The following is a 140,689-nucleotide window of genomic DNA, read 5'->3' on the forward strand; positions in this document are numbered from 1 at the left end:
TAAACTGACATCAAAAACTGATATTGCTACACTATATAGTGTTTCCCATAGAACATTTTTATTTGTGGGTGGTAGTGCAGACTGGGGGTAGTGGTTTTCCAGGAAATGTTCTCTGTGCAGTATGCGAGTAGTCTTGTCTTTTTCAGCTGAGACACTGACTGTAAGCTTAGGGTTGTAACTAGGTAGCTGTTTCGTAGGTGACTTAGTTAATGCACCTGTCTTAACTACTGCTTGTATTTTTCCATAGACTGCGTTGTTGCTGTTCTCGTTTGTGTTAGTGTTAATCAGTTTAACCTTCAGGGTCCAAGTTGAACTATGCGGTTGTTCCCTGCACTTGGACCGGTACTTCTCTCTAGGGTTTGTCATACTTGTTCCTGGTTATGGTTATACACTTTGTTGTACGTCGCTCTGGATAAGAGCGTCTGCCAAATGCCTGTAATGTAATGTAATGTAATTAAGCGATGCTGCAAAGAATACATGCTGTTCTGTAGGCAAATGAGGGTCCTACCCAGTACTAGATAGAAAAAAAGCTAAAAGCTGTTTGCAATTACAACACAAATGAATCACTGAGGTTCCAATCTGTAATTAGAGACTATGAGGACTCCTTGTTGCTTGGTTTCTTTGCCTAGTACTGGTAGGATGATGATGGCCAATCTGATGGCTGAACACCAAAAGAAAACCAGTGGATGCGGATGTGAACACACAACACAGTAGCTTGTTGTAGCCCAGTCACTTGTCTCATATTTAATATTTATTTTTGTTCTTTTGTTATGACTTAGTTAGCTTTAAAAACATACTATGCCGGATTTTCACCATAAAACCAGGCTCATTATGTTATTGCTATGATCCACATTATTACGCAACTAAATTCAGTTATGTTTGCCAAGGTTAGCTGTCTGGCCATCAAGCTACGAGGTGGGAGAGACACATGACTTTGCCGCAAAAGATACAGAAATCTAGACTATGTAAATATGCAAAAATAATTTAATAAAAATAAATGCGACAATTAATTGATGTGTTTGTAAATATGCACGCTTATGTTACAGAATTTCCCCATGATTCCAGGCAAGCTACTGCAGACTGAAACCTACTGCTGCTGCACTAGCAGCAGCTAGCGTCAAACTGTTCCATCACCACTAAGCTAAAGCTAGCTACCCCATAACTTTGCTGCAAATTACAGCGAAGTTGGAGTTTCTGCTATTGGATATGTCAATCGAGCATTTTGGAATACTTGTGAGTGCCTGACTAGTATGGATGCAGCTATTGCTCTGTTTTTGAAATAGACTTAATTACAACTGTCTTCAATATGATATTATAAAGCTACTGACATAGCTAGCTTGTGTACAATATCTACAGTAATTGTTTTGTTGGTGCATTAGCTTTGTTATCTTGGGGCTATAGGCGAGTTTGAGAATGGAGGTGGAGACATTTTTGATTGTGAACAGAGGAGCAAAGCAAGGACAGAAATCCTGCATCATATGCCTCTAATGAATTGCAAAGTTAGCAGAGCAACCATGGGTTTTTGCTGAATTATTGTTAGTAAAGCAGTCATTGTTCTTGCATTTGGAGAATATGCAAACAATGTGGAAAGGCTTGATTGCTCATTGACAGTTGGTGATTGACAGTATATGGTAACTTCACCCACTGGAAGGGTCACTGAAGTCTGACTTTATCACTGCTTTATGAGTGCAATTAACATGGGAACTTGTGTCTGGTCAACAGGACTACAGGCACATTCATACAACACTAAGATATGGGTGTAACACTGTGCTGAAAAATATGACAACAGCCCCAAACTCACGTGAGGGTAAAAATTAACTACAAGATAAGGGACACACTTGGTATTCATTCTCATACACTGCATCATTTTTGATACAGATGTATCAGATGTGACATTTATTGCAATGAATAGTCTGCATTCACACATATTATATGGATTTATATTTTACATGCTGCAGTATTCATTACGTGGATTCTAATTTCAAATTGGCATTAACATTCAAATGATTATCAAATTGAATTGTACAGAAAAGGATGTGCCATATCAATTATCCACCGTAGCACAAACACATGTATTGATACACAGTACATTTTTTAAATTAGCCAGCAGATGGTCCATTCTTAAATTGGATCACAATGACAGTCCTTGAGCTCTTTGATTTTTGAAAATTAAATAATTTGTTCTAGAAGGAAGAGATGTATACTGTACAAAAACCATTAAAAAAAAATAAAAAAACTAGTGCCAGATTTGGATGTCTTCTCTCTCCCCATAAAGAGTAAAGTGTTAAAAGACGAAATGCTAAGTATGAGAGTGTAAGATGATAACAACATTTTATTGTGCTATTTAGCTTTCTTTTGAATCCTTACTGAAGCAAACTGTGGCAGCAGCTGTGGCTTCACATAGACACTGCTCACATGTTATTATTGAAAATACTTTATCACTTTAAATAATGCTGAAACATCACCTTTTGCACTGCTGTGAATAAACATTTTCACTGTTTATTGAATATTCTAACTTTTGCTCTTACCCCACACATGCTGGTACATTGTGACAAAACATATGGCTGCCATAGAACTGACATTATTTCTGCTTTCATGTCTGTACCCTTTGTCTTGTTAATCAGCTCATCTGCAGCTTACACACACATACAGAATGCATAATTAAACTTCAGGTATATATAATCGTACTCCAGAAAGCAATTGGCTTCAATAAGGTAAATTAATTGCTCGCTGCTATGAAATACCATTTAAAATGAAGCAGTTATGAGCTCTGGAACTTGCAACCGAGTTATAGTTTCCCCTGTGTCTACATTCACTGTGCATATTATGCAAAACAGCCATACACTTTCAATATCAATTTGACCACAGAAAAATCATGCCCTGTAATGGGCTGGCACATACTATAGCATGTCCACTATGAAGGAATTTACTGATGCTGTAATATAGCAATAATGCTTTTCAGAATGTGGACACATGCATAACTAATATACATGAATGTGGAGACATTTTTGATTGTGAACACAGGAACGAAGCAAGGATTTTTTTTTTTTTTTTTTTTTCCTCATAGATTGCGTTGTTGCCGTTCTCGTTGTGTTAGTGTTAATCAGTTTAACCTTCAGGGTCCAAGTTGAACTATGCGGTTGTTCCCTGCACTTGGACCGGTACTTCTCTCTAGGGGTTTCGTCATACTTGTTCCTGGTTATGGTTATACACTTTGTTGTACGTTGCTCTGGATAAGAGCGTCTGCCAAATGCCTGTAATGTAATGTAATAATAATTATAACAATGTGCTAAATATAATACTAGGACTCTCCAGGAGATAGTCTTTAAAATGGTTCTTACAGATAGGAATTATTGTAGCAAATTTTAAGAAGTATTACTTTACTACATTGCATGTGCAATTGCACATTCAATTAACATGAAAGGTCCATGCACCTAGAAAATCTTTCCAGTGTTTATATTACATGTCTGTATAGTAACGAAGGGCTGTTTCACAAGGTGCTCAGTCTTGTTCCTGCTTGTGGCAATTGGTTATATCCCAACTGAAGCATAATGTGCAGAATGCCCATAGCTGAACTTTCAGTGCAATGCTCATTACTTGGGTACAGCTACAATGTAATGCATAATTACAGTCACAAGCCTGAGAGAAACCTGATCTGTCAACACCTGTATATCCTACAGCACTGTTGGACAGCATCTATGGAAATTGCAATGATAGAATGTAGTCTGTGCTTTGTTCCTCAGCTTTGTTTTAATGCATGTAGATGGCCACTATAGTGTAATGAAACCCAATAGCGTTTTAATCACTGAGTCTGGGGAAGTGCAACTATTTCTACTTAACGTTAATGGAGCAAACCACCATTTGCTGAACCAGTTCAATAAATTAATAAACTTCAATTTATGACAAGCGCATGCAATTTGCATTGAGACATTAGGCAGGGAGGAAGCCAAGGATCATTTCTTTCAAGAATGACCTTCATCCAGCGCATGGCCATGAGACTTATCTCCTCGAGAGCCACTCAACTGTTTCCTTATTTTCAATATGGCCTTGATGAGGATAAGCATGTGTTTGGTGACCCACTTACATTCAGGACCTTGATGGGGGATTTTGAAATGGAAAAACGTTTGCGTGGTGGCACAAACAAGCACCCATTAAGCTTTCATTGTGTATTTGAAATCTGAAAGATGACGCATGTCCACCTCAATTGATTTAACCATTGAGAAGGCTCTTTATGGCAATCCTGAGTAGTTTGTAATGGTTATGTCCCTGATGTTACAGTTTCCGTTTATGTGTAAGGGAAAGACTGGGGATAAAGTGTTACATAGTCATACTTTACTTGAATGCACCACACATATGTACCTAGCACAAATGAATGAATGAATGTCAAGGTGTCAATAGCAGAAGATTACTTGTAGATAAAAGCACCAGGATAAGAGAATGCAATTTGTATTCTTCAGCAGGTTAAAAAAGGAGGGTAGACTTGAAAATACACTTTTTAACCATACAACCAATCTACCAAAGGAAGTCTTAACATATGACACTATAAAGCACTTTTTAAAATATTAGTCTTGCAGAAGGAATAGAAAATCCTTTTAAACCTCATTGACATTCTAGTGGCGTATACAAATAAAATCAATGGTGAAGGTTGCTGTGTCCTGTTACTGTCAATTTCACAGAGCAAAGCATTTCATATCTCAAAAGAAACGGATAAAGTCTTTGAGAATAATTATATGAATAGCCTACAATGCTCGTGTAGTTCATGAATCATGCATACCTGGAAATATACAAAATGTGTTCCTAAAAAGTTGTTAAAGTGTGGTGCTTCTCAGTACAGTACATACCTAATTTTTAAACCTCTGGCTGTAAGCTCATAAATGCAATACATCTCATTTACATTCCTGTTCCCCTTGCAGAAATCCTGAATGAACCTGACAGATTGTTGTCATATTCAACATGGATCTTAAACATGATTACAGGACTTAATTTACTCAGCGTGTCTCATTAACTCCCACAGGATCTGGATGATGGTAGACTATAGGGGTGGAGGGAGATGCAACTAGGTGCATTTGTATCTGTATTTTTTCAACAAATCAAATTATGTGTATTTGCATTTGTGTAAAAACCATAAGTGGGTGGAGTTTAACACAGACACTGTACTGAGGTTTCTCATCTTCATTATGAACTAATGTATGCCATGAACTTCTAATGAAATAATAAAAAAAAACTACAGAATGTAAGGCAAACAGGTTTTGTTGTTTGTTAATACTTTCTCTCTGTGCTGCCGAATATGGTATTTGTATTCAGCAACGTCCCTAATAGGCTAATTCAAACCTTTTCCTGCTGTTTTAACCTGGACCCTCTTGTATGAACACAAAATGTGAACCAAACATTTGTGGGTGTAGAACACCAGATATTATGATGAGGGAGAGCCAACTGAAAGCAAATTGTGTGACCAGTCCTCATCGTGTTGGGAAAAATATGCATCTAAACAATCCAGTCTGTTTACTCATGTTAGAAGCTTGGGTGCACCTGTTGCACCTGATAGTGCTTAAACTGAATAACTTGAGGGGCAGTTCAGCTGTAGAACAGAGTGACGTAAACATGTTATTCTATGAAACTCATTCAACAGGGAGTAATCAAAGTAAAATACCCTTTAAAAGCATTTTGTATAAAATGCATAAATCCAAGTAGCGGTCCAGGGAAAGATTTGGCAGGCAGGTTTGGTACGCTGGTGGCACTTTTACCTTCAATTTTCTGTCATATTTTATGGACACTGGTGAATTTCTTTCAGATATTTGTACCTGAAACATGTTTTAATCAACCTGACCAGCCCTTGGGTAGCAAGCATTGCAGGCTTCAATAACAAAATTCTGCTTGCTAGACTTGCTTGTGCCAAGAAAAGCCTGAAGATCAAAGCCAAATGTAATTTTCATGCCAAGCACTGAATTATACTACTATGACTGTTGTTATCGGGATATATACATAATTGTCCTGGGGCTTTGCCACTTTTGTGCACCGGGGAGGCTATGGATAATGTGAGTATGGGCACAGCATCCAAACAAGAATGTAACTGGAAGAGAAAAACCAACTTGTAGCTATATATGCAATGTGGGGAAAATACTTGTTGCTCAAACATCGATACCAATGTCCCTGCCTGCTTATGTTGTTGGAGATCCATTATCTTCAATGGAGGTACAAATGGAGAAAAAGATAAGAGTCGGACACAGTAGACTCACCAGGATGCACAGTGGCGGATGGTAAGGAGGAGAGAGGGTGCTGGAGAATAAGACTTGCTGTGTTCCAATATGAAGTCAGCTACCTTAGAAGTCATTTGAAGGCAGCATTTTCACTTATTTTTCACACTCTCCCTTCGTAGGCATGTCCAAAACTGAAGTCATCAAAAAAAGGTGCCTTGTTTTGGTTATCCTTCCATTCAGCTGCAAGGATATCCCATAATTCTTTCCAATTTCTTCAGACTTTTCACTTCCATTAAATTAATGGTGGCTCAAACCAGCGAAACAGTGGAAATATGCATATACCATGAACATCTGTTGTTCTAAAAATACATTTAAATTATTTAATACACAAATATATTTTGGTCAGTTTTCCCTGAAATAGCCAGCTAACTTGCTAATAGCCTAATAAGATTACTTTCCAACAGAAGAACGTAGCTAGCATTAATTTGGATTACATACAGCAAACATAGAAATCATGATAATCTGGTTAAAACTAAAGAAAACAGCTGAACTGGTGGCTAGTTATGTAGTAAGCTGAATGTAAAAATGATTTTGCTTCCCCTTAAATAGAAAATCAGGACAATTGCGGCCACAACGACAGAATCCATATTGATGTGTGTTGGTTCTGTAAGTTGGAAAGTTAATGCTGTCAGCTGTAACAGTAAATATTGATTTTGTGTGAGTAAGTGAACTCTCTGTGACATCATTCTGCCTTCAAAGTGCATCCCAAATTTGTTTCCTTTTGAAGTTTCTTTACCGTTAGGATTATGCCTTCAGAGGGACCTAACTTCTAAGGATGCAGGCAGCGAGGCAGCTGCCCTTGTATTGGGACACAGCCTGTATCTGAGGATCACCTGGAATACCTGAGTGTTGACTCCGTTGGGCCTACACATTTTACATCTAAATATTCGTAGTCATCTTCCAAAGATGACAGATGACTGACTCCTTTGTAATGTGGGATTTATTTATTTATTTTTTTGCTTTACTTAGACTTGGCTGGATAGTTCAATTAAAGGTGCTGATAAATATAGAATTCTGTCATACTGATGAGAAACAGAATCCCTAAAGGCGGAGGGGTCTGTGTTTATGTTTGTTCTGATATCGGAGATAACCAATGCAAGCTGGGGCAGTTTGGGTTAGATATTAGTTATTAGTTAAATTATTTTACCAAACCATTTTACTTAGAGTTTGTTACAGACCTCCCAATCAAAAAGATTCTTGTAAGTTTCTGGAAAACATTTGCTGAAATTGTCTAGATTTTGTTAAATATGAAAAAAAGATTATTACAGGAGACTCTAATATCAGACCCAACGCACATGTTTTAATCCAGCAAACTGTCATTTATTTGTTGTTAGTGTCTGACTTGCCAAAGATATGCCTGCAGTTCATGGTATAATAGCCTGACAAACAACTTTAACACCAGAAAGGCCAAAGCCAATGCCATCGGGCGTTTTGACTTTAGAATGCAAATTACTCCAACACCACAAGTGCAAAACCTTCCTCCTTCCACGACTTTTCCCAAATAGCTGGGCTTAAATTATCTGCGTTGGTAAACTTTGGTAAAAAGTTGGTAAAAATCGACTCATTAAAGAAATACAGGCATATTGAGCCATTTTCTTCATAAACCCCCTGCCAGACAATAGGTAACAGGTGCTGATGCCCAGGTGTAAATGAGTTGCTCTCTCCTCTGGCACACTATTCAGCAACTGAATGACCAATGCTTTGATACAAATTACTGTGAATTAAATGAATTCACTGCAATCGTTTTCTGAAGAAGATTTAATTTGATTATTCAAATGTACTTAATTGTGGGGATCAATAATTGTGAGCATTTTAGTCATAGAAATGATAGGTTTATAACGGAGTGAAAATAACACCTACTTTTAGTTTTCCACTGAAACGGTGACTTTGGATAATCTCTGACTACACTGCAGGGTGGCAAAATCACACAATGGGACCGAAGGAAGCACTGGAATTACTGATGAATGACTTTATCATGGACCTGGCATGAGAGCTGTAGTCATGACTACGAAGACAGAAGCAGCTGCTGCCAAAGACAGAAGCAGCAGCCACCAAAGCAGCCATGGTCGCAGCATCGTTTTGCACACCCATCACTCCTGGGAAGAAAATGCAGTGCCAGGTTGGCAAATGTAGTTGGAATACGGCTAAAGACAACTGTGTGAAATGCAATCGATTTGTGTGCGGCCTCCAGTTCTTTGGATGTTCTTCTGGGATCTTTTGACTCCCTGGATGAGTTTATTCAGCACCATTCAGTGTGACAAATGTTATGCAATAATAGATGAATCATGAAGGGGCCAAATACATTTTCATGGCACTGTAGCTGATAAATAATGAAAGTGCTGCATTTGTATTTCCAAACCAATACCACCTAAATTGGTGATGTTTGGACTCACGCACCTTTGCCTTAAACCCATAGTGGCGTTTTGCAGTTTGTGCTTGATTACATTTCTGTAGCATTCTTAAAAAAAAAAAAAAATCTAAACACTATATTTTTCAAAAGTGAAAAAAGGATATTATACATTATGCATTATAAAACCAAAAACCTGTTGCCAAGAGCAAAGGTACACTCTGCAGATGGCACTGGTGTTGCTTGATAATTTGATTTTACAACATTACACCTGCAATCCAAACAATTAGGCCTTTTAACAGGACAAGTACATATCACCAAGGCATTCTTTATCTTTTATTTTATTACCCCCCCACCAACAATACTATATTCATGATGTACATATGGTGTAAATGTAACATCTTTCGGTCGCTCCTTCCTGTTATTTTGCTATATTTAAACAGAGCAGTCCTCTTTTGGAATCTGACATACTGTTTTAGCCTGACATCACAGAACACAGCACAGAAATTCAGAAATGTATTAATTCTACTAGTTCTTTTTAAACTTATTTGCAATCTAGAGGTATTATACACTGTTTCTTTATGACAGAAATATAGCAGCCCATTCCCATTGTAATACTGTAACACTCAAGAATTAATAATAATAATTTTCTCCTCTATTGATTGCATATCGATGTATCATTGCCATTTCTTTCACCTTCCATCCATCCAACCACGCGACCATCTATCATTTAGTCTGTTCTTTGCAGAAACCACACACTCAGTGACTTTGCACATTTGTGAAGGCCGTACATGGCCTGGTGAAGTACACGTGGCCTGAGCTAGCAAGAAGACCATCGTATTATTCATGATCACTCTGCGGTCAACAGGGGTCACTGAGCCTGAGTAGGTGGCAGGAAGAGGACTGCTGTTCCTGCACAGTGACATGTTGCATCGCAGCTTGTTTGTTCATCTCTACCCCTTCCCTTCATTCGTTATGAGGGGAACATTGCTCACACATTAACATGGTTCAATGCGGTTTGCAATCGGTATTAAGTAGTTTGCTATCTGAAAACTATTTTACACTGTTAACTTTGTCTTTAGTGTTTGCTCACAATAAAATTATTTTTGTTCTGGAAAACTCTGCAATGCATTCTCCAAAATGAAATAAAAATTTCAATGTTAAATGTGGTTTGTCCAAAAAATGTATTTAATAATTTTTTTTGCCCAGGAAATGACAGGTCTCTGCAGAACCGTTTTTAGAAGATTTGATTAGTCCATCAAAAAACCTCCACAAAGCCTAATTTCAAAATTAATTAGTCTATGGATGAAGAAGTTACAGGTAATGCTCTACTTTTTTATGCCAAAATAATAAAAATGAGCATCATAGTTTGCAATGAGTCATTGTATGTGCAGTTGCAAACAGCCATAGCAACAATAGCAATATCCATTAACTTCTTAAATATCTTTCACCAAGGAAACTTGCTAACAAGCTAAAATGGCTAAGGATTCACACACATAGTGTGAACGATCACCATCATGTATACAATTACAAGAATAATGTATGTGTATACAGTATGTGAAAAATTCCCCTGAGATTTGAACTTGTACCAATGTAACAAATACAAAAACAGACTACAATAGAATATGAACGTGTTAAAGAGATGTCATCTTCTACCACTTGTCATATCCTGAGCCATGAGCATCAACAGTAATCAGCACTGCACACCACTTGACCAGAGAGAAAAATGTGAGCATCCAAGCAAAGCAACCAACTGGGCCAATTACAGCTGAATGTACTTACATCACCCTGCTCATTTGTCACCAGCCTAATGTACTGTATAGAGATCAGTGTAGTACTCCGGTAAATGGCCTTCCATTCAGAACAAACTTTAGCACAGAAATAGCTTTTCAGCTGTGGAGGACCGCCTTTTACTGGGACATGACTGGCATGAGAGCAATCTGGTTGATTTTCCTCTGGGGGAAAAAGCCCAGTAAAGGACATTCACAAGAGCAAAGGCCAAGGGACTCTAGACAATTAACCTCCCATCACACCACCAGCTACTCAGACCTCCACATCCGAACCCATGGCCCAGGAAGCACTGCTATACCTGGGATTATTTTGCTTTCACAGTGACTGCCTGTCCCCCTGAGATTGTCTGCACAGACAGTGGAACAGGCTCCTCTAGCTGGGTAATTACACTGCCCAAGTGCCCAGTGCTGATTTTGTCCAGACACCAGCAGGGAAAAGGGGGTTTCCATCACTTCGTCCTACTCTCAGGTACATTGCACTTGTGTGATTATATTTCTGTTTTTATATTATATTGTTATTATATTGTATTATAGTGCTGTTTTAGTGTTACATTCATTTTTTACCAAAAGAAGCATGTGGCCTGTTGCCACGTGTTGCCATTTTGTGAAGTCTTATCCTTTCATCAAACATGCATGTTTTTCAAGCACCTTGAAGGAATAGTCTTCTTGCCAGGGCCTACTGCTATTTCACTGCTATCAGGCATTTTCATCACCAGCAGTAGTTTCTGATTTATACAGGGAGACTCTATATGGCTGGTTGCATTGAGGTGTTTATAGGTCAAAGATAATAAAAACACTGACCTTGGATTTTGTAAAAAGATTACAGGTTACATGAATTAACATGTCATTTGCTATTTATAAAACATTTTACAGTTATCAGAACCACTGTGTGAACTACATTGTGTATAACAAAGGATTGAATGGAAGATGTAGGATATTTTTGAATGAGGGCTGGTCTGTGCTTTAAGTGGCCTTGTGATCACTAGGGGGCATCATTGAGGCCTGATTGCCAATCCAAAACTGTATGTTCCAATATTGGGGTTTCCACTGGTCATCTGGGCCTCTTTTCTTTTAAAGTAAAAAAATAAATAAAAATAAAAACATCCCATGCCAAAATTAAGTTTCACTTTCTAACTTTTAATTTGATGTTAAGCTGACAGTAAATTGCTATGGCACAGGGTTTCTTGGGGTTATATATTCCTGCCACATTTTTGTGGGGCTCATTACACACTGTATATGATGAAAATTAAAATGTGTAAAATATATTCCTTTACAATTTTATTCCATATTGAAACAAAACAACCTTTAGTGTATGGATTCAAATTAAATTTGAATATGCCTGACTGGCTATTATTGGGGCTTATTTGCCTAAAGCCAGTCCACTAAAAGACTTGGGAACTCTGAGTCTGGATCCATGGCACTGTTCTCACATGAATGGTCTGGCAGCTCAGCATAATGTACTATTTATCACACACTATTCACTGAGGATTTTGCATACTTATTATAACAGGGATGTAGACCTGGTCATCTAATAAACACTAAATATGGCAGCAATCAATTATTTAGAAACACGTAGTAAATAATGAATCCCTCTGCCCAACAGGTCGATAAAGTCATCAAGATATTATATCAACATGGACAGTTTGCAGATTGTTTTTTAAAGTCTGGGACAATCGTTTAGTAAAAGTTATGTTATAAATATAGTTTGTGTGCAGTTGACAGAAACCAGTCAGATGCCACATGCAGCTGTTGCTTGTTTTTGGCCAACATCAATGGGAAATTAGTTTGGAGGATTTGTAATAACACTACAATTATTTTACAGTTTTCGAAACAAAACCAAATTGTTTAACGTGACTGTTCAAGCTTTTCCCTAATTGTAGATAGCTAGAATAAGTAGCACACTCCTACAAATTGATCTCATGCTGATTCAGAAAGTAAATTATGTAGCTAGCTATATATAGTAAAACAGTCCTTGTCACAATACAGGTTAGAATCCACCTTCCATGCATATATATATATATATACGCATACATATTTTTTTAAAACATATAGCACTTTAGAACATCTAACAACAGATGTTCATCCAAAGTGGCTCCCTCCTGCTCTGCTGTCATCAAAACCTCAGTAACTGTACGGAAGGTGAACAATGTGAGCAATAATTTCAGATGAAACGCTAATTTATTATACAAATTAACTCTAAGGAGCATGGCTTCAAATCTTGCAAAGAGCTAGAGAGAATGTGAATTATGAACACTTAAAATATTTTTGTTCTGTACACACTGCCTCTGTTCTGTGGCAGAAATGAGTCACACTGGGGAGGGGAGGGGGGTGCTTCGTTTCACAATAAACTTACTCAGATGTACAACTGCAGATGTACTTTGATGGGTGAAACTAGTTTATTATTATGTTAGTGGATAAAATAAAGAAGATCAATAAAAAAAAATTAAAATGCTGACATTGAGCGAACTACCAAGACTAGCAATTTGGTGAATGAGAAAGCAGAAATAATGTTAAAATAAGGTCTCTAAAATATATAACTAATTTTAAATACTTCACGTCTTGTGAATGTTTATCACTCTTGAAAGTGCAGCGCTGTCATGCCCGATCCAATCTGACCTCATCCAGTGGAAAGAGAGAAAAAAGTATCTTAAACAGCAAAGCAGACTGGACCTTGAGTTGATTATCAGTCAGTCTCATATGTGCTTGTCTGATGGTGACACTGCTGCTCTTTAAGCTCTTCTAGGGTTTTGAAGAAGGAAGAGTAAGTGACAGCACAGCAGCCAGAGAAGAGAAGCAGCTCTGATCTGCTCTCCTCCACATCTCCAGGGCAATGGGATATTTTAGTCTAATTAAAATAAATAAGTATTTCTTCTGCCAACAGGTACCCCATACCCAAATGTATCTACCAAGCAAACATACATACCAATGTATGTACTGTGTAACATTTTTACCAAATGATATTTTGATTATTTTCCAAGCAAGGCTTGGAGAACAGTTATGAGTGGTTCACCTATTTCAGCCACAGTTTTTGTTGTCTTAAGCATTTTCTTTACCGTTTTTCAGGCTTAATTTATTCAGCTGGGGCTTAAAAAAACAATTTTGTATAAATGCAAAGTGTTTTTCATGCAAAGTGCACAGATGCAATTCAAATGCAACATTATTGTTAAAGAAAGTATGAAATGTGTTACGGCTCGCTGCCTGAAGATACTCAATAAGTGCTTGCATTCAGTAAGTGCTTGTTTTCTGCCCCATTTGTCATCATTATATTTGGCAACTAATTACATAAGTCATTCAGAACACACACACGCGCGCGCGCACACACACAGTGATCACCATAATATTTGGGACAATGACATTTTTTATTGATTTGGCTCAGTACTCCACAATTTTACATTTGCCAATAATAGACTCTGGCACTTTTTATAAATAGACATCCCATTTCAGAGCATCATACTATTTGGGACAGATGGCATCACAGGTGTTTCTGATTAGTCAGGTGTGTTCATTTGTTTCCTTAGTACAGGTAAAAGAGAGTTCAGTATCTAGTTTTGATTGCCTTGGTGTACCAGCTGTGGAAACAATGACAGCAGTTACAGTTTACCTTTAGAGTTTCACTTGTGCTTTTCTGCTAGTGTGCAATGCATATTTCTCTTTGAAAGCTAGTTGGTACTTTTACCACCATAGAAAGATTTTTTAGGTGTTAATAAACAGTCCTTTCACAAGTTGGAAAGCTACCTTGCTTTTCCATCTTGCTAAAAAATTATTGTTGTGCTCTGTTTCATATTAGAAACAGCAATTTTTCATGGATGGGAATCAGGGCTTTCATGAACAGTTGTTATTTACTGTAATAAATTCATAAACTGTACACTTATTTTAGGCTTGTCTAATTGGAGTACAGTGCAAGCATGGATCCTGTAATGCAAGACTTAGACATGGCCTTATCATACAATAATGACGATAAGGTCACGTACATGTATAGTTCCTTTCACAGTCACTTTTCTTGCTGCATTTCTGTGAACCCCATCCATTGTCTGTAGAGCATGAAGCTGAAGTTCAACTTTGAACGACAGTTCCTGCCTTGGTTTGTGAACACCAGAGTGGTTTTTACTAACTCCCCTGGTGTTATTTTATTGCAATACATTTCAAAATATCTTCTACATGTCTTCTGTCCTCAGAGGATTTCAGTTGTATGGATGCCTGCATATTGTTTGTGGATCAGCTAAAACAGCTATTCAGTCAGTGAATTAGTATTTAATATTGATTGTTAAATTAATAAAAAGGATCTGATGTAATCTGAATTTTATAATTTTGTGCACTTTATTGTTTACCACCAAATTCAGTTGCTGTTGTGAATGAAAGCATCTCTATTCTCCATTGCTTTAGAGAGCTTTGTGACATTTAAATAATGTCATTCATTAAATCTACTAAAAGTAGACAGAAGAGCAAATGTGCCATCCCATTTAAAGCTATTTGATGTAAAAGGTTCATGCAAAAGCTGCCCTCAAATAGAGTTTTAAAATTCAGTGACAGTGGTAAACTTAAGGAGAGACTAGGAAAAAGTCAAATCTTTCTGAGAACATCTAGAAACTGGAGATTTTTTCATTGCTGGTGACATTTCAAAAGCTAGCCTTCTGAAATACCTAAGTTCAGCCATCAAGCAAGGCACATATTGTAGATATTGGGTGTAAACTAGTTGAAAATGTCACCTGGATTTTTGAAAACAGGTGTTCACCACTATGTTGAAACACTTGTTAAGAGCAATCTGACCAACTCAACCAAAAAAGGGTCAAACAAATGTTTTTAAAAATTCTGCATTCGAATCACAAAAACTGTCTGTCACACGTTGTGACTACCCTGATAGGGACAGAAGAGCTGGACACAGGGAGATGCGGAAATTCTGGATATCTCCGGCATTTTATTGGGAGTAGCGAGAGAGAGAGAGAGAGAGAGAGAGAGAGAGAGAGCGTAATCACAAACACAAACAAAAAAATGTGTTTGTCACCCTCACGGGATCTGGGCAAAAACAATAAACTAAAATAAAAAAGACAAAATAAATGAAATCATACGAGTATTTTTCAGCCTTTTCTCTGGTCTGTAAGAGCTCTCTCTCCCCCCATTGTGGGGGATCCTGTTCTCAGGCGCCTACTGTGGAAAGAAGCACACTTTCAAATCCTGGACTGATTCGTAACATCATCCAGGTGCGTGCCTACTTAACCAGTAGGCATGGTCCTCTAATTGCCCTGAATTCCTTCTGCAAACAGAGCCCTGCCACACTGTCAATCTCAAAACTTTTTCAAATTATATACATGACTAATCTTAATGGCTATAAATCATTAAGGTTCTCAATAATTATTGCATGTTTGAGGCTGGGAATAGCCCAGTTTCAAATTTTAGTTTTTAGTCATTTAAAATTTTGATTTTAAATTAGACACACATACACACACTGGTTCATTGATACAGTTTAATTTATTTTCTGGTTACATTCAAAAAAAAAAAAAAAAAAAAAAAAAAAAAGAAAGAGGCATGCCTTGAATCCAAAAAAGGGTGCCATGGAACTATGGGTTCTTGTGCAACAGAATAAATGGATACATTTTGCTTGATTGTGTGGCCTGAGCTAATGTCAGTGAATAATGGAAAGACTACAGAATGGTGATACCCCAGCTGCATTTGAATTAGCAGTCTGGCACAAGCTCTCCCAGAAGGTTATAAACGAGGGTCTTCCCTTCTTCCCTTCTTCAGGGAAAAACTTAGAAAAGGTGACTGTCACACTACCTGTCAAGGATGGATATGCGCCCAGTATTAGATAATGTGTAGTTATGAAAGGACTTGCATGGATGTTAACAAAGAATTTCACCTCGTTTTTTCATAGACATTCAGAAATTGCATAATGTGAATGGGTATATGTACAGTACCTACCGGCTATGTCACACCACATACTACACTTCCACACAGTCTCAAACTTGCTATATGTAATATAGAAAATGTAACACTGAAAATAAGGATTTTGCTTAAATAAGATTAAATATACTAAATATATTTAGCGGACAAGCACCAAAGGTAAATGTGCCAATTTGTTATTTTTATTTTCTCCGTTTTTGGTAAAATTACCATACAACCAATATGGCTGATCATTTCAGCTGTGACTTTAATCAGACAAGTGATTGTGGTGGTGTTAAAAAGGCCATTAGTGCGAGTATAGAGAACATTTTCAATGGAGCCGTGGTCTTCCAAGAAGCAGGCATGTCCTGAATACCTGAAACTGCTCTCTGCAGTGTTCATTTCTAATTGAAAACTGATTGAATTTTGGACCCTGACATACCTGAGTTATGAAGGTTGAGATGTACTAAGAATATTAGCATGACTTTTAGGATTGTTGTTACCATGCTACCATCATAATTGTTTTTGCTGGAATTCTATCTTTCTTTCTTTTCCTAATAAAATAAAGTATCTTTAGCTAGAAAAGTCCTAGAGTAGTCATGTTCGGCAGATAGGCTGCATTGGCTCCCCACTACTCAAAGAAGAGATCATACATGTATTGGCCATATGATGGCACTATAACACATATTTACATTTTGGTCCACAACTTTAATAGCGCCTGTAAAATTTGATGTCAACTCATGCACACATTTGGGCATTCCAGATCTACAACTTCGCAATTGAGACTACCCATGTCCACCATCTTGATTTACTGCTTGATTTGTTTTATATGAAACCAGTTTTTTTGTTTTGTTTTGTTCAAATGATCCTAAAAATTATATAACTGAAGGAAGAATCTGTTTTTCAATGAATCACTTTTTTTCCCCAGTGTGTCCAGTCCTCACAAAACCTTTGCTTATTTGTGAGTCTACCTATCTTGTCTGTGTTCCAAAATGTCTTCTCAGTCTATTTTTGTGATGTGTGCTTGGAACCCTATAATTGCTCATTGCCAAATTAAGATGATTGTTTTCCCTATGATCAAATGTTAGATCGATAAATACATGCAGTTTTGATTTAACACCCATACTCCTATTTCTTACTTTTTTCTTGTGCATCTAGGGGAAATAATGAGGTCAATTACTGCCCATTAAGTGCTTGACAACCATAATTGCCTCTTGGAGTTATTGGGCACTATAATTGCTACTTTATTAAATTAATCTGTATGCATCATGTACTTTAGAATGGAATACAATTTTTATTGCGTAATATTTCCTGCAGTAACTGCAAAGCATGGTATATTCAGATGCAAGTATTAACATTCATAATCAGGAAATTCAAATAAGCATCTAATTCCTGAATATTTTTTATTGTATACATTCAATGATACATTTCTTATCAATTGACAGGGACAGTTATGGACAGTTTTCTTTTAAATAGGTCTCTACTATCAATTTATTCTAAATAATCGTATCTGTTCTATGGCAGGTTAAGGGTTTTGAGAGTGGTTAAGTGTCAATGGTCAATTTTCTCAAGCATTCTATTTATAAAACTGAATAAAACAGTATGTATAATTATCAGTTTGACTAAATAATGTTCTAATCACACAAATGTGTGGAAATAAAGGAGCCACTGAATTATATATAAAAGACCCAAATACATAATCATGTAATGTAGTGTAATGTAATAATCAGAGTGATATGGTTAAATGTTCTTGCACAGCGTACCCCATAATTTCATTAAAACTGTCTACATCACACTATAGGTCATTGTTGATGCTATGGCCCTACATTATTTCAAATAGAAGTCCTCCACATGTACATACGGCTCCTTGCTGATCAGGTTTTACACTCAAGGGCATTGAACCTAATGCTTATTTGCAGTCAAATCCACCAAGAGCAAAAAAAAAAAAAAAAACTCTGTTTTGTTGCTTCGTGAGAGAAAATCTAGGTCAATGTGTCTCCCCAAACAGTATTTGTAGTTTCATGCTCACTGGCCTTTTTACATTCTAAACTTAGGTGTATTTTTACAATATAGCTAAACTGTTATTGTATTTTCATTCTGCTGTCAATCAACAAAAGATCTACTTATCCATTTGCGCCAAAGTGAGCGGGTTAATTGCATTCAAACTCTAAGGTGGGAACCAAATATTGAACATACAAGGCAAGGGAGTGCAGTCAGTCCTTTAAATGCAGTAACAATCAATACAGAATAACCAGGGGATTTCTGTCAAAATACAGCAAATGGATAGAAGTGAGCCTGCCTCAGGATTAAATAACCATTTTCGGGTAAATTTTAGATTTGTTCTGATATTGGTGAAGAGGTAGGGATGGAGCAGGGACTTGGGAAGGAATGCCTGACTTGCAAGACTTGGAAGTGTGTAAAGAATATTTTGTTAAAACAGTGGTCTACAGACGCGTTCCCAATGATATTTTGAGGTCACACAAAACCAAACTGAAATAGCAAAAGCATACCATGTGAGTTTGCAGTATATCTTCCAGTGGTATGTGGAAGACGTAATTTAGTTCATCGGCATTGGTAACGTAGCCTCACCCATCATATTTTTGCCCCTGGTCACTGTGATGGCAGTCTGAGACTGCAGATATTTTTGTTTGCTTGCGCTGAGCCTCGTGCATTCCAGCATTCCTCTTCATCACTACCTAGTGCAGGAAAGACATTAGTATAACATTAGGCTTACTGGTCACAAATTCCATGGCTGTATCAAAGAACAGTAGCAAATCCCTAATAATTATAACCCTTCTAGCCTGGAACTAACTGAACAATTTTGAATGCAAAAAATAACCCGATGTGCATATTTAAATCCTGGGCAGTTAAAAGGGAATTGATATGGACACCGGTAGACAAGTGACATTTGCATTGAGCATGGTTAGGCAGCTATTTATATTTGTGCTACCAAAACCCATTCTGGTATACGTATTCTGGTAAAGAAATGAAAAATGCAAAACCAAGACAGACAGACAATTTAAACAGCCAGGGTCAGAACATGGGCTGGTAGGTGTCACTTACACAAATCTAAACCCTGTGACACAACTGATGTTTATGATGTGCAAACCTGCTGCTGACATGCACTTTCCCTCTAGAATGAATTATCAGTATGCCACATGCCTGTCACTGCACTGAAGGGGTGAGTTTACAGTGGAGCCCCTCCCTGTCTGTTTTGCTGTTCTTCACAGCTTGTCATTACATTTAACATTGGGGGACATTTTGCAATGCTTCACTGATAAATAAATACCAATAAGTATTTATTTATTATTATTTAGACTTCTTTAAAGAGGATTTTGAGAATGAGAATAGAGTGGAACTTTCCAGAGGGAGGTCAATACATAAGAATGGAGGACATGCAGCTGAGGGAATAAAGCTGCTATCCATGTGGCAGATGAGAAACAATTGACTTATGACTATCACTTTCACATAACATATGTACAATAATGCAGATTTAGCATTTTTTCTTCTTCTGAATCACCAATTATCCAGCACTTTTTTTGAATATTGGGCCAATTACAATTAACCTTTCTTGAGGTCATACATCTCCTCATTCCCTTCCATCTGAAAGTGCTAAAATTCCACTACCTTTTCTCTTCTATTGCATATGGGTGATTCATGAATATGCCTCTCTCTGCTCCTTTGACACATAGCCTATTAACACAAAATATGTGGTAGTAAAGATCTTATTTATTATGCTATGTTGTCAAGTTTATACTGAAAAACAAACTAAGGTGAGAGTGAAATATCCATGGGATTCATCACCGGTATCTCTTCATGTAGCACAAATTCAGACAGAATCAATATGTATTGTATTTTCTATCTTAAAGAATCTTGAGCATTGTCTCTGTGCTCTCACACCATCCTGCCCTTTGAATACATTCAGCCTGACCTGTATGTTGAAATACATACAGTACTGTTGAAGATAACAATATCTTGTGAGACAATGACAAGGCTGGCAATCCTAGTGGGAATGTTTGGAAAAGAAAATAAAAAAAATGCTGCTCAGGGCTGACCAATGCAGGTCAGGGCAGCTATTCTGGGGCGAGAGAATAATTTGTACAACAGAACACGGGGAGAGAGGAGGTTAGCTCTTTAGCACATGCAGACACTCCATCTGTTTTTAATGAGAGGAGGCCGGTGACATCTCTGTAAAACCCTCAGAATGCACTTGTGCTGGATGAGACCACTTCTGGTCACAGACACTAATTAGCTTGCTAATCAGGGCCAGGTTCATGAACCATACAACACTGGCAACCCCACCAGGAGAGAGATGTGTCTACACCATCAGCATGTGTATAACACTTCCATCTTTCATTTCTACTGAAGATAACACTGAACTGTTGGGGAAAAAAAAAATATATATATATATATATATATATATATATAAATGTATATATATATATATGATTCACATCATTATCTTACTCATCAAGCCATTCCATGACCCCTCGTGCTCTGTGGATGAGGGCATTGTCATTCTGGAAGAGACCACTCCCATCAGGATCGAAATGTTTCATCATAGGATAAAGGTGATCACTCAGAATAAATTTGTATTGATTTGCAGTGACCCTTCCGTCTTAGGGGACAAGTGGACCCAAACCATACCAGGAGAAGGCCCCCCACAGCATAACAGCCACCAGACCCCCTCACTGTAGGGGTCAAGCATTCAGGTTTTTATCATTCGAAAATATGGTTAAGGATGACTCACTTGACCACATCTCTGTAGACCAGTACCTATAATTTTTGCACCACTGAACTCTCAAATGTGCATTTTTTGTACTTTGTAATGAGGGGTTTATCCACTGCAACTCTATAATATCCCTCTCTGTCTACAAAGTCTGATCACATTCTGCATTGACATTCTCAGTCACCTGAGGAAGAGTCACTCTTCTGTTTTTCCTTATACCCTTATACTAATGTATGAGCGTCACGGTCATTGAATGTGCACTTTTGACCACAATATATGACCCTATTTACTGATGTCTTCCCCATAGATCTAAATGCAGATGTCACTTTAGTCACTGTTCTTACTGAAACAGTCTATGTGACTGAAGCTCCAGCCGTCCGTGCCCCAATAATGAACTCCTTCAAAGTCACTTAGATCTTTTCCTCTTTCCACCTTTATCCAAAATCGAGGTGATCTGGGAGTGCTCAGTATTTTTCTACATGCCACAGAGCATGATAGGATGTCAATTGCTTAATTTTATCATGCAGTACACATATATGGAAGCATCTGCATGGTTCTCCACTCATTTATTCAAGTTTTTCCTTTGTCACCCACATGTATGTGTGTATATATATATATATATACACACACACACACACACACACATACATACAATATTAAATAAATAACCAGTATTTTTATTGAGAAATGAGAATATTCTTTTCTTTTTTTGATTTTTCACCTACTGAATGAAAATCTTAATCACCTTGGTAACACTGGTTGCAATTCACTACTGCTGTCAGCACACAGTGGGAGTTATACCTCTCCCCTCACAATCACAACAGGGATTATTCAACTCCCGCTGTTCCTTCCTGTTTTCTTCAGAAGTTCCACATACAATAACCCTTCAGATTCAGCTATGTCTTCATTACCGAACATTCAATTGAACAATGGCAGAGATAAAATGATAATTGATACAGTATAGCCTAAAAAATGTCTTTGGAATTAAACCTTGTATAAATGGAACATCAATTATTCAATTAATGTATAAAACCTTTAATTGCTCTCTAAACCATGTGTAATGCAACATGGTACAATATAAATTGATGGTGTCGTGCATTCTTCTGGATCAGTACACAGAACTGGCATTCCAGATGACCGATCAGCTGGTGAAATCTCACCTTCCACCTGCATTGTGCAGGTCTTGACAAAGCAGAAGTTTGAACTTTGTGACATTTTGGGAAACAAAAAACATTTCTGTCCTTGTTCAGCTGACAATTACTAATTGTAAGTGGTTTTACAGTAGCTTTGTGGATCGTGGTTCTCTCCACAATCACAGTAGATTTACATTAAGGTACCTTCTGACATCCAAGGTGATATAACCTCAATCAGAACTCTGGACAAAGAAGATTACTGTTAGATGATATTTTCGTTGTGTGCTTTGTTCTCAAGGAATTCACAGAATGAATGATTCCTTTGACCCCTGATGTATGCATGTACCAGAAGAACACCATTTTAAAAAACAACAACATATGATTCACAAAAAACCCACAGTGGGTGGACAGTACACACAACTGCACTACCAGGGAAACAATCTGCTGTCTGAGTCATGCATATTTCAACTGTTATCAACATAAATTTCAGTGTAAAAATGATTCATTTCTATACCAATGGGTCTCAATATAGGGCATGTATGATTCACAAAGAATGAGAATTATCTCACAATATACAAGGATTTTATAAGAAATCTGTCAAAAATGCAACAGTTTAATAGGCAATGGGCTCCCCAATGACCATGGCAACTGTCAGAGTTGCAAAAGGAAGACAATGCTATGAGGTACAGTATACAGGACTTCAGTACCAGAGTTTTCCTTCTTTGTATTAATAGATATAGATGTTTTGTCGTTACAGGCATATTGCATGATGACAAAGATTACATGAAACTTGTCCCCTGTAATTTGTTTTCTGCAGTAATTTAAATTGCCGATTTCATTGTACTGTGACATATTTAGGCAACTAATAACCATGTAACTTTAATAAAAATCTTTCATATGAAATGGTCCAATTCTATGAATTGAGAGATTTTCCAAGAAATTAATGAGGCCAATTTGCAGATTATTCAACCAATGTGGTTCAATGGTTTATTTTTTTGTTTAACTCATAATTATTCATGCATCATTACTTGTATGTTAAATTAAAATGAATCTATTGTCATATGACAGGCACTTTGCAATTAATGTTCATGAATCAGCACTTGCTAAACTTCAAAAATAGGTTTGAGCAAAACCAGACTTTTCTAAATTTCAAAAATAACAGTGCTCATGCAACTGAGACAAGGCACAGCCTCATGTATAAATTAATGCAACAGAGAAGGTGAAACTTGGCATGACCCTCGCTCAAAAGAACTTTTGAAGTCTGATCTGATGGCCAAAGCATGTTTTTCAAATAAAACTCATGACCTGTGCTTCATAACCATTGGGGCATGGCTGGGTGGTGACAGCCTTTGCATTAGTGAATCGGTTTTATTCATATGGCGTGGATAGCCTTCACAGCTGTTGTGGAATAAGAAGCACAAACTGAGCTTGATATATATATATATTATTGTACATCTACCCCAGAGTGCTTATCCACATGAAATCAATCTCTCGACCACATCCTGTGAATTTTTGGATTATATAAGGGGAAAAATATGATTGTAACCGCTGGATTACATTCATATCAAGAGAGACAAATAAATTCCTCTTAAAAATAAAAGTAACTGGTAAAAAAAAACACCCACTGGTGTTTGGTAATGAGGAAGAGGAACTTCATTCCTTAAGGTAAAGATAAGGTTTTAAACTGCTCGTCAGGGTAGCAGCAGATGAATCATATTCGTCTCTAAGGGATCTCTTGGCAGTAATCCTTCATGCCTTTACTCTGCAGATTGTGCAATACAAGACCTCTTCAGCTGAACAACACCCAGAGCCCCCTGGATATACAGTGTATGTCCAAAAACATGTGGGGGCTTCAGCTCTCTTGAATCACTGTAAACATTTACTTTAGAATTAGTTTGTTAGTATTCAAACCATTTGCAATTGTCCTATGGAGACAAAAGCAACAGAAGGCTGTTATCTTTGCCATCACAAGATTTGTGTCAAAGGCAGAGAAACAGCCAATATCTGCATTGGTTGGTACTCCCTACAGCTGAGTGGCGGAGCTGTCTACATAGCTGATCAGGACAACACCAGCCTGTTCCTCAAGCCTTACTGACTGCACAGGTCGACCCCAAGGACAGTCAGAGTGCATCTGTTCCACTGTGCGCAAGGGTGCTAAGAACATTTGGCAACATTAAGCAGATGGTTCCCCCTAGTGGCTACAGTTGTTCATAGCACAATGAAGCACTGAATGTGTTTGCAATGCCAAGGACAAACAATTGAATAACGGTACACTGAACAAGAATTTGATATAGATTAAAAATATACATGAATTATAATGTAATCCGGTTCACGGAAGTGTGCCCCTTATAAGACCCCCAAAGGAAAGCAGACTGTATTTACAGCGCTGACAGGGAGTCAGCAGGTTTTGATAAAGAGACCGTTGCAAAACATCCTACTTGATCAGCATTATGCAAACTTTAGGTTCTCCATAATACAATGCAATCAAGTTTGGTATTGTTGGAAAGCCGATGTCATGGGGAACAAGTTGGTGTGGTATAGTGAGATCTGACTAAAGATACCTATGGGTCAGCACCCAGCCAGCTACAAAGGTCAATCCCGGTGTGATAGACTTAGAGATAGATAGCACAAGCAGATTCATTGATGTACTGTTTTTATGATTGCATCTTTATTTGAAGACCTGAAGTTCTCTTTTGACCCTTGGGTATGTAAGGTGAAAAGTGGAATTGTTCAAGGAGAATTGTCTATACGACCTCCTGCACACCATTTGCATAAAACCATTCCACTACACACATTTTGTGCCATTGTATATTGACATCATTGAGCAATGAAATTCCCCAGTGCTATTTTTAGCTCTTCAATTCATATTTACCCTTTGGAATTTATACCACAGATTACGTCAATTTTTAAAAAGTTTCAAAACTGTATTGACCTTCAATTCAGTCGAAATTCCAATTTAATAAGATTTTAATCTATGGAATGACATTAGCAAAATCCACAAAAAAAGCTTTTTTCAATTTAGTGCACTGTATGGCTCATAGGAGACAATAAACCAGATCCTGTTAGATAATACTAACAGGATAATGTGCCATGTCACAAAGCAATCACCATCTCCAAGCTGGTTCCACAAACATGACAGCGATTTCAGTTTATTCCAATGACCTGCAATGTCCCCAGATCTCCATCCAATAGAGTACCTTTGGGATAAGGTGGAACCGAAGGCTTGCAGCATGAATGTGTGGCAGAAAAATCCCAAATCCATAAGGAATGGAAAGTAGGGATGCATGATACATGGGTAAGTATATTTATATTTATTTTTTAGCTTCAAACAGACACGTGAGGAAGCAGTGTCAGTTACAGCCCACAAACGTCACTGTCTAATGTATCTGGCCAGTCCATTTGGGTACATAAAACCAGTGTAAAAACCCCATTAATTCATCCATCACCACGGTGTCAACTTCCCCGCAGTCAACATTCCTACTTCCACGTTGTAAAATTACTCCTTTGTGTTGTTTGGTTTAGCCTACGGATGGCCTGAATACAGCATCTTATGCAAAGCTATAGTTTTCATTTCGGCCTGGTCCAAATTTTGAGAAATAAATATGTTTTTCCCCTTATGATGTGGTGATGTCTTATTTTAAATGTCAAGCTCTGGATTATGATATGAACATTTCCTATATAGACCAAATTAATTTCAATTATTATTATCAATAATTGTCAATTATGACAGGGAAATAATTATTAGGTGACAGTATCAGCTAAAATTCTTTAGATTTTGGTACACAAAGTGGCCACTGAGTGTGTTTTGTAACTGAATAGCTCTGAATAGATCGGTTAAATGTTAAATAGGTTAAATGTTCATCCTATCAACGTTCTCTCAACATGTTCCTTAATGCATAATGCTTCTTAGCACATGCATTTTCCTGCAAACAGTACATATTCAGAAAATTTCCTGTTTGGAATAGTAGAGTAGGGAATTGCCCATAATAGAGACTGCTGTTTTTCGGCCACAAAGGGCAGAAGTTGTATTCCCCCTTTTTTGCCTCTATTCTGTATTCAAGCTGTTGAGATTGGCTAAATTTAACATAAGCTGGATGGCTCAACCTGTTCACACAGGACAAAAGAATCACACATACAAATATTTGAATCTGCACATGAACATGCGTAATAAACTGTCAGTAAACACACCATGCATAATAGACTGCCAGTAAATGAGACAGGGGTGTATGATAAAACTAAGTTGGTTTGCAAGAATATCATTTTTACTTTATCCCATACTTGTCAAGACACAGGATTTGGAGAGCACAGGTGCAGTATCTTCTGAATTCCTCCAATATCGACAAAAAGGGACAGAAGGAAGAGATTAGATTGGTGGAATTATGATATGTGGAACAAAGCCAACACATTGGTTTATTTTCTTTTTTTATTTGCATATATACTTTATATGTATATGTAATAGGCCGATTGGAGACACTAAATTGCCCATAGGTATGAGTGTGTGAGCGATTGGTGTGTGTGCCCTGCGATAGATTGGCGGCCTGTCCAGGGTGTATTCCTGCCTCTCGCCCAATGCACGCTGCTCATCAACATCCAAAAATGTTCCATTTAATATGTAACACTTCACACACAAAACATTGTGAGCTAGCTTTGTGGTTGCTAGGATACTGAAATCAGTGGTTGTTGAAAGTAATTTGTTGTTGGGATGAAAACATCAAACATACTCTTACATTCTCTGAGCGCTGGCTGCATTCTCCCATGAGTGAATTAATGCTGTTGGAGATGTGACCAAATGGTCTTAAATCAGAAACCAAGATTCTGAAGATTCTTTTTGAAATTCAGAAAAGATTCTGAACTGTGTATAAAAATACATGCGTACAGTTGTATTTCCAGGCAATCTACAGCTTATATTAAATGGTTTCGAAACATAACTTATGGGGAAAAAAAGAAAACTGACACTTCCACTCCAGTAAGGGTCTTTGGAAATTCAGGCTCTCTCCTAACAAACCCAATACATGTATCCATTTGACTGCAGTATTCTCTTGGCACAGTCTCAAAATGTGCACTTTGACCACACCTTTCAGGATCTGCTCTATATCGAGCACACATTCACCGCGCCACTCTGGCTGTGTGTTACATTTAAGCGACAGATTAAATTTCCATCTTTACAAAGCCTCTCTGTTCCACCCACACTCTCGTTCGTTGCAGTTTCTAAGCTTTGTTGGATGATATTTTTTTCACGTTGAACACATTACATTTACTGTGGGGTTTATGTCTGATAAATTATTCTGCCAGTGTGTATGATTAGTGTCTTTGTGAATGCAAGGGAAAGTGATGCCAGCTTCGGGACGTCCCTTTGAGGTCAGGTAAACCTACAGTTCAATCCACAAAAGCAGCAATGTGTTTTGTTATCAGCAGCAATGAATTTGTCTGACGAAGTATAGATTTTTTACTGCCTTATGCAACACTGGGTTTTGGTGTCACTAAAAGTAAAGTCAAAAGTCAAAAGCTTAAGCTGAGTTTCAATCCAAAACAAAATATCCCTGTATGCAACATGCACTAAATAGCTTTGAAGAGTTGCTATTCTGGTTGAGAGTTGTTTTTCCAATTGATGCATTGCTACATTGCCAGAATGACCCCCGGACACCATCCTCTTAACCTTTCTAAAAGTGGGTTAGTATTTCATGTTAAATATTTAACCTTTTACTTTCAGCATTCTGAAAATTCCATAAGCCTCGTGTTAGAGTTTTATGAGCAGATACAGAGATTGTGCAAAATGCCTACACTTTTCATGTATGCCTTGCAAGATCATTTCATTCGTGAGATCTTGACAAATGTGGTACAACCTGCCTATGATCATATCAGATGTAGGAATAACTCGTTGCAAGATCAGTAGGATGCAGTTGTTTGTATTTAAATGCTGTTTAAAAACTTGGCATGTAATAATATAACAATCTGTTCCTAAGTATGATTTTTGGGTCAGTTTGCATAACATATTCATATAATTCACAATCTATTAATGGCATGTAATTACTTTCCTTTTGATTTTATTTTCTGAAAAAATAAACAATTTTTCTGAACCTTGTTTAAAATGCAATTTATTTCTCCAACTGTCATTTGTCATTTAAAGTATACCAAAGTAGGTTCTGAACATCCACCAGCCCCAAAACCATCAAACACAGGGATAGAAATCTTGCAAAGTGGATAAAGAAAACAAATGTCATCTGTCAAAGCTGTCCTATGTTTATCAAACCGTAGTGGCAACGATGCAGTGTGATTCTTTGAGTGAAACGGTTAATTTACATTTCAAAGGTTATGATTTGGCAGCAGTGGCATTTTTGGCCATACATTGAGTAAATTGACAATCCGGTAGCATAACTTTTACTCTTGAACAATTGAATTTCAGTACATAACTATACTATGCAGGCAACACACCAGCCTAAACTGAGATTTTGCAACAGATAGTGGTTTGTGCAGGAGAAATTCTCAATCCTTAAACATTAACATAAAACACTCTAGGAGTATAGTGCCATAAAACAGTATTTGCCCCCTTCCTATTTGCTCAATTATTGCATATTTGTCACACTGAATTGTTTCAGATCTTTATACAAAAGTAATGTAAACAATTATCATTTCATTTATTTAATGAAGTTCAGACACCCATTATCACCCATGTGAAAGTAATTTACCCATAATCACTGGCAGCACCACCTTTAGGATAAAAACTAATTCAATGGTTTCTGAGCATGTACTGCTTGTTTCTGGTCCTGCCACAGCATCTCTATTGGGTTCAAGCCAGGACTTTGACTAGGCCACTCCAAAACCTTACTTTTGTTGCTTTTCAGCCATTCAGATGTGGACTTGCATTTATATTTTGGTTCATTGCTTTGCTGCATAATCCAAATATGCATCAGCTTCAGCTAACGGACAGATGACCAGGCATTCTCCTTAGGAATATTCTGGTACGGAGCAGAATTCATGGTTTCTTCAATAATGGCAAACATTGTCGTGATCGTCCAGGTCCCGAGGCAGCAAAACATTCCCACACCATCACAGTATCATCAAGTTTGACTGTTGGTATAATGTTCTTACTATGAAATGCTGTCTCTGCTTTATGCCAGACATAATGAGACCTGTGTTGTCCAAAAAGTTCCACTTTTGACTCATCTGTCCATATCACATTTTTCCAAAAGGCTCAGGGGTCATCCAGGTGCTGGATGCTAATGTGAGATGAGCACTGAGGTTTATCTTGGTTAGCAGTGACTTCTGACTTGCTGAACATTATTCCATACAAACCTGCAGTTAAATACAAAACAATTAAGAGGTTTTTAAGGCTAAATTAAAGATCCTTCAACATTTGTTTTAGTGTTAATTAATTAAAATTGTTGCCAGTAGTCCAATAATAAAAGCAGTAATTCAAACCAACAGATGAGGAACTAGTTAAAACAAAAACTCAAACCTAATTGATAATGGATGATATGGCCACAATGCACGATTTATGGGAGCCATTAAACAGTAATATTTCTGTCCTCTGTTATTTCCATGATGATACACGCACCCTTGTTGTGTTTGGCTTGTCTTTTCAGGCAACTATTTCTGTAGCTGACAGAATTTTGAGCCAATGTACATTTTTGTGGCTTTACATGGCAAGGAATATAGGTAGCGTGAAAGCAATGCTCAACTGAGAATACACATGCTCTTTATACACTACTCAGTCTGTAATCAGGAATCAGGAAAACCACCAAAACTCAAACAATCATCTGTGACTTTGCTTTCTCAGCCTTCCTTGGGCTGAGAAATGATAACTACTGAGGCTGAAATATGTAAATATGCAACACATCAGTTCCTATTCCATCTTTCAGATTGACCACTGCTATCTGATGAACTTGACTTTTGACACAGATAACTGGCCTCTGCTAGGCTTCTAGAGATGGCTTATTATAGGGCTGTGGTGTTGTAAAAGCAGACCATGTGTTTAACAAGTATTGCACTGCTTTTTACAGTATGATAGCCTAAGGCATGCTGTGTCAAATTCCCAGGGGGCCACAGTGTCTGCAGATGTTTGTGGTTTTCTTTCAGTCAGCTGTCAATTAAGGACTTCGGGGGGGGGGAGAAAGTGTGTGGATTCTTTAGCCAATCAAAGACTTAAATTAATCGCTGGTGCTTGTGGCCTAAGGTATAGTATTGCATTAGAATCCTTTCAGATCCATGAATAAAAGGTTACTCCTGTCCATCCCTTGCAGAAATTGCGTATATGTAAATATATTGGGAAAATATTAACACGCTTTACTTTCTACGGCACAGAATTGCATTCAAAGAATTATGTTATAACAATCCCTGCTCAAAAGCGTATAGGCTACCTACTGGGTAGTTTACAGTAATGTTCCCTGCGTGTTTTGTGGCTTCCATGCTTTTAATGACTCCATCTTTTGTGACGGTCAGGTACTCGTGCCAAACCTTTAACTCAGTTGTACCTGCAATGGTCCACCAATCAAAGGAAGAGACCATTTGGTTATTTAAAGGCATACTATTCAGGATTTTTAACTTGAAAATAGTATAAAATAGCCATACTAAGTCATTGCTATGACGCACTGGGAATCTCTTTTGGGCAATGCACTTTCGCCAAATTTGTGCAACTTTCTGTATTTGCTGTTCTAAAATGTGTGGCACTGTTTCCTGTGTGGGAATGGGTGACTGTGGCAACAGAGCCTATGGTTTAGGATCAGATTTCAAATGAGTGTTTGTTGTTATAGCTACAGATGGGTGACAAATTGAGGAAAAACCTGAATAAATGAGTGGAGAAACATGACGAATGCAGATGCTTCCAGACTGGTGTACTGCATGATACAGTTAACCAATTAACATCCTGTCATGCTCTGTGACATGTATAAAAATACTGAGCAGGCCCAGTTGACCTCAATTTTGGATCAAGATGGCAAGAGAAAAAGATTTAAGTGACTTTGAAAGAGGGTTCATTATTGGGGCACAGATGGCTTCTGCTTCAGTCACAGACTGTTCAAACGGCTAGCAACAGTGACTAAAGTGACATCTGCATTTAGACCTAGGCGAAAGACATCAGTAAATAGTTGCTAGCATTTTTAGCACTGAATGACTACATTTTGTTTTGTCAGACTCCTATCAATGTTGCTAACCCCCAGGGAAGAGCAGGGCAAAAAGGGGTAAAATGTAACAGACTTTTTAGGTCAATGCATTGAGCTTGAACAACATAGTTCAGGTTAAACATGCAGAATTACCATCTCTTTGTCTCCAATGAATGGCGAGGAGTTCAAAAGATCCTGCTGCTTTATTAATCTTGTTTGTTGCCGCAGGGGACCAAAAACAGAGCAGTCATCTAAGTGTGTAAACATACATACCAAAGCAGTATTACCTGCCTAGCTAAATATGTTGTACTTTTGTGCATATTTTTCCCATTTTGCTAAAGTTCTTTATATTTGCATATCACTATTACTAGCCTATAATTCATAATGTGTATTACTTGTGCTAGCAAGGCACCGTGAGGGATTTTGCTCAATGCCTAAGAAAAAAAACATTATGTTGCATCTGCTTGAAGCTTTAGTATTGGTGGAAGACTTTTGGGCCTGCTCCCTCCCTTGGAGTTCCTGGGTATTATGTTAAATGGTAATTTCATGCAAGCTTCCCTGCCCAGAGAGGAACTCTTTTAGGTGTCCTCTTGACACGTGTCCTTTTACATCGGGTCTGCTGTTTGGGGGTTTCTGGTATTCCTCCTGTGTAGTAGGGGAGCTGTATCATGCTCCTAGTTAAATATGGTAGTGCACACACAAGCGTGCAATGTAGTGCCTGAAGCAGATCTATTCAGCACTGAACCAAAAATGTACATACATATTCAATAAAATATTTAATAGTGAATGGCCCTGACTGAAATTCCTTTTTTGTCATGTGATCCATAGACTATAATCTGTGGCATCACACCCCATACAAAATGTGTTGTGTACTTTAAGTCTTTACAAAACAGCGTGCTGAGTTCCAGTACTACAGTCCGAATTTTGGTGCAGTACTACCATGTTTTTCAATTTTGAGTCTCATGGTATTTCATGCTTTTTGAACTTGTGAACATAATCAATCAGGATTTATTTTGGAAGAGGGACTTCAGTCCTTACATTATGGCTGGAGGTATGTTAAGTATCTGAGCACTCAGGGGAAGTACAAAGTACTATTGCCTCAAGCTGCCCAGTGCTCTGCAGATTCCCGTAGATCTACAGAAGCAAATCTAGCCAGAAATTCACCTGAAAGAGGTTAATATGATAGGCTTTACAGTTTGTAATTGTGAAAAATGCTCTGTTTAGTGCCGTCTCAGAAATGCACACTGTGGATCAATTATCAATGCGTGCTGTATGCATATTCTTATACAATATAGACAATGACGATGGTAAAAGTTTGCATAAAAGTATTTGGCAATAGTACATTAATTTACCTAATTTATTCATTTTCATTTTAAATATTTATTCAGTCTGGTAATACATTTTTTACATGAAGACCAGAGCAGATTATTTAGCAATTACTTTTTTTCTAGACGTGAATCCAATGTTTGCTTCAGAAAATGTCCATTGCATGTCACAAACAAAATTCTTTTAACACAGTATTAATATTTTCCACAAACACTGCAAGGTACAAAGTATACAAATCTGTGTGTGTTCTGATGCACAGCTGGGGATGGCCTCTGCATTATGTGATGAACAAAGAAAGATCGACAAGAAGGATAATTGGCTTGCATCATTTTATTAAGCGGGGGCATTAAAACAATACCTCAAAGAAAAAATGTTCCCCTTTAGGCTCGAGAACAATATCTTTATAAGGCCCAATGATTAGGCAATGGACAGAAGCTGTAGTGATTGCAATGAGTCACAGCTGCTGCCATACCAGTGAGTATGGCCAGCACTGCCCCCTGCTGGATGGCACTGCAATCCCTTCCTGGCTTTGTACCTCAACAAAAACATGTTTTCAATGTACAAAAATACCAAGCTACTCGTACATACAAAGCACTGCAAAGTCATTAATTAAAACTTGCAAAATATAGGCATGCCCTTCGAAGTATTGATATTAAAATCAGGCCAAGTTAGGGTGAACAACACTGGCTAACAACACTGGCAATGCCATACCTACCATCCCAGTATGTGTGTGTGTGTGTGCACGCATATATGTACACATGCATGATGGCAGTTAATGCTACTACATAAAATAGAATCAGTAAATTAGCAGAAATACTAATAGTAATTAGAGAAAACTCGTATTACACAGTATGAGATATGCGGCAGTGGACAAAGTAAAAAGAAAGTAAAAACAATCCAACAGCAACAGAGGGTGATTGTGAGTACAAAAAGAATGGTAACAAATAGTGAAAAATAGTATTGGGAGGGGGTTGGAAGGGAGGGGTGAAAGACTTAAGGAGGCTGGTTTGATGAGGGAGGTTTCTTCCTTGTGCTTTAAGAGGCAGAGCCCAGTCTGTGTGCCTTCACTGACAGATAACAACACTCTCCAGAACTGCCTGTTACAGTGGCATCATGGGAAAGCAGAAGATCATCCTGGACAAGTTGGCACGGATCTTCTATATCCGTAATTTGCTTCTGCGCCAGGCTCTAGCTGAGTGTCTGGGGACCCTCATCTTGGTGGTAGGTGTCATGTAATTTTTGGTCTCTGGAGCAGTTTCACATTTCTACAGTACTTTTAGCTTTTAGACAACATGAAAACAAATTGTACATATAGTTGTACATACACACAAACAAAATCTGAATATTTGCTCTTTCGATTTGGTGTAACAATAGTTTTACTGAATAATCAGTAATCAGTTTTACTGTGGGATCATGCAAACGTGTGCAAATTGAGTTATATAAAATACTGGTTTGGTATACAGTTTGTATTTTTTTAAATACCTTCGCATTGTAATTAATACAGGGTATTAACAGTAAGCTGAACCACACAAAGGAGTGTATTTAACAGAATGCTTTATTTTGTCAGAAATGCCAGTTGCGATAGGCTTCCCATAAACTGGTCATTTTTGGGTCTAATCCTGGTTAGATTTTATGCGGTTTGGTATGAAATTACATTAACATTAAAATTTATAGTATAGACATTTCAGAACTAATATGGCCTGGGGGATTTGTGAGCAGTTGTTTAGCATGTACAATAGCTGTGCTGCATGGCTTTGTTTGCTATCCTGCACTTTTTATTTTAGTTTAATTTTATTTTGTATTTTTCAGTCATAATGAATAAGTTCATGCAGACTTTATTAGGACTGTGGGGGGAAAAAGTATTGCATTTCAAGCACTAGAAAGGGGTTAATCCAGTTGCTGAAGTAATGTAGGGTACAGGCATGTGTGCCTTTTAAGATCTGTGACACCATTTAATCTGATACCAACCAGCTTTTTGGCTGGACTGCACCAGCGGGGCCAGCCCTACAAAACGCAAATGTCTGTAACTGACTGAGTGAGTGATGAAGTCACACCATTGATCGGCCGGATCACGTGTGTTAGGTCCAGCCATATACTAGGTTTTAACCTGGTCTTGTTTCCTGTAAAGTGAAGCAGCACAGTCAGGTGCTGAAGGCCTCCCAGGCACTCTGCTCTACATGTAGATACATGGAAGGAAAACAAGCACCTGAGCTTCCTGAAACTGGTCCTGGGCCCCCTGCAATGTGTCGGTTTCCATTTCAAGTGAAATTGGGAGGACCAAACTGTTATGAGCTGCTAATAAACATCGACAAACAAGCAACATTACACTCACAGGACTCTAATAACTAGTTCAGAATTACCCCCCAAAACACTTCCCTTTAATAAAAACATATTCACCAAATCCAATTATGTATTATAATTTACATTTATGGTTTAGTTTATCTAAAGCATATCAAATTAATGTGGGGTTTATTCAGGTGCATCAAGAAGCATTGGGTCTTGAAAGCTTTGATATACAGTGTCTGCTGCAATCTTGCTAATACAAATTAGTGTCCAGTGTGTGAATAAAAGAGAATAAAAACCAGAGGGTATTTATGTAGATTTATTTGGATTGTTGGGGACTAAATAGAAATTCATTTTTTTAGCTGACGAATAAAACAGTTAGAAAGTGCCAGTACCAATTGAAAGGGTGCATGTTTGACAGAATAAACATACTTTTCTGGATGAAGCCACAAAAGGTGGCAAAATGAAGATTAACTGAATGAAAGCACAAAATAATTGTTGTATGTTTTGAGCCTAAAGGATTTTCATCTGAGGCTTGCAAATGTCCTAAGACACCACACAGACACTAGATACAACTCATTATCTGTGGTTTATTGTATCTGTGTTTATTATCTGTAGAAACTGACTGTTTTGCAGTGGTTTAATTCAACTAGATCAACAGTTTTTATAATGGGTCATTTCCTAATGAGCTATTGCTTCTGGAATTTGTGCTTGCACATTCAAAATGTATAAGTGACACAAGTGATGGACTTATTGACTGAAACTGAGCAGCTTAAGGTGCTACATGTATACACAAATAGTTTAAAACAGCTCTTGGATGTGAGGTCTCAAAAGTTCTATCCAATAGCAATACCTTCCGGTTTCAAAGACTATAGTCTGGGTGAAAGCTATACCTAAAAGTTCTGGTCCACCGGAGATGAGGTCATCTGCTATTTACACCGCAAAAACCAAAAGCTTAGACACATAATTCTGACAAAAGCAGTAGTGCTCAGAACCGACAAATGAATATGGAATCAGGACCTCTTGAGCGTACTATATTGAGGCTGAGATATAAGAGACACCATCTGAAGTTTAAAGTTTCCTTAAGAAATCAGCAAGCTCCTTAGCGGTGTGTATTTTGTATGCCACAGTGTTTCCACAAGTGGAAGTTTACTAACTGTAGTTTTCTTACTCAGCTCTCGATGCTTTACAGATATAATATGCTTTCACGGTTCTGTTTTCTTATTGGGCAGATGTTTGGCTGTGGTGCAGTGGCCCAGCTGGTACTCAGCGGTGGCTCCCATGGGATGTTCCTTACTGTGAACTTTGCTTTTGGTTTTGCGGCCACCTTGGGCATCCTGGTATGTGGACAGGTTTCAGGTGAGGCAATTATAGCAATAAGGGAGTTGATATACAGAGGATTGATGTATGTTTTGAAGCCTCCATTTAAAATGCACTTGTACAGTGTTTGTATAACACATAATTGTTTTGTTTAAGTATAAATATAAGCTTGAGACATCTGAAAGTCTGGTGTGCTGGCAAAGCAGAGTGCTGCTGTGGCTGAGCTGGAATTGAAACCAGAAAGTTTCCAGTTCAAATCCTGGGTGGGGAATTGTTGTTGAACCCTTCAGAAATGGTTCTTGAAATATTCAGTGACAAAAGTAGACACCGTGTGCCACCCTGGTTAAGCACTAAAAAAATCCAAGCAAGCTCCTGATGACAAATTTAGTTTCAAGAGCTATCCAAGAAGCAAGCACTGCTTTGTCTCTTGTGAGCCTTGGAAATGTCTGACTTATTTCAAGAAAGCAGTTAGTTAATATATTTTTCTATCATTCTTTTATAGGAGGTCACCTCAACCCTGCTGTGACCTTTGCCCTGTGTATTCTTGGGAGAGATCCTTGGAGGAAGTTTCCGGTCTTTTTCTTCTTTCAGACTCTGGGTGCCTTCCTGGGCTCAGGAATAATCTTTGGCATGTACTTTGGTGAGTATTTGGAAATAAACGATTCAGTTACACTAAACTTAAAACTTGTATAGCTTAATATATACTGCCTGGCCAAAAAAAAAAAAAGTTGCACACCAATATTTCGTTGGACCGCCTTTAGCTTTGATTACGGCACGCACTCGTTGTGGCATTGTTTCAACAACCTTATGCAACGTCACATTTATTTCTGTCCAGAATTGCATTCATTTTATTTATCCGGCAATAAAAGGAAGTCAGCTGAGTACCTGAATGTACTGAATGACCAGGTTATCCCATCAATGGATTTTTTCTTCCCTGACGGCACGGGCATATTCCAGGACAACAATGTCAAGATTCATCGGCCTCAAATTGTGAAAGAGTGGTTCTGGGAGCATGAGGAACCATTTTCACACATGAATTGGCCACCACAGAGTCCTGACCTTAACCCCATTGAAAGTCTTTGGGATGTGCTGGAGAAGACTTTACGGAGTGGTTTGACTCCCCCGTTGTCAATACAAGATCTCGGCCAAAAATGCAATTCTGGATGGAAATAAATGTGGTGACGTTGCATAAGGTTGTCAAAACAACCCAAGCCACGACAAATGCGGGAGACTTTTTTTTGGCCAGGCAGTGTAGTATTGACTAGTATTTCTTCTATACAGGTGTACTAATGTGTGTCCAATGCTTCTGCAGCAGAAATGTGGTGCTGGTAGTATTGCACTGTTCAGTCTCTGCTTCACTTCAATCTTTTCAGATGCACTGTGGGACTTTGGACAAGGGAAGCTGATTGTGGTGGGACAGAATGCCACAGCCGGGATCTTTGCCACATACCCCTCCAAGCATCTCACTCTGGTGAATGGCTTCTTCGATCAGGTCAGACCAGCACTTCCCACTCCCGCAATCGGCATTCAGGAACAAGCATGTGCTCATAATTTATGAATGAGTCTTATTACACATACTATGCGTATATATTGTATAGTGAACTTGATTGTTTTTTGTTAATATTGCAAACCTACATTTTCTATTCTGCCGCTGGTTCTGTCTGCCACTGTTTCTGCAAAAGATGTCTCCAGGGTCATGGAGTATATTTATTGACTGAGAAATGTAATGGTCTTCTCACAGATGATTGGTACTGCTGCCCTCATTGTGTGCATATTGGCCATTGTGGATCCATACAATAACCCTATACCTCGGGGCCTGGAGGCCTTTACTGTGGGATTTGTGGTGCTGGTCATTGGCCTCTCAATGGGATTCAACTCTGGATATGCAGTCAATCCTGCGAGAGACCTAGGGCCTCGCCTGTTCACTGCTCTTGCTGGATGGGGCACTGAAGTCTTCACGTAAGTAATTCTTCTCCAACACTTCTGCAGTCCACTTCTTATATATTGAAGTCATAAATTCAAGTAAGGTGAACATGTCTAATTTTATGAAAGTGAGTTATAGCTACAGTATGTCAAAATGGAAAGGGATGACAGCTACTTAAATGCAGTATTGCATTCTTTTGTGACAATATGAATATAATTTGTATATTATTAAATCTAAATAATATGCTGAAAATGTGGAATTGTAAATGAGCATTGCTTCACATGTTGTCAGACAAACTTGGTTCCTTCCTTTTCCCACAGTGCCAAATCCTGCTGGTTCTATGTGCCCGTTATTGCTCCATTGCTGGGGGCGTTTATCGGTGTGTTGGTGTATCAGCTGATGGTGGGCTACCATGTAGAGGGAGAGGTGCGGGACAAGGCAGAGCTGGAGGAGGAGAGTGTCAAGCTGTCCGATGTGAGCACCAAGGAAGCTGATTGAGCTGCCATAATCATGTCCATCCCCCTACTCCACTTGTTCTACTTCAACCAGCAAACTGACCTCTGACCTTCAGATAGGCCAATCACTGCAGTGCTATACAGACCCATTCAGACTTCTGAATCAAACCAGGTCCCACTTAGTCCCATTCCGCTGGGATCAATGGTCACAGGACTGCAACAAGATATCTACTCACCTGTACCTATGAAGCTGCTCAGTGGTAAAATGATCATGAATCCCAACACAATTTTTATAGGGACACTTAGGCTATTATTGGAACAGATTAATTATATCCTTTACACAGGACATTTAATTAACACTTACTTGAATGGCTGGAGTTGACATGAATGAAATTCACAGAAGATTACCCGGTTTAATCTGTATTCTAGGATTTCACGTTTTTCATCGTATGAAACATATTTGCTTACACATAAGGGGATTATTTTCATCTGAGCATGCTTCTAACAGTGGCAGTAACATGGCAAAGATATTTGCTAAATTAGCTAAAAGAGTCTCAACTGTGTGTTTTTTACACAATAAAATGCTTAGTGTTCATTTAATTTTAAGAGGTCATAAGAGTCAAATATGGATAAAATATGCATTAGCATAGTCGGTTTTACACTGAACATCTTATAATTACTGTGTGCTTGCACATCAATTGTTGTATAACCCCCTTTCTGTGTTTTTTTTAAAATTGGAATGCCACTAGTAAAGACATTTCTGGACCAGTTTATACATTAAGTTGAAATGTATTTGCTTTTTACCTGGGTGTGAAATGAATTGTTATGGAGAAAGTAAAGGACAAAAGGTCTGATCTTCATTGTGGCATATATTGGAAAGTAGGACATGTCAGTCAGACATGGCAGAATTCTTCATCTAGACTAATCCTAAAATGTCATACTGGAATATTTACTCTCATGCCAGCATTCATTGCAATTGTACCTTTCATGGGTTAAAAACTCTTTTATACAATTTTTCCACTTTTATCAAATGCTAATGGATGGTTCAACTGCAGATCATTTTCTTAAATTATCATTTTAGATAAAGGCTCTGGTTAGTGTGTAACTACATTTTAACTATTATTATTAATAATATTTTTTTTAAATATGTTTATATTTTCCGATTTTTTTTAGATTTAGGCCAATGTATGCCTGATGATACAAAACATTTTAGTGAGTATAAATATTGTATTTTATAATAATACAATCACTCTGGCACTTAAATACAAAAGGAGATCCACCACTCCCACTGTTCCAGCTGCATTTTGATATCTCAAGTAAATATTTAATCAAAACAGTATTCTTAAATTGTTTGAGGTGTTTGATCTTGCTTTTATTTGGTTTAGTGCCTTATTCTCAAAATCCTGAACTATATGCTGTGGCAAAAAAAGAAAAATCATCTTCCGTTTGTATAACTGGATCAATGACCCAATTTAGTGGACCACATATGTTTTGAAAGAGGATCACCAAGGAGCTGTCACATAATGGAATCAGACATTGACTCACATGCATTGGTTCCATCGATGTTGGTGTCAAGTAGCTGAAACATTCACAGCAGGATCTTGTGAGGTTTGACCTTCTGGCCTGGGAACCTGACCTATGGCAGGGAGGTCAGTTGATGCCAGGCTACAGGGAACCATCTATCTAGCTACTGTGACTGTAAACAAAGCTAAAGGGGATTAGTGAGAGGCTAGTCAGCTAATATAAGCTACAACATTTTGTTACCAAGTAAAAAGAGACAACTTTGCAGTTGCTGGGAATACGGCAGGACATGTATGAGAAGGGTGGTGGTTGGCTAGTGATTCTCTCTCATTCTGCAAAGTACTTTATATTCAGAGTTGTTTCTGGATGCCCTGTACTTAACAAAATCTCACTGGGTATGACAAGCAAAAGGAGAAGCTGAGTGTGTACAGGGACTTTTTTGGGATGTTGGATATTGTGCACTCATGTATTTTCTGGTGTTATAGAAAATACATGGAATCTTACTTCATTAATCACCATCACTGTATTTCATTATACAGTCCAGCACCTGTCTTTCAACATGCACTTACACGGTCACCCGTGTCCCAATATGGTACAGTACATTATGTTCCATTTAATCCGCTGTTCTTATTTTTTTTCTTATAAACATTGCTTTTGTCCCTCTAAGTCTTTTCCATTGTGGTTTAAATAAAGGAAGAATTCCTCTCAACAATGCCCTGCTTCTCGTGTTCAATTCAAATGTGAGAAAGCATTAAAGATGTATTGAAATGAGAAAACATTTCTTTCCTTCTGACCTATTAAAGGACATAATAGAAATTACACGCCTGTTTGTCCCATAGATCTGATGTGTTCACCTTTGAGACTAGTAAACTTAAAATGAAGCATTGAAATTAATGCTGTACGAATGTAGACAGGAGGATTGTGATTGTACCCAATAGCAACTCTTTTCTGTGCCCCAATATATAAATTGACACTGTGTTGAATTAAATGCTGGAACAGTGTACTGCAAAAGAAAGAAATAAATCCCACTGGTCACACTGTACTAATACTGATGTTTATGGGCTGTGAGGGAAGGAGCAGGTCATGAGAAAGGGAGAATTCTGGGAAATGTCATGTCATTAGAGCCTTGTGGTTGTGTTAATCAAGAGCTTTGGTTCTATGAATTGTAAGTAAATGTATTCTGCAGAAGTTGGGATTGGACTACCAGAGGAGAAGAATGCAAGAGATAAAATAATTTCATTAAAACCGATCAATGTTGAAATGATGCCACTAATGAAGGACTACTACTAAGAAATTGTAATTCTCTCATTAAACAATAATTACACTTATAGAATTGTACATAAAACTTCACTCCCTGTACATCCCAGTACTGTGGTTTGAGAACTCAGTTTTGTATTTTGCAGGAAGACTGAATACACAAAAAGTGGGATAATTACAGGGATTTTGACAGCCTAATTACTTCTCGGCAGTAATGGTAGTACATGTGAGATGGCTGTTCTGAAAGCTTATACAATAGGTCACTTTTAGGGTTAACCCTCTGTAGTACAGCAAGGGAAACTGGAGGTTTAGGAACATATTCTTACATTCGGTTGCATAATAACATTGCTTGAACCAAGCTTGAATGCTGAAAATGTTTAAATTACATGGAAGAACTATGAATAAATACAATAATTACTTACGGCAATTGTTCATACATTGTGAACACCTCAGTTGTTTTAGCATAGTGAATTGTGATGCAATGTGGTTTACAGAGTTTAAAGTGTTCTTTGTGAGGACTGCTAGCACATTTCTCATTGAGACATGCAAAAGCTCAGCTTGATAATTCAGATTCTGTACTCTGTAAATTAAAGTAGAACATATAGATTATAAAATCTTAGGGAACACCCAATCAGCACCCTACAACAGATTTAAGCCTACAGTCGTGGAATTTTATTTTCAAACCCAGGAAAATTAAGCACTGCAGAATGGAAAGTGTGCACAGAATTGAGGTTTTATAAAACGATCATATTCAGTGGCGCATTTCCTAGTCAGTGTCCATCATGTAGAATTGTAATCATGCTTAGTTTTTTTTAAAAAAAGATCCCACCGCTATTTCTAGCGTTCTCTGAACCCCAGAATTACTGCTCCATGCCATCTAACAGGTTCTCAGCATGTTTCTCCAAATACAGAAGGGTTCTTCCCAGCTTCATTAAGCCCCAGGCACCAGGCTGCCATTGTAAATAATGTTCTTAATGACTTGCCTGGTGAAAATAAAAATAACAGGAAAAAAAAAACCAAAAAAAAAAAAAAAAAAACTGAATTGAATGCAAGATAAAGTCCAATCTCTCACAAGCACAGCATAGCAAACCCACAGTTCACCAATATATTCACTGGCATCTTGGCTGATTCAGAGAACATTTTCCATGGCTGCAGGATCTTATGGCTGATGGGTTTAAAATGATAGCTGAACAGTTATCTGCTGTTGTGCATGTAGCCCTTGAAAGTGGTTCATTACCTTTGTTGCACAGACTGTTGTACTGACCTTGTGAACAAGAATGACAAATCATACAAGACGACCATGGTTATTTATAGTACGCAAGAACCTTGTATGGAGAGCCTGTTTTCATTATGAATGACACCAATCAGCTCCATTAATTTCTTTTAGTCGGTATGTTCTCATTTGGAAACATTACATTCAAAAAGGATGAATGACAATAAATTTAATACAATTAACAACCCAAGGGCCTGAAATACCTGGATTTCAACAGTGTAGTTTAGAGCAATGATTTAAACCCTAACGTTTAGAACAAAGCCACATTTTTCTTGATTTAGCTCTGTGGGAGTGGGAGTTTTGGGAGACCAAACGCAACTGAACAGGGATTCTTTAAGCTATTCACCGGAGGTAGAATAACCACTAAGTCTCGAAAGAGACAAGGGCAGGGGAAAAAAAGAATGAAAAGAAAAATACTCCTAAGGAAGAGTATCCGAAAGAAAAGCTCTAAACACACGTACTGGGTAAAAAACAAGCTTAAGGAGTATAAACTTTCTGAAAATAAAACTACCTGCGTAGAAAACGGAATAACTCAGACCTCGAACCGAGGCTGAAAAAGTAACACCCTAAAAGAAGAATTCTGAGTTTAGGTTGTGGCACCAACTCGTTGCCAACAACCCATTAAGCTAAAGACTGTTGTGCTAACTTTGTAGCTACAACAATTTACCTTTATACCTTTATACCTTTATACCTTTATACCTTTATACCTTTATACCTTTATACCTTTATACCTTTATACCTTTATACCTTTATACCTTTATACCTTTATACCTTTATACCTTTATACCTTTATACCTTTATACCTATTACCGGCTCTCGTGTAACGCAAGTGACACTGAAGCAAAGCTTAGCGGCTTGCTAGGGGTTTAAATAGAAACCCAACAGGTGCAAATTGTAAAAAGAGATGTGCACGCGTATAATTCAATCACGGAAATGAAGAAAACGTAATGGCCGTAATAACTGAAGAAAAGGCGCAGTTAAAACAATAGCCGTAATAACTAAAGAAAAGGCGCAGTTAAAACAATAGCCGTAATAACTAAAGAAAAGGCGCATAAAAAACCAAAGGCCGTAATAAACGAAAGAATGACGTAGGTTGGAAAATAAACGGTGTTATCACCCAAAACCGTGACAAGCTCTGTACTCCATAATTTTATATTTGTAATCAGACAGTTATTTCACTAAGTTTTGCTCGACAGAACTCAGTTCTCCTGAATAAACCTTACCTAACCTCACTACAATTATTGGTGCCCCCCGTGTGTGGATTGTTGAAACGGACAATTAATTATCTGTTTTCTCTATTCTACAATTCGTAGAGGTGGTTTCCCCAACACCACCGTGGACTCAATAGAAGGACTGCGTGTGTGCCTGGGGGCAGCAGGGGAAGTTCTGCCATGCCCTCCTGTTGGTAGGAGGGGAGCAGGTAGTGGTGGGGGTGGGTGAAATAATGGTAGGTGAAATGGTAAAGAGGCATGGATATGTGGCCTTTTTCAGGGTGATATCCCAGCATTGGCTGTGAAGAGATTGTGCCCTTCTGGGAGTTTCTGTGGAAGAATGTCAACCTGTCTTCAACTTCAAACTAAAGCTCCTATTTAATATCCATAAAATATGTTTTACTCAATCCATGCATTAATAATATAGACAGACTTACCTCATACAGTCTTCATCTGCAGACATACTAGACCCTAGCAAATCATCCTCACTAGTCTCAGTCATGGTTTCCCACTGCCAAATCCTCATGGTCTCCCACTATATGCCAGTATTATCCAATTTGACTTGTTCCAGCAATTACCTGAATTGCACTTGTGTTTTATGGGATTAAAATGGCACTCATTTGGCATGCAGGTCATTTGGCTGGTTTTAGCTTTTTCATGTAAACTCCTGAATAAGAGCTTACTACAGAAGGAAAGCAATATCTGCATATGGAAATAGACTTGCAGTAATGTATGACTGGAATATGCATCTTTAGCAGTAATACTTATGGTGTAAAGATATGCTGGTATTGCACAAGTTATAAAATACATAATTTTAACAGGCCTTGAAATGATTCAATGATTGAAATTCATGACAAACAGTAATTGGGAGAAAAGTTGTACACCAAGGCCTAAACCACATTAACATTAACAAGTGTTTTTAGACTTTACCATTTTTATATATAAAAGAATCTCAATAACAAGGTTGTTTCATGTGGTTTTCAGGGGTGTGTATGGAGTGTTGCAATACTTATTAAATCCACAAGGCCTTGTAATTAGCAGACACTAACAGCAGGATACAAGGGACTGCAGTCAGTCAGCATTTCCGCTATTAGCCATGATATCCATCAAAAGGAGAAGGTGACAAGAGGCAGACTGCTGTGATCATGTGTAGAGGCTTGTATTTAATGGCCCTCAAGGTCCTGCCTGAGCAAGTTAATACACCTTCAGACAGAGGTTTTGTACCTAAAACAGTTTCCAGATGTCATTTTTAAAATTTTAAAAAGAATGTGCTCCATTGTTATTCTGCCATTGTGAATTCTTGAGCGGTCTGTACCTTGAATGTAACATTCATTCAAATAATTTTTGCAACAGAAGCATTTGACATCGGCTAACTTTTTATGACATTTCCCAATGCCCCATTCCACCAGCCAGCCACCCAGAGCATTACTAGTCACTACGGAAGAGTAATGACACAAAGTGGGTCACAAATAATAGAGTGGAACAACCTGGGAGACTGGAAGCCCAACTCATGCTGGACATGCTATCGTTTCTGTGTCCATGCATGCATGCATGTGTGTGTTCTGCTTTTTAAAAAATAATGACTGCAACCACGTAACTCTGCCATTAAGCCAAGTCAGCAGACATCATTAATAACCAGTCTGTGTTTGTCCTGAGTTTTTTAAGAAATCCCGGTATTTATTAGAGAAAACGGTTTTAACAAGTGCAAAGATAGATGAGGTGTGTACTCCTCACCTCTTACTTTTTAAACCTTGAAATTATCTAGGACTTTTTTTTTTTTCAATTGCATTTTTGGCATGGTGCTTAGTTTGCGAGGCTCATCCAGGTTGTTGATCTAATATTTCATTTTCTGGAAATGTGTGCACAAACTTAGATATTTGTGCTGACCCTAAGATGGGTAAAATTTATTTTCACTATGATTTTCACTTTTCTAAACATAATGCTATTGCTTAATTTGTATCCTAGCAATCAGATTGCACAAAGAAGATTGATGCAGGAACTACATTAGTTTCTCCAAACTCATGGCAGGCACCCAATGGGTACTAATCGTCTTCATGTAGTAAGGGAGTCTTTTGATTACTGTTCACTCTCTCCTGCGATATTGTGGGTTCCATAGGGCTCTGGCTCACAGGTGATTGTATTGGAGAGTGCACACATCTAAGCTGCAGCTTTCCTTGAAAAGGGCTGGGTAGTACAGCCGTGACTTGAGAGGCACACTCACTGAAAATAAAAGAAAGAGTGGGGAAAACAATGTTTGAAAAAAGGACTGTCTGGGAAGTAAATGCCATCTCCTGTATACCAGAAGGTTATTGGCTCTTCTGTACCGAGATTAAGTGTAAACCTGCAAAGAAGAGGGCAGGAGCGATGGAAGAATTGCTGCTGTGCCGTTACCATGGCAATTTTAGGCATACTGCTGCTACTCCCCTGCCAGTTCCATGCTGCTTAGAGGAACACCTTGGAAGCCCAGAACATTCCGAGATGCAGTCTGAGACCTGGCCTTTCCGCTCTCCTCTCTTTGGACAGGATCTCAGCAGGAGGCTTATTTTCATACCCTCGGCCATGAATGGCAGCCATTTATGCTGTATTGTTTTTTTAAAATAACAATTAAGAATGCAGGTGGGCCACTGGCCTTAGTTACCCATGTTCCCAGGATCCAGTGAACAATTAGGTAATAAGATGTTAGAATAAGGATTTGGAAGAAAGTACACAATGTTCTTTTCTTTTTTGAGAAGGAGCTTGTTGGGAGTTTTAGTGGTAGATTAGAAGAGAGAGATAGGGTGGTAGGGTGGTAGGTAAGGAGGATAGAGGTAAAATGGCCCCTACAAGATAACACAACAGATAAATTAATAGAAGCCCCAGCTTATTGAAATAGACCATAATGGTGAGTTATAGTACCATCTTTCACCCACTTAATTAAACACCCACACATATGTTATACTAACATGTCACTCTGATGCTGTAGCAATAGGATAAAATGGCTCATATGATAAGAGAAGGCTATGACAAAAATATTATGTGATTAACTGCATGCAAACAATACTGATATCTTACCTCCTGAATGACAGGTGTATTATTAGCAATTTCTTTTATTTTATTTTTTATCAGATGATGAGAGAATGATTACGTATGATTAAGCCAGAGAACCCATGACCAGTAGGAGCACCCACTAGCCATCATCACACAGGGATTGTGATGCATGCTGCAAAAAAGAAAACTACACACAGAATCGCAAAAGTCTCCTTGCAGAATACAACTGTCTTAATACTGCTATAAGCCTTCAAACATTGCTCATACTGCCATCTTGTGGATAAATACAGCACCAGCTGCACTCCACAGTCTTATATACTAGCCACAATTGGACAACAATTGTGTAGAGTAAAATATATCGCTCTGGAAAATTAATGCGTCCTTCACAATGACAAATCTGCCCAATTCCAGCCTTGCTGAAGCACCCTCAGATCATCACCAATCCTCCACCAAATTTCACAGTGGGTGCGAGACACTGTGGCTTGTAGGCCTCTTCAGGTCTCTGCCTAACCATTAGACCACCAGGTGTTGGGCAAAGCTGAAAATTGGACTCATCAGAGAAGATGACTTTACTCCAGTCCTCTACGGTCCAATCCTCATGGTCTTTTGCAAACCTTAGCCTGGCTCTTCTTTGCTTCTCATTGATGAAGGGCTTTTTTTCTAACTTTGCACGACTTCAGCCCTGCCCCTAGGAGCCTGTTTCGAACCGTCCTTGCCGTGCACTTCACCCCAGCTGCCGTTTGCCATTCTTTTTGTAGGTCACTTGATGTCATCCAACAGTTGTTGAGTGACATTGGAATGAGCTGGCAGTCATCCGGGTCAGTGGAGAGGCGTTTTCGCCCTCTGCCGGTCTGTAGCTTTGTAGTCCCCAATGTCTGCTGCTTGACCTTGTTCTTATGAACCGCCGTCTTCGAAATTTTAAGGATGAAAGCAACTTGACGCTCACTGTATCCCTCTGCCAGTAAAGCCAGAATTGAACCCTTTTTTTCCTCACTCAAAACTTTTCTTTTCAACTGGCATGGTCAATAGTTATTGTTTTATTCCAATTGCTTTTGAGGTACTACTAGCACTGTTTTTGCCATCCAGCTGGTCCTATTGCAAGAGGATAGTGATGACCACAGCAGTGGTTTTTATACTTCTCCTCGTTAAATAAGATTTGGTTCAGGTGATCACCTAATCAGTACCTCATTAAGTAAATTGGAATTCAACAGACACTGGAATGGAATGGCTGCCATACATGTAAAGATGCTGATTTAAGAAAAATTTGGAGTGGTCTCAATTTCTTTCCAGAGCTGTATAAGCTACTTCATCTTTTTAAGAGTAAGCAGAGGTGATTTTTTAGGCCACCACTTTAACTTTAACTGTTAACAACAGTGCAGTTTTTTTTCTTCTAGAATGTGTGTTGCTTATCAAAGCAAACTGTGGTTTTGTGTAAACCCATGACATAAATAAGCACTGTAGTAAAAAAAAAAAAATAATAATAATAATAATAAACAAACTTGATCTGCTACCAATCAGGCATGGAACATTATTTCCACCCACTATTGAGTGCAGTGCATGGTTATGAGTGAATATGTAAGTTAAAATGAACTGAAACTGCACTAATATCCAAAATATACACTGGCACTGACATCTTTGTAGCTGTCAACTACATCACTGCACTCTGCACATGCGCAAAAACCTACTCATACAATATAGTACAAAAATATTATAACATAATGCTAACATAAGCAGCATAACCCCATATGCATGAATCCCTTTTATCCACATACTGTCAGAAAACTTTGCAGCTTTTGATTGTACTACTTAAGCCCTCAAGTTATTGTAAAAGCAGATTTAAAAGTAAATTTACATTGCTATTTCCACAAGAGGCAGACACTACTGGTTGCTAGCTGATGATATGGGAAAATACTTTCTGAAAGTTATTTTTCATCGGTTAGTTACATTGACTCTTCTGAAAAGTTCTGTGGGGTCTTTTCTGACAGAGTAAGTTTGGACCTAAGGTTTGTGATTTGAAGGACAGCAGCTTCTACAGCACAATGTGCCCATTGTTGAGCTGTGAAATTGGGTTTTATTTGGTTCAAAGGGAAGAATGCCTCAAACCAACCCTCCAACTCCACTTCCAGCAGCAACTTCATTTTACCAGGAGCTATTCTATCCAAGCCCACACCGGCTTAGCTTCAGCAGCTTGAGATGGGAAGGCTACAGGGTAGCATTGCTGCTGACAGTGGTAAGTATAGCAAGTGAAATGCAGATTAATCAATTGGAAATTGTAATTCATGCTTTCATTTCATCACATCTTGACTATTGTAATTCTCTATAAACCTGTCTACACCAACAATGTAGAGTATATCCAGACTACAGTTATTTATTGCTGCAGGCAGACTCCTGACGAGGACAAGAAAGACAGAACACATTAGACCCATTGTAGTTTCACTCTATTGATTGCCATGAAAATTCTGAATCGATTTTAAAATGTTATTGATTACCTTTAAGACATGTTTGGGCCTAGCCCATACCTATACCACTGAGCTTTTAATCTCCTATGAGCCTAAGCCCAGCCTGAGGTCCTCAGGTAAGGGCTTTCTGATTGTTCCATATTATAAGCTGAAAACAAAGGGGACTGAGCTTTTTCCACCAGGGCCCCAAGATTCCAGAACAACTTGCCCAAGGAGATCAGGCTAGCCAAATCACAGTCTTCTTTCAAAGCCCTTTTAAAAACTGTTCTTTTAGGCTAGATTTTACGTAAATATTACATTCTGAATTTTAGTCTTTTTTCAGTATTTTAAATACAGACTATGCTTTTGCCTTTTATGTTCCTACTCTTCTCTTGCTCCAGTTTTACAATTTATTATTGTGTTTTGTTTGTTTTAAACTTTTTGTGGGTTTTTGACTGTTTGTGATGTTTTAGTGAAGAACTTTGTAAATGTGTTTTGATAAGTGCTTTATAAAACTTACTATAGTTTTATTATTCTCCAATAAATTTGCTTTGAATTACATGAACTACAGTATTTTCATTAGCGCCATTGCATAGTGATGGTATCAATAAGTGTCTCCTCTGTCACAATGATGAATTAACTGCCAAATACAATATAGACAATATGTGTAAGAGTGAAACAAAATGACATACATGCAAGATGTTTAACCTCATAATCTTTCTTTTGCTCCAAGCTAGTGTCTAAAAGGGCTTATGAATACACAAAGCATACACCATTACTGTACCTGCAATACAAGTGAACGTGGAAGAGGTATTACCAAAGCCTATCAGAAATTAGAATTTAATTAGTCTTTTCATAATTTTCATTGTTTTAGGAAAGTACATCTGAAGCATTATCACAAAAAGATGTTAACAAAAATATACTTTTTTCCCCATACTTTGACCATGAAAGCTATTAGTACCATATTGAATGTAAGACAAAACCACTATGGCGTAAATCAGCTTCAGTCTATCACTTTAATCACTGGGCAGTGTCCAGCCAGGGCAGCACATATGGTTTATCCTGACATCAGCTGGTCCTTAGAGAAGAGTGGAGTTGGCAGGCTGCTTCTGATAGGTTCTAAATTTGCTCTTTGGCCAGTCTGGGACAGACGCATTTCATAAGTGTTGGTATGGACTTTGCGGGGGTCTTTGAGGGTTACTCCTGGGGACAACACTATGGTGTCCAGTAGAAGGCCAGCAGAGAGGGGCATGGAGCCCAGGGACTGGCCCACATCCTGGATGTTTCTCTTTCTGGAGGAAAGCCAAAGGGCTCCATCTACTGTACTCCTACGGCGGACTTTGTGAGGCATCTGAGAATTGGTTGGTGGTTTGACAGCAGCTGGCAGCTTTGTGTTGTGCTTATCCTGTTTCTGATGTGGTATGGGAGGGACAGAAGACTTTCCAATGGGTAGCTGTGACACATGAGACTCTAGAACCTCAAACCCTGGCAAGACTTGGTGCCGGACAAGGCGAGCAGCGTCAAGCCTCTTCACTGCAGAGAGGTCCGAGTGCTTCTGGGCACGTTTGTATTTGGAGACAGAGATGGTCTGTTCCTTTGGGATGGGATGCTCCTCCATGTTAATTGAGTGGCTGATAGGCCCCCTGGAGACGCAGGGAGAGTTCCTGCCCTGGGGAGCCTGTATTGCAGGGCAGTTTGGCAGAGGATGCTTCTTCTTGTCCTCTCTTTTTGAAGGCGGGCATGGGATCAGCATTCTTGGTTTCAAACCTGCATGTCCCTCACAGCCATTCTGATTCTTGTCCTCTTTACAGGGGTACCAGTCAGAATGATCCTCCTTCCTCTCTGATTGGGATATATTCTTGGCCTGTGGACTACCTGGATTTGCAGCATCTGCCAGAGGGAGCTCCGCTGATCTCTACAGAGACAACAGGTTACAGATCATAACAGTCATCAGGATCTGCCAATTACAGTAAACAATATAAGATTGACATTACACTCCACTCAATAGAGGGTATATGTTTTAATATTACATTTTATAAAAGCATGTTTTTCATTAGTGTGTAATTTTAACAACCCTTAATAGTTGGACCTGGGAATAGGACATGTATTGGGAAAAACAGAAACACTGTGCTGCAGGAAATGCCATCTTTTACAACAAACCACAGTTCACACTCACTGGTTTCATTAAAGACTGCATATCACTAATTACGAAGAAATGTTCTGCGCCATGGCCGAATTCGAGAAAATGCTTGCTAAATCTGACCATCCAATGTTCTATTATTTTAGCAGTGTACATATTACATCTTATGCCTATTAACCATTTTTCAAGTGAAAAATGGCTGCCATATGGTATATCACCAAAGGGGAGTACTATACATTGATGGTGAAGTTAACCCAACCTTCCTTCCTACAAAATGTATTGAGATCTTTGAGCTATGGATATGGAAATTATTAATTCCTTCATTAGAATAAAATCTTTCAATTAAATTCTCAATTTAAATTCAAATGCATTCAGTACTCCATTACTACTGTTTCTAAATTCAGTTGTTATATTTAAATACACAAATGCTTTGCAGAGCTTGATATTCTAGCAAACCCTACCACTATCATCTTTAAGGGTTTATATAACAAATATGTAACTGCAACTAAGCAACCATCTCCCTCCTCTGGTCCTTCATTAGAATAAAATCTTTCAATTAAATTCTCAATTTAAATTCAAATGCATTCAGTACTCCATTACTACTGTTTCTAAATTCAGTTGTTATATTTAAATACACAAATGCTTTGCAGAGCTTGATATTCTAGCAAACCCTACCACTATCATCTTTAAGGGTTTATGTAACAAATATGTAACTGCAACTAAGCAACCATCTCCCTCCTCTGGTCTGACCCTGGAGACATTAGAGCAAAAACACGTAAGAGCAGCACAAAGCAAACAAGTAAGACCTTCATTCAAACAGCCCAGCTAACTATTTTGGTCCCCACATCATTCCTGTGAACAGTCTTAGAACATTATTTAATTTTGTCATTCAAGTTAGAAAATAATTAGAATTGTGAATGGTCATTCTTGTCCTTTTTAGAAAAGCTAGCATTCATCAAATCTGGCATTGCAATATCTGAATGTTCTTAAATTGAGTCATGAAAAAAACATGACGAGGCGCATATGTTAACATCAGTAACATGACTTTATGACTGAACGAAAACCTTGAGGAACAGTTTTCTGTGACTTTGTCAGAACTTGTCTGGGACAAGTGCATTCTAACCTTATTCTGATGGAAGTTTTCATCTACTCAAACATAAAAGAAGACTCTACTCATGAACCCTTTAATAACATAGAATTTAATAACACTGAGTAGTGTCTTTTTATATAAATGTATATTTTCAGTGCAAGGAGACTCCTGTGGAATTTGAGTTATTTTGGGTCCTACATCTTTCTCACATTGCACATCAATCAACAAGGATCTTTTCAAGTTCATTTGTGTGTTGACTGTCTTACTATCACACACCACATGTAGAATTAGCCTACTGTAGGCTTACCTGTAGGGGGATATTTTTTGGTATGGGTCTGGAATGTACAACAGGTACACAGCCCTGTGCCCAGGAATCAATTTCGCAAGGTGGAGGCTCACTGTCCTGTTCCCAGAAAGGGGCATGGTCTTGCCCGTCACCATCGTCCCGTACCAGGAACTGCCATTCCAGTGTCTGAACCAGTGAATGCTGTGCCCAGGACACTGTGAACGGTACCAGCTTTCAGAAGAAAGGGAGGAGTCAGTTATATAGAGCTGCAATATGCACCACTATCACAATAGCCTAATTAATGCTACTTGGGCTTAAAAAGATCAGATGCAGGTGAATGATGCCTAAAGTTAATTCACTTCACAGCACTGATAGCTTCATTTCAGCTTAACTGCAAGTCAAATTGCTACCACAACACATTACAGCATTACCATCATTTATCTTTAACTATAACGTGTGACCTAAATTCCAATGCATGAACCATTAGATACAGTAGCAATAAAGTGTCAGAAAAGAGAACTGCAAAAGGATTCTTATAAGTATTGTTATTTTTTATGATTTATTTTTTTGGTGGTGGTGGTGGGGGGAGGAGGCTTATTTGCTCATTATGGAAACAGAATTACTAATAAATTAATGGTTATCAGTAACCATTTTCCAGCTCTATACTTGGACTAATTTCTGTTAGAAATGAAGTGTAGGCCTAATGCATAAAAGATCTATTTGGTACTCTGAAACCCCTTGGCATAAAATTAGATTTTTAAGGATGCAATGTACGTAAGTTAACTCTTTTACAAAGCGAACAAAACTTCATTACAACTTGTTTCAGTACAACTGGCGTGCTCTCACGTTAATATATTACTTATTGTTTACAGCTGAATTAATGTGACTAATATTTTGCTCTGGTAATGAGTAACACAGGCAACACTCTGTCGTTATGCAGTTGGCCGGTACTAGAAACATTCTTAGATTTAATGAGTAAATACTGGAAAGAGCGCTCAGTTACTAAGCAACGTACAAAACATCTTGTGAAACCACAGCAAACCCACCTCATTGTATCAACACCTCACTGCAGCGTTCTCACCTGTCTTTGTAGGTAAACCTGGTAGCACTTCTCCATCACTCTGCACATTAGCTCGTCCAGAAGCTCTGCCACCACCTCCTCTCCCTCTTCCTGTTCCACCATATCCATCCATTCAGATTTGGTGAGGTGGCCTGGAACAATGCTGGCTCTGTCAACATGGTGGGTTGGTGAGGGTGGAGGTGGGAGCACAGGAGCAGGAGCAGCACGACTTTTCTCTGCTCTAACTTTGGATGCTGAGCGAGACATTGATACTAAGAGAAAGGTGGAAAAGCTGATTAATCTATGCACTTCATGATCAGTGCTTCAGAACACTGCTGATATTTTGAAAATTACTGTTTGAATCGACCATGCATAGCCTACTTGTAGGACCATTAGATGCCAAAAACATAAACCTAATCTCCTCCACATTGCTATAATTTCTTCACAAATGTAAGTAGTTGTAGCTACCTCTAATTAATGCATGGAAGGAAGTGTCTTTATTGTTAATAGATTATAGGCAAAAATAAATTTCATGAGAGGGAGCCCCTATAGAGCAGTGTCCTACGCCCCTTGTTCTGGAAAGATATTACGGTGTAGTTTGGCAGGTTTCAGAGCGTTTCAAAGTTGCAAAGCACCACCTAGCGGTGCCGGTATTAACACAGAGGGAATTTACAGGAAAAAGTACAATACAAAAATAAAAAAAACAATATAAAACAAAATGGAATTCTACCTTTTCGTGTTCCAATATGAAATGCACGGTAACAGAGCACTTAATTTATTAAATAGTGTGCTTGTTCGCAATGCATAGGCCTACATAATTGAGTTATTAAACTAAAACGCTAGCTAGCTAGTATTAAGCTAACACACATCTAACATTGTCACTGAAGCTAGCAAAGTGAAATAAATGAATACTTACTTTAAAGCCAGCTAAGCATTTATTCTTTTTTTTCCACAAATAGTAAAACGAACTATTAAAGCAGTTAAATCATAACGTTGACTGTTAATTTGCCTTTCCATAGACACTACAGAATCCTTACTCCGTCTCCCATGCTACAAGAGTATATCATGCACCGCTTCATTCCACTATTTTAATTCAGGCAAGTCTTGTGTCTGAGAGCAGTTGCCTAGCAACACCATTGCGTCGTTCATGCATAGGATCCCCGGTGAAATGGGATCAAGCCAAGGAGACAAGGTATTTAAAGCAGGTGAAAAGTCCAAAAATGCAATTACCAATAAGTGTTCGGCAGATGAACTTAAATTAAATATGTTGTTTCCATGAACTGTTTCCGAAAAGTTTCGTTGTATTGGTCGCGATGTCAATTGTGATGTGTTCATTGATTTCTTAAGAAAGTGGAAGGGTTATTGGCTGCTTTCACGAGATATTCGTTTTAGCTATAGCTGATCCTTGAAATACGATGATTACTATATCTGCGCAGATGCAACGTCGTCTGATGAAGCAGAACCTACTGACTGCTCACTAGCAGCCTCTTCATAACAGCATCTGCCGGTGACGTTAACCAAATGTAATCTGTCACTATGGCTTTTGGCTGCAAGAGGATTAAACAGCAATGGGCTAGCTAACATGAACATCTTCGTTGGATTGATATAGATGTTTTAGGACCGATATTGCTTCCTGAAGAACTCCGAAGCTGTTTGTCTTGCCTGTTGTGTAGTAGGCTAGCTTACTCAACTGGCTAAATTACTGACACCATCATCGAGGCTTTGTATTAGCCTATCAAGTTGGAAAACTGGTTAATTCAGCTAGCTAACTAACTACAATAACCGTTAAACTAGCTACTTTCTTGCAAGATCGGCAAGGTAAGCAGGAATGCGTTTAACGATGGCGTAATGTAACGCTTGCTTGCATGTATGTAGTCATGGTGTGTGCTGCTCCTTCTGGGTAGCTAGAGCTAGTTGAACTAGCTGGCTAACTACAGTAATTAGATAGACTAGCTATCATAGATTTAGAAAAAAATGAGTTTTGTGTTGCCAGCTCGTTTTAACATATAAAATGATATAATCTAACGTATTGAATGCTGTTAACTTTAACCAGGTAACAGTTCAAGTTCGTTAGGTCGCTTAGTTAGTTAACATGTCATAAGCTAATAAAATTGCTAACCAAAGGTAGTAAGGTCCAAGCCATTTGCCAAAGCAAGCTTTGGCCAGCTAACGTCATCAGCACTACTAGGACTGCTGGTCGACGTTAATCTCAGGCAGATGCTAAATTAGTAGTCTAATTTATCTGGTGAAATCACCAGGCACTAATTATTATTTTGTATTGCCCGTCCAAGTTCGACTGTGCTTCATAAATAGTTACAGTAGTTGGCTGCATGTCAAGTTACGGCTTGGTGGGTGACATGCCCCATTCGTTCATAGTACGTTGCATATAAAAAAAGGATGCAGCTATAACGTAGTTTATGAAATCGCATTCATTAATTTTTTTTTTTCATTAATTTTTTTTCAACAATGTCAAGAGTTCTGCGATCGTTAAAAACAGAACAAAAAAAATCAATAACGTGGCTGTTAAGTTTTGCGTACTTAATTGATAAAGCTACAGTACACATCACTCGACTGGGTAGAACTGTCACCTCACAAGGAGAAGGTCCTGGGTCCTGCGTGGAGTGCATATTCTCGTGGACACTCCGGTTTCCTCCCGCAGCCCAAAGGTTAATTGGAAACTATTAATTTCCCATAGTTAGGGCTACAGTACCTGGGATAAGCATTGTAGGTAATGGATGGATGGATCATATACTCCAAAAATGTCATTGCATCATGCACAGTACACAACTATGAATTCTCATTTACTTGCCCACAGTCTCAATCACCGACAGTGAAGTTTTTTTTGTATTTGTATTTTTTGAAGGAGCCCGGACTAAGTATGTATCACAAAGAGAAAAGCATTCAAATCAAGAGCAGTGCCTCTGCGTTGTATAACAATCTAAGTGTGCTGCGCATCGCTCCCCGCTCACTTACCTACTTCACTGTGGTTCATGCCAATGTGGTCAACATGGTGAGTGCATCCTGGGATGGCCTCAACTTCTCCCATCGTCAGCTACAGTCCAAAGAGGGCAACATTGCAGCCAGCTCCTCACTCATCATGCAGGTACGGCAAGTTTTGAGGCTGAACTTAATTAAGCATAATAACATCACACTTTTTAGTCTGAGCTTTGCAATGAAGGATGGACACTCAGCATTGCGTAGCACCTGCTACGGCAGCCATTTTGAACCTGACCACACATGCCCATTAAAGTGGTAGAATGATTAGATGGCCAGATTCAGGAGTGCCAATTTAGAAATTGGGCCTGGACTGTTACCATGTACCCCACCTCATGTTTATTTTGTCTGTTCAGGGTCACAGTAATCTGCCATTTTCTTGAACTACATCGAGAGAATATAGAGCAGCGCTACTCATTTCTAGATCCTGTGGGCTGCAGTGTCTAGGATTTGCTCCGTCCATGCCCTACATCACCTGATTTCACTAATGAGCTTACTTCCTGACAGTGGCAGTCGCTGAGCTGAAAATAGACGGGCGGAAACCTCCCCTTTAAACTGATCATTGGTCTCAACCTATTTTCACTCATTTTCATTGATGAACAAGCGTGCCAACAATCTTGATAATCCATTGGCAGGTAAACACAGCTTATTTTTCACATCATGTTTGGGAGGTTAAATGATAAATTCAATTTAGGAAAATAATTTTTAATCACTAAGTACTTGAATGAAAAAAGATACGCAGTCTGTTAACTACCATGTTTGCTTTCAGCAAAACCTTTTCAAAAAGGCTATAAAATCTGTGCTTCAAAATTGTTTAAATTCCAAAATCTGAACATTGCAGATCTTTGTCATGAATATTCTCTTAAGTGTAGTACATCTGTCCACAATTTTTAATAATGTTGATAAAACGTGCACAATTTTTCAATGAAAATAAAAAGAATTTTATTACTCACCCAATAGCCTACTTCAAGAGAACGGGCTATATCTGATGTTATTGAATATTTTGTGAATTAATCGCTGTATTATTTATGAAAACAGTTTGAGACCAATAATCAGTTTAAGGGGAAGTTTTCTACCCTAGCAGTTTTACCTCAGCAGACGCCTCTGTTTCTTGAACCAAGGCGGTAAAGTAATTAGTGAAATCAGGCAGTGTAATGCATGGTTGGAGCAAATACTACAGAGACTGTGGCCTGCAGGATGTGGAGCTGAGTAGCACTGATGTTGTGCAAAGTTCTAAAAACCCTTTACTTGAGAATGGGAGTACATTCTGCAAGTTAATATTCAGCATCTGTATATTTCAGTTCTTAATTTCTTGCAGGCATCATGGTGTGTTCTCCCTTCTCGAGAACTTCTGGTTCTCACCTCCCAGAAGGGCATCCAGGTGGGTTACCACTTAATTTGCTAAGAATTCCCCCATTTGTTATGCGTGTGGTATTAATTCATATTCCTTCCACAGATGTACGAGTCAGATGGATCCATCATGGTGTATTGGCATGCCCTGGACATTCCAGAAACACCCACAGGTGCAAATCGCTTTTTTTCCCCTATAATTGTTGAAAATTATAACTGCGTTGAGGGATCATATTAACAAAATTAATGTTTTTTTGTTGTTGTATTCGTGGATAAGTAAAAAGAGAGTGTATTACGATTCACAAACACAGTTTTGGTGGTGTATGAAATGTCTCATTGTGTGTCTTAGCCCAGGCAGTGTTTGCTCGGGGCATAGCTGCTGTACGGGAAAACTACATATGCGTGGGTGAGTAGCCAAATCTGACCTCATCTTCACCGACACCAGAAGGTAGGCCCTGCTTTCCATTAAATTATATTAAATTAAATTACATTACATTACATTTATTTAGCAGAAGCTTTTTTCCAAAGCGACGTACAAAAGTGCATATCATGGTCATTGGACAACTATAAAACACAGGTTCAATAAGGTACAATACTCATTTCGTAAGAACACAGTTCAGTTTACGGAGTGAACATTATTCTGACTTAAGCCAAACTATCCTCCTTTGTCTGCAGGTGTGTCATCTGGCTCAGTGCTGGTGTTTGATGTTCCAAGTAAAGGAAGCAACATCATGTTATCAGAGGTGTTGGAGGAGCACAGGGAGTCCATTACAGACATGGCTTCAGAATGTTCTGGCAGCCAGGTACACCCCCTCCCACCCACCTCTGCCCTAATCTCTACTCCTTTCCCCAACTCACTTGCATTTCAGTTTTTGTCTCCTATTTCTGCCTCAATTTCTCACTGTCACTCAGGAGTGCATTGCTGACCTAGTCACTGCAGATGATTCCGGAATCCTCTGTGTCTGGAAATCTGGAGAGGACTTCGAGCTGCTCAATACGATCCCTGGGTTTGAGTGAGTAATCGTGGGAGGCCAGGAGAGAAGAAGCAGCAGTAGAGTAGATCAAATGGAGGGTGGTTAGTAAGAAGGAAGAGAGGGAACAGTATATGAATGTTGAAGAGCAACTGAGGCAATGGGACAGAGGGATAAGGCAATGGCTGATATTGGCTTGACAAGGTCTCTGTCTTTTTCTTCTTCCACAGTGTCTGCTGCTCCTCAGTGAAGTTGTGGAAAGGTACAGTGGTGGCAGGGTATGGCACAGGACAGATCCGGCTGTATGAAGCTGTGACAGGCATTGTGCACGCTGAGGTCAACGCCCACGCACGCTGGATCTACTCACTGGACATTGCCCCCTTCTCTGGTCTGGTGAGGCGGGTCATCAGGGCAGTGCTCTCTTTCTTTCACAATCAGATTATTTTCTTTTTTTGGAATTCTTCTGTAGGTTCATACTAGGTGACAATCATGAATCTGTAAATAACGAATGTTGAGCATTATCATTTAGCACGCATGAAGGATTTGAGGAAGTCATGGGATCAATAGTGTTATTTGGAATGTAAAACTGGCCTCTTTTGGTCTGCCGTCTGCCCCCTCCCCCATCCCCCTTTCTGGCTGCTGACAGTTGCTGTCTGGTGCTGAGGACTCCCTGGTGCGAGTTTGGCATCTCACGCTAACCCCAGAGACAAACAGTGTGGAGGTAAAGAAAAATTTCTCCTGTTTTCTTTAGCTCTCTCTCTATCTCTTTCCCTCTGTCTCTTCCCTCCCTGTTTGAGACTGCCCACCTGACTGCCAGTCCCTCCCACTTTCTGCAGATTGAGCACCTGTACAGCGAGTGCGTCACCGACACCCAAATCTGTGGAGCCAAGTTCTGCGATGGGGATGGATATGCCTTCGCCGTGACAGGATACGACTTGAGCGAGATTATCCGCTACACGCAGGCGTAGCATGCCTTGGTGTGTGTGTGTGTGTGCTTGCCTGCGCATGTGTGTACGTGTCTGAGACTAGTGCCATGTTTATGTGGTGCACTGTCACGCTTCCACAGCAACAGGAAAGGCAGCCAGTAGGGCAACATTCATTCATGATGCCATGTGTTGCAACCAGCACTGCATTGGTCCAAAACTATAAAGTTACCTGCTTCATGTTCTGGGCCAGGGGTGTCCAGATGTTTGTTTTATCCCAGCACTGTGACACTAATTGTTCTTATCAAGGTTTTGATTGAAGACTATGATTTGGTAATCAGTTGAATCTGGTGTCCTTGTGCTGGGTTAAAACAAAAATCTGCACCGACACTGGCCCTGTTCTAGTTTTACCTGGGTGAAAATGGACAGGGCCAGGGTGGGAAAAAGATAAAATCTTTTTTTTTTCCTGATCAGCTGTAATTGTGGCTTCATATATCTGGTGACGAGCGTACATCGGTTCGCACCTGTGAGTGTGAGGATGACAGCAGTATGTTCTGTGACAGGTGTGCCTATTAGTCACAGACAGCAGAAATGCAGATTTAGTACCATCATGTACCATCAGCCACCCACATTTTAGCACAGGATTTTATCATGACCTGTTGACTTGGAGGTACCTTAGAATGTGTGTACAGTATGTACTCTTAAAATGCGTTTATAAATGTATTTATTTTAGAAATTATATATGTAGTTGTACAGCTGATTTGGTACATATTTGTCATCGTGCTTTGAACGTTCATGAGTTTGTGGAACATGAGTAGCCGATTTTTGGTATTTTAGTTTCTGGGTTGCATTCTGGTTTTTGGTTTTATTTAAAGCTTTTTCTTTTACATTCTCAGTTTGTTTTTGGTTTACAAATAAAATGTCTATTAAAACCTGTCTGTGGGATGAATTCAATTCACATATTTACCAGCAGATGGAGCTAATGTATTTGAAGAAATTTAGGAGTTGCGCTCAGCACATTAGGCTATAGTAGTACTGCATACCTATTCAGGTTTGTTAATGGACTTGGAAGAGTTAAATTCTTTAATTCCAATCAAAATTGTCTTGGGTATTTCTTAAGTGTCAACCTTTTGTCAAAAAAAGGTTTTTATATTTAATCATATTTATGTAACATTATTTTCACTTTGAAAAACTGTACTTGTATTCCAGTTAGTGATCAGTTTCACCCAGCCTCTCAATTTCATCTAGCCTCTGTCTAAAACAGCTCAAGCATTTAGCACATACCTTTTTTGCTTCATCTATCCTGACCGGACGCAGTATAGTATAATGGGTAAGGAGCTGGCCTTGTAACCTAAAGGTCCCAGGTTGGACACTGCTGTTGTACTCTTGAGCAAGGTACTTAACCTGCATTGCTTCAGTATATATCCAGCTGTATAAATGGATGCATTGTATATGCTATGTAAGTTGCTCTGGATAAGAGCGTCTGCTAAATGCCTGTAATGTAATGTCCTGATACTGTCAGCTGTTGAGTGAGTATACCTGATTGTTCACAGTCAGTATGAATTCTGTTCCACTTTGGGCATGGTTACAGTGGTAAAACATTTGGCAGACAAATACGTTGTCTCCCAAATTAAAATCTATTGATGGTCTCTTTAGGAAGGAGGTAGCAAATTTAAGTGTCAGGGGTGGTGGTGGTGGAGGGAGATAAAATTAGAAGTTAATGTTGTAATGGAATACATTAGCAAAATACAATACAGTGAGAGCAGAGACAGACCGAGTGGGTGGGAACGTCCGGACAGACAGGGGACATCGATGACGACCCAGATGGCTAGGCTCTAATGGTGTTACGTAACCCTGTCCCAGCAGCCCTGGAGCCGAAAGGTGACTCTAAGGGCACTGCTCAGAGGAGGCTGAGTAACAAACCCTGTCCCGCTCAATCTTAATTCAATAGTGCTCTCCACCATTCCAGCACAGTGCTTTCCCCCAGGGCGTACTGCTACACACAGTGCCATAGAGTGCCATCCACTTCCACACAGTTAAACTCCACTACACTCTCCATCTGCTATGCAGCTGCATACTGTATATATAGGATGGAGAGTACAGCTCTCTGGTCCCATATTGTGTGTTGCACAATATTGCCCACACAGTGCCATTTTGCCATGAACAGAGTGCACAACCCTCTTTATTTTCCTTTATAATGTTTGCTTATAAGAAATGGTGGCTACGTATAGCGATAGCAAGTTAACTGTGTTGCCCCAAGCACCATCTGACCCGCACATGACTGAAGATTTTGATAAGGAGTGCATTGAATGTTACAATTAAATAGTAATCAGAATAAAAACTGCAAACTAAAGCTGTGCTTTTGAGCCAAAAAGGATTTTCATCTCCCAAGATAAAATGAAAATCTGTTTATTCGTTGTCAATGATTGGGTTTTTATTTATACATTTTTTAAAACAGGCATTTATTTGATTGTTTGATGACATTGACCTTGGCATCAGACAGACATTTCAATTTATATTTCTGGTACACTCTGTTACATTGCTACCTCGTCTGTCAAGGAAAAGGAGAGGGAATGTGTGGTTTTCAATTTTCACTCACCAGGCATAATAACCTTGTTCACATAACCCAGCGGACAGAGACCGACATCCTTTATTTATTTGAGACAGAAATAGATATTATGAATAAGGCATCCTCTGCTTCCAACTATTTTCACTAAAAAATGTGTGCTATTATCACAATGTTAATCATTCAATGATAAATCCAATGTAAATCCAAGCATTTATATTATGACTGGGCTGAATGTGTAAGCATTGCATATATCATACTTATACCACTCAGAACAGTTACTACCCCTCCCACCTATGTGCCATTTGGCATACAGTAGCATTCATAATAACCTGAAATGCATTTGATTATGGCCACACAAAAAACAGTCTGCAAATTTACACGTGGTAATGGATAAATGGTATGTGAACATCCTTAAACATCCTTTCATCATAAGAAGCATAATTCATTTTTGTTTAAGGAATTAATGCTGCAGTGTCTCATTTAAATTTTATAATATTCAGTGTTTGATGCTCCATGAACAGAAGGGATTTGAGTAGCCCAGCAGTCAAATTGACCCTCAATCCAGTTGTCCTGAGTTAGGGTGTGTAAGCACAAATTCTGCAGGGTAGCCTGTACAACAGTGGGATGAACAGGGCAGTGCCTTACCTAGTGCATCACAGCAGAACATTAAAAAAATACACTGCTTCTGAATTATATATTACAAACAGACACCCATCCACCTCACACACTGTGAAAAAGGAATGAAACGAGGGAGGCTGTCACAAGGCTGTTGACTCCCTGCCTTTGATTCATCCAGTTATTCTCTTGGGATTGGAAAAAAAGAGTGTGCCACTGCTGTCCTTCTACACAAACATTCATGCCAAGGGCTTCTGTTGCTTCCTCACTTGAATGGCAACAGAAAACAAGATGAAGAAGTAAACATAGAGGGAGATTATTCAGCGGGAAGGAGAGTGCTATTGCACCATGCAGTGCTAGAGAGTGTCTCTGAGGGAGTAAGCTGGAGGACATTGTATTAACAAAAACAAGAGAGAAAGGTGTGTGCAAGGGACAACAGAAGCAGGATGGAGACGGCTGGTTGGGTACAACAAATACACTGCTCCCATAAGATGCTCCTAAACTCAAGCATCGATACAAGATCTAACGCCTTGGGAGCACAGTTTCCAGTGCCATACCCCAGGTATAAATTAAGCAAAGAGGCCTGCTGCTTTTGTGCATGACTGCTAAGTAAACATGGATACCCTGCCATCTGCTTTGGAATAGCAGGTTTGTTTGGATCTCAGTGCTCACTTGGGCTTGTAACTTAGTAATGGATCTGTCAACCTAAAATACAATCTTTGACGTGATAGATTCCTCTAAGTACATGGTCCGTCCAAAGGCCTGACAATACTACAAATTGGATCTGCAGTGTTCCAAATATGTGCACTATTGTTGAACTACTAAAGGATCCCTTCCCCCTGGTGTGATTTCAATTGAATGCTTAGAGAAATGTCTACAGAAATATCAGGTAATAAATATCATAAATCTTGAAATATAATGCTGATAATCCAGTTATCACACTCATTTTCTATTTTCATCATCTATTCACTATCTATTAATATCTTATCTGTTTCATAATGTGAAACGCATTTTGCTTGGTTATGAAATATGCTCAAAATACTTTAAACATTTTAAGTGCGATATTAATAATATTCAATTTAGGCTAGTACTTCTTAACCCTGCAGAATTTTTAACAGAATAAATGTTTGGCAGAAAACCTAATTCTTTTTTTCAATGTATCTGTATAAAAAACATGTAATACACAATGAATATTACAGTAGTGGCACAACAGGCAGCAGTCTCATTTCCAAACATTCCAGTTTCCTTTTAACTATTGATAAACCCCTCATGATGTTAGCCAGAAATGAATTCTTGCTCTCATCAGCATGGTGCCCGTAATCAGAGTGGCTTCGCTCCTTGCTTATTGATGCATGTTTGAATCCAAGTGTTCCCAAAAATAAGCACGTGGCATCAGGGGAGAGCAGTGGGCGGAGCACCAAGGAACTGGCAAGGAAGCCATTAGAGATGGCAGGACCAGCAGTGCCTAGGGAATTAACACATTAACTGATAAAGAACCTGGAGCTGCATTAGACTGGCAAACCCAATCACTGCCTACATCAGAAAGAGAGAAATCGTAATGTTTATATTTGATTGATCTGCTCTTCAAAAATGTACAAAAATGTTATATTGCATTTACCACACTTGCATCTTATTATATCTATACATCATTTAAAGTGAATGTTCTGTCTGCGATTCATTTTATTCTCATGATAAAATAATGATTTACATTATTACATAGTGGACATTAAGTATTCTAGTATTCATGTCTTCTAGTTTTCTAAAGGCTAATATATTACATATTTCAAAGAATGTAAGCAGCCATAAATCCCAAGGTAACACAAGTATGTCTGATGCCTTGCTTCTCCTGCCACTTCTGTCAGATTTCCTTAATGCTGAATCAGGATCCCATTAGCTCTTGTGTAACTGCAGTCCTGCCTTGAATTATGGGGTGCGATGATTCCCATTCCAAGAGAATTATGCCACCAGCACAAATTGTATTACATTGTTAAATTGATTCTACCTAATTATTTTAAAAATCCCCACATTAAAAGGGTGTAGAAAAAGCTGCTCCATTTCCAGAGTGTGCATTTTGTTTTTCTGGGTTGTTTTGTGCTACAAGGAGTGGCAATTGGTCTCAAGGAATTACCTATCCTGCTTGAGTGTGTAGCGATCTTATCTGAGTGATCCAGTAATATAAAGGAGGGGCTTGAGAACAGCTCAGTGGAGGGCCAGTCAGTCCAGGAACTCTCAGATAGATTCCTTCTCCTCTGGGAGACATGCAGGAGGAATAACTCCCAGAGGAGATGGCGCCACAGAGGACATACCATCTTCACAGATGCATATGTGAAGTAATGCATCTGATGCTATGCATACATACAGCTCAACACACTTGAAGGAAACTTGCTGAATATTCAGTGGCAGCACTGGATTTAGCTAGCAACATTGGGAAAACAATGGGACTATGATGATATTGTGACTGATGTCCCATTCTCTCTCTCTATCACCATACATTCTCTCTCTTTCTCTCTTTCTCGCTCTCTCTCTCTCTCTCTCTCTCTCTCTCTCTCTCTCTCTCTCTCAAGCACACACACACACACACACACACACACAATATTATTGGGTGTTGGTGTCACAAAGAAAAACAAAGAATGGAAATGTGAGTAATCTTTAACAAGATTGCACAAGAATGTCAGGGCAGCAGCCACACTCATCACTGTTTCCATAGTGACCACGAAGTGCGGCTGGAAAAGTGAGGCTGCCGCGCAGCAACCTGGGTCCTCTTTTAACATCTATTAATAGCACTCAGTGCCGGGCAAGGCTCAGGCCAATGACACCCCAAAGATTAGGTTTTGCTGAAAACAGAGAGCTTTTGGCAGCAGGTAAATGCCTGGGTAGGCTCAGGTCCCTCAGTTCCTCTGAGCTTAGTCTAGATGTGGAAATTGACACCTGCTACCACAGTGGCCCTGGGGTATTCACACTTGTAGTATCCAATCTGGACCACCACAGATTTCTGAACTGCAGTCTGCATTAGCTCATAATTGCTGAACTTTGGCTGATGAAACACATCCAAGTTATGGCCTCATCTGCTAAAAGATAAGATAAAGATGAATTAGGATCCCTTCCATCTAGGACAGGGCTTTTTCATACCTCTTTGGTTATACCTATGCTGTGGTCTTCTGGTCAGACTTTAACAATGCATCCATTTACGTATACCATTGAATTTTGGTTTATAGTGCAAAATAAGTATCTCAGGTTTACAAAAAGAACATTCATTCTGTACATGGTAATGGCAATGATTATTGGATACTAGTGTACATTGTGTCTGGTGGACAAATATAAGGGTGAATTGTGCAGAGATCATGAAGACACTAAAAGGTTCACAATGAGAACAGTCAGGGTTAGTCCCCACACGTGCCTCAAGTTTTGTGCCATTGTTCAGGGTCAATTGGCAGTTCTGTAATGGACCTTTGTTAGGGGAGATCAGGACAGACAATGAGCGGGCTTTGGACCACGGCAAGGGCGGTATTGTGAGGATGGACACAGCAATGTTTGAGGACACTGAGAGTGCTGAGTGAATTTAATCTGCCTGGGATTAACACCCCCTTTCATCTGTTTTGTGGTGCAGGCCACCCACACTTTGTTTGAATCAGCCTACGCAAGCCTTTCCAAAGCTCCAATCAGCACTTTCTCCCTGTCTACGTGACAAGGCTTCCAATTTACTCCATGACAATCTTGTAAATACTCATCAACACTTTGAAATGTTTACTCTGCAAAACACAATTATTTGTTTAGGTTTTACACAATGAGAAACCAACAGCTCATCTGGACATTACATAATAATTCCTGGCTGCAAACATGTTCTAAACCACATAAACACCTACTATTTCAACATCTGAGCGGACACACATCAAATAAATGGGACATATCTAGAAAAAAGGGGAAATTATAAGATGAAAACTCCCTCCTAGTCCTCTGTTTTTTTCCCCTTTAAAGAGAAAATAACACGCTCCCTATATCAATGTGTTTTCCATATCATAGGGCACAGAGGAGCTAAGGTGCATTTTTTAAATCACTTAAGGGATGTGGTGATGCTCATGCCTGCTTAACAAGTAAACAATCTCCTAATATGCTGCAACTGTCGTGTCCTGGAACTAACATTCATTATCGACCCATCCTTCCCCACCCAAATTGCCATCAGTGTTATGCAAGCTAGTTATAATTGTAGGGCGTATGCTGTTACATCACATATTCGACAACAGAATCATGGCTGCAACAGTTTCCATATTGTCAGACCAAAACAAGTAAGTCCACATTGGCTGTCCTATTCTACGGTACAATGGCTGAAATATTATGGTTTCTTGGGTTGTTCTTGCCAAAGGTTTGTTCACAAAGTCACTGATAAGCTGCCTTCGTCAGGGCTGATGAAGGCAGCTTGGTGCCGAAACGTTGGCGATAAAAATCTGCATTGGAGTAAACAGACCCTTCTTTCTTTTTAAGTTTTACTTGCATGTCCTTCTGGTCTGCACCTTGCTAAAACAAGGTGTGCGTTTTCTTTTTCACTTTTGATTTTTCACAAAGTCACTGATAGCATCACTAATGCTAAAGTGCTTCTGTAGAAGTTTATTATAGATCATTTTCCCTTCAATATAGCGTTGATTTGAGATATTACTCACAGCTTGTGCCAGAGTGTTTTGTACAGCCACAGACTTTAGGCACTTGCATACACTGCAAATAAATATTTGAAAGCTTTTTTCCCGCAATGAATTATGCCACTGTGAGACGTTGTTGTTTTCACATTGTCACAATTTTATGAACTGTGATCTTGTGTAGGACAGACTATACCCTGAGCAGGCCTATGTCCGTTCATGTTCTAGTTATTGTAGCCTAACTGACAAAAAATGTTGCAAAATACTATTAAACGTTTTATTCTAGAAAAAATATTAAAGAAAATTAAACGATTACTGAGTTCTAGAATGTTGTCATCGTGCACCAGCCCTTCTTTAAACTGTGCCTTGCCTACAGTGAGCACTGAGCAGGCAAGGACTGGCGATGCGCTTTATGAATGGAGGGGTGTGGCAGTGACTGTGAGTGACGGAGAAGTGGGCGGCCGTGTTTCACTGAACAAGAGCTGGTACAACTGGGTGCAGCTACCACTGAGACAACACCACCAGAGAAGCCACGACAGAACTCTCCGGGCAAATACTGGTGAGATGACAGAGTCTCGCTTGGCAAACAGACAATGCGAGAATTAAACGCAAATATAATGGGGGGGAAAAAAAAACTCATTTTAAAGGGCTGTGAAACAAAGGGCTGGCTTTCGATGTTTCCGATGTTTTTTCTGCTGTCGATGAATATATTTAGTTTTATTAAGAGAAACAATTAGTTTTTAATAGCGTTAGCTTGTTACAGAGCTTTAGGGTAAAAATAAACATGCGTGCTTCGTTTAAATTCAATTTTAGGCTAACTGGTGAAGCCAATATGCTCTATGTAAAATTAACACCGATCCCCTCAACAGTGGGGAAATAAAACACAGATATGAAATCATTTATAAGTTGTCATTCGACATAATTAGATATCAGCTATCCATCTTGTGAGATATAAGTGAAATAAACTCGCCCGCATAGGCTACCCCCAATTAAGACGTGAAGGCAACAAAAGGACGTGGAAACTCGCATCAGCACCACAACACACAGACACAATAATAATCAAGCACCCTCTGATAGATTGTCGTTTCTGGATTTGGCAGTTGGCTGTTCAAGCATTGCATTCTTCTTTTAAGATAGCATCTGGTACCGTGGAAGATAAGCAGTGTTTGATTGCGGCGTTGTCGAACCTCTGGAGCTGGAGCGGTGGGCAAGAAAAGCGATGAACGCCAAAACGTTCCGAGTCAAGTTCCAATGACCCGAACACTAGGTAGCAACAGAGTTGAATCAAGAGTGAACGCAAGTTCTAGACACCGTAGTCAGATGTTCGAAGAGCAGAAGACATACAACAGTAATCCAGGACTGTGAAAGGGAGTGAGGTGGGAGTAGTGAAGGATTGTATATGAAAGTGGAAGCCGTGACTAATAACTCCGAAAACGATTTCTAAGGTGAATTACCGGTTGAAGGTAAGGCACTTCGCTTACGCAATGGAATGTCGTTCCAACCATGGTCATCTTAGTTTTGTGCTTAAATACGTTGTGACGTCAGCATTAATAATTTGAAATTTGGGTAATATGTTTTAATAGCCTACTTGGAACTCACTGCCTCCACATTTTTACATTTAGCTGACAACATCAATAACCCTATAATAGCCTAATCTATAGAATAGGGCTGTTTTTGATTATCATCGCTTCTTTTGTGCGCATTGAGAAAGCTCGGCCTTTGTCCAGTGTACAAATAAAGTGATAGGCATTTCTGAACAAAGCAGTCTGATATTATGAAAATTAACATAGGCCTAATTAATTGTGCGCTGCAACAGGCTGCAGAAGTTCCACTGACCTGCGTGAAATATGACATTTTTTTCCCACTGGCATACGACTGATAAAAAAAAAGAGAGAAAAAAAGGAAAGAAACACTGAATAGGCCTACTGTAGGCTATGCTTCGATATTTGAATTTACATCATTGGTCAATTACTATAATTTACAATTAAACACATCATAGGTCTACTGTATGCTATGCTTCGATATTTGAATTTGCTGCATTGGTCAGTAACAGTAGGCCTAGTTTGCAATTGAACGTTCAGTTCAGAAGGGGTGATTGCATTTTGCCATCTTTGCATTTTGTTCAGTTACTACAATTTGATGTATTATTATTATTATTATTATTACTATTATTATTATTATTATTAGTAGTAGTAGTAGTAGTAGTAGTTGTTGTTGTTGTTGCTGTTGTAGCCTATCGTTTACCAGCAGTTTCATAATTATTATTTTTTCGTTAGTGTTGAGTGACCTTTCCAACTGCACACCGCCAGCAAATCAGTTCAATCATAATATGAGTTATATTGAATATGCAAAATAGAAAGATTTAATCGCGTTGTTCATTATTAGCTAGAATCTGTCAGATATAAAACCCAAGGATATGTGATTGCATCTCTAATAAAATGTAATAATGTGTGACTTATAGAACATCAACCATCTGACACAGCAGTCCACAAGACCGATTTAAGTACAAAGGAGTACTTTTATGTAAGTGTAGGAACAGCTTGTTGATACTGTCAGGTAAATTTATGGGGACATGTAGGTTGGCTGTGAATGAGGATTCATCAGATCGTACAATTATATTTCATTTAACTTTACATGATGTAAACATAGTATTATTTATACAGCTTGACTTTAAATGCACAACTGAGATAGAGCACTTAATGCAAACTTATGTTTCTGAGGCCATAGCTTTAACCACTATGTTGTGGAAAATACTATAAAGGAAACCTGAGACTCACCAAAACCAGTAATTAAAGAAGCCGAAGCACATCTTTGATATTCAGGTATTATTACAACTACTTTCCATTGATCAATATCATAACACGGTCATTGAGAATTGCACTATTTGTTTGATCACAGCCTCTTGCTTTTTTACATTAAAGTCAGCATAATTTCCTTGTCACTAATTATTTTAATTCTTGACTGAGTAAATTGAGAGCTTGGTGCTAGAAACAACACAAAAACTGCAGAAAAAATAAATAAAATTACACATAGAATAATAATAATAATAATAATAATAATAATAATAATAATAATGTATTTCGATAAAGTTGCCTGTGGGTATTACAGTTGTTTCTGCAATTTCACGTGTGCTGTTACTAATGTGAAACTAATGTAGGAAGGAGGCAGTTCTAGGCAATCTGTTGCTAGCTGGAGCAAGAGTGAATTTCAATGGTAACTGGAGTTTTCCAGTACCATAGTGCTCCAAACATTCCAGCCTGATAGAGTGTCCAGAGCCCTGCTGGCCCAGCGCAGCTGGAAGCCATACAAGACGGCATGCCTTTCTATTGAGCAATATCTCCCTGTAAACTCTGAATACCCTGATACTTGAAGAGAGGGGAACGATGTCTGTATTGTTCTCTCCACCAACAGTCAGAGCTCTATCTAAGTCTGAACATCCCAAACCTATACCCACACTCACAAGCAAATGTCACATACAAGCTGAACAACACATCAGTGTGCTCCTTTGAAATCACATGATACATGTCCCTGGTGGGGACTTCAGCTCTGAGAGAACTGAAAAGAAGAAACTGGCTCAGAGAGCGATGGCAGTCAGACAGCTCTCCTTTTTTTCCTCTTTTTTGGCCGCTGCTGCTGTTGTTGTTCAGCAGTGTGTCCCTGTACAAAGACCAGTGTGAGAGCTAGGGCAGGGAGACCCAACCATCGGAAGGAGTGGACCAAAGGAAGGTCGGTTCAGTGAAAGAGTCGGGATGGGCCCAGCAGTCCAGATTGGAGTTTGGGATGGAGGGATGGGGGTGGGAAACTGCTGGAGAGCTGGAAATGAAATGAGGACAGGTGCTTGGGGAGTACATTCCTCTCTGATGAAAACATCTCTCAGAGTGCATTGAAGCACCTGTAAAATACCTTTGTTCTCATCACTGCCCTCAATAAAGTTTGAGACCTAAAGAGGTCTGAAGCCTCTTTCTCTGTCTTTGATGAGGTGCAGGATCCTTGGTTATGAGGGAACACAGGGGGTGTCAGAATAAGAACATGTCTACATGTGGCCATGTAGATTATGTGCACATTCATACATCAGATGCACACATCAGATATGTGGATGGAGATGAGTGTTCTCACTCGCTTTAGTTGAAACTTCCATAAATCCCCGCTCCACTGTGGCACAGTATTACTCCAGACGACAAGGATACATTGTGTGCTCTGGCCCCAGGGTGATAGCAGCAAGGTCTACACATTACACAAACCATATTGACCAACTGCAGCTCACACACAGCCTCAGCCTGTCGGGAGCAAAGCCCTCTGGCACAAAGTTTTTTTTTTTTTGGATGATATCTCCTGTAAACCATTTTACATCATCACATCAGGCAGAACTTCTGTACAGCCTTGGTTATGCTGTACTTTGTATTTACTTGTTCTGTTCCCTGTCTTCCTTGTTTAATTGTTCAGTTCCCTGTGGTCTCTGTCACCTTGTATGGCTATCTTAAACTGAGTCCTGAATCCAGTCACGTGCACTTAGGTGGCCTAGGAAATGTATTGTCTGTCTGTACCTGTCAGAGCTCTAAATGCACCCCTGACTTCTGGAATAAACGTAACATAAACATGGAAAGTGAACTCCTGGTCACTTTCTTGCATAGTAAATTGTTTTATTAGCATTTCTGGCAGCCTTAATGGCATCTCTTGCTCACACAACCAACAGCTATCTATTATTTTAACAGATTGATAGACGGCGCTAATAACTATTGTTAAAACAAGCGGCTATCATATGTGGATTGATGAATGTAGGTCAAGAGAGTAGCCAGTCCTGCTGAGGTATGATTTTGTAAAATTCGGGATGATAGCTAATATTAAGCAGCTCAGTGATGAAGAAAATCCTAGTGAATCATAAGTTAGCATGCTGCCACAGTTTAATGTGCACACACACCTCTGGGAACTTTAGAAAATTTTAACTATATGACATGGATGTGTGATGGTGACAGCATGTTAACTATATATATATACTGTGTAGCTACTTTACTAACTAGCTACACATGTCAGCTACTGTGTAGCTAGTTAGTAAAGTATCCTATCATTTATTTATTTCATTTATTTTAATAAGAAAAATATTTCTTATTTTTGTGGTGGTCAGCAACAGTGTATAACAGATGGATGTCTTTGTGAAACAAGTTGAGATCTGCATGCTTGTGCCATTCATGTTTTGGCTTAATTCTCACTAAAGACTAAATGTAACATTTATGCTTATGTTTATGTTATTAGGTTGAGGTGGGAGATTAGCAGAGCAACTCAAATTCTGACTTTGGCTGTCATTCACACATGACCCTTAAATGGTAAATTTGCATAACATTTTAGGGTAAGGCGGTATATGTGAAAAGGGCTCCTGTGTGAGATTCAATAGAGTAGCAACCCAGCTGGAAAGTTGAAACCAGTGAACCTGACTGGCTTCAGAGAGGCAGTTGTTTTTATCGCAATGTCTTGTTGGATTCCTTTTCAGGAAGAAGCCAGTGGAGCCAGTGATAAGCTGAGTTTTGGTAGTGAAGAGTGGGTCTTTGGCAGACAAAACCCTGACAGAACCCAATCCTCTGTCCATTTCATTTTCAAGATTTGTGTGCCCCTCATCTTTGAATAGAGAGATACAGGATTTCAGGGGTCACAGCTGCAGGTTAGGCCAGCACAAGGTAGTCCATGGAATGGAAATGGGTGCAATGGCAGGGCGTGTGTTCTGGTGTGGCCCAGTTTAGCCAAGGCACACTGCTGAAGAGCCTCAGTGTGATCCACCGCTTCCTGGTTGACTATAATAAGATCCTGCTGTACAGCTTCAACTTACCGACAAGCATTTCATTAAATTAGAATTAAGAGGCGCCGTGAGTTACCCTGGGTATAGCCCACCTTCACAACAGCTGTGAGGGGGTGAAAGAGAGTGGGAGAAGAAAGGAGCAGAAGTGGGGTGGGAGAGAGAACTGTTAACCACTTTATTGAACACAAGGTATTACACAAATCCGTGTTCTGCTGCTCTACACTCGATTAATTTGTTTTTTTTGTGAAACATTTAAATGACATTTCTTTCTACATTTACTGTACTTAATTTTGTACATTGCCACACAGATAGGGAGTGGGTACAGAAAGCCAAAATGAGACGGTATGTGGGATGGTATACAAGTGGGAGGAAGGAAAACAGATATTTGAACAAGATATGGGCCAAACAAACCCAAATAGATAGTTGACTTCTTTACTTTTCAAACCTGCACCTGCACCTGCATTCCTCTATTCAATGTACACTTTTTCATACCTCACTCCAGTGTGCTTAGCTAGCAAGAGCCAGGTTACATTATCACATTCCTTAACCTAAAATTATATCATGTTTTAGGAGTTTAAAATGTGTGGTATCATGCAGTGTGACATCAATCTTTATGACTGTGTTATCTATCTTTGGCAAGCAAAGCAATCAGAAACTATATGTGCCCAGTATATAGTGGGACATGGGTCATGGTTGCGGGAATGGAGACAAAACCACCACACACACTCATATGAACCACCCATAAGTAGTTATAACATATGGCTGAACCTGTTTTAATGAGCCACCCAGAACCTGAAATACATATTTATGAGGGGTGTTTCTGAATTTGGGAGCACTGAAGCAACATTGCTGATATGCCAGTTGAGTCACTGCACCAATTCAGGCTGGAGGTGTTGTGGTGGAGGTGGCAGACAGCTCAGGATTTTGTATTGCAGTACTGAGAAGCACTGCCTTTGTGTTTTGACTAGGGCCAGGACCGCTTGTCAATGTATCAGAAATTATCGATGACACCGTGAATTTGATTAGCAAGCTATCAAGTTTTTTTTTCATGCATACATAAACATGCTGCCAGTCAGTCACTAGGGCAACTCAATGGGAGCACAATGTATTTCCACATACCCAAAACTTTATGGGATTTTTTAATATTGGCTATACATATGTGAATGACTCTTGCACTTTTATCTCAGGATGAGTGAGGTTTGAGAAAACAAGTGACAAAATATTATTTTGTTGTTCTCCAGATAATTTCCCAAAATTTAGTATATCCTTAAAACAAGATAGTATTGTAGATACGTAAAGATATTTTTTGTTGAACAGCCTTGAGGATTTTTACCGGCTATTGATTCCTGCACTTTGGAGATTCTAATTGATATAGAAAGACACTGCAAATAACTTTTTTTAGAGAGTTGGTCAGCTCCAAGAAAGCAGATCCCCTAAATTCAGCATTCCTTAGTGTGCTCATGGAAAAGAGTTAGTAGCTAAACAGCAGCTAGACAGTTTATGACTGTCTCAGTGCTATAGAGAGCCAAGTTGGGATCATGCCTGGGTTATAATCATCTGCCTCATATATTCCATTCATCAAGAGAAGACCCTTGGGAGATCTCACAAGTTGAAGTAAATACTAGGGTGCTTGGCATGGCAACAGCTCAGCTCCGAGATCCTGACCCTACGGAGCCATGAAGGGATGTGTCACCACATTCAAGAAGGCTTATTCCTGCTTAGAGAATGGATTTGGGTGACATTTTCTCTCCAAAGGCAGCAGGAACACTTCAGCAAATGTCATACAATGTGGGCCAACCAAGCTCAACCCTGCAACTCTCAGGGGCATTATTGGTGGACGGGACAGTACCTGCTGTATAGAGAATGATGTGGATTGTCCATCAGTCATGTGTTTAGTTTGTTTATGGTGAACGTGGGCTCAGCCCCCCACTGGCCTCAATCTCACTTTTTTCTCACTGTTCTACTGCATGACATGAGACAGTTATGTGCCTTTTCCATCACATGTCAGTTACCCTGATTCTGAACAGTCTGTCCTTCCATACTGCCCTTGCTGGTTTCTTGTGCTTATTGGTTCTAATTGCTAAACACATGCCACAATGACCATATTGTGTAAGTGTTTGTACAGTAAAAGGGCAGTGTGTTACTATTCACACCATGTAGTCATAACAGAGGGGTGAAGCCCCAAATTTACCAACATCTGAGCATCCGTACATCCCTCAAAAACCTGCATTCAGGGCAAGCAATTTGTGGTGTGCCTTTGTTTCAAACCTGTGTGGAATACAGTCAGGCTGTTTCATGGGTTGCAGAAAGGACTCAACTGAATATTGATTTTAAAAGCACTTATGGTAGTATCGCTGTGTCTCAGTGAGGTGGACTAGGTCTCTTTTTGACAGAGAAAAATTCCTTTGATTTCTAAACTGTCTTCCTTTTTCCAATCCACCATCTCTCTCTTTTTGATTATAGACAGTCCATCCTGCTGGCCACATGTAACAGAAACAAAGCTTTCTCTCCTCTCAAAATGGCCCCTTACCCTTTTATGCAGAACACACTTTATGTGTGGCAGTGTTTGATAAAATGAGTTTTGATTTCTAAATGTGACACTATTGCACTTGTGAAGAAGTTGCTTGTGAATTCTTTATACATGTTAGTAATACAATGTTGGTGAGAATGCTAGTGAGCCTGGCCTATAAAGGGAGAGGGTCAGATCAGCCTTCTCCATTTGAAACCGCTCTCTCTCTCTGGGCGTGCTCGCTGGATTTTGCGGTGGTGGCTTACGGAGGTAGCAGAGGAGGGGAACTGGGGATGTTGTGCACTGAGCTTTGTGAATGGCTGTGGTGGAATGGGGGCCTTTGTCACTGGGCTGGTCATGGTGCAGAGACCCCCAGCGCTTGGGCAGAACGCTGGCGCATCCGCTCGATTTAACAGCGACAAGCTCACTTTCAGGCTGGATGCTCTGTGCTTTTTTGAGTGAGCACACTGTGTGCTGACTGCACGGTCTGTCGGCTGTTTGACACCCCAATTCACATTGTAAGTGATGGGCAGTGTCACAGACACCCAAATGTGTAGGCTCATTATTTTATGTCAACTGTGCAATATCTAGCCTCCCACCTACTGCAATTGGCATACCTGTTTTTGGCTTGGTTTTGGTAGGAAATGAATTCCTGCTTGTTTGGGTCAATGTGTCATTGCATGTGCTACTGTGTTTTTTCACATATGTGCACACTATATACACACCGAGAATATGATACTTGATGCTAAGCCAAAGGCCACTATGCAAAAGCAAAATGGCGAAGCCTGTTCCCTGGGACCCTCTTTCCTGGGCCAATACTGTAACCACAGAAATAAAGGGTTGCCTTGCTGGTTTGGAGGCGGCCATGGTTGCTATGGTCTCTGTTTGAAGTGCACTCCTCCTGTGAGCTCAGGCTGGGAGCTGTTCCAAGGTCCACATCCTCCCTTCCTCCCCACTCCCCCGTGTACTGTAGCCACGTCATTCTGCTGGGCTCTATTCCGGCGGTGCCAAGGGAGCCAGAGGGCATTGCTTTCTCAGGGCGTGTGCCAGAGATGGGCATTGGCATTCCATGCCTTACTGAGCTGCGATAGAAAATGAAGGAAATGTTTAGGAACACTGCATTATAGAGCTGGAACCCTGGTTCTGGGGCCCCCTGTGTATACAGGTTAATGTACTTAAATTTATGTGTTAAATATATACATACAGTGCTATGAAAAAGTATTTGCCCCTTTCCTGATTTCCCTATTATTGCATATATATGTCACACCTAAAGGTTTCAGGTTACAAAATGTAATATTAGACAAAAGGAACCTAAATAAATGCAAAACACATATTATAAATTCTTACTTTATTCATGTAATGAAAGAAAGAAAAAAATAAACTCCTGAATCGGTGTGTGAAAAAAGTAATTCCCCCTTAGTTACTCAATCAACCAATAAATAAAATTAAATTGGTAATTTAAATTGAATTGACTATTGTTGTTATTCATAAGAGGAAATCAGGAGGCAAATACTTATTCATAGCACTGTATATATTTGCTTACACATCTTGCGTGAAATATGCTTTGACGGTTAACTTGTAAACACATCTGAATCCATAAGCTGAAGAAATATTTTATCTATTGGGCAGCTTTGTCAAATTACGTGTTAGTAAACAATTTTTACTTGTAGGCTACAACTATACAATGAAAACAAGCGACTTCTGGCTGCGTTGCTTCGGAACATATGGCTAGGATGATAACATTTATTATGTTTCTTTTTCTTTTTTAAATCTTGTTTCCGATAAAATGCGATATATTTTACATAAAGATCAAGCCACTCCGCGTACTGTAGTAGATCGATATATAGCTTGTGTCATATCGACCGACTGAAACAGAGCGTTTAGAATTCGTTGAATAAAAAATACTCCGTGGTGTCCGCGTGATCTCTCTGAAAAGTGGGCGGTAAAGGAATCGTGACGCAAAATGATGAAGATGGGAGTGTCGACTGATACTCCGTCCAAGAAATGAAAACACAGGAGTAGTCCCTGGGAAAAGGAGTGTCTGAAGCCTCATTTGCCTAACAAACAGGCTAGACAGTAAGGAAATTTCAGTATAGGCACATGCATTGACACATATTGGAAGTTGGAGAGAGTCGTCTATATGCAGAGGTGACAATCTGCACCGCTCGGCGCAGAGGTGAATAGAGAGATAAGGAGATGTTGCTTTGTGAGTGCTGAATTGCAACAATACATCGCCTCGGGTGGCACATACCAGGGCGCTGTACGCACTGTTTCTGTCGGCACCTCGTTGTGTCTTGGAGTGTGGAGTGACTTGCGGGTGGAGTGGCATGTGGGTCAATTCTAGAACAGTTGGAAGGTAGGAAAACCTTTTATTAGCAGGACACGAGTCATGTTTTTACAGCAGGATTTATTTTTGTGCTATCAAGCTCTAAAACCAGACACTTTCATTACAGTAAGTCTATGCGCAGTGCGTACTATTGCATGTGTGCACATTTTTTAATTGTAGTTCTAAACGGGTATTATGCCATTTTACTTTAATTTCTGATATGAGACACAGGCACTGTTGGGAGCTTTTGTCCGTCAGAATTTCCCTGCTTATATTCACTGCGATGAGGGATGGGCGTTCAATGCGAGAGATTACGCTTTTGCGTGCTGTTGCCAGGCTTAAAATACCAATTCATTCACAACTTGGTGCAGATTCAATGCGGCTCATTGAGAAAAAAAGAGAGATGCCATTAATATAGATAAATATAATCCATCTGTTGTTCATAAAAGCAGCTCGTTTCCAGACGCAGACAGCGCAGCCCTTTCAGTTGGCTAGCTGTAAACAGTCTATTGTGCATTCGCCCTGTCTACTTGTTTCTAGAATATTATCAAAACAATTATCATGATCTCATGTCCGTGTTGAAAATTACCCCGGGATAAGGCTAGGTGACCCAGTATTTAAATGGCAGTATCACTTGATTTACAGGCATCACTGTGCCCACAGTAGGGTATTGTCCTGTATAAATCATCTAACAAGTTAACATAAGTGTGCATCACTTCTAGAGGTGACAATCAAAAAAGCACCAAATTTGGACTTTGGGGTAGGAACACACACACACACGCATGCAATTTTAGTTCCAGGCAAATGATGTGTCAGTAGCAAAATATTTTCCCAAAGCAAAGTGCATTGGAAGACAAATCAGTGTCAGCATCAGTGTTCATGAATGTTGCTGTCATGTGTTGGATGGAAATGCTGAATAAAAACTAGCCTGATGTCTAGCAGTACACAAATAAACTGCCACTGTATGACTTGTGAAATGTGCAGTGAGTTTAAACTAGAAATATGTATCCATGCCCTCTTTGCCAGTTGATTCTTGGACTTCAAGCTACTTTTCAGCCTGAGAGCAAGAGCTATAATTGAACAGTGATATGTTTACAGTAGCATTTTTAATGAAAAGTGATCTGAAACATTTTGTTGGTGTTACCATATCCAGTGGTTCCTTTTTCTATAAATGTGAAGAAAAGACTCTTTGTTCAGATTTGTGCATGAACAAATGTCACTCTCTTAATTGTTCATTTAACAGAAACCTCAGGTGCTGTTGTGAAATGCTGCTGTGAACATCTGTTTTATGTCTAGTATCTCTGGAATGGGACAGTGTTTTCCTTTGAAGTTAGAATTTCTCCAGGGCATTGGAGTGTTGATGAGCAGGTACAGATTGAACGCTGTTCTGTACTCAGTGAGGAATTTTGTCCATTATCACCCATCCTCACTTGAGTTGCCCCCCCCCCCCCCCCCCTTATTGTATTACAGCACGGAGGTGTCCAGTTGTCTAATTTGTCCAACTGGTCCAAAATGCACTATTATATACACTGTTGAGTAACAAGTACAATCAAATGCTGTGTGAAGTAACTTTCACAAACAATAGAGGAAATGCATACAGGAATTTAATTAAGGATACATAAATTAAATGGAATGTATTTGAAGTAAAATTATGAACTATATAAAATTCTAGTCCTATGTGATTCAGAGCTAAAACAAGCTTGCACTTGCCCCTTCGGTGATGAAGTTTGAATAGAGATAGAGCCTCAATTATCAAATGCAAGGTGATCATAAATCTTTCATAAATGCATTTATGCAAACAATTTGGGATTTTTCAAAGTTCTCGTATGTCTGATTGTTCATAAGATCTGAACAGATTTCTTGAGTGCTCTAAACTGTTCATATTCTGGGCGTAAATAAAAGAAACATGGCTGTAAAGCTTGTTTTGTGCACTTGTGCTTTTATTATTCCATTCATTCATCTTTTATTTTGATTAAAAGAAGAGCAGCCATATTATTGGAATAAATTATATATATAAATTATTATGTAAATTAAAGTACACTCTTGGGCCAGAGGAGCGCCTGCATCTAGGACTCAATATGGACAGAGTTTTGGGAATCTTGGCAAAGGTTTATGAAGTGCCTAGTACCTTTAAAAAAATAAAAATAAAAATCTATCAGTTTATCAAATCCATTTGTCCTGACTTATTAATGGTCATGCTGTGAGGAAAATCATGTTTTAAACCAACGTATTTGCTGGGATAAAGGGGACTGCGACAGAGAAGTTTTTTATTTTTTCTCTTTTCTCGGCCATCACTTCAGATTGCCTGCAATGGAATTCCGAGCTCCTCTCTCTCTCTCTATATATATATATACATATCCTGTATAAATTAGGGGTATTTTAGGGGCGTCAATTTATGCTAATCGCAAGTTCTTTGAACATGTTTTTCATTACCGATTGATTAGTATTTATTAACATACATACCTGGATGCAAAAAAATGATTTATCTATGCATGTTTGGTAAATCCGATGGAATTTGTTAGTTTTTTTTAGATCAGGCTGCACACAGTGCTGGATGTACTCTGGACTCCAGGCAAATTAGCATGTTGTGATGGGCTGAATGACCTAATGCCATGATCAGACTTCAGTTCTTACTGCATGTTCCCCTTTATATGTCAAGGTGATAAGGTGATGTTGATGTCTGGCAGAAAGGATAAAGGATGTCTGCAGTGCAGCCTTTGGTAATTGGTGCAGCACACCCAGCTGCTGTTGCATGCGTTTCCCCAGGCACAACTCCAGGGGTAATACACAGCCCAGGATCTCCCTGTCTGGAGTTAGCAGCAGGAATGAGTCATTCCTCAGCTCCACCTTTCCTCCCTCTCTTCCTGTCTGCTCTGGCCTGGATGGGAATCTGGGACAGTAAGGCAAACACAGAACCTCTCTGGCCTAGCCTTGAATTCTCGCACAGTCTGTCTACAGCTCTGGCTTTTGATGGCTCATCTCCAAGCACGGACATGGCATGATACTCTTTAAGGTTTCCTGTGAGCCGCTGGTGAGCTGTGATGCCAGTGCAGTCTGCTCTGTGCTGGAGGATGCTCTGTGCATCAGCTTTCTGTGCTGCTCATTCCCTGGTCCTGTTTACTGGCAGGCTGGAGACCGGGTTACATAACGAGTCTGTGCTTGCTATGCCTGTGGCAGCTACAGCAAACAGTCTCAGTGCTTCACAAAACACATACACGTATGCAGTCGCTCACATACTCTCCACTCGCAGAGACACAGCAATTCAAATACACAGACAGACATGCACACAAACACTGTGTACACACGTTTTGACACACACACACACACACACACACACACACACACAAACACACATGCCCATCCTCACACACACACATACACACACACGCAGAAAAAACAGTTTGAAAAGCAGGATGTGAAATTCTGAGAGACAAAATTCACAGCAAGGACTAGGAAGGCACTTTACTTCAACATCAAAAACCACAGCCAGACCTAGACTAATGTGGGTAATTTAAGGGACTTCCTAACATACTGTTCAGGATATGACTGCGTGATGGCGGGGGAGCATCCTGGGGTGACACAGGCAGGCAGATGTGCATCAGGGTCAGGGTGCACACCTGCTTGGGAGGAAGAGGGGTCCTGCTTACGTATCGCTACAGCCAGGCCACTCTGTTCGCTGCAGGAGCCGTTGCTTAACTCAGGGAGTGGGGAATGGGGGAGGGGGTGCCTGAAGGAGCTCTTCTGCAGCCTGTGGTCTACCTTATATCTCAGCTGAGCATAGAGGAAACAGACAGGGCAGGGGGCGCTGCTGAGAGGTCCACAATACAGTACTGTTCAGTGAGCAGAGCAGAGAAATAACTGGTTACAAGTGTGGTGGGAGTGGGTTGGCAGGAGAATGTCCTTAGAATGCCCGGAGTAACAGTGGCTGCCCATTGTCTGCAATCTACTGTGCAATACTCTCTTTTACCTCTCTTGATACCTTCAGAAGCACATTCATGTTTTGTGTCCAGGCTGTCTCTGTGAATGACACAGTGAGAAAAGTTGAGTGTTGCTGACCTTTTTGTGTCTACATGAAACTGCGGGACACGGGTCTAATGAGGTACTTTCACAAGCGTACTTCTCCTTTTCCGCAGCAAATTCTTTGCAAGTGTGGGCTGCATTCATATTTAGTCGGGAAAAGGGATCTAAATCGCCCGTCATACTGAAGACAGTAGGCCTGTATATCCTAATATAAGCAAAGATGTCCATTGGTGTCAGCCCAAGCTTTAGAAAGAACACGTCATCTTTTTGTCTGGAGAGTATCAGACTTGTCTTTGCCTGGTTCATATGATTTGAATAGATTTGAGTATTTCAAATTGATCTCTCTTTACAGACTGCTGGTTATTGCTGTTCTGTTCTGACAATTCTGTACAGGTGACTGTTGTGAAATGTATTCTGTGATAGTACATAAATGAAGTAACTCAATAGGTGTTCCCTCCCAGCAGTGCTGACATGCAGTTTGGTGTGCAGAGGACCCCACCCCTTTAACTGATAATAGAAGAGTACTAATTATACAGGGACCGTTCCTCACCTCATTTTCCCTGTGCTCCTGCTGGCAAACATCAAGGTCCAGGTTTTATACACAGTGAACTGAAAAAAGAGTCTGTGAAGGTAGGGCTCCTTTCACATACTGTGTAAATTTACTTGCTGACTTGGATTGTGGAGGGCCGATGAGAGTTCTGACTATGATATATAAATTAATAGAGGTATGTGGAATATTCTCTGGAATGTGTTTGTGTGTGTGTGTGAGTGAGTGTGTGTAGGTGTGTATGTGTATGTGTGTGTTCACATGTACACACTTTTCTTACTCATAATCTGTGCTTTTTTGGTCATTATTTATTGCTGTTTCAGAAGGTAATGCCCATCTTAGTTCGATGTTGGACTTTAAAGCAGTGAAGGAGTTTAACTGCTTCGCTAAATACATATTCAGTCAAGTGGCAGGTTCTCATAATTAGAGTAAACATTTGAGCAGTTGCCTGCTCAGATTGTTTAGAATGCTGATGTCAATAAACCTGTCATCTGGTGTGTAATGTGTCATGTTAGGTCATTAATTTCTAGCACGTTTGTTCCTTAACATAAAAGCACAGTAGAGTACTCAGAAGAGGGGTCAAAAGAGGAAATGTCTCAAAAAAGTTTGCCTTTTTGTGCAATCTTGCAATTAGCATTTACCCTTTAGTAGCAGTTAATATTTTGGATTTGTTACAATATGTTACACACATATGAGGTCAGGTCAACGCCTACTTCTGTGATGTTTTTGTCTATGTTGAAGTTCCCTGAAATTTGGCAGTGCTAACAGACAGCTTTTAATTTGCACAGAAAACGGGCTTTTAAACCTCCGTCTGTTTGGACAGAAATAATAGGCAATCATCCCGAATAAACTCCCAGGATCAAAGTGACTGCTTATTGAAAGGTTGGAGTGATCCCTAATTATCATTAGAGGCTGCATATCAGTCAGCAGCACAGTGAGGGCTCTGCGAGGGGAAGATTTGCATTCGAAGCTGGGGACCATATAAATCTGGCAGCTCCCACGCTTCCCTCTCCAGCATAAATAGCCTTTCAGTACGTGGTCCAGATGCCTGAGGGAAGGCTGTGCCCACAACCGGCAGCCACCCACTGGAGGATGACCACAAGCACCATGGAAGGCACAGGAAAATGTTCAGTGTTAAACCATGTGATATTTTAACCTGATAGTGTAAATGTGCTTGCTGTATGGGCATTAGTCTGTGTTTTTAAGCTGGTTTTGAGTTACTTGAAGTGCGTTTTCTTGCTTTAGACCAGAAACCCCCAAAGGGTGCTATAATAGCCACGGTAAAGCATATTGAAACACTAAAACTGAGATACAAAATGTGATTCTTGCAATATCCGTGCTGTTGATTTGGCTATTTGTGATTGTACCTCACTGCTTTTTTGTGTTCAGTATGTGATTATAGTGCACTATATACTGTGATGTGTTTCTCTCTGTGTGCTTTATATTGGCCTCTCCCTGTCTGCTTTAGGGCCCTCTCCATGGATATAGACACAGATTATGAGCGGCCCAACGTCGAGACAATAAAATGCGTGGTGGTGGGGGATAATGCGGCAGGCAAGACCCGGCTGATCTGCGCCCGCGCCTGCAACGCCACGCTCACGCAGTACCAGCTGCTAGCCACCCACGTGCCAACTGTCTGGGCCATCGACCAGTACCGCGTGTGCCAGGAGGTGAGGGCCGGCCCACGCCGACTTCCGCCAGGCGCGTGTCTCCTGCCGCCACGAGCGCTCTGATTGGCTGTCTGTGCCTCCGCAGGTCCTGGAGAGGTCGAGGGATGTGGTGGACGAGGTGAGCGTCTCTCTGCGGCTTTGGGACACCTTTGGGGACCACCACAAAGACCGGCGCTTCGCCTACGGCAGGTCAGAAGAGTCCCGCACGGCCGCACACATTAAGGGCCCGTCTGGGTTGTTGTTTGAAGTGAGTTCATGCGGTTTGTCTGCTGGTCCAGGGCTTTGTTATGGGCCTAATCCCCCTGGGCTGAATAATGGTCTGGTGATGCAACAGCGCTGAGAGGAAAGCGGTGGCATCAGCAGAGGGAACAGATGTGATTGAAAGCAAAATGCGGGTCATCAGTCTTAATAGCAGCTGAGGTCGTCACCCTCTACCAGTCGGCCCAGATGCAGGCTTCAAAGAGACCTGACACTGGAAAAATGGAGAGCTGTCACCCTCTGCAGGTGACATGGCCCTATGACCATGACCAGGGCTGCATAGCCCACCCAGGCCTGACTCTGCAGCGGTGTTCAAACAGGAGCTTAGTGTGAGGTCACCAAAAGCATAATCACACAGCACTGCTCTGTTTGACTGCTGGGTCATGGCTTTGCCCCGGCCCGCCCTTTCCCGCACAGATGGGCCCCGAGGGCCATGTTAGTGTACCGTAATCTGAGACAGAGCGCTGTCTGTAGCCAGCTCAGTGATGCAGAGCCAGCATGCATCTGCAGGTGAGACACAGCCCCCCAGCACAGCAAACGCCTGAACATAACTTCATCACAGCCATCATCATGCTGTTGTCATGGAAGCAAGGCATGGGATCCGGAGTCTTTATCCCTCCCGAGAGCAGCTTTGCTTTTTCATGTAGCCGCGCTGCTCGGAATTGTGTCTGCTGGTTCACATTAGTGTCATTGCACAGATTCCTGCGCATTTTCCATTCTGGCTGATTGCTGACTGCAAGAACCCTCAGTCACTCTTAGATTTGAACCTTCAACCTACTGCCTATGCTGCGAACTGCCCTTTCCCATTTGACTGTGTCAAAGCACATGTATTATCAATGATCCAATAGGGCAGTTCTATACTGTGCACATCCATGCAGAGAACACTGCAACAGGAACACCCCCCTGATGTTCCATTAAGCAAAATGACGCTTATACCCACCACAGGCCACACAGGAGTGCTAGTGGCGCTAGTTGCCTGTGAGCACTTAATATGTCATTGGAAGGAATCCTGGACCAACTTAATCCCAGCACACCCCATAGTCCATAGTTGACTAATGACAAAATATTGTCAAGGCTGTACTGTGTGAGAGGCTTTACTGAATGAGCCACTCAGTTGGTTATTTTGAGGCTACATACAGTAAATGGGTTTATAGGTTTGTGTATGTCTTTCTTGATGACTCTGCATGATGTCACTGCACCGCAGTGCACGTATTACTCAGGCAGTAAGATGTGAAGAAGCTAAGCAAGCTGTGTACGTGTTATATCTGCATCCTTCACACGTCACTGCCTGACCGGTCACTCTTATCATTGACCTTTAAACTTTTCATATCACTGCTATCAAAACCAGGTCTGCTAGGTCACAGAATCCTTTTGAGGGGAAATGCAAAGTGAGAAATACGGATTCAGTAAGTGCGTGTTTCTCAGTGAATCTCTCTAAAGTAGGTCCTTTTAGTTTGAACTACAGTAAAACAGATTTAACAAAAATGCTATGTTGATCAGGTGTTTGAACAAATCTTTGCAAACTAAAAACATGCTCATAACTGAAGTCACCTTTGTCCTTTGGTTTTTGGTTTGTTGCATATTTATTATTTGTAACAGCGAGTAGTTAATGATTAAATCTCATTGTGCTTATGAACTGACAGACTGGGACAGTTTTATCTCGCACTTTAAATCCAACGTTCAGATGTTCACGTACACAGACGTCTTTTGATTAGGACAGACAAATCATGTTTTTTTTTCTTTGTTAACAGCCACCCTTTTCTAACTGCACCTTTTTGTAAATCATACTTCCCACTCACAGACCAGGTTTTTATCTCGATTGTTCTGTGCTTAATCTCAAAGCTGTTTCTCCAGGCTTACTCTGGCGAGTAACTCTGGCTGGAGTTGCAGAGCTTGCGTTTGGACACAGGGCACACATGGCACTCTCCCACCGTGCACTCCTCTCCCTGTGGGCCAGCGTTATCACATGTCTGCCTGCACTGTTTTGGCAGGTCGGATGTGGTCGTGCTGTGCTTTTCCCTGGCTAATCCCAACTCCCTGCGCCATGTCCGTACCATGTGGTTTCCGGAGATCAAGCACTTCTGTCCCCGCACCCCCATCATCCTGGTGGGCTGCCAGTTGGACCTGCGCTACGCTGACCTGGACGCCGTGAACCGCGCCCGGCGACCACTGGCTAAGTACGTCCCCACACTAGTGGTGCAGGAGCTAGCAAGCACCAGATGGACAGAATCAGCAGAGGATTGCACAACTGAGAAACACAAACAGATACATACCCGTTTATATGTGCCCCTCTAAATGGTACATTAGGATTCTGCCCACATTCTGTTCTGCATACCTTTCATCCCCTCCCTCCCCTGTCTGTAGGCCCATTAAGCCCACTGACATTCTGCACCCAGAACGAGGCCATGAGGTTGCCAAGGAGCTGGGCATCCCGTACTACGAGACCAGCATTGTGGCGCAGTTTGGGGTGAAGGACGTCTTCGACAATGCCATCCGTGCCGCGCTCATCTCCCGCCGGCACCTGCAGTTCTGGAAGTCCCATCTGAAGAAGGTGCAGCGGCCCCTGCTGCAGGCTCCTTTCCTCCCCCCGCGCCCGCCCCGACCCGTGGTGGGCATACCAGACCCCCCCGCCATCGACGGTGAAGGGCCCGACTCCCTCTTCTGTCGGCCCCTCTGTGCCGATGTCCTGTTCCTCCTCCAGGGCGGCGCCACCCGCGTCTTCGCACACAAGGTCTACCTGGCCACTTCCTGCTCCAAATTCTACGACCTGTTCACGTTAGACCTGGAGAGCTTGGGGGGCAGCCGGGGGGATGCGGAAGATGGAGAGGTAGATGAGGAGGAGGAGCAGAGCAGGAGGGGGGCGAAAGAGCAAGCAGGCCGCACAAAGAGCTTGGACATTGACAAAGATGGCGAGATGGGGTCTCAGGGGCCCAAACGGCCCCTCTTGCTCCAGCAGGGCTCTTTGAGAACTTCACAGAGTGATAATGCCATCCCGGCTCGAAGTGAGTGTGAAGTTGGGTCTTTAGGCGCTGGCCGGGCGCTCACAGGGTGGGGGCGTGGCTTCCTCAGCGTGTGTCTGGAGCATGTAGAGGACCCCGTGACTGGGAGACCCAGGCTCATGACTGTGGTGTCCATGGATGGCCTGATTCAGAAAAGACCCTTCCAGGTAAGCCTGAGAAAAAGAAGAAAAGAAGTATCATTCAGTTTTAATTTGTTTAGAATTGTGATAAAAATGTAATTGTCTTTGTTAAACCTTTTGTTATAGTTTACATCCACTATGTGTTTCAAAACAGCTTTACCTGTGCTGATTGCAGTTTCTCTCTCACACCATTAGGCGGTGCTGCAGTACCTCTACACCGGTAGTCTAGACGAGAGTAGGGGGGATCTCATGCAAGTCGCCACCATAGCTGAGCTGCTGGAGGTTTTTGACCTGCGTATGATGGTGGCCAATGTGCTGAATCATGAGAGCTTTATGAACCAGGAGATCACCAAGGCCTTTCACGTGCGACGGGCCAACCGCATCAAGGAGTGCCTCAACAAGGGCACCTTTGCTGGTATGGCCTGGACCTGCTGTCCTCTCTCTTCTAATTTATGCTCCTTACATCTCTCACTTGCTTCTGCGTGCCTCTCCATTGCATAATATTGTATGTCCAAGCCATGTAGTCTCTCCCTTACTCATCACCCATAATGCTTGAGTGTTTTCAATCACTGTTTTCAAGCACTGTTCTGAATGTTTTTTAACTTGTATAATTTGCTTATGAATGATCAGTTCACTCAAGTCTGTTTGCATTGCTCAACTACAACAACTTCTGCAGTTAATGTAGCATTATATAGCAACGTGGGTGTGTTGAGATGCAAAATATTATTGTGCTGCTGTGTTGGTTGTCTTGGAGATGGTTGCCCCTGACAGGAAACTTGTTACATACCAGATCTGGATCATAAAAAAAATCCTGGATGGCACTGGCAGTGTTGTGTGCATTTTGTAATGCATTTCACTGCAATACAAACCTTTCCATTTCATAATTTCCATTAATATGTTTGCTTTTGTATAGCCTGTGTTTGTAATTTTATGATCTTGCATTTCAAATGAATTTTTTGCAGCTATATCATAGTAATAGAGCTGCTCGTGCATTATTTATAGTTCACGGTATCAATTGGCTGATTTCATGAAGAGGGCTAGCAGCATCCTATTCTACGTGCTCTGAAAATTTTTTGACTGTTTTGAATTCCATTTTCACATCAATGGACTTTTCACTGCTATTTTCTTGGAAAATCTGGATACACTTCCTTTGTCCACATGTCCAAATGGATAAAGCAAGTGATACCTATTTCATCGATGACAATGTTCATGGTGGTCTCTGTTCCGCACGATTTGCCTACCTGACTTGCTTAATTTTTATAAGATACGATATATTTATTTACACCTGTGTGATTCCTAGAACCCATTACACTTTCGTGCAGTGTGTACAACCTTTAGCAAGATGCATTATTTGTTGAAATGATCTGTGAAGGTCAGACACTGATCTGTGAAGATATCAAACTTCATTTGTGCGCTGATGACTAATTCTGCTAAAAAAATATTGCAACCACCACAGTATGTCAAGCAAGGCCATTGACAGGCAAGGATATTCAAACAGTGTCCAGGAATGTACATAAACTTTTTCAACAGTACAAGATTGAAGTAATTAATGAATAACAAAGAGAATAACAAAGTGCACAGCCTTCTAGAAAGAGCATTTTAACACCCCTTATATGGGTGGTGAGTGACTGTGTTTACTCCTCTACTGTGTATATACTTCTCTTTCTCGTTTTTATTTGCCATGAAAATTCTTGAAAACCTGCATTTATTGATTGATATTTGAAGTTATAAGTCATTTGATAGCTGTGATTGTGTGTGTGCTTTGGCTAATCTCATGTGTCTGGTTTGGGTAAACAGAAGTGTTTTATGACAGACATTGTGCTGTTTTTTGTTTGTACTTCTGAACATGTGATCCAGTGTTTCGCAGCTGTCTGTCACCATCTTTGTCCATGAATGTGCTTTGTGTTTGTGCTGTGTCCTTCTGCCTTATTGCCTTGTAAAAGGACAGGTGCTTTTGTTCAGGCACATTCTTCATTAAATTTGGGTGCTAAAAGATGTACTGAGTTAAAGGGTATCATATCTTAGGTAGATTGAAATATGTCTCCTTTTATCAGTTTTCCCTTTACCAATCTCATCAACAGTACCTGTCTGAATAAGATAAGATAAGGCTAATGGGTTCCATAAATATTACCTGGGTTGTGTTTTTGTATCATAGCTGTTCGAAACAACACCTATGATAAACTCAGCATAATAAGGATTAGGAAATTGTGAAAAGAGTAATTTCAGGCCATGTATTGGCATACATGTATTCACCTGATTAATATGAGCAATAGTGTCAGACCTGGCTAATAACATTCCTAGACCAGTGAGTAAACACACAACATTACTATAAAGCACTACTGCTTAATTATGCTAACAGAACCAAAGTACAATTTGTGAATGAATAAAGATTATATGATAACCAGTCCCAAGAAGAGAAAACAAATGACTATGTATAAAACCATAAATAGACCATAACCTGAACCAGCACAATGATCCAGGCCTGCAGTACTCTGTATGTTTTCTCAGTATGAACCTGTGTGTAGTGTAGTTACTATATGTTTCTGTTACTTGCTATATGGAGTACCTCCGCAGAGCTGTTTGTCTCCTTGTACTGTAGTCCACAGTGTGTTTCTCTCCCTTGCCCTTTCCCTTTTGCTGTCTAATTTATAGACACTACACCTGTCTATCTGTCTATTTATTTATTTGTCTGCCTGTCTGTCTATGTCTGTTTGTTTGTCTGTCTGTCTTCTCCTCTGTAGCCGCGACTCTGACACACGCCGAGATGTGTGACTTTTCCCCCCGGTTGTTTTAGATGTGGTGTTCCGATTGGACGATGGCTACCTCCCCGCCCACAAGCCCCTCCTGATCTCCAGCTGTGACTGGATGGCAGCTATGTTCCGGGGGTCTTTCATGGAGAGCTACGTCAATGAGGTGAGGGGAAGGGGAGCTATCGGGGGCCATAAGCTACTTCGGGGTCTGCATTGAAGGGTCTTCGGTATTGGTGGCATGGTGATAAAGGATGACAGGTCATGTCCTCTCGCCTATGTTTCACAGGAAAAACGGAAAACTAGGCACTCTTATTTTATATAAACATATTTATTTATTAATGAAACGGACACAACAGATCTACAGTGAGATGTTCATTACACAAGAACAACGGCATGCTAATATAGTGACTGGACACACTGAGTCCTTTCATATAAAATGACAGGTGTTTGCTACACTATCTGCAATAAGACTGGCCTGTCAGCTGCAGGGTGGTGGAGATGATTGTTAGAGGTCATTAGGGACTCCAGAATTTGTCAAGGAGCTATGCTTTTTAATTAGATTCTAATTCCTGCCAGTGCAGCTTGAACAATCCAATCTTTTTGAAGTGCTGCTTATTCCAGTGATAGTGTTTTCTTTCTAGATTATGACCAAAGCCCCATTTGTTAATTTAAAAGGCCTGTCTCAGAAACCTTGCTTAGTTTAGCAAAACCTAAAATTGGCAACAACTGTGAGTGGGTTGAATGATTCTGACTGCCCATAGGCCCTTACGAAGGGCTTTTTCAGATTATATGATGCATGATAGGCACCATCTGTTTTCCACTTGACCTTTCATCCCTCTGTCCCAGTTTAACCCTGCATACTGTCTGTAGTTACAGAGGCATGCCACCAATCACCTCCTGTACTATAAACACAACACAGCTCTTCTGAGGGAAAACAGAATCTCAGTGAATACAGTGATTATACCGTTATGCCCTATTAGGAATCATGCAAGAAAGGAAAAGTGCCCACCACTTACAAGGGCGCAGAAGCTGATTGGACCTCTAGCCTCTCTGGCTGGCTAAGTAGACTGCACCTAATGTTGCTATCCAGCTGTTTTTTATTTTTTTATTTTTTTGTCCAGCGATAGTCTTACAGCTGCACAGTGTTTGCACCATATGTGCAAAATTAATTAACATTACCTCTGTGTGAATTGTGCTCTTCTATTGTGAGTAGTTGTCAGACCTTGGTTAAGGAGCGGTTTTATTTGATTTTGATTTCTCACTTTGGGTCTTGACCAGGAAATGTTTATTTCCTATTATCCATATTGCCTGCCTTTTGAGACACCCCATGGTTTTTTTCTCTGGCAGCACTCAAGATATTTTTTCCAACTTTTCCCCAAGACTCTTGTGAAAAAATCAAGTGAGCACCACCTGCTTTTATGTTTCCTGCTGAATGTTGACACTATAGGGCTGCTTGGCTGTAGGACTGTAGATAACAAAATGTGGGCCAGTACTGTGTTTGTGACAGACTTGAACACCGACATAAATGTAGGGCAGTACTGTTTGTGACAGACATGAACACAGATGTGAACGTGGGGCAGTACTATGTTTGTGGCAGACATAAACACAGACATAAAGGGGAAACGGAAATGCATCGGCTGAACCTGGAAGAACAGAAAAAAGCAGAGTGAAAATAAAGAAGAGGCGGCCAACTCTTAAAACTACTGTCGTACAGTTCATGGCGTTCTCCAAGTTTCAGCTGTTGTAGTGTCTGTTTAGTTGCGGAGAGCGGATAGCACATGTTCATCTTTGATGATTCTATCCCTTTCCTTTTTGTCAGACACTTCCAGTCTGAGCTCAGCTCCTGAGCTGTTGAAAAGCCGAGTGAGTGTGAACATTCCTCATCGCAGTCTTAATGTGATAATTATCTCGCGCTTATCCTCGGGCTGGGATTGGATAACACCCTTCAAATACAATAATGCCTCTGAAAGGACATGTGTGTGTGACTAATAGTGTTTAATTAAGGAATGGAGTGCAGAAATGGCCATTGCTATCACACCACCACATTGAGCGGGTGACAGCACACAAGCTGGCGAGTGACAGACTCAGCTGAAGAGGGCACGTGTCACAAAGTGGGAACACGACTCTCTGTCACTCCCTGCTGGTCCTATCTCCCACATTCATGTGAAAGTTGTCTGCTGCGCAGTATATATATTGGACCATGATTTTAGGGTATCATACAGTATGTAACATTGTTATGAAGGTGAAAATGACTTATTTCTTAATACCATACATGCAGCATTATTTATCATAACATTTCTCAGAATTTGGGGTTTGTATAACTAAAGATGACTTATTTTTGATAAGGTATTTACACATGTTAATTATAAGATCTTTTAGTGCAGTCTTTCCCTATGTATTTTTGTTCCAGCCAAAATGAGGTTGAAATAAAGCCCTGTCGCCTTTTATAATGGGATTACACATCCACATAGACCAGTGTACTGTAATACTTAGCTGCTCTTGTGTGGATTGGATTAGTTTGGATTATCATAAAATTCAGACAGGCTGTTTCTCACTAACATAAGTCTGTGATGGGTCATTTTTTAAATGAAGCTGGGATATCTGTGGGGACCCTCCTGATCTGTTAGAAAAGGCAGTTATGGCTGATGCCCTCTGGCTGATATTATAACATACACCACATTTATGTGCTCCTACTTGGCTTCTGATATCTGACCTTTCAGAGGCAATTAGGGGCCACAACAAACCTGACATTCTGCTAATTGGTGCATAGACAGGTAGGCGAAGGGCACCCTGTGGGGCTTGTAAAGGACCCCTGCAGGCCTAATGGTGACCTTTACTGGTGACCTCCTGCAAACATAAAATGAGGGGGTGGGGGGCTAGAAAATTACGGAGGGGTTCTGTGGGGCAACCTCACCGCCTTACTTTCTCACCTTAAAACCTCTCCTTAATTCCTTGGCTGTGACTTTCCTGGCAGAAGGAATAATGGTCCTATTGTCTGCATTTTCCCCACAACACAGAGTGCCTAGCTGACCAGTCTTTCAGACTGGGGATGAAGCATGAGGGGTCAGCAGTGTTACTGTCTCCGAGTGTCTGTGGGTTATGGGGGTCTCTCCAGCCAAACGAAACCCCTCTGTCTCATGGCAGTATTTCCGTAGTGACTGGCTCAGTCTGTGAGCTAGAGATAATGAGCTGGTCCTTGCCAGAGCCCTGATCCTCGACCCTGGTGGCTTTGAGGTTTCGCATCTCTGTCCTCTCCCCATTGGACTGGCTCTGCCAGCCACGCTTTTATCTGCGGGGATGAAAGACCCCCCATGTGAGAGAATGGCCTTTACCTCAAACCGCTGACACTCTGTACTCCTTCCGATGACATCAGTCCCCTGTTCCTCCTGAGGCCTGAGCGTGTGCCTGACCACTGTCTAAATGAAACGCGTTCTAATCAATCTAATATAATCACAGCGCACTGACAGGAAGCCACTGCGACTCGGCCTGCTTGCAGGTGCAGGTGAGGGACAGCCTGCAAGCATCACACCTCTTTATCACTGGAGCAATGCGAAAGAGAGAAGACAATGTGAAAGATATGCAGCCTTCTTGTATTGTACCAGTTTTCCCTTATTTACTCTTTTCAATTGTGCATTATTTTTAGAATTCTGCCTTGCACAAATTTCATTTTCGAGATGAATTTATGACAAACTGGTCAGGCATATTTTTCACTTGCGTTTCTAATGTGAAAGTATTTCTTTCTTTCTTTCTTTTTAAAAAAAAATGTTTTTGCATTGATTCAAAATTAGGGCTATTAGTCCTTTTTTCTTTAACATGTGACCTGGGAAACATTTAGCCTATCTGTCCTCAAGATGTCATTGTAGGCACTTCTAATTTCTGTAATCAGTGGTAAACAGTCAAAAGAGCAGGACCAAATATATGATTAAGGAACAATCGAAGAGCATGTTGATGCAAGGGTATGCATCTCTTAACCAGGGCTATTCAAACCTATCCGGAGAGTCAGTTTTGTGGCAGCTCAGCACTAATTCACCCTATGCAATTAATCAAGGTCTTGTTTGAAGGTCATAATGAGTTCATCAGGTGAATCAGGTGTTGTTCTGCTGCATTCCAGCAAATTTTGTACCCTCACCAGCCTTTCCTGAATGAGACTGTATTCTTCTGTAGTAAGCGAGTGGCTAAGTGAGATGACTAAATTATTACAGAATGTTTATTGTTAATCAAGTGGCCTTGGAAACATGTTGGTGTTGAAAAAGTCTGAAAAAACTCATGGCCTTAGTTATCCTTGTCCCAAAGAGGAAATGCACTTGGAAATAGCAGGAAACTTTTCTTGTTTTAATGAAGCCATCTCTCTGTTTCTTGTCCAGGTGTCCATCCCCAACACCAGTAGTGCCTGTATGCGAGCAGTGCTGGAGTACCTGTACTGCGGCTCACTGACGCCCTGCCCAGACCTGCAGCCCATTGACCTCATCGTGCTGGCCAACCGCCTCTGCCTACCCCGCCTTGTTGCCTTCACAGGTGAGTGCTGCAGACTGGCCACCAGGGGCAGTAGAAGTAGATTGGGAATAAACTTGGAGGCATGATGTTGAATTATGCTTTGGCTGGTAATGTTTGATTGGGTCTGTGCTTCTCTCCCTCACAGAGCAGTATGCAGTAGAGGAGCTGCTGCAGTCGACCATGAAGGGCGTGGACATTGATGGACAGGTGCTAATATACCTGGAGATGGCTCAGGTGAGCCTTAACAAACACATGAGTGATGATTTTCTGTGTGGTTGGACAAGGCCTGGTGGCCTTGCAGTTTTTCCATAATTGTGCTAATTGCTTTTTCTTGATAATGCATTATAATCAAATGACGATGACATTTATTATTACCTCCGACAAGGACATCTGTCCGTCTGTTTGTTCATCTGTCCATGACAGACATATCTGGAAAAGTAACGGCCGGATTACCATGGGATTTGCTGTGCACATTCATGTTCCCTAGAGGAAGAAACCTATTGATTTGGGTGTCCCCATGACCTTTCCTCTAGTTCCACTTCCACCATGAACCCAAACTTTCCATTTGTGATTGACATATCTCCTAATGGTTGGATAGCCATAAAATATTCTGTGCGCATTTATGCTTCCCAGAGAAAGAAACCTATTGATTTTGCTGATCCCATGATCTTTACTCGAGTGCCACCATCAGGCCAAGCATATGTTGAGAAGTAATCACTGGATTGGCAAGACATTTGCTGTGCACATTCATGTGAGGGGAGTTTGTTATTCCTTGCTGGAGGTTTGCACTGAGAAATACTACTACTATATTAAAAGATGATATATGTGGCATTCACCTTGTATTTTGTCTGTGTGTATGCATGTAATTGCATATCTATTGGTCTTTGTTGTCTTTAGGGGTGTTTTTTGGTAAATTACTTCTCTGTATCTGGTTTGTCTGTTAGTGTAATCATTTGTTTTTCTGTTTGTTTGTTTCACTGTTTGTATAGGGGTAGAGATCCTGTAGGTGGACACAATTTTATAGATATCAATTATTTGAAATGAACTATATTATATGAAACTATATTATACAATTTATACAGATACAATTGTTCTCATAAAGGCCTTCTTAAACATTACATAATGGCTTCATAAATCATACATAACCAAATGTCTTGATTCATAAAGGGTGTCATGACACATTTTTATGCAACATATTATGCAAAATGTGACATAACCACCAAGTGACCTGGCTAATGGCTAAAATGTATAAGGGCTGACATAAAACATGCTTATTTTGGATGTTAGGCTAACTGTGACGTAACTCAAGAGTAACACTTTGTTTAAAGTGTGAGCATTAGACCATTTCTCTTGTAATATTTGGCTATACTTTTGGATTTTCTTTTTGCAGATTTTGATTTGATTTCTAAGGAGAGAATTTAGCAAAGTCCCCCAACAATGTAAAAATATCAATCATATCAATTATGCCAGCCTGTCACTCTCATATTTTAAAGTTTTAGTTCAAGCCATGGAAGCCTCTCAAAAGCACAAATTCCTTTCTAAAGTTTAGGTTACTCAAGTCAGGTGACAATTTCAATTCTGTCCTCACAGGAGCACTTCTCTTTTTAATAGTCATCATTGTCCTGCGTGTTCTGTATTTATGTGTTTCTCTGTGTCCCCAGTTCCACAATGCCAAGCAGCTTTCTGCATGGTGTCTGCACCACATCTGCACCAGCTACAACAGTATCTGTCGCAAGTTCCCAAAAGAAATGAAGGCCATGGCCCCAGGTACACCCCACATCCTGAATCTTTGGCATTGGAATTGACAAGCATGTCATTTCCTGTGTTCGTGACGTCTGCATTGTGTCATTGTCTTTGGTAACCAAGACAATTTTGTCATTTTTTTAAGTTAAGATAAGCTGTTTTTTTGTTGTTTTTTTTGTACTTCTTTGCTCCCCACAGAGAACCAAAAGCACTTTGAGAAGCACCGCTGGCCCCCTGTCTGGTTCCTAAAGGAGGAGGACCGGTACCTGCGCTCCCAGAAGGAGCGGGAGCGAGAGGAGGAGCTCCTTCGTAAGCAGCACACCAAGAGAGGCTGGTGTTTCTGGAGACACTCGTCTTCCTCTGCTCCCCATGTCTCCTGAGGCTCCGCCCGAGACCCCCTCCTGGCCCCCACCCCTCCCTCTCCCCGCCAGCCACACCAGAGCCCACAGGAGCTCCTCCTGTCTCCTGCTTCAGGCTCTCTGGGGAAGATGTGCCCTGCCTGATGGAGGGAATCTGGTTGACCGCAGGAAACTGCACTCTGGGCTCTTTCTTCCATACTGTATTATAGAAGCCTTGAGACAGTGCCAGAGCCAAGGGCCACTTCAGCATTGGGGCTGGGGCTGAGGGTGCAAGGTGGATAATTCAGTGCTGGAGTTGGCTTGATTTTATCTGAAGTATTAAGGACACAGAACTAATTGGAAACAAGAACATCTTAAATTCGAAACTTTTCTACTTTCAAACAAAAATGGCGGCAGGGATTTAAAGAACTGAGCAAAGAAAAATGAAAACAGATTTTTATTGTTTTTGGTTGTGTCAAAACTATGGACCTTTCGGAATTTGCGATTTTTTAGGGAATTTTCTCACAGTTCATTTTTGTTCACTTTATCCCTTTATTTTTCATTTTTCAAGCCCCTCCCCCAACAGTTTCCCCACAGCAGCGTCTCACTGTTTACTCGGATGCAAAAGCGTGTGGTGAAGAATTCAGGACCATTTCTGACTCACAAGGTTCACCCTAACCCTAACCAGTGACTGAGGGGGACAAATGAAGTCACAGCAGCTCACTCATGAGGAAATCCAGTAGTAGATTCAAAAATATGAGCCAGTGTTAACATACAAAAAGTTTGTTGGTAGAGGGCTAATGCTTATTCAACCTCTATGACAGTCTCATGGAACAGCGTTCAACAAAGTGAACAGTAGGCTTGTATCTAAGGGCTCTGTGCGTACTTGCCAGATAGGTGCATGGAGGTGAAAAAGTATAAAAAGGAGGTTGGTGCACTGTCTTCATTTAAACCATACCCCACCCTATTTCCTGTCTGCCTACGCTCCTTTGACAGTTTCACCCATGAGAAAATATCACCTCTGGAGTGAAGAAACATCTCTCCCAAGAGCTGTCTGCCTTCTCAGATAATATTCTCTTCCTTGACTTGATTGTTGTAAAGTTTTTTTGCCAGCTGTGGATGAGGAGATCTGCTGCCACAGCACAGAGTAACGGTTCCAACAGCTCGTCCATCCTGGCTAGCTTGTATGCTGGTTGATTCTAATGACTTTTTATCTGCTTTTTTCAGGATTTTTTTTTTTATCATACCCAAAAATAAAGCTGTGAAGACTCTTTTTTAATGAAGCACAATGCGAGTTCTCCATTTCCTCTTCCTCTCCACTACTATGCCTGCCCCGCCAGGCACAGAGAGGGAAGCGGGGAGGCAACAAGAGGAGATAAATTCCTTAACCACCGTTGCTGTAGTATTAAAATATAAAGCTATATACGGAGGGCTAACACAGTTGCCTTTCCATGGGGAGTTACACTGTTACTCATAATATAATGGTGCTCAGTGTTGTAAAAAGACACAGTTGTGTTTTTCGGAGACAGTGTTTTGATGTGCTGTGGACATCTCCATTAACCATCTATATTTGCATTATACTAATGCCTTCTGCTTCATCCATGTGTTTTATAGCTTGGGAGTGTTGTGTTAGCCTCTGTTGAACTAAACTAAATTTGTAATTTTTTTCACCAGTCTGTTATAATCAGATTTAGCACAGTGGAAAATTTATATTCACCACAAATGGTTTTTTCCAGTGTTTTTTGTTTGTTTTATTATTTTCATTGTACACTCATTAACCACATGTAATGCACCATAATGTGGGCAGTTTTACAGGTAACTAAGGAAATGTTAGTTTTAGCCCATGTGCTTGAATTAAAGTTCACCTTGCCGACTTGTAATTTGACAAGAGTGTAAGGGCACATCACATATGCTTTAATATCCTCACCCTTATGCCAGCATGTGCAGGATTCCAGCTTAGGATCATCTGCTTGAATGTTGAAAAGTATTTGTTTGTCAGGAATCATTGCACTTTCGGGGAGGGTTTAAAGGACCACAGGGTTTGTGCATTTGGAGTAATGGTATCTAATGAGCAGGTATGTGTGGAGGTTGAGGGAAGGTGCTCAGCTCTGTATAGTAAGTCCTTAAAATGTGTCCACCGGGTATTCCCCTCAGGACCTGGCAGGCTTTAAAAATCTCCATTAAAATATGCGTCTCGGTGAAACTGGGTGGACGACACCTCTTTGGTAATGTGTTACACATTGTGGTTAGTCCTGGTATCAACAGTGTTAACATTGTGAAGTTCAGCAAAGGGAAATGCAGAGATATACATTGGGTAAGACATTTCTTGATGATTCTTGTGATTATACAAGTCTTAGTACAAATCTTAAAGGTAGTATGTGGCACAAAGAGACTGAAAACTACAAAATTTCATGGAAAAAAAAACAAAACGTGTTATATGCCCTGAAATGAACCCAATGGAATGTTGGGCTTCTTTTTTTTTTTTTTTTTGCTTCCTCTACAAATTGCTTTGCCTTTTTATTATTTAATCTTTAAAATGCATCATATGAAGCCCTGGATTGCTCATTTAAAACCTGTTGTCCAATACTGAGCAGATTTTTGTGCTTGCACCGTCTTATGTAAAATTATTGATCTTTTTCATAATATTAGTGAATGTCTGAAAGTTGGGAAAGGTAGGATCAATGTGACAAGATATGCTGTATAAATTCTACCAAGGGTGCCACTTAATTGGCTTAGGACCTGAATGTGAAAAAGAAAAAGAAAAAAAACTTTATAATATCCAAATTTCCCTTTCCCTGCTCCTACATTTGTCCATAGTTTAGTTGTTTCCAACCAGCTTTAATGAGTGGTGTGGTGGTAAGATGACAGATTGTAGTGCGTCTTGGATTTCTGAGCTTTGGGTGTGTTATATATCAGAAGCGCAGGAAGTTCACTTAATGGACTTCCTGTGGGAATGCCAGCATTTACAGCTGAGGCAAAGTGTTGCACTGGGTTTTTCCTCCACCCACATTCATAGCAGACTGAAACGCAGTGCTGTCCCTCTGTGGACCAGTGCCATGGCTGCTTGTGGATACACTTTTACATGTGAATGTGTGGCCCAGCTCTGCGTCATTCTGACACCCTGACACTTGCCAAAAAAAGTGCATTTTTTAAGCCCAATTAAATTTTTAATTTTTTTTTTTCAACAGCTGTACAGGGTTATTAACAGAATGTTTTATGACTGTATAATTGTTGTGTATTTTCTGTGTACAGGTGTGGCATGTAGCACTAATTCTCCTAGTCTGAGATAAGATATTGTTTTGTGGGGATGATTTTTCTATAAACTAGATAGCAATGAGGACATGCTCACTGTTTCCCTGATGTGCGGTACAATGTAGACTCTCACTGCTTTTGTCATTAAGACCTGGAGATGTCATTTTTTATTGGTTGGGATGGTGGAGTGTTTAGAGTGGACATGGAGCTGTGATAGCTTGCAGTTGTTGTGTGTGTAGGATGTCTTGGGGCAGGCTCCATATCCACTGGTGATAAAAAACATGGAGTGGCTTTAGATTCGATTGGATGTTTTATATTGTGGTGTGAACCTGGAGTGCACAACTGGATAGCGTGACGTAACTCAAACATCAGTGTATATGGCCATGTGGTCATGTGTTAGAACTTGGGTGGAGATAGGGATTGGGGTTTTAGGCCCCTTCACCTTTGTAGGTGATGGTATCTCTTAACCACTACACCTGTCCTGTTCTTTGCTTCACATTTTCACCATTTGTCTTCCAGAGATTAGGTTCCAAATGCTTTTTTCAGACATAGTGTGAAGCACTTTAGTGCACAAATGGCGTAAACTTATATATTGATATTTAAAATAATGTCTGTCATTCCTCCATTCTTTGAATCTGGAAGTAAAAACGAGAGATAAAAGCAAAGCATATTTTAACACAGAGCATTAACACATTTACCCTGTGAGTTATGGTGGAGGCTTTATTCATAAGTAATACTCAAGGCATCTGAGAAGGCTGCCTTTGGATTTAAAGTAGCATGCAGTGATATAAGATTGTTTTTGGTTTTTGGATTGTGCTCCAGAGTAAGAATCAATGTGGTCTATGGTGTTTTCTCGTGTCCTTATGATGTAAATGGAGACCTTGGCCCCCCTGTTGCAGCGCTGTGTCCGAGCGCTAATGCACGTGTCTCTCGTGTGTCACCCCTGCCGTTTCCTGTGCCTTCTCTCACACTGTTGCCTGTCTCTGTGTCGTCCCCACGACCCACAATTTAGGGGAGTTTCCAAGTGCCACTGCCTTTGAGTCTCAGGTGCTAGGGTGAGGTGGGCCTCCAACAAACAAACACTCAAGACTGATCACAGGCGCACAGACCAGTAGCTAGCCATCGCGTCTTGTGTCAGTCCAACACCAGTAGCAGTGACTTTGGTCTGGTTAGCATCAGTTTGCATGGCTGAGTGACACTGTCTTGCAGCTGTCTATCCTGTGAACTTGGACTGCTTTGGGTGTCTGGGGTCATGGCTGGCCTCCTATTCATAAAGTACAGTGCCCACATTGGAAGCCAGCCATGATCTGTCACCAGCCAGTTCCTCAGATTCAGTCTGCATTTAAGTTACTTCCCGCAATTCAAATCTTTGACAATTCAGTTCCTATCAATTCTACTTCTAGTTGCTTTCAGTTTAGTGCAAAAAAACTATTATATTGAAAGCGCCATGCTTCTTCCATACTGATCAGTTTTTCAGTTGTCTTTCTACTGGTGTTTAAATTTTCTGTTTCAATAGAAGCAATAATAATAATTTCTGATCCCTAATATGCTTTTCTGTTTAAATGATACCTGATATTCACATAAATCATATTTCAAGTACAGGCTTTCCACATATTGTCAGTTTGGAAATGTAGAATGGTGTACACACCACCCCTTTTATAGGAGAATATTTATACAGTAGTTTACTGTTCACTACATCATACATGAACTGTTAAGTGTTATTATAAATGGTATTAGTGTTCAGTTAATTATATGTCCTGTTGGTCCTTTATAGTTAATATTTCTTGTGACTGTATACAGTTTGGTTTTTACCACTGTCACTGACTTCAGAGCTTACTATGGATTTCTTTTGAATATATTTATTTAAGCAAGAAGTACTTCACCATTAATACCACAATATGCTTTTCATGAGATATAGATACTGTATATCAGATTCATATAGCTCACTTCTTTGCATTTGCTTTCAAAGACATTCAGAACCATACAATTGTTATTTTGCAGTTTAATCAGCTGCCTGCTCACTCTTAGACCTGGGTCTCCTCTGCTAATGTGATAAATGTATACACTGATAATCATAACAGAATGAGGCTTTAATTGGTTCACCTCAGAGTAAGGATGGCCTTATTGCTCTTTATGAAAATGTGATTGAAAAAGCAGTCATGTCTTCTGATTAGGAAACTCAGAAGTGAGACCATTTCATAGTAACTGTAGCACAATTCTCTTGAACTGCAAGGAATTGTTGTTTAGACTATGGTGTCTTAGTGTCTCACGGCTGCAACTGGTTGGCAGCAGGGCTGAGAGAGACAGAAGGGGTTTGTTTCTGTCCTGATCTCATGTGACTTTTACATACGTAAGCACTTTTATTCCCTTACTTTTTGTATTGATTGTTTTGTTCAGAGGAGTATGAGATTTAAAAAACTGTAAATCTGAAACCAGAGGGGGAAAAAAAAAAAACATTTAAGGGCTTTCTTAAAGAATGTTTTGCTGCTTTTGGGGGAAAAAAACTTTTCAAAGTAAAACATGTTCTTTGTAATATTTTTGAACCACTGTGATTTGCACACAAAAAAAAAAAATGAAATTATGAAAAAAGAGAACATATTGCAGTCTCAGTATTTTGATGTTTTGACTATTAAAACTTTGCTGAAGTCTTTGACCTAAGCTTGTTTGTTCTATTGTGCTTCAGATATTGTTACACTGTTTGATGAACGCTAATTTCTCAACAAGAGCATGGATAAGAGCATATAATTGAAACACCCTCCCAAGGTCCAATTTGAATGAATTCCAGTCTATTCTATGTATTTAAAAAATGATGCTGTGTGTGCGTGTGTGAGTATCACAGCTATCTGGAACAATCCAGTAGATGGAGCCAAAAGACTTTAATCTGAGAATGGGCTTCACATTGCTTCAAATCATGCTGTAACATTCTGCTCATGAAACACTGCTTTTTTAGGTGGGGCAGCTCGTACAGGTAAATAATATTTATGTTGTGACCCATTCGATTTTGTATAGACATTGCAATGGTCATAACTACCACAATCAGTACATTTTTACACCTGTTCCTCATGCTTATTGCCGTTCAACATGGTTTTTAACATTATGCCCCATCACTGAAAAAAGGCAATTCATAGAAACAACGACAGATCCATTTGATCAATAACAGGTGCCCAAATGAACTCGGTAATCTGCTTTCATTGAAAAATAAACACTTTAATCGTAAATTGATGTTAAGCTTAATGATATTAAAAATTAACCAACATCAATAAAAACATTGATTAAATCCTGTCCCTGGTCTCTTAGATAAACCAATGATTTAATGAGTGCCGTACAAGGTATTGCAGACACAACACAATTCTATAAAAAGAAATCCGATGGGTAATCCTCACTAACACAGCTGCTAATCAAGAGAAGCAGCTCCAGAAGCATTATCAGTTTCAAAGATAAGTTATGATTCCCTTATATTTGGCTGACCAACCTCTCCTGGATAGAGGAAAGAGAGGTCTTCCAGAGAATATTTAATTTTACTTCTCTCTATTGGAAAGAATATAAAAACAGGCATTGAAATAATGCAATAAATAAAAATGTTGAGATTCTCGCAGTGTGAAGCCATGTGTTGGTTCCAGCCAACTTAATGCAGTTGTATAATACTGTTGCATCAAATTCTGCTAGCCTGAAATTTACTCAGAAATTTACTCAGGAACAGTAACTTTACTCACTTGAAAAGCAGTATAATGAGCTTTAGACAGGTTTGCAGCATGTGCAAAAGCGAGTCGCAATCTGCAGCAGTGTCTATGGTTTATTCCTACCTTCTATATTATTTGATAAATTTCAAATATTTTAAATAAGTTGATGTCACACGCCAAACGGGACACACCGGGCAGGGAGATGCGACCGTACCGGGGAACACTGTCGCATGGAGAGAGAGAGTGCGCACACACAAACACGGAATAAAATAAAAGGACCACTTCACCCTTCCCCCTCACGGATTTCGGGCAAAAACAAACTAAAACAATAAGCTAAAATAGCAAAGACAAAAGAAAGCAAGACAGAGCCTGCTCTGTAGCTGACCCGCCTTCCCGGCCAGGTCCAGCTCCTCCAACTTTTCAGCTGAGGATTCCTTTCTTGGTCTTTAGTGCTCAAACAAAAACGAAACGAAAATCATAACTTCGCTCTCTGTGTTAGCTCCCGGTCTCAGCCCCGAACTGTGGAGAGCAGCACAACTTTAAGCACCTGGGCTGATTAGCCAACGCAGTCCAGGTGCGTGTGCTTTCACCACCACCCGGCGCAGTCGATATCAATCTGCCTCTCAGGCGGACCGACTGCCACAGTTGATAATGATTGTGTCATGTGACTCAAGTAGATGGTTTATTTGCTATATGTATTATAGTATTTCCTTAAGATTGTAATTTATTTTAATGTACTCATGGCGTAAGGAATAAATAAAATAAGCTCAATGAGTACCTGCCCCACTTAAAATATATAATTGTATGCAAGCGAAACATTTACAGCTACACGTCTCCAGAATATGATGTTTTGAAATATTTCAATATTTTTTATGGAAATGATTCTGATCTTTGTTCCCTTGCACTATTTATGATTAACATATAATAATATCATTTTTAAAATTACTTTCACAGTTCACCATGGCTTAGTTCTATGTTCTGAATAACTTCTGTGAATAAGAGAAACAGCAGTGAGGATTCTTGCCAATGAGAGACCCAACACTCCATTCTGGTTTCACCAGACACACAGTTTCCAGTCGTACAGGGTGAATTGGGGCAGAGAGATAGAGGCCCTGGCTCTAATTAAATGCCACAAGACAGGTAGTAGAGAGGAGGGAAGGGGGACGCTGTTCTGGAGTGGAGAAGCGTATTTCACCATGGCAACCAGACTGTGCATTTGAATGAGTTTGACAAGTCTTTTCTGCACCATTTTTGCCAGCACCACAGCACAGGCAAGGGGAAGATACAATCAGAGTTGCTTTGACTTATTTGAAGGACAGCAATCAAACCCAATCAACCCAAGCTATTAAAAGAGACTTTGTTTCTCTTTCCTGTAAAATGACTGTCAGTAATAATGGGTTTTGTGAGTTTTTCTGCCACAACCACACAGACTCAACTAGTGCATCCACAGGTGTCTGTGATCTCTGATTGCAGCCCTAACGGTGATGTTATTCGTTTTATGAGTTGCCAAACCAGCTGTGAGTTCAAATTACCAACAGTTAATCAGTCACAAATGACATGCAAGTTTTGGAGAAACATATCTGAATGAGGTGCTACTGTCTGTCACTTGAGAAGGAAGTTTCCAGCCCAAGGCTATGGTTGCACATCAGTTTCCTATCGTTTCTTGCAGCAGATATTTTCAATCCTTGATCCTGGTTCACACCCTAAATGCAATCTCTGAATAGTATTGTACTGCACTATTATATCATTATTATTCATAATTATTATTGATTCGCGCTCCCAGTGAGACCTAAGCTCCTGTAGCTTAAAGCATTGTATCCTTGAACGTCCTCTTGCACCAAATATGATACTGCAACTAAAGAGAAGTTAGCATAGGTTAGGTTAGCATTAAGATGAAGAGTATTAGCTGCAACACTAATAACTTGGTACCATTGCTGCTCTATGAGTAACCTTATTGCATGCATTTTGTACAGTAAGTCTTTGTAAATAAGATTATCCGCAAAATGACACAATGCTAATTTAGTAAAGCTTGTGCCAGGTTAGTGTTGTGCTGATATTTGATCTTTTAAAATACACCAAATTTTGGGACATTTTCCCTAGTGATTCACAAATTGATACCATCAAATTATTTGAAAGTTTTCATGAGTTAAAGTTCTCATTGTTGCCCTGTTCTGCCAACAGCTATGTGAAAATTGTAACTGAAAACCATTGTTTAACCACTGTATTTTTATCTTCTTGTGGCTGCTTTCGTTCCTGGTTAGCTTCTTTATTCCAGCTTATTATCTGTGTGTCTCTAATGCCCCTGCTCCTCTGTCTCTGTTCAAGGTCTCTATATGCCCAGCTGCTGCATGACCTGCTCTCTCTCTTGCTCTCTAAAACTAATTTACTATCCCTCACTCCCCACTCTCTCTTTAACATCCCATCACTTAGAGGTTCTGCCTACTAGCCTTTACTCTCTCCTTCTTTTCTGTAGCTCTTTCTGTATCACAAAATTTTTATTTTGTCTATCCCCAGGACTCAATTACCTCTGGGGCTTCTAAAGACTAGACATCTATTTGGGTGCAGAGGTTCACATTTCTTACTTATACTGTTTATTTATTCAAGGCACAAGCTTGCACTTTCCAGAGCTTTGAGGAATCTATTACACAGATCAATAATGAGTCTTTGTTCTTTTGTTCTGATGCGTTCAGTTATAATTAGAGGGGGAATTATGGGAATGTGAGCTTGTGAGGCTGTGAAGAGGTAAGGGATCTGAGAAGGGCTCTGGGAAGTAGTGGAGGTACACAGCAAATGCACACGCACGCACTCACACACACGTATGCAGCATGCACACACACACGAACGCGCGCACACACACACACACACACACCACACAGCAGCTCTGAGGTTCCCAGCTTCATGTTCCCATCTCTTAGCTCATCCCTGTCTGGCCGGGGGACATAATGCCAGAGCAGCAGCCCCTCTCACATCCCGCTGACAGAGCCAGTGAGCGGATGTCTCTATTTCAGGGGTCAGTTCTGCTCGGCGAGTGCAGCCTCAGCTTTGCCCTGTGGAATGCTGGAAGATAAACTCTCTGGGGGATGGACCAAAGCAGGATCAGTGAAGCAAAACTGGTGGGTGAATGTGGCGCCGGTTCAGATGACATCATTCCCCTGTTTGGGGAGAACGGATTAGAAGGCACAAGCGCAGTGAATTAGGTTCCTGGCACCGTGGTTTTGTCATTGGGTTGGCTGTGGGTGATGTGTTGTGGCTGATGCACTAGAGACAAAGCTAGTATACAGAGCCATGTCACTGTCCCCTCTGGGCCAGACTCTTTAACAATGATAAATAGACACACTCTAAATGTGGGGACTGACACCATGTGCAACCAGGAAGGGTTGACTGAAAGGCAAAATAAACCTCTCTTTCACTATGCCCATGTTTGTTTAGATGTGCAAACACTGGGCTTGTCCCAAAAAGCACTTATTTCTGGAAGTGCATGTATCTCTATCCCTCCACTGCGTACTGTATGAGACAGAGTGTCTCCGCCACATCCTGGGGAGCCTTCTACAAACAGGAGACGTCCTCTGTATAGCCTGTGAAGTGTGCAAGGGGAAAGGGCGGTCATTCTCTGTGATCATACTGTAAGGCATGAACCTGATAAATACTTCACCGTCACCACTTGTTTCTGTGGTGCCCATGCGAATCCCCAGTCATGGTGACTGTCACTCTCCATCTATCGGTGATGGTGCCTCGTTGACTAATGTGACTTGTGAATACTGTGTCAGACTGCTGTGATAACACTCTGAAAATCTGCATGACCCACTCATTAAATTGACTTTATCAGTGGCCAATTGAACAATTATGTAGTGTTGCTTTGCATCGCTGATAGACCAGCATTTCACTTTCTTGGGAGACCTACAGTGTAGGTATCTGTAGTGAGTATCTGCTAGTCCATTATTTTTTTCTCATGAATATTGTGATGGAAATAAGGCATTTTTTAAATTATAGCCTTTATAATTATATACTTTTTTCCTTTTCCCTTGGCAGAGGACACATTGGTGAGCTCATCTGAAACACATGCAGGCAGCCACACTTCACTCTCCAGCAGCTGAGCTGTCCTGTCATTGCACAGGAGGAATGCACTACGCAGCAAGTGCCCGATCAAACAGAGGAGTCAATCTTGTGCAATGGCGCAGGGCTACACTGCCAACTAAAACCCGCCCTTCCCGGGCTTCACTGTGGCCAATGCTGTGCCGTCCAGAGTGAACATGAGTAGAAGGCATCACTTGCATAGTCAGGATTCTATTCCAGACAATGAGACTGGAGGCATTTAGGTTAATAAATATGGATAGCAACTAAAGGGGTTGAAGTCAGCTGAGAGTAGCGGCATTTCTGACTTTGAATGGCTAGAGGCATAGTTGCATAGTGGACTTTGCATATGTACTGTAACCTGTTTAAAGAGATAATTCTTCACATAGAATCCTACATGAGGCATGATCCAGTACATTGATGTGAGAGAGACTGTAAGGAAAGACTGTATAGTCCCAATCTCAGGATTTCCCTATGCTGAGGAGCAGAGTGCCACGCCCGCAAGTTTCCTCATCTTCATGGACATCCATGGACGCTGTCTTACTTTTGTCATGGTATAAAAAAAAGAAATAAAAAAAAACCTCTTCTAAGCTTGTTCTGGTCAGGCCCACTGTTGATGTGAGCATGTGACATTCATTTAAGATGTCACAAAATGTTGTCCACTATGTTGTTTACTAATTACTTTAGCCAGTTGGGTGCTAAAACAGCAATATCAGTACAAGCAGGCGTCACATGAGACTTCTTTAGACATCTTCCGACAACTTTCACTTTACAATTCTAAAGTTCTCTGTCAACATGAAGAGAGATTGTTAGGCAACGAAAGGAGCAAATATAGAGCACATTCAGAATCACCAGAGCTCTCTGGAGAAAATAATAATTCCCCATCAGCTATTCTTATCTAGAACTGGGAAAAGGAGTACAAACTAATTACAGGAAGTTATCGGTTAGTACAGTATATTTATGATGCTTGCTCATTTTCCCCTAATGACAGGAAGTCAGAAGGACAGCAGGAATTGCCCCTTTTAAATTCCCTTCTCCCTCTCTCTCTCACCATGACTGGTTGCCTGAACAAACTACAGACTGCCTCTAATCCAGAAGAAGATCCGTATGGATGCACTAGTGGCCCGGGGCCACTGTTCTTTTAATAGACAGACCTGGGCTATGCCCGACTTCCTGTCAGGGACTTTCCTTTCCTTAGTCCTGAGCCGAATAGCCCCCTTAATGGTCTGGAGCTTGCATGAGAGTACAGCTCCCAACATGGGGGGCCTGGAACAGATTGACTGCAGCCTATCCTGAAAGACAGGGGTCCTAGTACACTGGGAAGGGCTAGGGAGATAGGGAGCTGTGACACATGAATGTATTACAAGGCAGTGAGGAGTGTTTAGCACTGACACATCACATTTTTATTATTGAAAGACCTACATTGAGGACAGTGGCAGGAGTCCTGCTGTTGACACTGAGCTGGTGGGCTGAGCAAACCCCTACCCCCTACTGGGAATAGACAGTCGAGGATCAAATAATTTAATCATGCACATCACGAAACAGCCATAGGAAATAGCTGAGTCATCATCAAAAGAATATGACCAATTCTTACTGGAGATAAGAGAAGACTTCTAAACATCATAAGAAGAATGTGCCATTGCTTTTCCTGTGACTGGGTGGCTAGTTCCCTTGACCAGTGGCTGAAATACCAGGCCAGCAATAATCAGATAGTAGCCTACAGTACAATCTGGACCTGGGGCTGGCAGTGCACTAAGGGCTAGTTGTTCTGTAGCCAGTGAAAAGTACAATGTAATTTGGGGATGTCAGACCATGTGTTCCTTCAGCCAGCATTTACTTCCTAATTGGGAGACAGTTCTCATATCTGGGTCTTTTAGGTCCACTGAATTAGATGTTATATATTTCTCTCTTTGCATGTGCAAGAGGCCACAGTTCTGCAGGTATTACCATCCCTTTCAAAGGACTTCTCAGGGCTGCATGTGGGAGTGTGGAGTGTAAATTACTACTATTACCCCTAACAGAGAACCAGTGCCACTGTCTACTTATCTGACGCACATGCAGTTACAATAGACTCATTCCAGTCCAATACTGACCTCTCTGAAATTCCAGATTTCCCTTCACGGGGAGCGCTGTTTTTTTTTTTTTTTTCTGAATGCAGTGGGTAAATACCGTAAAACAAGCTTTCGGTGTAATTACAAGACAATACTGCACTATTATACGCTCCATGCGTACGTAAGACTATAGATCAATGCAGTTATTATTTTATACAACAAATACAATACAAAGCTGACTGTACCTTATAGGCTATTACATGTGACGGATAGTGAATTTTTTGTTTAGTGCCTTTAAAGAGCATGCCGTTGGGGAGGGTGTAGACGATGTTATTACATTTTGCACGAAAGAAATACTCTGGTTACAAAAGCCGGCGTTTAGATCCGCAATGCTATTCAGAGAAGACGGCGCCAGGATCGGAGATTCTAATTGTCAAATGACGAGCACAGTCATCAAACAAGGGTCTTCATTCGCACATATTCAGTGAGTTTGCTACATCGCATACTGTTAAAGTAATTGCCCCTGTTTATTCTTATATTGTTGTATCTACATCGTCCTGGGTACAGACGATGGACAAACTGCCGTTACAATAGCTAGTGATTTCAACTGCGTTTGCCTCCTTTTACAGGAGGTGGGGCTTTTGGGCACAGAGGCTCTTTCAAAACTTTCTTCAAGTGTGCAGCAGTGCACCTTCAGACTTAGCACTGCTCCCTTGGAGGGATATTACACTGAAACTGAACACCATCGCTTTAAGTTCGCTATATAAACATAAGCTATCATTTTTACCTGAAAGCGTGTGCGTTATTCTTTGCAGGTATAGACAGACACAGGAGGACACAAACTGGACTGAAGTAAAAACAACTGGAAAGTCGAAATGAAAGCAATTAATCTGGACACCTACAGCCTGTCACTGCTCACAGCGAAAGAGGACATTCTAAATCCCCGGTCATCAACCAACTGGTAGGTCGAGAAGCGCTGTTAAAGTAGTAGGCTACAGCATGCAATTTACGGTGATTTTTTGTGCACGTTCTGTGGATACAAATAGATTACATTTGGGAGATAAACCTAAAATAAACCTTTTAAATTGCATTTATTATAGAGGTAAGTGGATTGTAGGAAGTGCTTCTTGCATTTATAATAGGCTACTTGCAATGATTTCTTGAAACTGACCACACTCTGTCACTTGCTCATTCTACTCACTGTCTGTTTACATGTTCTTTGGAGAGAGGGTCTGTGGTGAGTAGTTTTCACAAATATGTCAACAGAGGCCAGTGTCTACTGGGTTTTCAGTATATAGGGCAGGTTTGAGTGAACATGGTGCACAAACTTACTAATGAGCTCAATGGAAGGTATTTCTGGTCTGCGTCCTGCTCACTTGAATTTGTTATTTATTTTGCTGTAGACTGAGGATTTACCCTTCAAAAATCTCAGCTGTTTAACTCCACATCTAGCAGACTGAGACTGAGACAACTATAATGCTAGTATACTACACACTGTGAGCAGTAGCTACTGCTGACGAGTAGAATGAAGTGGCATGATGTCTTCTACTTAATACAATTGAATCAAACATCCAACAAGTATGTGGAAACGTGGCAAGAGCTACATGTCGATCATAATGATTAGATATCCCATAAACATTGTTTATGGGAGCCTGTAATAACATTGTCTTTTCTCAAGGTATAGGCCTAGTAATTAAATCATATGTAATTATGAAAAACAATTTGCTGTTATCATTTTGAAATTAAGTTTGGATATTTTAGCACTTTTTGTAGATCTATCTGCAAGAGCTTAATTGGCCTTTTGTGTTTTTAAGCTACACTGTAGTTTTGTAGCACAGAGGATAAACCTATGGTCCTTATCTTCCATGCTTTGATCAATGCATGCATCCAACAATGTCTCACAAATGTCCTTATCCAAAATGGCAGGTTTGTAAAAGAGGGGCCCCTGCCTTGGGAAAATAGATTTGCACTTATCCTGGTCCAACCCGTATGTGGGGTGTGGGAGTAAGCTAGACTAATGATTTATTTAGTCTATTTACAACTATTAGAACACAGTCAGGAAAAAGGTCTGAAATGATCTGTTTTTAAACTATTTCACATGAAGCGCTGTTTGCTGAGTCATGTGATGTGGAAGTGTGAATGCACTCGGTGTGACTCAGGGTTGCATTCCTTCAACACTTTGTTCCAAATTTAACATTTGTTAAACATGTTTTCCCTTCAAGGTAAAACTCTGTATAGGAGAAAAAACAATCCTGCATAGAAACATCTGTTGGGAGTAAAAAGTATAAAGGCAATAGGCAGCACAGTAACTTATGAATCGGTGACTCGTGCCAATACTGATATTTATAGCCATTGTTGGGGAAAAAAGAGTAATAAAAAATCCCTAGCAGAGACAGTGACTGAGTGAGACACCATATGACTTACATCAGACCATGCCAAAGTGTGAGGAACTTACAAAGCATATAAACTGTTTGATCAAGAACAGTAGTATGTGTTAGAATGTGTGAGTATGGGGTTGGGGGTGAGAGAATTATTGGGACATTTAATGCTTGAAGGTGTAAGAAAATAATTTCCGGGCCAATGATTTTCGGTGAATGGTGACTGATTCACACATCACTGAGGTATCTGATACTAATGTATGAGGTGGAGGGACTGTCTGGAAATAGAACAGGATTGTTCAGATAATGAGATACACCACATCAGACATGTTGAATGGGAGACCAATGAATTTAATAGTCTGAGTGTCTCTCTCCATGATAGTTGACATCATGGTTTAACTTAACGACATAACAATTTATGTGGAAACTCTCAGTTGGTCCCCTTACATATGTTCTCAAGTCATGAGCAAGTTCTCAGGAGCACCCTTGTGTAAAACCACATGTGCTATTACTGACAGGTTTTTTTTTCTCCCATTTTAGCACTCTTCGTCTTTGGATTTTGTGACTTTTCAGACCCTGTCAGCATCATGTTTTCTCAAAGTGCCTTGAAACAAATCTAGAATGTTATAAGATCAAAAAAATGTACACACAAATTTTGGATACGCTTCAGAAAGGAAATTTATCACAATGGTGTAGCTATGTTCTCCCCACACTGCTTCTTTGTTGTTAACTGTGGTTCATGTTGTTTGCAACATCGGGTCATTGCGAGCTGTGCACAGTTCTGCTCTTGGGCCCCATCCCCTTCGGTACTGACAGGTGTGCAGGTGAATCATAGATGCAAGGAATTATGTCACAGTGTACACCTATTTATATATGCAACAGTTATTGCTTAAAAAAATCCTAATGTAAATTGAAGTGCTTTTACTGAGATCTGATTGGAAACTTTGCTGCACTGATTAATAATGCATTTACTATTTTGAGCACTTCAAGGGGCAGCAGTTCTGTGGGACTTTTATGCTTTTTTGTCATGTATTCTCTTCCCACATGCAGAGTTCTATAATTCCTACGGGCAAGCTTTATCAGCAGCTTTGGTGATTTGGGACGCAACTGTTTGGCTTTTTCCACACACTTAATCTCTATGGAAACACACTGACACCTACAAGCATGTGTACATGCTTTGTATGTATTTCTGTGTCTGAATCTGGGTTAAGGGGGTTATGCCTCTTGATGTGGTGAAGTCTCTGTGTCTCAAGATGTGAACTACAGTGGGTGTTCTGAACACTACATTGATTAGGTTTGGCAGAATGGCAGAAGAGTTCTTTTATTCCATTTATTCTTGCATTTATTTAAAACACCTAAGCATCACATGCAAACACACACACACACACACACACCAAATCTCTTTCATGTTCAGGTGATTTGTATAAAGAAATCCCCTTCTAAAATCGTGAATCAACCTCACCATGCACTCACTGGCAGGCAAGCATGGCGGTTGGGTGCAGCGATAATCCGAACAGCTCCTCTTCAAGGTGTTTAGAGTGAGGTCATTGCTGGGAGCAGTTTTAGGGGATTTGGGGATAGAAAGAGGAGGTGACTGGGAGGGGGAGGGGGAGGGAGAGGGATGTTTTGAAAAAAGATCCCTCAGCTCACTCGGCTCTGGCCTTGAGGCCTCAGTATCTTTTATCTAATGGCCTTGTGTGCACGCAGAGCTGCTGAATATATGTCCACAATATTCCCGCTCGGTAGTCCAGCCCTGCCTGACATATTTTTACGGTCTTTGTCCTGTTATTTTGTGTAGGCTATTCAGGAACACTTCAAAGGCCTGAATCTAGTTTGTATTTTTCTTTCTTTTTCCCATGACTAGTATCGAGTGTACTGAGAGATGTAAACCTACTCCCTCATGAAAATATTGCAAAAATAATGCAAAACATTAGACAGGTATTACTCAACAAGTGCAAGATTATTATTTAAGTCTAATTACTCTTTTATTTGATTAGAAAATGTGAATTTTATTATCCTGTGCATATGTTATGGAACATATTGCAAAATTTTAAGAATTGAGATATTCTAAAATATTAGCACGTAATTATTTTTATGACGAGAATTTGTTTTAAGACAAATGTGAAACGTGCATTATATTTTCGATCATGATATTGAATTGCTCTTGGTTATTGTTTTGCATGGGCAAATACAGTAGAGGAATTTGATCAGCACGTCATTCACGTTTCCCCCACAGCCTCCTGCTTTCTTTTCTTCCTCCTCCCTCCCAGTCTGTCCTGTTTTTGTATTCTTATTTTAGCCACTCTGAATAAAAGCTGGAAATTCCCTTTTCTCTCAGAACAACAAATACCAAATGAAGCCCTTTACTCTGTGTGACTCTTCCGATGTTATTCAGATGTTTCAGGGCCATTTCTTTCCTAACGTAACAGGGTTTACACAAGTATGCTGATGTTTTATTGATTTTTTATTTTTGGGAAGCATTTCCTGTACTGGCAGTTAAAGGTGGACTTTTACAGACTCAGTGATTACATGCACACTGGGTATTTGCTGGACTGTGAATTGTGAAGAAGTGGAAATAATTTTATTAGTCTGGACTCACTTCAGGTAGAACTAATTAAACAAATGTTTTGATCTGACCTTGTTCAAAAGGAAATACCCAGCCTTATTCCATCTGGGAAAAACTTAAACTACAATAAAGGGAGGTTTGTACAAACTTGAAGGGCAATCAAGCAGGTGATCACATGACATTGTCAGCAGTTGAGATATACCTATGCATTTAGTTTGTGTAATGTTTTTGTATAGTGCATTAGAGAAAAAGTGTAGCTGCCATGGTTTGGTATTTGGAGTGCTGTACATGGTAGCACAAACTTATTTGAACTTGCTGCTTTCACCTGATGAAGTATCTGTATTATTAAACAAGATGTTTACTTTTGGGATTTATTATAGTTTCCGTCTGGAAACAGCAGTTCAAAACAACGCTCAAATGATCTAGCTGCTCAGGAATGTGTTGAAAGATGTTCTTGAAGTGGAGTTCTCTCATCTAACAATCAGATGCGATGGCTGATGGAGCTCTGTGACCAATTTTTTTAAATAATATAAGCTCAGCCCACGTTTCCACGGTGAAATGTGTACAAGCATATATCTGTTTAAGCTCACTCCTTCAATTGGCCCTTTCCCCCGGATACTAGCACAGTGAAGTTTTTTATGTTGGGGGAGGTGTTACTCCAGGGGATCATGGGAAATGCTTTATTTCAAAATGCAGCCTCTTGTTTTTGGTTGCCAGAGTTACTGCACCTGTGCAAATCAAATCATGATAAACAGGATCCCACAGGAGCTCTGTTATACACTACTTGTCGAAGGCAAATGAAGACATTACTGAAATATAAGAAAATTGGTTGCACAACACAGTAATGTCCTTAATGAATCGTGCATGTACAGTGTTGAATAGTTTCAGATCTTTAGACAAAATGTAATATTAGCCATTTAAAAAAAATGGAATGGGTTACAAAGGCATTTTTATGGCTCTGTGATGCCACCAAACCACAGTGAGAGCCATTATAACCAAATGTAGAACACTTGGAACAGTGGCAAATGTTCCCAGTAGTGGCCAGCCTGCCAAAATTTCTCCAGGGGTGCAGCGACAACTCATCCAAGAAGTCACAACAAAAGATTCCAGAACATCCAAAGAATTGCAGGTCTGCTGGAGATGTAAATGTCAGATAAGGGCCCGTATACAGATAAAGCCCTCCCCCCCACACACACACAGGTGAGCTGTGCGTGACTGCCTATGAGGGACAGGTGGAATCACAATGTCAATCTTATACTGTGAAATTAGACAGTGTGCATCTCCTGGGATTAGAAGATTTATAATGGTCTCAAATGATCTCAGCTTTCTAGGGAGGATTTAATGTGAAGGTGAGATTTTTGACATGAACACAAAATCCCATTTTTCAACCATCATAAGATTCAACTTGGAGCCAAATTAGTGTTTTACTTTCCAGTACTTGTGTGTGTGTCTATAATTGTTTTATACATAATTGGTTAAATATAATGTTTCAAAGCCAGGGTTTATGTATTTTTTCATCATTAATGGGAGAAAGTCAGCAGGTAGCAGCAAGCCTTTGTTTGGGGTGTGAATCACTATGCCAGTGGGACATTAATGATGTGCTTAATCTGGGACAGTGATAGGCCATTCATATAATCGCCTGCATTAGAGTTCTTGGTGTTACCTTGTCAGACCTGGAAAAAAGTATTTTAAATTTACTGGTAACATACATGCAGATTGCTGCTAATTTAAGACGAAATGTCCATCCTTTTTTAGGTCCTCCACTTCATTGTTTCAGCCCTTCCTTGTTACTGGGCCCCAGGTGAATGCAGCAGTGGCTCTGATGTGTTGGTGTGTGTGGTGTGAATGGAGCACAGCCCTACAGATTAGCCCTGGTCTCTGTAAAGCACACAGGCCCATTGTGAGACAGATTTACTGTTATTGCAGAGACGGGCAGGCCAGATCATGGGTGGCTGGCTGTTTTCTCTCAGCTTTTTGTATTGGGGTGGTAATTGGCCCTCCTTACAGACAGCAGCTGCCAGGAAGTGCGGGCTGAGAAACAAGCCAACCCCCACCCCTATTCACACGTGCATACACACACACACACACACACACATTTCTGAACTTTATAAACATACACTGGGGGGGGGGGGGGGGGGGGTTTGTGGGTTCTTACTTAAAATTGCTCAGTGGCACAGCAGTAGGGGCGAAACATTCCTGGACACCGCACCTACCCTTAGCTGCTTCAGTCTGTGAGCTAGTAAATGCTCATTAGCACATATATGCTACCTGACCCACTGTCAGATAGACCTGAGTTTCCTCCTGACCAGTTTCAAAGATCTCTACAGACACACACACAGACACATACACACACAGATACACACACACACATACACACAACTGAACACTCCCACAGAACCCCTTAAGAAACAATTCAGAAATGTAATTGAAATACACCACATGAGTTCTGTTTCCTACAGGGGAAGTGTTTCCTCACTTCCGTTAAATTAATTTTGGCTCAAACCAGTGAAGTAGTGGAAAGGTGAATATTGTGGCTACAATGGCTATGTTTATTTGCATTGGGTCTCAGCTGGAAAGCAATAGAGTAACGGTAAAGGTGTAACAGTAAGCACCGATCCCGTGTGGGTATGTGAATGCTCTGTGACGTCATCCTGCCTTCAGAGTTTGTCCCAAATACATTGCCTTTTGAGGTTCCTTTTCCGTTCCTTTTCAGAGGGAGCACACTTCTAAGGATGCAGGCAGCTAGGAAGCTGTCTTTGTATTGGGACACAGCCTCTGTGTGGGACAGGAGCAGGCAGGAAATGCCAGAGCCGTCCCAGAGGGCTCTGTTCTGCCCTGCTGTTTACTGAAAGATATAACTTTAACTTGCCCCCCATTCCCTTTCTGCTGACCATCATTTTTCTGGATGAGCTTGCACCTCCCTCTGAGTGGTCTCATGGTGGATGGCAGAGGTGGGCCCTGCCTTATGTTGCACAGGGTTCAGCACATTTCTACTTTCCACCTGCCATCCCTCTAACTTTCTTTTGTCTGCATCATAGGCCCTTGGTTTCTTTCCCCTTCCATACTGAATATGACTGTGGTGAAGCAGTGCAAAACAGTAAGCTATAGTTTTTGGATGAAAGGGGGACTGGCTGTCATTGCCTTGTGCTTACAGAGGAAATGATGGAGAACGGGAGTCAGGGCCCTTCTCCTGCTCTCACCAGAACAGCTATATACTGAAGGAGTGGGGGAGGGGGAGCAATTATGAGGCTTTCATTCTGATCTTTAATTGAGTGAGAGTCCTGTATTTCCTCCTCTTAACTCTTTCCCTCCCATTAACCCCCCCCCCCCCCCCCCCCCCCCCCCCCACGCTGAGTGTTGCCAGGGGTGACCCTTCATAGGCTTTCCACTCGGGAAAAGTCATGGCTACGGACAAAGGAATATGTGCACCAGACACAATCACAGAGGAAAGCTCTACAGAGCCATCCCAAGCTGCCGGAGCAGGAACGGCACGTGCCTGTCTTAAGGGATCAGGGATAATTCAATAAAAGAGCTTATTATATGTTCTGCTGCCGATTAAATTCTCATTTCCTCTTGGGGATGAATGAAATATCTATCTATTACCATTAATCAAAAGAAGGGCTGTAGATCTGTTGTAAGGAGAAAACAGTAAGTGTTACGGCAGTTCCTGGCACTTATTATTCATTATGCTGCTGGTGTCAAACTAATTTCCTCTTTAGGGATTAATAAAATATCTGTCTATTCCTTTTGTTTTTGCTTTGACCTGATTTCTCTCAGGTTATTGCACCATATTTCTTTCTTAAACCTATCTTCACTACTTCCCCCCCAGTTGATAGATGAGAAAGTTCACAAGGGTTTTTAGAGCCATGTCTTCCGGTTTGTTCTCGTTGTTATCCTAGGCAGAGTACGGAATAAAATCTCTACGTAAACTGGCGCTCTTTATGTGGGGTCTGCCAGGATGGAGAGGTAGAGTATGGGTCATTGAGGACACTGCTGTGTGAGGGAGATGAATGTCTTAAAATAAGAAACAGCTTGAAGGATCTAAAAACATACCACTCATTTTAAATCCACATCTTAGCTGTGTATGGCCAATTTCTGAGGGGGCTGCAACCATGTGTCGCTGATATGGCCATATAACTCCTGTGGTGATACACAGCTGTGCTCCAGACTCACACTGCCAGTCAGTGAGTAGTCATGAACCCTTCATCTCTCATCTACTGCACTTCTAAAGTCTAGCATACCATCATACATCTGGTGAAGTGGAAATGTATATGGTGATTAATGATTAGTTCATCATTGTTATGACCCAGTCTGGGTCAGACCATAGCATAAAGGATAAGACAAGTGAGTGGGAAATAGTTAATTGGAATGGTAACTGCAGACTGATGAGCAACTCCAGTCCCTATCTGCCAATCCAAAACTAACCTGGCTAGTCTTCGAAGGCTTGCCGGGGACGGGGTGGCTTTGAACGCTGAGCTTCGGGACACTTCATCTACAGGTTGAGACCAAGATTAAAAATAGCTTACCCCCAAAGGAGATTTAAAGTTCCACCTAGAGTCACCTACAAAATAATACAGGAAAAATAGCAAAGCAAAATAACAAAATAGTGTCCCAATGGAAGACTTTGTAATCCAGCTGGGAATACTTTAACCCGAATCACTATACAGCAAAACAAGACGTCGAATAGAATGAGTCAATGGTCAAACACGAAATACAATCAGCGAAAAAACCAGAAGGCCTTGACGCAAAATATGGTCAAACATGCAGTGTTAATGAAGTACTCACTATCCACAAGTACCGAACACAAATTCAAAAAGCCAGTATCCACTGGTGAATACCAAATGAGGGCTTTGTCAAACCACGATGGAAACAGGCAATTTGATGACGAACTGGAAGAATTTTTACTTTAAAGATTACCTTTAAATGATTGATGATTTTAAGACAATTTTGGTCTTTATGTCTGATGACAGTTGGACAGTTTGATTAAACTCATTTATCTTATCAAGAGCTTTCTGTGTTTTACTGTGGATCAGTTTGCACCACATCAGTAAAGGGGAATCTTGAAAAGATTGCACACACATGGTGAGAGCAAGCTTTCATGAAGTCTGCGTAAGAATGTTCACGTGGATAGAACAGCAGATATATGAATCCAGTGTATCTATCTATCTATCTATCTATCTATCTATCTATCTATCTATCTATCTATCTATCTATCTATCTATCTATCTGTCTGTCTGTCTGTCTGTCTGTCTGTCTGTCTATCTGACATATTTTAAAATGTATATTCCCAGGGCTTCCCTAGATAATAATTGAACTATTTACCAGTTTAGATACTAATATTTAGATTCTCTATCTCTCATTTAGTTTTTTTTTGTTTACTCTGTTTGTGTTAGACAGCTTGTAGAATCCTCCACTCCTCCATGCTCATTAGCCAAGTATGCATTTATTTGTTTATTTTCTTAGATGTTTTTGAGTATTTGGCACATTCTTTGCTGAGAGCTGATGTTTCCATTGCTCCCATTGACATTCCACCATCTACTCCCTGACACTGCTCTGTTCTTTCTCTCCTCTTGTTCTCTCTCTCTTCACCTTTTTCATCAATCTGCCTGCTATGTCATATCACAGTTTTATTTCTGTTTCTCTCGTGTTGTCTCCCTCTCTTCATCCAGTTACATGGTTTTGGTACTGTAATCCCATCTCTCCCCATTCCCCGTGTGTTATAATTTATTTTCTCAATCCTTTCCCTCCTCTGTTATTTTTCTCCTTTCCCATTTTTGCACCCTGGCTAAGCCCTTCCATCTGTCTCCCACCTGATTTCAGGAAGCAGAGTCTAGGCTCTGGGGCAGGGTAATCCACTTCAGGCCTCAGTGGTGCTTCAGTTTGACAATTTTGGCTCTTCTCATCCCCTTTTTCTCTGTTGGGTCAGTCAAGATAAATGGGTGTGGCCATGGTCAAGGGTGGGGCTATCACTGCCATCTTGTAATCAAAATACAGAAGTGATCTTTCATTGGGTATATGATATTAATCCCTTATAGCTCAATGGCCATGAAATTAGACCCCAGTGTTTAAAAATTAATTAAATTAATTGTCATTGTCTGTATTGATCAGAACAGGCTAGCCAATTAGCTTTAGTTTATTGCTCCTGTGATGTCAAATATGGCATTTGTTAGTTCAGCATAACGGTACATTACAAAAACTGGAAGCAAAAACATTGCCTGTACCCAATCTGACCCAATGTCACAGAGATAAAAATAGGCCTGATATCTGGGCTGATGATAGTATACCTTTGGGCCCCGGTAGGTTCTAGTCGGGATGCATGCCTCAAATTACTACTGTTAAATGTGGTATATCTGAGATTCAGCCATCTCTGCTTGGCTTTCTAAATCCGCCAGGCAGTAAAATGCATTTATGTGAAATTCTGTCATTCAAAGTCTGAGTATAGATACAGTGTTGACAAGAAGTAGCAGTGCTGTCAGCATGCTGACGACTGAAGTGTAAACATGCCACTGCAGACAGCTCCTATAAACAGTGTCTCTGTGCAAATAATGGTACGTCCGTTTGGTCATTCAGGGGGGCTGTGTGAGTGTCACAGGAAATGAACGTAGTGCAGTGTAATGTCGCCTTTGCCAGACACTCATAAATAGCAGATTGGGCCCCAAGTCCAAGGAGAGCCAGCAGCCACAAATTCATGCAAACCTCAAGATGAAGGTAGAGAAGAAGGGAGGGAGTGAGGGAGGTAGACAGACTGCAGTCCTCTGTTTCTATCCAGATTTATAGCTGGGGAGGTGGGATGGGGGACTTGCATTTGAATGACTGCATGGACTCTGGCCCAAATGATCAGTTGAAGCCCATATTCTGATCTCTTTCGCTAGAGAGTGCCACATGCATGTAAGATTAAAACAATATTCAGACCGAAGCCTTCTGCCCTGATTGTGGAGGCTTATCCATATGCCCCTTTTTAAATGATTCCAATCTTAAAACAGGAGTTGGAATAACTGGATGTAGCATTACCCCTTGGGGCCACACCCTTTGGGATCCACACCTGGCTCCAGGAATGCCTGTGAAGGTTGCCTGGCTGCTGGTAGAAAAGCCTCTTGGGTGCCTGGGTTGGATTACCCTTGACCCTGGGGATCAGAGCCCTGAGGTACTAATATAAAACAGAATTTCTGCTGCAAGAGTAGATTTCAGTCAAAGAGAGAAATCATCAGGAACCCATATTGGAAATATTTGGAAATAACAGGTAAGAAGCATGATGTGTTCAGTCCTCACAACACAAAACAACAGAAAAATAGTTATAATTGCATTCAGTTTATTTCTGCAATCAGCTTGAGTCGACACTGCAGTCTTCAAAAGATTGCTCTCACTCAAGGTCTGTTGGCTCGAATCCCTCGAGTTATTTTTTTTGTGGCTTATTTTTTCTTGTCTGAGTTAAATGGCAAGTTGGGCCTTATTTGTCAATGAAAGCATGTGATGTTCCATCCAGGTAATGCTGTTTGGCTGCATGCTTGTCACCTGTGCCTCAGTCCCAAACCTTGGAGCCCTTGAACGTATTGGTCCCACTTCCCCATTCATGGGCAGCTCAACCTTAAGGAATCACAAATAGAAAGGCTGGCCTTTTCATTCAAGGAGAGTTAATGGGGTTATTGCAGCAGGCTCCCATTAGGGGGTAGTCATGCGTTAATCCAAAAGCAACCAGGGATGACAATTAAATTGCCATGTGCTGCACTGATGGCCTGGGAACACAATAGCTGCATTCTTCCGTGATAGCATGCAGATCTGGGACCAAATTATCGGTTCCCTCATGGAAAAAATATTATCCGGTTGTGTTTGAATAGTACTCTAATCTGATAAAATTAAGGGTTAGCTTCCCACTTTCAGCCAGAATGGCAGACACAAAATGTGTGACTGCTGCAGTCGCTGATGCTGTCCATGGTGTGACACGCACAGTGAATTGTGTGGGCAGTGTCAGGAGAGTCTAGTTGCTCCAGCAAGGGAGTCTTTGTTTTCAGTGGTGAAATTCTACCGAGATCAAAGTGACCACTGTAATCTGTCTGTTCCTTTCATAACTCTGTCTTGTTTATCTTTTTAGCAGAGACTCTCATGACCTAGCCACTTATCTCCTAAAGGGATTCTTTAAACTGCATGTAAATATTTGTACTATTGAGGTTTTGATGTACAGTACTGTCGGTAACCATGGCTTCCCAAGGGCATGTCTGAGTCATGTTTGATTGCTCATAATGCACTTTTTGTGTACCTTTAAAGGACATTTTTGAGGGCATGGGTGCATTCAATCTGTTGTCTGAATTGATGGTGTTGAAGTGATATTTCAAATGGTCATTTATTATGGGAGAGGCTTTGGTCAGTGTGCAGTGGCTGGTCTGGCGATCTCCATCATCAAATGATTGACTGGGTGACTCCACGCAACTGCCCAACATGGAGTAGGTGACTCCAGCATGGAGTAGGCAGTTTACTGCCACTCCAGTAGCCAATTAAACTTTTCCATGCCAAGCAAGCAATTAGAATCTGTACATATTGGAGCACTTTGGGGTGCAAGCTTTATGCTAATGGTCTACTTGTGCAGGCCAGCGTAGACATGTCTGTCTTTGCCTGGATAGGCGGGGGGTCATTGTTTGGGGGGTGTAGTAATACAATCAGGTAGTGAAAGACAGCGTTAGAAGTTTAAAGTGTTAAGACCTCTGACACATTCAGGGGCTAGGTTATTTTATATTATTTGTATTTATGTGAAATACAGAGTAACAACTGACAGGAAATAAATGAATAAATTGACTCACAATTAGATTAACTAATTATTCCTAAAAGTACCGGATTACCAAAACACCCATTAAAGTTGGTTCAAGTATCAACAACAATATCATTTTTATTCTGCACTTATTTAAAAGGCACAAATGGTACAGTTGTTTGTTAGAGGTTTTTTGATACACTGTATCCACATTTGGGTTGTTTTAACCTTTCAGTGGTGCTATGTTTTACAAAGGTGCCTGGTTGCAGAATGTTTAACTTCTCATTGGTCAGATATACAGCAGGGTTCAACACCAGTTCAACCTCTGTCTCTCCTGTGTGCTACTGCTCCACTGCACTGCTCAGTGACACGGTGGGGAAAGACAGGGCGTTTCTCGCTGTAAACCCCAGTCATTTGTTAGGCTGACGAGTGATATTTCACAAACCTGAGCGGAGCAGCAGTGACAGATATACGCCTCTGCAGGTGTCAGATAACGAATGCACTGGGGTTTCGAGTTTAACACACGGATTGTGTCTCCATATGTGACAAGGGGGTTGCCTGTGACTGTTTTGCATAGCTCTTAATCAAAGGACCTTGGTCACTTCTCTGGGAAATTGCAGTTATTAAGATGTTCCCAGTCTCCGTAGGGAAAAACCAATGCTTGTGGAACTGGCCGAGACTTGAGTTTGGCTCCCATTAAGCCATTGGAAGGCTTCAACTACATACACTGCCATGCCAAATGTCATGTGCAAAGTAACACAGTATGGAAGCAGAGAGACTTACTGCATTGAAACATAACACTAATTAAGCAAGGCCTGCAAGTCTGCATGTTTCTACTGGAAATGTGCTGTTCCACACCTTGCCTTGAGCAGGAAAGAAGGAAGTTCCTGAATTAGTCTAATGTGCTGGAACATTTAGCCCTTCATTTATTCTGCGGTAACAGTTGGTTTGGAAGGAAAACATGAAAAATGTTGGTCATGAGGAACTAGCTTCCTACTGAGTTAAGTATTTCTGCCTGCATTCTGTCTCCCTGGAGATGCGAGTAAATATAATACTGGTGTTAGGGTGTGTGTATAAAAAGCCTTTAAATGAATGCAGTATTTTCTGTGAAGAGAAGGTGTGATACCATCCGAAAGACAATAAAATACATAGTCATGTCTTATTGAATGACAGCGTGAGAATAAAGCTACCAAGGCAGCTATAAAATCCAGTTTGATTGCCATGTGCAGTAATCCTTAATCATAGACCTAGAAAGCCACGGAGTTTCCTCTTCCCACGGTTACTCAGCACTTAATTTACGCTGCTGATTGCAGAGGTTTCCTGGGTTTGAGTTGGTTGCTGACTTTAAGTCTAGGGCTAGCATTGAGTACCACTGCGATAGCTACTTGACTCTCCAAGAGAAGATCAGCACCTAGATTTTCCATGGGTCAGCTATGGCTGTGTTTTGATATTTCCCTCTGATATTTCCCTGTCTGACGTGTTTCTCTGTCTTCTTTACAGGGCCCTGTTTACATATGTTGGCATCACCAACAACCTCAAACTGTCTGACTCGGGAGGTAGGCTCAGACAAGCTTTTATCCAGAGCAGGTTTTGTTTAAGCTTGACAAGTTGGTATTTTGACATCTGTGTCCTCATTTCACTGGACTGCTCAAATATCATAAAATTTAACAATTGACTAGCAGTGCAGCATGTAATCTGGCTGGAGGTCATTTAACTGTTAACTGGAAAATCACTTTCTAAAGTACTGTACACTGGACCTCAAACTCACAAACCAGATCCCATCCCATTTAGAGTATCACAAGTCAGAGAAAGTACGATACATGTTGTCTAAAAAGATTTTTAGAGATTATTGTTTTATATCTATATATATATATTTAGTTTAAAATCCATGGTTTGTTTTGACTCACCCCCTCTCCTCCACCCTCCATCTGTGCTCTTCATCTCTCTCTCTCTCTCTCTCTCTCTCCACAGTGGGTGGTGTGAGTGAACTGGCAGGAAAGTTCCATGTGATGCGGCCTCTGTATGGGCTGTGTCGGGTGGGGATGGATGGGCAGGGACCATCCCGTATTGTGATGATAATCTGGGTGAGTCAATGATGCCCTCAAACACAGAAATGGTTCTGTGGAATGCACTTACAAGATACATGTAAGGTGTAGCTATAGCTCAAACAGTTTCCCCAAGCACACATCATGACAGGAGCCAAAGTAAAATGGAATGCAAGATGTCTGTAGGTCTGGCAACATAGCTGTGTGGGCATAATTCTGGAGATGCATATATTTCCACTAATGGGTCACGATGTATCTGAACAGACTGCATCTACCCACTTTATATGAAGTCTCATACCAAGTGTAACAGACAGTGCAGATGCTGAGGAGGGTATACAAATAAACACAGAAGCAGAGAAATGAATTTGCAACCATGAGTCTGATAAAATTAGTGATACAATCATACATAGATATTGCTGAGTATTTACCTTGGCTATGTGGACCCCCATCTCATGATTACATTGCTCTGTCTCTAGGTGGGTGAGGGGGTGGATGAATATCGCAGAGCGGAATGCGCCAGTCATGTGCCTGCAGTCAAGACTTTCTTCAAGGTAATAGTTTGTAAAATAGGCTATCGTCTGTGACCCATGCATTCATGCATGGTTTTCCCATGAGGTTTAGTATTGTTTGTAGGTATAATGCCAGTTTCCCACCTGGGAGCTGAAGACCATCTGGTTTTAAAAATGTGTGTTCTATTGTTTTTTGTGCGGGTTTCCTGTACATGTTTGGGCCTCATGACACCCATGACCTGCCGACTGTCCTGCTCAAATGTCTGTGCCAGGCAGTGACAGCCCGAATGCTGCTGGAATTTCCTCCTCCATTGTGACTGGTGCCACTGAGATGGCTGCCGATGACAAGAGCTCTAAAACGGGGCACACAAGCCCAGAGCCACTTCCTGTCATGTGATGAAAGACACAGCGGAAAGTCTAAATGGCTGAAGAAAGGGGGAGAGGAAAGAGAAATGGCTGTGTGGTGTGGGGATGGCTGGTTTAAGCAGCCACACCTGCCCTGGGTCAAGCTAATTAGACCTAGCTAATTAGATAATTGGTTAGGAATTAGATAATTGGCCAGGCTAATTGGACCCGGGAACAGGGGTGGCTGCACCTGTGAGTAGTGAGGCAATCAGTGCGCGCAGGTTAAATCTGCCATCCCCACCCACACAAAGGAGAGCCTCTCAGTCATGACAGTGTTAACATCTGCTCAGTTCGCTGTAACATCTTGCCACCCTCGTAAATAAACGTGGACTGTTTGAACATCATCTCCCTGTGTCTCTGTCCTGGAGGGCCCCTTGGAAAGCCACTTCGGTGGCCTGTGGCAGGCTTGTTTGTCACAGGCTGTTAAAGGAGAGATGGGAAAAGATTCTGAATGTGTCTGAGTGCAGAGGTGTGCACATTCAGTTATTTTCCCCTTGCTGGCAGAACATCAGAGTGCTGATATTCTGTGTGTCCGTAAGCCATCTTAGACAGTGGCTGCAGGTTTACTGGTACACGCCTGGTGTTAATTGAATTACACTAATGCCTGAAATTTCTGTCTGATCTCAGCCCTTGGAAAATGTTGGTGCACGTGCATGCATGTGTTTGTGTGTGTGTGTGTGTGTGTGTGCATGCATGCGTGTGTGTGCGTTTGTGTGTGTGTGTGTATACATGCAGGTGTGTGTGTGCGTGCATATATTTATGTGCGTGTGTGGGTGCATGCTTGCGTGTGTGTGTAACTCTAAGTTTAGAGAGCAACAATAGTTCCTTGCAGCTGATGTAATTACATGCTGGATGAAACCAGATAGGATCAGTCTTGAGAGATTTGTGTGGGAAGTTGGAAACTATTACATTTCTGAAATGTGGGAGAAGCAGGACCCTGATCCAGCAATATACCATATATGTCACCCCTCAGTCCGTGGCACTGAGTTGAATAGTTCAAAGAGGCTACCACAACTCATTGACATGACCAAATAGCATGCGATACTAATTTTATATCAAATAGCCCCAGTAGATGGATTGGTGTGGGTGCAAGACCACACTCCGGGTTGATTAACCACTGTAAGAAAGCCCTGTGAATACATAATAATCCCATGTAAAGCTATGGCTTCCATGCATGTGGCCAGAGCTCACAGTGATGTGAAAGCTGTAGGCAGCAGCAGCAGCTCTGCGCTCCCTGTGCACACACAGCCATGCTGCAGCCCTGTCCTGGCTCAGACTTGCGCTTGCCAGTGTGAAACCCAGGACCACTGCACTCTGATCTGCTGTCACTCCCTTCCAAACAAAAATTCATCAAAAATCAAAATACTCAGCTTTTTTTCTCAATTTATCAGTGTTGCTCAGTAAATTACTCTCTCTCTCTATTTCTATCTTCTTGTCTCTGTCTGTATGTCTTCCTCCCTCTCTCTCTCTCTTTCTATATATATATATATATATATCTCAGGAGGCTCATGTTTTCGTAAATGCCAGCAGACCAGAGCAAGTGACTGAAGAACAAATCAGAGCCATCATTGGCAAGCTCAATGCTCCCAAAGAGAGAGTCCAACGGGGCTCTTTGTCAGTGGTTAAGGAGGAAACTGTGGTGAGTCTGAGCTGTGGGGACTGCTACCACAGGGGGGCACCATTTTACTACAAAAAATGTCAAGTCTATAATAAATGAATGTGCTTCGTGATGTGGGTCTTGAATGTTTACTCCAGTTTTACTTTTCATGTCATTCACTCTAAATCTGTGCAATGCTTATGGTACGAAAGAACAATAATATTGTTCTTCGTTTTTCTTTCCTTGCCATTAGGGGACTAACTATAAGAGAACAATTGCTGCTATGGAGGTTCAAAGGTTCAGCAGAGACTCTTTCTGGGCATGTGCAGAGGTAAAGATTCTGTATATGAATCAGTTTGTTGACTTACAGTATACTCAAGCCAGTATTTTATATGATGCCATTTTACACAACTCCTTCCATCCCAAAGAAAGAGGAGGAAGACAGGAAAGAAGAGGAGAGTCGGCGAGCCATAGAGGATCGAAGGAGAAGGGAGAGAGAGCGAATCCAACAGGAACGCAGAGAGGCAGAGGAGAGGGAAAGGAAGATGAATGAGAAAGAACAGATGATACAGAAGCAGAGGTCAATCTCGCAGATGACTGGAATGCATGCTAGCAAGTTTCCTACAAATTGCGGTCAAAATTGCCCTCTTGTGCTCACCCTGAACTTATGCAGGAGTTCTCTGTCCTCCACTTTTTTATATCTGATTTCATGAGTACTTTGCTTGCAATGATTTTGAATCCTGTGTTTGCTTTTAAAATGAATACCATTATATCAGCATTCAATGTTTTTTGTAAGAGATCTTTCATTTTTTTTGTTAAATGTTGGACAGTTTTTCGCTTAATTACAGACTCAGATCTTTGCTTTTAAATGTCTGTCTGTGTATCTCAGGAAACTACAAGCCGAGATTGAGGCAGAGGCACGGAGACAGGAGAAATTAAAATGGGTGAGTGAGAGGGTGGACCAAAAAGGCAAGAACGCAGTGTTGACCATGGATGTGTCTTTGAGTGAGAGAGGTAGAGCTTCAGTACTGAACGTGAATGTCTATCTGTCTAAGTGAAGCAAGGATTGAGATGCAAATGACTTTCAGGACCACAACTATCATTGAGGACACCAAGGTCATGTCCACTGTACTTTCTTTCATGTCCATTTTCAAAGTTTTCTGAAATTTGAACCTGATCTACAGGGCACATGTAGGCCTATGGCATTTACACCCTAAAATGTCCCGGCATACGTCGGCCTAACCCCCACCCTCAAACCAACTCATCCCACTCCAGCTGAGTCTCTTGACCTTGGTATTTTTTATATCCTGGTTACATAACTGCTTTTGAATGTATGTATTTCAGTGTTTTGTGCATGCATACATCTGTGTGTGTGTGTGTGTCTGCGTGTGTGTGTGTGTATGTGCGTGTGTGTTTGTATGTGTGTGTGTGCGTGTGTGTGTATGTGTGTGTGTGTGTGTCTGCGTGTATGTCTGTGTGTCTGTGTGCACATAGGGGTCTCAGTGGTCTATCTTGGGTGTGTTGAACAGGAGCAGCAGCAGAGAGAGCATGAGGAGAAGATGAGGGCTCGTTTCCGTCACAGTGAATCTATTGAGAAGGCAGCAGTGAGTCTACACCTCTCTGCATGAGTGTACAATTCAGAATACTGACTTTGCTTTATTTTTTATTTTTGTTTCTATGTACCCTTAACTCTGTTTTATGGAAAATGCATGCAGCTATGACAGCATGCAGTTCTACACAACTAAGAGCTATATTTTGCTACTTTGTCTTTATTCATGTTCTTGTTCAGTGTATCATCTTTCCTCTCGATCTGATACGATGCGGGTGTGACATTGTGTAATACCTTCTTATCGAAAGAGTTATTGAGTGGTAGCTGGTAATTCATATGAAATATCCCTTTTATTATTCACATAAAATGCTCACCTGGAGTTCGGCTCTATGATTTAAAAATATTTTTTACAAATATATCAAGTAATATAAACTCAGTGGCTCCCTTAATTGGGTACGCTTTGTTAATGCAAATAACCTGTCCTCCACACAACGAATCTTGTGGCTGAAACTCGATATACAAAGCATGCAGACATGGTGAAGAGGCTAAGTTGCTGTTTGACCAACCATTTGAATTGGTGATCTAAGCGTGATCTAAGCAGCTTTGACCGTGGTATTATTGTTGCATCTCAGAAACACCTGCCTGAAATTTTCATGCACTAGAATCTGTAAACTTTGCACAGAATGGTGCAATAAACAAAAAGAATCTAATGAGCAGCTGTTCTGTAGGGCACAGTTACACAAACATGACTGTTTAGTCCTCAGATCTCAATCTAATAGGGCAGCTTTGGGATGAGGTGGAACTGGAGATTTTCTGCATGAATGTGCTGCTGAAAAATATGCAGGAACTGCATGATGCTATCGAGTCAGCATGGACCAAAATCCCTAAGGAATATTGGCAGCACTTTGTAGAGGCTGTGCCACAAAGAATTCAGGCTGTTCAGGAGGAAAAAGTTGGTCTACCTGGTATTGGATAGGTGTACCACTGAGTGTACATCTTAAGATTATTTCGGAATGTATCCACATTTCTTTCTAGTCTTTGGTTTTTCATTTAAAAATGACTGTGCCATGGATGAATCGGTGCGTAGTGTTTCTGAATGAATGCAGACTTTTATGTTGCATTACATTGTGTCCTACAGGAGGCAGCAGTACTGGTCTCACAGCGCTCCATAAATCCACGGGAGTTTTTCAGGCAACTGTCATCCTCCTCCTCTCACACCCCTTCAAACCCGAGCTCTCCCCGTGCAGGTGAGGAGGAAGGAGGTGATGGGGAGGATGGGGTAGTGAAGAGTGGAGGTTAATATTGTGAATTATTAAGTTGGTGTCTGTTGCTATCTAATACTTGTTCAATGTCCAGAAGTGATTATCACAAATAGACTCCATGGCTGAGAAAAAATTCCACTGAAGGTAGACAAACACAGCTTTTAAATGCTAGAGATGCACCTGCATTCCTATGATAAACATGTCCTAAGTACCGTCATCCATTTTAATTGTGAAGCATAAATATGAAGCTTGTTCTGTATTTAACCCTTTGAAGAGTAGATTAGTCATTGGTTCTAGAACTGCATTGATTTCAGTTACCTGTAGTGATTGTTACATCAGGATTGGAATGTTTAGTTACGAACATTCTAATCACACATTTGTGATCTTACACCTTAAAAGGTTAATGCTTATAAACCCACTGCATGCATTGATCTGAAAATGAACAGAATGTTTATTCCCTTGACTCTCATATTTTTCTCTGCAGTCAGACCTCCATTCCGCCGTTATCAGCGCAGCTTGACTGACACAGCATTTATCTTTGGGAGGTCAGGCTCTTCCACTCCCTCCTCCCCTCGCAGTCCCACAGTGGTTTATCCCTTCAGCCGTACCCCCACCTCCCCCTACCACGGATCTCTGTCTCCTCCCAGCCCAGAATGCTCTGATCCAACTTTCCGGCCAATCACTCTGCCCCACCAGCCCCACGCCCCCCTCGTGATGCCTTCCACTTCACCTCAGCGGCCCGCCCCTACCTCCCCGCTACCCAGCCTGCCTCCTTCCAGGCCCCTCCCACCCCTCTCACCCCAATGTCAGCCCCTCTCTTTGCCCCATGGTACAAGCATCCCGCAGCCCCATATCTTGGTCCCTCCCTCCCCCATCCCTCCTGCTCCTCCTGCCTCCCCAGGTCCCCTCCCCAGCTTTTCTCAATCCCAGTCGTCCTCCCTGCCTTCCCCTTGCCCCCTGGATTCTCCTCCCCCTGTAGAAGCTCCCACCAGGCCCCTCCCTGAGATCACGAAGGTTACCTCTCTGCAGTGCCTTTCACAGACTGAAGGTAGGCCTCAGCTAGCTGCCTGCAATAAGATCATACAGTGAAGAACAATAACATCATTTCATATATGAAATCCAATAAATATTTTCAGTGATTTAGGTATGAACTTCATATTATTTATAGAACCCAGTGCTATAGACTGAGGAAGAGGATGTGTGCAAAATGTGATTATTTTTGGCTTTTAGTCAGGGCTCTTACTGTTCAAAACAGAAGTTTCTGATTCAAATCCCAGGTGGAGTTCTGCTGTTGTACCCTTTAAACAAGGTACTTGACTAAGCAAATATCTAAATCTTAATATGTAAACAGTTAAAGCTATTTTAATCACTTTGGGTGAGATTGTGAAATGTAAATGCAATAGGAACATAATTAGACCAACAAAATGTGTCCTGCTGGATAGTTAGTGACCAAGTACACCCAACTGCACAGGAAATATTTTGGGACTTTACTCTGGTTGCTTGTTCCCTAGGTCTCCACCCAACCTCATTGATAAAATGCTATCAGTGTAGTGAATGATGTAAATGATGTATACATTCAATGCTGGTGAAAAAATGTGTAAAGTTATGTATTGTATGAAATGTCCATGTCCCATGCACAAGAATTCTCTTAAATTATTTTAAATACATTTTAAATCCTTTGTTGTAGTATTGAAAAAATGTTGTAGTTTGAGTGTCCCAGAATTTTTTTTCACTGGTTCGGGTGTCACGCCTCTATGTCTTATTCCTCTCAAGGACATGAGCCTCCCTCCCAGATACAGAGTGACTCAGAGGTGCAGGCCCCAGTGGTGGAAGAGAAGAAATGGGATGATGAAGAGACTGGAGCTCCAGAGAAGGAAGTGCCAAGTTTGCAGGCTAGTGAGACTGCTACTGCTTTAGCAGGGAGAGAGAGCTCACCTGTAGTGGATTTCCAGCCCTCCAACGTGACTGTGGAGGAAACAGTACCTGTGCTGGACTCCGCTTCCTCAGGGGAGGAAGACCTAGAATCAGAGGCTGTGCCTGAAGGAGAACCATCAGCAGATGATGGAGATGAGAATGAGGAAGAAGAAGAGGAAGAGGGGACAGTCCAGCCTGCCTCATTACAGGAGCCAATCCTAACTGGAGAAGCTGATGAAGGGGTGGAGCTTCAGACTGTCTGCCACCCATACCAGGAATCTTGTGAAACAGGTGGGTAAAGATGACTGAAAGTGATTGGAGGGGGGGTGGGGGGAGGGGATCATATCACTGAAATTGTCTTTCACTGCAGGTGAGGTTGTAGATGATGGGAATATACCACAGTCCCCACCTCAGGAGCTGTCCTCACTGACAGCCAATGGAATGAGTGCTGAACCAAGGGGGAGGGATGAAAATGATGAAAATGGAGTTTCTTTGGAATCACGTGGTACAGGTACTATGCAAAATGCCTTTCATGCCTGGTCAAGGATTTTTGACTATCCAAGGAATGCTGATTCAATGTTACACTGTAAATATCAATGACTGATTTGTTAGCTAACATCCTTCTCTTGAGCAGAGTATCCATTGCTTGAGGGCACACCACACAACATCATGCTGTACTTCAGTTAAAGTGTTAACGAGAAATAACTGTATTTCATAGCGAGCTCATTGTTTTTACGGATTTCCTTGGATTTTCCAGTGTTGTGCATGCAGTATACAGGAAATGTGTCTTTTTTGTTGAGATAGTTTCCTGTTAAAAAGTAGAGGTGGGCTAAGTCAGAGACTTTTAAAAAATGTTTTGCCCTCAGGGGGAAACCTCAGTCTCTCTGAACTGGATGATGACTCTGGGCTGAGCCCTTCCACCAAAAGGCATGCTGGAATGGAGGAGGTCATCACAGAAAAACAGGGGGAAGTAAAAGCAGAAAATGGAGAAGAGTTACACAAGGCAAGGCAGTTACAGTATACAACTGGCGTCGCTGTTTAACCCTTCCTCTTCACTCTGTATGCCTACCAATAGTCTGCTTGTAAATGTAAATAACACAGGCTCTATTTTAATAGTCTTAGCGTGTGGTCTAAAGTACATACGTTTGCTTTTTTAATGGCGGATAGTTCAAGCGCAAAGTAAGGCGCAAAAAGTTCAAAAGGGCTTGACTTAGTGGCTTAATTAATAGATTGGAGGGTAACATAAACCAATCAGTGTCAGTTTCCATTCCCTTTAAAAGCACCTGCATTTGCCTCTTTACAAATTGGTGGCGGATTTAGCAGGACTTCAGAAGACAGATTTACCTCAGAGGAAAAAGACCTGCTGAGTCCATTAAAATTTTATGAATGAATTGTGTAATGTGGTGCGAATATGGGTTTTTTTTCTTCATTTTTTAAAAGTTTATTCTTCTTAATTAGACTTTTAGTTCCCTTCAGAATAATGTGTTCTGTTATGTTTAACAGATGAAATCAGCGGGTCACTGTAATTTAATAAGTGTGAAGAACTGGGGTTTAAAAAGTGTGCTAAAATGAAGAAATTTGAATTAATCTTTGTTTTTTTGAAGAGTATCAAGATACATTAAGGTGTTTTAAAGGGGCCAAATAAATGCTGTATTCACCTAACAAAATTTTGGACTTCAATCAGAAAAACCATTCTGACTACTTACCAGGCTATAGATGAAGCAGCTCTTCTGCCAGCTGATTCCTCCTCAGCCATGTTGCTGGTGTATTTCCATTCATTGATTTGTCAAGCAGTTCACCGTCACGCTTTCTAAAGTCCTGCAATGTGTCTTCATTTATGTCCAAGACATCCCTCACTTTTGGTAATGTTGTGCAGTACACAACACACCACAGTGAATGTTCAGACCATCTGAGGGCTGTATTGCAATGTTCCACCAGACTTATGAATGCATCTGAAGCATATTGTCAGTATTCCAAACTCCTCTGTAGGCTACAGTACCTGTTTCTATGGGTTTTCCAGTGAATGTCAATTCACGCACTATATTTGTCATCAGACATGTCTTTTCCATTGTCCTAAAATGGGCTTTTGGCCCTTTTTATTCGCCATTTCTGTGATTGTCTAATTTGGATCAATATTATGACTGTCCATTATCACATGTTGTATTTTTATTTTATATTTTTGATATGCACAATAGGAATCTTTACCATTGTAATCCTGATATTTTTATGTATTTTTGTGCGTGCCTCTGTGTGTCACAAATAAGGAAGGTGTAGGTCCATCAAAATATCAATATGCCGACAGTTACTGTGACCACACCTCATTTTAAGACCAACTGCCCATGTAGCCACAACGTCATTCACTATTTTAGTGGTGTAGGTGTTGGACGTGAAAATGACTGCTGCATCTGTCTGAAACTGGCAAAGACACTTGAGTGTGGGTTACCACTGCTTAGCACCAAGTCCAAGATATGTCCAGAGGGATTTAATGTGAAATTTGAATGTGGATGCATTTTTAAACACTACCAGTAGAGGGCATAGATTGCCCTATACTAGTCTTGTACAGGGCTTTAATTTGGGGAGAGCATGCATGCCAAACTAAGCCCAGTGTTTGTAATGTCTCAGAAACACGCTGAGAGTGAGCTTGCTTTTCTTTTTTTTCTTTTTTTTACTATCTGTACATTTATAACTGCCTCTGTTCTCCTCGGAGAATTTAAACAATTCTGTTGAGTGCATACCATGCCGGTAACTCACTGGAAATTGTATACACTTCAGTCAGTATATGGCTCTTGCTTATTGTATGTCTGAGTTGTCTTATTGTCTGTCTGTGTTGTTTTGGTTCTGATTGGAGAGAGGCAAGAGACTTGATGGATTGAGGTCACTAGTTTTGCATGTGGGGTAGCACAGTGTTGCTCAATGAATGACTCTCTCTCTCTCTCTCTCTCTCATTCCACTCTCTGTGTCTTTCTTCACTCACAGTGCTTGGACACAGATGGTCAACTGCATGTGTAAGAGCACTGTATAACTACCAAGCAGGTGATGTTTTCTTCTCTCCTTAACATTATTCTGTTGCTGTTTATTTATCACATCCCTGCCATACCTGTATAAACAGGTTTGTATCTGCATCATCTCTGTGGAAGTTTCCAGTCATCTCTGGTTTTTGACGTCTCGTTTTTTTGTTCCTACACACACAAATACAAATGCTGCTTACAGTATTGCTCATGTTCCAGGTAACCTGAGCAGCTTTTGAGCAAAAATCAAAGCATACTGTGCAAAACATTCCAGTATTTAAGTACGAAAGAACTGTCTGTTTCTATCTCTCATTGTTCCACCACCTTATCTCTGTCAATCAATATGCCGAATATGTCTTTGTTTGTGTATGTATCGCACCTTTCTCACTCTCCCTTCTGTCAAGTGTGCCCCTAAGAATGCATTCCTTTCAGGAGATGAGATAATGACTATCAGTTCCCTTTGTTAGCAGTATTATGTTTGTCACCAACTGCTAGCAACACATAGAACACATCTCTGATGGCTGTTTCCAATGATGGATGCTCAAGTTATTCATACTTACCACATGCATCATATACATGTACTTTATACATCAGTCAATAGCATGAGTAAAAGCCTTTTGTAATACCTGACTTCCAAGCAGTCCCTTCTCCTCCACACAGGGGTTTGGGTCTGGACTCACAAAATTGGTCCACAATATAACAATTTTTGTCTCACCTGGAGATATGTCCACAATCTACCTGTGCATTCAATCATAACAGAGCCTCTTGTATTTTTCCAAATTCCTATGACAATGACAAAGACCCTGCATTGTATGTATTAGAGCATATTCATGGGAAAAAAATCCTTTGCATCAGAGACAAGAGAAAGAGAGAAAAAAGTTAATGACTTAACATCTCCTATGAAAATGTGTCATGCCAGTATCTGGTGAAATATGAAAATAAAAAACATTTTGATGTATTTAAAAAATATGCAGTGTACCTCAAAACTACAAGTGCTACCACAGGCATAATTTGTGCATTGTCCTCTTGACATTTTCACATGTATAACTGGTTTCTCAAGGAGTACTTTAGGTACAAATATTGGTATGGGACATTATCTATTGATAGACTTAAAAGGGGTAAATGAACTGTGAGTTATACATCTGCTGACATCTGAGATCTCCAGAATGCATCAATGGGAGACAGCTATGAGGATGGTGTCTCCAGTCAGGCAGACGGTTTCTGACACTTCCTCCTTGTGAGAGGTATTATTGTTACTCTGTCAGTTGCGCTTGTTATTATAATCCTATAGAAGGCATCATTTCTGTGTCAGTGATTTTATACAGAATGCTCTGTCTCTCCCACTCCTGTCTGTGTCAAACAAGCTGTGATTGGATGGCCTGTCATATGACAGGGGAGGCTTATCACTAAAGGCTTGTTGTGTTATAGTTAAGCCTGAGACTGTGGACAAATCAATTCAGCCTTCCAATAAAAAGATATTTGATGCTCTCACCTCTGATTGGTTATTGTTGTCACAAATGGGAAGCATTTGAATAGAACATATCAAATGCACAGTTAACTATGATTGTCATTGTGACATTCAAAAATATTAGCTACTCCCCAAATGAAATCCATCCTACTGATATATTTAATTCAAATAGTGTTCCATGTGTATTTTAAATTACTAAAAGGAAGTCCAACAATATTTCTACTTTCTAAAAAATCTTATACATCCAAGGAAAGCCCAAACCTATTTTTTGTTTGCATCCGGATCTGTCCTCATTGTCCCATGAAAGTTGTGTGAAAGACCTTTTTCATTATTAACATTCCATAATGGGGCTCATTTCTCAAATTTGTATTTGTGAACTTTTATTTTATTTATGATTGTGTTAAGTGTTACCATCCACTGTGTTTGAGGCATATGTAATGAAGACTGAGTGTAGCTCTTCTCTGTCTGATGCATTGTTAAAGGAAAAAGCGCAGTACAATACAGACTGGGCTCTGACCACTTCTCTGTTCCTCCCTGCCACAACTCCAGAACGTGAATCAGAGCTGTCCCTGGTGCCTGGATACATCATCAGTGTGGTGGAAACTGTGGACAAGGCCTGGTGGAGGGGTTGCAACAAAGATGGTCACCAGGGACTCTTTCCTGCCAACTATGTGGAGACCATCTAGGGAGGAAACAAGCTACCAAATTACTGACAGGAAGACATACCAGGAAGATGCTCAAATAAGTGCTTACACATTTGATCCCCCAGGGACTGGAACCATGCAACAAATTGACAACCGTGGGTGTACACGGCACCGGGGATCAGCCACCAGGGCTTGAGATTAACACCTGCCAAATGCGGGCAGAAATACTTAATTAAATACATATTTTCTCTCTCTCTTCTATCTCTCATATGATGGGTTCTGTTAAAATAAATTTACATCTCTTGCTGGTGAAAATGCTGAGTGGCTAGTGAAAACCACTCACCACAGTGGCTGAACCAAAAAGTTAATGTCAAGCCCTGGTAGCCGCAGATGGCTTCAACCACATTTAACTGTATCTCATGGAAATAATCTCAAAATAATCCGCTAATGAAAAACAGTTAACAGGTATCTAGAGGAAAAAAAATAAAAAGAATAACATGTGCTCCCGTGTTAAAGAAGATAATCTAAAATTGTGAGAGTGTTGCAACAACAGAGTATAGATTGCAATTCAATGTGATTACAGTAGGTCATTAAAGAAGGTGTGGTTTCTGTAAATAAAAGGATTAGAACACCCGTCCGGTACAAAAAGACATTTCATTGCACTTCTGACTGTATTTGCATTACGTAACAACATCACCTGGCTGTCTGCTGTAATGAAGGTTTGTTTCACCTCTTGTAGATGTATTGCTGTGTCAGGGTGAGCGTTTGGATTTTATGTCGTTTGTCAAGCATGCTATTGCACTGAAAGCTGTGTGTCCTGCGATGGAGTAATTGCAAATGTAATTGGACCCAATCAATCAGACAATACCTGTTTCTTGCTGTTTGAATACCTACTAGCAGTTTGTCAATTAATCTATTATGCCTGAATCTGTTTAGCCCCTTTACCAAGGTTTGTGAGTTGTTGTGACGTGGAAAACCTGCTTAGCCTCAGTCACAGTCCTCCGGGCCTGGCACACTGAAGCCCTGTTCTAATTCACTCCCCATTTGAAACCTGAAACTGTATTACTATATGCCGTGTGTCTTAAATTTCTTGTTGTGTGTGTTTGTGCTTTAACAAGTTTTTCCAGTCTGCAACCCAGTTTCACTCCCATTGCAACTGCTATCATTATGGAATTAAATCTGTTCAAAGCAGACTGTGTTATAGAGACTCACTCAACTGGCTGCCCTGGAGGAGAAGACAAGTAGGATATTGAGCTTGACGTCCTGCTTTTGTAAATATTTTAAAAAATAATATATTAAAAAAAAATATATATATATACATTTTTAGTAACTATAAAAGGAAATAAAGTTACAGATCCTTAGTCCAGGTACAAGAGAGCTTTCAGTTTTATTCTCAATTCAAGGACCAGAGTTGTGCTGATGAAAGTCAAGGAAATAATTGTGAGGCTGAGAAATTCATAAAGAACTGTCAGAGGCATAGGCTAAACCTTAGGCTTATCAAAATCAATGGAACATCATTCAGAAGAAAAAGAGCACTAGTGAGCTCAGTTGCAAAGGGCCTGGTAAGGAAGTCCTCTACTGTTGATGACTGAAACGTCTCACCATAATGAAGAAAAAACCCAAATGTCTATCCAACAGATCAGTAAAACTCTTCAAGAGGCAGGTGTGGATGTGTCAATGACTACTGTCCACTGAAGACTTCACTAACAGAACTACAGAGGCTACACTGCAAGATGCAAACCTCTAGTTAGTGGCAAAAACTGGATGGCCAGGTAACAATTTACAAAGAAGTACCTAAAAGTGTTCTGCAAAAAGGTCTTGCGGACAGATGAGACCAATATTCACTTGTATCAGAGTGATGGCAAGAGCAAAGTGTGGAGGCCAAAAGGAACTACCCAAGCTCCGAAGCATCCCTTCATCTGTGACACATGGTGGTAGGGGTGTTACGGTTTGGGCACGTATGGCTGCCACCAATATTAGCTCACTTGTCTTTGTTGATGATGTGACAGTGTAAAGAAGCATCTAATCTGCTCAAGTTTAAGCTAATGCCTCCAAACTCATTGGACAGCGCTTCAT

At 40.4% G+C, this 140,689-nt stretch overlaps 5 protein-coding genes across 17 annotated transcripts; 4 read left to right on the plus strand and 1 right to left on the minus strand.

Moving 5' to 3' along the window:
- Window positions 1-10,844: 10,844 nt before the first annotated feature.
- LOC118212254 (aquaporin-3-like) lies at window positions 10,845-41,102 on the plus strand. Of its 2 annotated transcripts, none has more exons than XM_035389965.1 (6): window positions 10,845-10,863; window positions 36,073-36,199; window positions 36,663-36,800; window positions 37,534-37,652; window positions 37,902-38,119; window positions 38,405-41,102. In XM_035389965.1, exons 2-6 carry the CDS (start codon window positions 36,073-36,075, stop codon window positions 38,580-38,582), a joined length of 780 nt encoding a protein of 259 aa, XP_035245856.1. In that variant the 5' UTR covers window positions 10,845-10,863; the 3' UTR covers window positions 38,583-41,102. The 2 variants fall into 2 exon arrangements, with proteins under 2 accessions (XP_035245856.1, XP_035245855.1); XM_035389964.1 differs by lacking the exon at window positions 10,845-10,863 and adding an exon at window positions 33,602-33,778.
- An 8,147-nt stretch (window positions 41,103-49,249) lies between these two features.
- Window positions 49,250-55,169, minus strand: LOC118213330. Of its 4 annotated transcripts, none has more exons than XM_035392203.1 (4): window positions 55,073-55,169; window positions 53,864-54,114; window positions 52,804-53,013; window positions 49,250-51,181 (listed from the first exon to the last, which is right to left on the minus strand). In XM_035392203.1, exons 2-4 carry the CDS (start codon window positions 54,107-54,109, stop codon window positions 50,324-50,326), a joined length of 1,314 nt encoding a protein of 437 aa, XP_035248094.1. In that variant the 5' UTR covers window positions 54,110-54,114; window positions 55,073-55,169; the 3' UTR covers window positions 49,250-50,323. The 4 variants fall into 4 exon arrangements, with proteins under 4 accessions (XP_035248094.1, XP_035248093.1, XP_035248096.1 ...); XM_035392202.1 differs by lacking the exon at window positions 55,073-55,169 and adding an exon at window positions 54,759-55,009; XM_035392205.1 differs by lacking the exon at window positions 55,073-55,169 and adding an exon at window positions 54,759-55,007 and having other exon boundaries at window positions 53,864-54,011.
- On the plus strand, window positions 54,939-61,016 carry wdr54 (WD repeat domain 54). 4 transcript variants are annotated; one of them, XM_035392206.1, is made up of 10 exons: window positions 54,939-55,034; window positions 56,706-56,945; window positions 58,155-58,217; window positions 58,293-58,359; window positions 58,536-58,592; window positions 58,862-58,989; window positions 59,099-59,199; window positions 59,388-59,550; window positions 59,804-59,878; window positions 59,994-61,016. In XM_035392206.1, exons 1-10 carry the CDS (start codon window positions 54,990-54,992, stop codon window positions 60,123-60,125), a joined length of 1,071 nt encoding a protein of 356 aa, XP_035248097.1. In that variant the 5' UTR covers window positions 54,939-54,989; the 3' UTR covers window positions 60,126-61,016. The 4 variants fall into 4 exon arrangements, with proteins under 4 accessions (XP_035248097.1, XP_035248100.1, XP_035248098.1 ...); XM_035392209.1 differs by having other exon boundaries at window positions 54,969-55,047; XM_035392207.1 differs by lacking the exon at window positions 54,939-55,034 and adding an exon at window positions 55,292-55,660.
- A 7,364-nt stretch (window positions 61,017-68,380) lies between these two features.
- On the plus strand, window positions 68,381-103,180 carry LOC118212887 (rho-related BTB domain-containing protein 2-like). 5 transcript variants are annotated; one of them, XM_035391335.1, is made up of 12 exons: window positions 68,387-68,451; window positions 69,026-69,355; window positions 84,551-84,752; window positions 84,838-84,941; window positions 87,002-87,187; window positions 87,375-88,176; window positions 88,345-88,564; window positions 90,944-91,062; window positions 95,264-95,414; window positions 95,539-95,627; window positions 97,055-97,160; window positions 97,335-97,516. In XM_035391335.1, the coding sequence occupies exons 3-12, from the start codon at window positions 84,561-84,563 to the stop codon at window positions 97,514-97,516; spliced, it is 2,151 nt and encodes a 716-aa protein (XP_035247226.1). In that variant the 5' UTR covers window positions 68,387-68,451; window positions 69,026-69,355; window positions 84,551-84,560. The 5 variants fall into 5 exon arrangements, with proteins under 5 accessions (XP_035247224.1, XP_035247226.1, XP_035247227.1 ...); XM_035391333.1 differs by lacking the exon at window positions 69,026-69,355 and having other exon boundaries at window positions 68,381-68,451; XM_035391336.1 differs by lacking the exons at window positions 68,387-68,451; window positions 69,026-69,355 and adding an exon at window positions 77,997-78,265.
- A 7,683-nt stretch (window positions 103,181-110,863) lies between these two features.
- On the plus strand, window positions 110,864-139,804 carry LOC118213042 (drebrin-like). Of its 2 annotated transcripts, XM_035391650.1 has the most exons (17): window positions 110,864-111,012; window positions 111,344-111,489; window positions 125,713-125,768; window positions 126,184-126,296; window positions 126,734-126,808; window positions 128,673-128,810; window positions 129,022-129,099; window positions 129,197-129,348; window positions 129,658-129,712; window positions 130,298-130,372; window positions 131,456-131,564; window positions 132,064-132,627; window positions 133,353-133,784; window positions 133,864-134,004; window positions 134,360-134,496; window positions 136,470-136,526; window positions 138,519-139,247. In XM_035391650.1, the coding sequence occupies exons 2-16, from the start codon at window positions 111,404-111,406 to the stop codon at window positions 136,500-136,502; spliced, it is 2,244 nt and encodes a 747-aa protein (XP_035247541.1). In that variant the 5' UTR covers window positions 110,864-111,012; window positions 111,344-111,403; the 3' UTR covers window positions 136,503-136,526; window positions 138,519-139,247. The 2 variants fall into 2 exon arrangements, with proteins under 2 accessions (XP_035247541.1, XP_035247540.1); XM_035391649.1 differs by lacking the exon at window positions 110,864-111,012 and having other exon boundaries at window positions 111,179-111,489; window positions 138,519-139,804.
- Window positions 139,805-140,689: the final 885 nt, after the last annotated feature.

The sequence above is a fragment of the Anguilla anguilla genome, chromosome 14 (genome assembly GCF_013347855.1).
Source record: "Anguilla anguilla isolate fAngAng1 chromosome 14, fAngAng1.pri, whole genome shotgun sequence".
NCBI classification, from domain to species: Eukaryota; Metazoa; Chordata; class Actinopteri; order Anguilliformes; family Anguillidae; genus Anguilla; species Anguilla anguilla.

Bases quoted from the DNA above. Each gene is read 5' to 3' on its own strand.
- LOC118212254 (XM_035389964.1), top strand. From the start codon at position 33,671: ATGGGAAAGCAGAAGATCATCCTGGACAAGTTGGCACGGATCTTCTAT. The intron at 33,779-36,072 runs GTAGGTGTCATG...CTTATTGGGCAG, and splicing joins TGGGGACCCTCATCTTGGTG to ATGTTTGGCTGTGGTGCAGT. The intron at 36,200-36,662 runs GTGAGGCAATTA...ATTCTTTTATAG, and splicing joins GGTATGTGGACAGGTTTCAG to GAGGTCACCTCAACCCTGCT.
- LOC118213330 (XM_035392203.1), bottom strand. From the start codon at position 54,109: ATGTCTCGCTCAGCATCCAAAGTTAGAGCAGAGAAAAGTCGTGCTGCT. The intron at 53,014-53,863 runs GTGAGAACGCTG...TTCTTCTGAAAG, and splicing joins AGGTTTACCTACAAAGACAG to CTGGTACCGTTCACAGTGTC. The intron at 51,182-52,803 runs GTAAGCCTACAG...TTGTCTCTGTAG, and splicing joins CAAAAAATATCCCCCTACAG to AGATCAGCGGAGCTCCCTCT.
- wdr54 (XM_035392206.1), top strand. From the start codon at position 54,990: ATGCATAGGATCCCCGGTGAAATGGGATCAAGCCAAGGAGACAAG. The intron at 56,946-58,154 runs GTACGGCAAGTT...AATTTCTTGCAG, and splicing joins GCTCCTCACTCATCATGCAG to GCATCATGGTGTGTTCTCCC. The intron at 58,360-58,535 runs GTGCAAATCGCT...TGTGTGTCTTAG, and splicing joins CATTCCAGAAACACCCACAG to CCCAGGCAGTGTTTGCTCGG.
- LOC118212887 (XM_035391332.1), top strand. From the start codon at position 78,517: ATGTGGGTCAATTCTAGAACAGTTGGAAG. The intron at 88,565-90,943 runs GTATGGCCTGGA...CGGTTGTTTTAG, and splicing joins CAACAAGGGCACCTTTGCTG to ATGTGGTGTTCCGATTGGAC. The intron at 95,415-95,538 runs GTGAGTGCTGCA...TCTCCCTCACAG, and splicing joins CCGCCTTGTTGCCTTCACAG to AGCAGTATGCAGTAGAGGAG.
- LOC118213042 (XM_035391650.1), top strand. From the start codon at position 111,404: ATGAAAGCAATTAATCTGGACACCTACAGCCTGTCACTGCTCACAGCG. The intron at 129,349-129,657 runs GTCAATCTCGCA...TGTGTATCTCAG, and splicing joins CAGATGATACAGAAGCAGAG to GAAACTACAAGCCGAGATTG. The intron at 134,005-134,359 runs GTACTATGCAAA...TTTTGCCCTCAG, and splicing joins TTTGGAATCACGTGGTACAG to GGGGAAACCTCAGTCTCTCT.